Source organism: Desmodus rotundus, chromosome 7, assembly GCF_022682495.2.
Source record: "Desmodus rotundus isolate HL8 chromosome 7, HLdesRot8A.1, whole genome shotgun sequence".
Classification (NCBI taxonomy): Eukaryota; Metazoa; Chordata; class Mammalia; order Chiroptera; family Phyllostomidae; genus Desmodus; species Desmodus rotundus.
The window spans coordinates 11,950,730-12,082,913 of NC_071393.1; the positions used below are offsets into that span (position 1 = coordinate 11,950,730).

At 47.7% G+C, this 132,184-nt stretch overlaps 3 protein-coding genes across 7 annotated transcripts; all 3 read left to right on the forward strand.

Moving 5' to 3' along the window:
• Positions 1-10,693: 10,693 nt before the first annotated feature.
• CORO1C (coronin 1C) lies at positions 10,694-81,957 on the forward strand. 2 transcript variants are annotated; one of them, XM_024566985.3, is made up of 11 exons: positions 10,694-10,848; positions 36,786-36,985; positions 58,518-58,640; positions 70,425-70,554; positions 72,974-73,155; positions 74,310-74,429; positions 75,436-75,540; positions 77,472-77,617; positions 79,425-79,482; positions 79,587-79,832; positions 81,011-81,957. In XM_024566985.3, the coding sequence occupies exons 2-11, from the start codon at positions 36,791-36,793 to the stop codon at positions 81,128-81,130; spliced, it is 1,425 nt and encodes a 474-aa protein (XP_024422753.1). In that variant the 5' UTR covers positions 10,694-10,848; positions 36,786-36,790; the 3' UTR covers positions 81,131-81,957. The 2 variants fall into 2 exon arrangements, with proteins under 2 accessions (XP_024422753.1, XP_053784527.1); XM_053928552.1 differs by lacking the exon at positions 10,694-10,848 and adding an exon at positions 11,124-11,270.
• Positions 81,958-92,879: 10,922 nt separating this feature from the next.
• On the forward strand, positions 92,880-101,082 carry SELPLG (selectin P ligand). Of its 2 annotated transcripts, XM_045201046.3 has the most exons (3): positions 92,880-93,039; positions 94,816-94,910; positions 99,025-101,082. In XM_045201046.3, the coding sequence occupies exons 2-3, from the start codon at positions 94,862-94,864 to the stop codon at positions 100,341-100,343; spliced, it is 1,368 nt and encodes a 455-aa protein (XP_045056981.2). In that variant the 5' UTR covers positions 92,880-93,039; positions 94,816-94,861; the 3' UTR covers positions 100,344-101,082. The 2 variants fall into 2 exon arrangements, with proteins under 2 accessions (XP_045056981.2, XP_024422804.2); XM_024567036.4 differs by lacking the exon at positions 94,816-94,910 and having other exon boundaries at positions 92,882-93,039.
• Positions 101,083-114,291: 13,209 nt separating this feature from the next.
• TMEM119 (transmembrane protein 119) lies at positions 114,292-121,185 on the forward strand. Of its 3 annotated transcripts, none has more exons than XM_053929148.1 (2): positions 114,292-114,316; positions 119,099-121,185. In XM_053929148.1, exon 2 carries the CDS (start codon positions 119,111-119,113, stop codon positions 119,957-119,959), a length of 849 nt encoding a protein of 282 aa, XP_053785123.1. In that variant the 5' UTR covers positions 114,292-114,316; positions 119,099-119,110; the 3' UTR covers positions 119,960-121,185. The 3 variants fall into 3 exon arrangements, with proteins under 3 accessions (XP_053785123.1, XP_053785122.1, XP_024422409.2); XM_053929147.1 differs by lacking the exon at positions 114,292-114,316 and adding an exon at positions 114,323-114,547; XM_024566641.3 differs by lacking the exon at positions 114,292-114,316 and adding an exon at positions 114,825-114,913.
• Positions 121,186-132,184: the final 10,999 nt, after the last annotated feature.

A 132,184-nucleotide genomic window follows, 5' to 3' on the forward strand; every position in this document is an offset into this window, starting at 1 on the left:
AGAGAGGAGCACATGCAAGCTCCGCAGACTGGGAAGAACTCAGCCGGGATGTGCCTGGGCGTCCTCCCCCTCCCTTGCCACTGACCCCGAGGAGGGTGCTGGCTCTGCCTGTCTCCCATAAAAACAGCATTTGCCCCCGACCTGGACCCCAGCAGTTCTACCCAACAAGCTTTTGGGCAGGGGAACGCGAGGGCGGCCTGGGAGCATGGGCTTGTCCCTGCTGCAATCCAGAGGTACATCCTGTTCTGGCGTTGCCATGGCACAGCCAAACATCTGCCACAACAGATGGCTGGGGCTGGCGGCTGGCAGCGGGGCCCTGGAGGGGTGAGGGCCCGGATAGGCACGGGAGGTAAGGGTGGAGGGGGCACAAGACCCAACAAGACCTGAGTGTGGGAAGGAACCACCCCCCAGAACACACATGCACACACGTGCATACATGTAAGTTGTCTTTCCAGGACAGAAAGACTTCCCATAGGGAAGAGTTCCCAGTTCTGGAATTTCTTCCTGGAGGTCCTGGGGGCAGATCCCAAATACGCAGCCCTGGCGGGACTGGGCCCTCCTGAATTCTCCTCCTGGTCCTACTCACAGCCCGGCTCCAGGAGCCGCCCCGAGGCCCCAGCCTGCTCCCAAGATGGAATTCGCTTTCCTGGTTACCATTGTTTTTCCTTGTTAGAAAGTGAAACGCAGTCATTGTAACAAAATCACATGGTCTAGAGGAGCGACAGGAGCTGCACTCAGCCGTGTTTGAGCGGCAGCTGCACCTCAGGCCTCTCATTCAAAATGTGAGCATCAGGTGCTTAGCAGGGCTCCCCCAAGCCCATGCTCTTTCCACTAACGATGCTGCCTCCTCAGATCATCTGTTTGAACCCACAAGGCCTGGATTCTCAGCCAATGGCCGGGGTCCTCACTCTTGTTGCTTAGTGGCCATGTCTCAGCTCCTGCATTATCCTTGGAAATACCTGGAGGACCTCCTCGGGGGTGGGGGAGCCGACGTGGTCATCGCAGTACTGGCCTCGCACAGTGGCCCAAAGCTCCCACACAAAGTGGAGGTTCCCCTCATAGAAGTCTAACAGGGACCCTGATCTGGGATCCTGTCAGGGACCCCAGAGATCCTGAGTTAGGGATCCTGAGTGAGGTGGATCGTATGCCTTCACCGCTCTGAGCTCTGGTTCTTTGGATCTATAGATTAGGTCTCGTCAATGTGCCTCGCCGGGTTGTTGCACAGATGAAATAGGGCAATGTGTGCCTGTGGATGCTCGGCACACTGGGGACCCACAATATTTGGTAGCTATTTCTATGAGTAGGGAAGATGGTCAGAAAAAGCAAATAATCGCAACACGGTGTGATAAATGCTACAGCAAAGGTCTTGGTATTACATGAGTTTTGAGGCCTGGGTGTGGGTTTCTAGGAAACCAACCTGCAATCCATTTGCGGACCTAAGACCCTAAAGAGTAAGTTCTCATTTGACTTGGGGACAAGAACTCTGGCAAACAGCCTTGGGAGTTCCAGGAGTGGTAGGATTCTCACTAAGAATCTGTCAGACCAGGTCCAAATTTCAGCTCCTCCATCGACTAAGCCAAGTGAAATTAATCAGTGCAGTCACCTGTTTGAGCCTCCGTGTTTTCATCTGTAAAACAGTGTTCCTGAGGCCAGCTAGCGTGCGCCAAGTGCCAGCTATGCGCCCGACTTTGCTTTAAGTAGTTTACATTCATTAACTCTCTTGGTCTTCCTAAGTGTGCCGTGAAGTAGGTGTTATTATCATATTCCCACCTCACAGCCCTGGCTGGTGTGGCTCAGCGGATTCAGTGCCGGCCTGTGAACCGAAGGTCCCAGTCAGGGCACATGCCTGGGTTGCAGGCCAGGTCCTCAGTAGGGGGCATATGAGAAGCAACCACACATTGATGTTTCTCTTCCTCTCTCCCTCCCTTCCCCTCTCTAAAAATAAATAAATAAAACCTTTTCCCAAAAAAGATAATAGAAATCATTCATTGGTGCACAGTAGGGGCTCAAAACATAGTAAATGAACAATCCTCTTCTTCTAGGTGAGAGAACTGTGGTTCAGAGAAGTAGATAACTTACCTAGAGTCGCACCGCTAATCAGTGTAACAGCTGGACTGTCGGATGCCAAAGCTCACATTCGTGGCTGCCCCTTCTGCTGCTCTCCCAGCTCATGTGATTCAGTTCAAGCGTTCACAGGGACCTGTTTCTGGCTTATAAACTCATCCCACCACGAGGGTCTGGCTCATATGAAAGCAGCCGCTGACTCGCGCTTGTCATCGTAGTTCTGGATTGAGCACAGTGAAGCCTGGCACGACGAGGAAACCGGAAACATTTGTTCACATAAAAGATACTACCGCTTATTCCCCAAAGAATTTATGTATGCCTGCAGACACGAGGGAGAGCAGCTTAGCTCCCACATTGCAAATAATTCCTTCCTGGTAGTAAAGATCTGGGGCAAGAGTGTCTGTGTTTCAGAGCATGTGTACTCCCAGATCGGCTTTCCTTTGGGAAGAGCCATTTCCTCCCCTGTCCAAAAAGGAGGTGACACTTCCTTGGGGAGAAAACAGGTGATCTCACACGTAACGCTTCTGCTGAGAAAGGCAACAGTGGGGGGGGGGGAGCGGGCTATAATAGAAACCTGTGAAGGAAAAGGGAACAAATTCCAAGCCGCGTGCCCTGGGCGCCCAGGTCTGGTGTGATGTTTCTTGGCGCGTTCAGGGGTTCTCAGTTCTGCGGGGAGAGTGCAAAGTCTGTAAAGTCCCTGACGCTGGAGAGTAAGGCCATGGGGGCTTGTTCAAGTGGCTACTTTACTTTTGTTTATATCTGAAAGTTTCTGTAATTGAAAAAGAACAAACAGCAACAACTCAGTGATTTGGGCACGGGGTAGGGAGGGGAGAGTGCAGGCTCTGAAGTCAAAAACCCCCTGTATTCCTGATTCTATGGGACACGGCTATGTAATCTCAAGCTCCTCCCCCTTCCAAAGCCTCAGTTTCCTTTTCTGTGAAATGGGCATGATAAAAAGTCCTATCTCCTAGGATTGCTGTGAAAAGTTGATGAGATCTTTCCTGTAAAGACCCTAGCCCAGTAAGACTGAATAAGTGCCACGTGTCTGAGCCAGGGAGTCTCAATCTTGACATCTGGGCTCTAATACTTCTTTGTTGTGGGGAAGGATGGAGGCTGCCCTGTGCGTAGGATATTTAGCAGCATCCCTGGCCTCTACCTACTAGATGCCAGTAGCATCCACATATCACCAAATGTTAACCTGGGTGGGAGCAAATTGCCCCCACATAGGAGCATTGTCTTTCTGGAAATCCTTCCAGCTGGGGTTCTGCTCGCTCGTCAAAATTGGGCTTGGGGTCCTAATATCACACCTTGAACTTACAGAATTCTTTCTACCTTTTTGAAAAAAAAATGTAATTTCAAACCATTGAATGCACTTGGCAGAGAAATTACAAAAACCAGTGCAGGACCTGTGAAAAGAAAACTTGCCCATGACTCGAATCCTGTCGCTCAGAGATCATTTCTATCACAGTGTGTGTGCGCGCGCATGCGCGTGTGTGTGTTATAAAAATGGGACACATTTCTTCTTCTTCTTCTAACAGCACATCTGGAACATCTTTACATATCATTGAGCAACAAGTATTCTTCCACAAAATCATTTTATTTTTCCTGCTTAAAAACCTCTGTGGCTCCCGATGGCCTGGGAATAATCAGGCTTCCCAAGGGGAAAAGGCGAGGCAAAGGAAAAATAGACAAATCCATCATTGTAATTCAAGGTTTCAATACTGCTCGCTCAACTGAAAGAACGACTTGACGGGAAACGAGCAAGCCCCGCCGACCAACAGGATCTGATTGACATATACGTGGAGCCCTCTGTTGAACGACAGAATACACATCCTTTTCAAGTGCCCATAGAACATATACCAAGAGAGACTATATCTTGGCCCATAAAACAAACTTCAACACATTTAAAAGAATTAAAATCATACATGTGATCTTTTTATATTAAAGTCTCTGACCACAATAGAGTCTAATTAGAAACCAATAACAGGAAGATAACAGAATAATCTCCAAATCCTTGGAAAATAAATAACACATAAATAATTTACGGGTCGCCTTGACTGGTGTGGCTCAGCGGATTGAGTGTTGTCCCACAAATCGAAAGGTTGCCAGTTCGATCCCAGGTCAGGGCACATGTCCGCAACCCAGGTCCCTGTTTGGGGGTAGGTGAGGGGCAATTGATCGATGTTTCTCTTGCACATCAATGTTTCTCTCCCACTTTTTCTCCCTCCCTTCCCTTCTCTCTAACAATAAATAAATAAAATCTTTAAAAAATAATTTATGGGTCAAAGAGGAAGTCTCAAAAGAAATGTAAAAATACAGTAAGTACTAATTGGTTTCAGAATTCGTCAAACCTGGTACTCGTTGCATTTTGGGCAAGGACAAGATGTTTCAGAACTCGGCACTTGTTTGCCACTTGTTGGAATGCATTATTGACGAGTACCGAGATAACACACTATACACTGAACTGAGTGAAAGTAATGATGGCACATGTCAAAATTTGTGGCACACAGCTAACGCCGCGCTGAGAGGGAAATTTATAGCACTAAACGCCTATAAAAATGCCTATTAGAAAAGAAGGAAAGTCTCACATCAATAATCTAAGCTTGCAACTTCTAGAGCAAGAAGAGCACAATAAACCCAAAACGAACAGAAGAAAGAAAATAAAGGTAAGAATACAAATCAATGAAATGGGAAATAGGGAAACCCTGGGGACGATCAATGAAACAAAGAGCACTTCTTTGAACAGATCAGTAAAATTGAGAAATCTCTAAGACTGACCGAGAAAAAAAAGAAAGAAAAAAGGAAAACACAAATTACCAATATCAGAAATGCAACAGGAGCTATTACTACAGACCCTGTGGATGTCAAAAGATAATAAGAAAACTCTATGAACAACTCTACCTATGTAAATTTGACAAGTGAAGCAAAATGGACTAATTCCTTTAAAAATGCAAACTATCATAAGCTATGTGTAATAGATAACTTGACTGGCAATATAACTATTAAGGAAATTGAATTAGTAATGTAACAACTCCCAAACAAGAAATTTGTAGCTTCAAATGGTTTCACTGGAGAAGCCTGCCAAACATTTAAAGAATTAAATGTAATCCACATAATCTCTTCTAGAAAATAGAAGAGGAGGAAACACATCCCAACTATTTTATTAAGCCAGGGTTACTTTGATATCAAAACCAGACAAAACCAGGAAATGATAGACCAACATCCCTCATTAGCAAATAGAACTCAGCGGTATATAAAAGGAGTTTTACAGCATGACCAAGTAGCGTTTACTCCAATGATGAAAAGCTGGGTCAATATTAAAAAAATCAATCTGATGTAATCCACCATCTTCACAGGCTAAAGAAGAAAAAAAATCACACGATCATATTATTTGATATAGAAAATCTATTTGCTGATATTCAATATCCATTCATGATTTTTAAAAACCCTTAGGGAAAAAAAAGGAATAAAAGGGAGTTTCCATGACTTTATAAAGAGCATCTACAAAAAAACCTATAGCTCATGTTACCGCTGATGATGAAACGCTGAATGCATCCCCGCTAAGATCGGGAAGAACACAGGGGTGTTTGCATTCGCTACTGATTCAGCACAACACTGGGGGTTCTAGCCAGGGAGGCAGGAAAAGGGAATAAAAGGCATACTGATCACAAAGGAAGAAAGAAAACTGTTTCTATTTATAGAGGACATGACTTTCTACACGGAAAACCCCGATGAATCTATAAAACACCTCATAGAGCTAATAACTGAGTTTAGCAAGGTCACACGATACAAGTTAAACACACAAAACAACCCAGTACATTTCAACTTATTGGCAAAGAACTCATGGACACCAACATTTTAAAATTCACTGCTACTTATACTTGCTAAAAAATTAATTAGGTATACATCTCACAAAACATGTACAGAACTCATATACTGAAATACACAACGCAATGAGAGATCACAAAGAAGGTCGAAACAAATAGATGTATTATGTTTATGGATTGGAAGAAAGCATAGGAAAGCTGTCAGCTCTCCCCAAATTGATAATAGATTTAAAATAATTCCCATAAAGTCCCTTCAATTTTTTCAGATATAGGCAAGATTATTCCAAAATTTATGTAGAAAGGCAAATAGATACACATTTTTTAAAATGAAGAATAAAGTGGGAGGAAAGAGTCTACCCAATTTCAAGATTTGTTATACGGCTGCAGGAATCCTGACTGCGTGGTCCCGGCAGAAGGTGGATATACAGGTTAATGCAGCAGAATAGAGAACCCATAAACAGTGCCCAACTGCTGATTGACAAAGGTACAAAATTCATTCAAGGGAGGAAAGATAGCCTTTCCACAAGTGATACCGGAGCAATGGTACATCTCCGAGAAAACAAAAACAAAACACAAAAAACCCTTGACCTAAATCTCAAACTTTATATAAAAATTAATTCAACATGGATCACAGACCTGGATGTGAAATGTAAAATTACAAAACATTGCAGAGAATCTTTGGGATATTGGCAAAGCATTCTTAGATTTAATACCAAAAGCATGATCCATAAAAGGAAAAATAGAGAAGTTGGACATAATTAAAATTAAAAACATTTTCTCTGTGAAGGACTGTATAAAGAGGATAAAAAAACAAGTGAAAGACTGGGAGAAAATATTTGCAAACCACATATCCAGCAAAAGACTAGTATGAACAACATATAAAGAATTCTCAAAACTCAACAGTAACAAAGCAACCAAATAGTCCAATTAGAAATCAGCAAAAGATGTAAACAGACATACAGATATAAAGATGGCAAATAAGTACATGAAAAGATTTTCAACATTATTAGTCATCAGGGAAATGCAAATTAAAGCCACAATGAGATATACCTATCAGAAGGGCTCAAATAAAAAATAGTGATAACACCAAATGCTGGTGAAGATGCAGAGAAACCGAATCACTCATAGCTTGCTAGTGTGTGGGGATGTAAAATAATATAGTTACTCTAGCAAGTAGTTTGGCAGTTCCTTAAAATATTAAACATACAACTACCATATGACCCAGCAATTGCACTCCCAGACATTTTTCACAGAGAAATGAAAACTGATGTTCACACAAAAACCCGTAGGTGAATGTTTATAATGCTTATAGCAATTTTATTCATAATAAACCGCTCCAAACTGGAATCAACCCAGGCTTCATTCAGTGGGAGAATGGTTCCGCAAATGGATGCCTCCATACCTTGGGAATACTACTTAGCAATAATAAGGAACAAATATTCATACATGCAACAATCTGGACACATGTGTAGACATCTATACCGAGTGAAAAAAGCTGATACCAAAAGGTTGCATAGTATATGAATTGTCATTTTTGGAAGTAACAAAATTATAGAAATCGAGAACAGAGGAGTGGTCGCTAGGGATTAAGGAAGGGGTGGGGGCAGAAGGGAAATGGGTGTGTCTCTAAAAGGGTGATGTGAAGAGTCCTCGTGGGGATGGGAATGCTCTGTATCTTGACTGTATCAGTGTCAGTCCCGGGTTGTTATATTGTACTACAGTTTTGCAAGATGCCACCATAGGGGGAAACTGGGTAAAGGGTACGCGTGATCTCCTTGTATTATTTCTTACACCTGCATGTGAATCCACAGTCATCTCAAAATAAAAAATTTAATTAAGTGATACATCCTTCTGTATCCAGTATTTTCCGCTTTTATTTTGCAGAAAGCAGCACTCAAAGCAGTGATGATCAAGATTTATCCCTGTATCCATTAAAATGATCCGTTTTAATGTTCTCTGAGCTTTGTCCTCTTCTGTCACTCAGTTAGGGGTCTTGCCTACTGAGGGAACTCTAGGGGCTTCCAGGCTCTCATGTGTTTAATATTAGTATTATTTGTTCACGCTTCTGTAGGGCAATTCACTCAGCTTCCAGGTTGCCCTAGCAATCTAAGAATAATGTCCCCTCTTTGCTACTAAGAAGCTGGAAAAATGATTTGCTCAGGAGCCTCCGAAAGCAGGTCTCAGAATTCTTTCTTCTTCATACGTGAGTGATTTGGAATCACTCTTATTTTTCCTGATCATTAAATTCATCGTTAGCATCTCTCTTAGGCCACTTCAGAAATTATCACCTTTTGGAAGCAGGAAAAAACTCTCAAATCCAGCATCTTACCTGGACCTGAACCCCTCCATTCAGGGCCAGCTTGGACAGAGCCAAGATTTCCTCAGGGCCCACAAAGACGTTGCTATGGATTCAAGAACAGTGAGATGATGGGGGTTTTCTCCCAGCAAAGAAAGGGTTTTGCAATTTTCCTCCTGCTTCTGGGAATAGCAGCTCTCCGTTGACCGCATTTGGAGCAGGTGTGGGGTGGGGTGATGAGGTGGCATTGCTTCCGGCTTTAGATGCTTCCTCTGTAAAAATTACCTCCCTCGAACCAGGGATAAAACGAAGAACTGAAACAGGCAGCTGGAAGGCAAAGGTCTTGGGATCTTTCTTTCACAGCGCATTCCGTGGCTGCCTTATGGTGCTGTTGTGGGGAGGAATTGGTGTCATGGACAATTTTACTTCTAATTTCATCATTTAAAGAACTAGGAGAAGGGAATCAACATGCTTTAAATTTTAAACACCTACTTTGTGCCGGACACTATGCTGGATGCTTTGCCATGTCTCAATTCATTGAATCTAAACTCTCAAATCTTCAGAGCCACTTGCATTTGGATGAACAACACTACACAGATGAGGGGAGTAGGGCTCAGAGAGGAGGAGTGACTTGCCCAAGGTCACACAGCTGGTAAATAGTAGAGTCCGAATTTAGAGCCAAGTCTCTCAGAATCCAAGATCTGTGTGTGTGTGTGTGTGTGTGTGTGTCATGTCGCCATAAAGGCAGTTGAATGTAACAACTGACTGGCTAAGGGTGCAGACTCTGTAATTAGAGGAATGTCAGTTCTATCATTGGCTCCCCCGATCCAGGCTGTGTGACCTTGGACAAGTAATTTAACTTCTCGTTTTCCCCACCTTTACAGACGAGGGTTAGGAATTGTTTTGGCGCCATAGGATTATTGAGGGGATTTCAGAAGATTTTGCATTTAAATCATGCCGAGAGTGACTGGCATATATAAGTGATGGAAAGTGTTAGCAATAATCTGTTACCAAAGAGTAAGCGAGTTTGGCTCCCAGTCCCATCTCAGGGCGCTTTATCAACGTTCATTTTCCCAGAACCACGCAGAACTCACTTGCTCTCAGTGTCCTTGTGTCATTAAAGATAGGGACCATAATAATGGTCCATCGTTTTCGTGCATCACCAGATACCAGGCACTGCCCTAGATGCTTAGCCACTTTCATCTCATTTAAATGAAATAAGCAGCCAAGTCTACCCACCAGAAGAGTGAGTGCTCAGTCCCTCCCGCAGTCAGTGGTTGTTCCAGCGCAAAATGAAATGCACCCCCCACTTATTGAAGCACAGCGGGAACAGCAACAGGTACATTTGCTGAAGGCTTATTTCAAGTCAGGCACCCTGCGGAGTGCACATATTTTCAATCCCTCACCTGATGACATTTTTTCTCATTGCTTTTAGAGGGAGAGGAAGGGAGAGAGAAACATCAATGCAGGGAGAAACATAGTTGCCTTCCACACTCGCCCATACCGGGGATCGCATACCCTGACCAGAGACAGAACCCGCAATATAGATATGCACCCTGCCGGGGAATCGAACCCGCGTCCTTTCCGTTACCGGCGACGCTCCGACCGGGTCGCACGGTCCAGGGCCTGCTGAGTGCATTATTAACTGAGTGAGCTCATGGAATCCTTCGGGGTGGGGCTGCTACTATAGTATCCCTATTTTACTGCTAAAGAAACTGAGGCTTAGAGAGGATAAGTAGTTTGCTGTGATAGCTGTTTTGGTTCAGGTGGACATTGTTTTACATAACGCACATCTTTGAGGCGGATGCTTAAAAGGAAATATTCCCCTGTGAATTGCAAAGATGCCTTGCTTCGGGAAGTAAATAGCCCTGCCTCTCAGCTTTGCTCAGGTTCCCCAAATCTTGGTACTTCAGAGTTTGGTATTTCAGGAGGGGACTCTGGCTCTTATTAATAAGACAATTTTACGCTAACGATCAGGAAATTAGGGCTTGTAGAGGTGAAAGAAACTGCCCCAGGACACAGTCTGACAGCAGCAGAGCTGGCACTCAATCCCGGTGCCCTGACTTTCAGGCTGGGGCGGTCTAATTATTAAGTAAACGAGCTAGGGACTTTGACCGGGAAAAGGAAGGGAGGGACCGTGCATCCTTCATTTCCTCACCTGAGAAATGGGGTCAAGACGGGCCCTCCTTGTGGGGGCGGGGGATACGTGGGAGTGTCCCAGCTCAGGTTCAGCCACCCAGTACTAGGAATATGACAATTGAAAGTGGGGTAGGGCCAGATCAACGGGAGTCCCCAGAGGCGGTGGTGGGAAAGGATACTGGGAGCAAAGGCGGAGCTTAAGCAGCCAGAGGCGGGGATTCGAGAACTTGGGGCGGAGCTTGGAGTTCCAAGCGTTTAGATAGGCAGTGGGCGGGGCTTGCAGTGCTGCGAATAGGGTGTTTAGTCTATGGGCGGGTCTTCTAGAATTTGCTGCGGAGTTTTGTGGTGCCGATAGGTCGGTTCTGAAGCAATGGGCGGGGAGCCCGGCTTAGGGAGCCGGGAGGCTGGCTGAGGGGTTGGATGGGTAGTGGGCGGGGCTCAGTGGACCTGATGTTCCGGTTTTTAAGGGGCTCTGGAGGAATCTTTGAAGAGCCAGGCATGTTGCCTCGCAGAGCCAAGCAGGTCAGTGGGCGGGGCTCTACACCGCCGCTCCCGGTTTGGAGGAGCAGTGGGCGTGGCCCTCCGGCCTCTGAGACGACTAGCGGGCCGTACAGACGCCAGGGCCCGGCCTTCCTCTGCCGCCCTCCTGCATCCTTCAGCGCGACCAGAGGGGGCGTTAGAGAGAGTGAGGCGTGGATCGCAGGGTGGGAACGGCACTTTCCTGCCGGAAGTGGGCGTGGTGCTCCTCAGCCCGACGGCTCTGGTTGGGCGCAGTGCGGTGCGGGGGTGGAGTCTGCGTGAGGCGGTGGGGGCGGTGGCGGCTGCCCACGCCCCTCCCCCGCGCGGCGCTCAGTGCCAGGCGGGAGGCGACAGCGGTTGGAGGCTTCGTCGGGATTTGCAGCGGGGACTTTGGTGGCGGCGGCGCCTCAGGCACCTCGGCCCTGGTGAGCAGCGCGCGCCTGGCGGGGCCGCTTGAGAGCGAGCCGGGCGGGCGGACCTGTCCTCGCAGCATGTGCTGGCGCCGGCTGACAGGAACCGGCGGGGCTTGGGGCAGGGCCGGGTGTAGGGGAGTGGACTGGGCTGGTTGCACGGGGTGCGGGTCCTTGGACCCGGGGCTCACCCTGGCTGGTGTGCGGGGGTTTGGGGTCGGGGCTGCTGCCGGAGGCTCGGGGCCTGGGTGGGGAGGAGTTGGGGACAGAACCGCTTGGTTTGAGGAGAGTGAACTGGGGCCCCTTTAGGGAGGAGATTGCCCAAGGGAGGCTTTTAGGGGTCCGGAAACCTCCTGGCCGGGTGAGGAGCTGCGGGGCCGAGTGCGGTCTGTGCTGGCGGAGGAAGGTTTTTCGGGGTCAGGAACCTGTCTGATTGGGTGGGGTTTTGGATGGGGAGGGGTTGCTTGAGGCTAGGGCGCAGAGTCCGGGGGCGCCAGACCTGGGGACGGAGTTGGAGCGGCCCTTGGGAGCGAGCGGGTGGGGGTAGGCAGGGCTGGGGTTCACGTGTGGCGGGGGCGAGCTGGGCCCTGCGTGGGAGGGGCGAGGGTGACTCTGGCTTGGGGGTTGCGTAGCTTTGGGTGCGAGGCTAGCTCTGGGCCCTGAAGATCTGGGTTAGGGGTCAGAAAGGGCGGAACAGGGCGGTTTGGGAAGGGGATGAGTCCGGCGTGGGGAGCCGAGGGCCGGGACTGGCGGGGGTGGGGGTGGGGGAGGGAGGTTGGGAGAGAAAGAATGAAGCAGGAATGCTGCGGGGTCGGGGGCCTGGAGCGTCTGTGTGAACTGGGTGATGCAGAGATGTGCTCCCCTAATAGCGAAGCAGCTGGCGAGGGACGCAGTGAAAAGGAGCGAGGTGCAGGTAGGGCTTCGCTGCGCTTAAATGACTGAGGATGAGGTCAGATGTTGAGGGTGGAAATGCAGGAACCGAGCTCTCCCGCCTGTCTACACAGGCACGCACACACCAGCTCTCCGTCTCTTAAACGATTTGAACGTGTTGGGGGAAGTGGCAGGCTGCGGGAGAGCTGAGAAGAAAGGGGCTTCCTCTTGGGGAGAGGCACTGGCCCTGCCGTCCTTTTTTGGGAGTGTTCAAAGGGTTTTGATCGCTGGAAAAGGAAACGTAGGCTTTACTGCATGGTGGTTTAGAAACACATCCTATATTTGGCCTTAATGTAGGCTGCCCTTGTTTTGTGGTGTCTGAAGTCCTTGCTCTACATGTTGCAAACGTGGGATTTGGTGTGAGGGCAAATTGCAAGTTGTTCGTCCCTCTCAGGATAGCAGGGTACAAAGGCCTTTCTTACCTATAAGACATTTGAAAAGAATTTAATACAGTGTGTGTTTTTAAACTGGGACTGGGTGGCGAATAAATTTACTTTTGGAAATAGTTATCACGACATATTAGGGCTCTCTTACCGGAGCCTTCTTGCCTGGGATTACATTCTAAAACTGTACGTGTAGGGCTCTTAGTCACTCTATATAATAATGATTTTCATTGTCCTCCTCTGGCAGAACTCTCTCCTGGCACCAGGGCTTGCTAGGACGGTCAGAAACGTGATTAAGTATAAGCAGTTGTTTTGTACTGTCTGTTCAGTTGTGAAGGCAAATAGAGAGGTGTATATATTTTGGACTTGGTGCTGTATATTTCAGAAAAATAATTTAAGGAAACTAATGTTTTTGGCTTGGAGATACATTTCAGAGTTGCAGGTTTTGGATACGAAGCCTAATAGTAACCTTTGGGTCTGAGAGGTTGCATAAATAAATAGCGGTAGAAAAAGTCAAATAAAACTGGAAGTGGTGTTGTGTGTTAGGTCCTGAGGACAATGCTTTGTGAGAGGTGGTAGTAGTCAGGTGTGCTGAGGAATGAACAAAGATTGGAATAAAGGTCAGATACACACCTTTGCGACAAATCTGGGATGTGCCCTGTCTGTGTTTGCTTTTGATTATTTGTGGAAGGTAATTAAAGCCTGATGAATTTTAATAGACACATAGCAATGAGCTATCATTGCACACAGTATTGAATTTTTAATTTTAATTTTTTAAAAAGATTTTATTTATTTATTTTTAGAGAGGGGATAGGGAGGAAGAAAGAGAGAGAGAGGAACATTGTTCCGTTGTCTCCCACCCCCCCAACGGGGGACCTGGCCCACAATCTAGGCATGTGCTCTGACTGGGAATTGAACCTGTGACCCTATGGTTTGCAGTATGACGCCCAACCCATGGAGCCACACCAGTCTGGGCGAATTTTCCTTTAAATTTTATTTTTTAATTTATTAATTTTAGAGAGAGAGAGGAAGGGGGGCCAGACAGAGAGAGAGAGATTCACTTTTGTTCCACTTACTTATGCATTCATTGGTTGATTGTTGTATGTGTCCCGACTTGGGATCCAACCTGCGACTTTGGTGTATTGGGATGACACTCTAAACAACTGAGCTATGTGGACAGGGCCAATATTGAAATTTTCGTGATCATTTGTTACCGTGCCTGCAGATTGTGCTAACCAGCATTTATGTCTATTACTTTATATAGTTTAGGATTAGATTTAGGACTGAGATACAGCACTTTTTAAACACTGTTGGATTTTTTTCTTAAGTAAGTTTTATACTTAATACACCTCTACCTTTGGAGACCCACTCCAACCAGGAGAAGGAGGATCACTCTCTTGTCTATGAAATAGAATGTTCAAAGGGATAAACTGTCAGTTCTTAGTTATGTAACTGAGAATGGAAGATTCAGTTCCTTATGATGGCAAGTTATTTCTTAATACTTTGATTTGCCACAAACTGGTGCTCTGGAAACATTATTAGTAGTAGTAGTATTAACTGGACTGTTTTATCTTTGACTTCTTTTTTAGAGGTGGAAAAGTAATAAATTGGGTGCCAGTTTCATAGTTAGGGTACAGATCTGTGTGTATTTTCTGTTTGATGAGTTCCCTGTGTTATCTTGAATTATGAACTCTTTTTCTGACACTTACGTGACTTTTTAAACTTAGGATGCCTTTTCTGTATTAAAACATGGAAATCGTCATGAATATTTCAGTATGACCTAGTACCCAGAATGTTAAGTAACAGAATCTCTCTGGGTTTTCATTGCCCTAGTTCAGATCCTTTAAAGTGAGTGAACAAGATTATATACTCCTTTTTGAGACCTTATTTTGTATTTTAATGGTGTATAATGGAGTCTTTTTTTGGTTTTTTTTGTTTTTTAAGGTTTTGTTTGTTTATTTTCACAGATAGGGTAAGGGAGGGAGAAAGAGAGGGAGAGAAACATCGATATGAGAGAGAAACATCAATTGGTTGCCTCTCATATGTGCCCTGACCAGGGTCTAAACCTGCAACCTAGGCATGTGCCTGGACTGGGAATTGAATCCCTGATCTTTCGCTTTGTAAGAGGGCGCTCAGCCAACTGAGCCACAACAGCCAGGGCTCTTTTTTGTTTTATAATCACTTTATTGAGATATAATTCACATGCCATACAATTAACTCATTTAAAGTGTACAGTTCATTGGTTTTTAGTATACTCGCAGAGTTGTGCAGTCATTACTACGATTGTAGAATGTTTTCATCAGCCCCAAAAGAAACCCCATACCCATTAGCAATCCCTTCTACTTCGTTCTCTTCCCTCCCCTGCCCTAGGCTACCAGTAATCTACTTTTTGTCTCTGGATTTGCTTATTTTGGACATTTCATGTAAGTGGAATCATACAATATGGGGTCTTTTGTGTCTGTCTTTTACTAAGCATAATGTTTTCAAGGTTTATATGTGTTATAGCATGTATGTGTGCTTCATTCTTTTTTCATGATTGCATAATATTACATTGTATGGATATACCATGTTTCGTTTATCCATTCATCAGCCGATCAACATTGGACGTTTCCCGTTTTTGGCTATTATAAGTAATGTTGCTATGAACATACATGTACAAGTTTCTGTATGGACATATGCTTTCATTTCTCTTGGGAATTGCTGGGTCATGTTGGTAACTCTATGTATAGCTGTTAAAGGAACTGCCAGATTGTTTTCCAAAGCAGCTACACCATTTTACAATCCCACCAGCAGTGTATAAAGGGTTCAGTTTTTCCACATCTTTGCCAACACTTGTTATTCTCTGACTTTTTGATTTTGGCCATCCTTGTGGGTGTGAAGTGATATGTCATTGTGGTTTTGATGTGCATTTCCCTGATGACTAATGATGTGTTCAGCATCTTATGTGATTAGTGGACAACTGTGTATTTTCTTTGGAGATATGTCTATTCAAATGCTTTGCCCATTTTAAAATTGGGTTATCTTTCTATTGTTAAGTTATGAGTTATATTCTAGAAACAAGTGCCTTATCAGATATATAATTTGCAAAAATTTTCTCCATTTTGTGAGTTGTGTTTTCATTTTCTTTTTTTAATCCTCACTGGAGGACATGCTTATTGATTTTAGGGAGAATGGAGGGGAGAGATAGAGAAAAAGAGGGAGAGAAACATTGATGTGTGAGAGATACGTCGATTGGTTGCCTCTTTCACGCCCCAACTGGGGACCTGGACCGCAACCCAGGAGGCATGTGCCCTGACTGGGAATGGAACCAGCGACCTTTTGGTTTTCAGGCCCTTACTCCACTGAGCCACACCAGCCAGGGCACACTTTCTTGATGGTGTCATTGAAAGACAGAAGTTTTTAATTTTGGTGAAGTCCAATTTATGCATAATGGAGTCAAAATGGATAATAATGGAGTTAGAAATTATTTAGACTTTAAATCATATTGTTATCATTATTTTGATTACTTAAATTAAAAGCCAAAGGTGAAAGGGTTAGGAAAACATTTGAGTTAGTCCAAGAGCAAAAAGGGTACATCAGGGAACAATGTCATTTTGCTGTTTCAATCCTCTAGTTGTCTCCTACCCCTGTGTCTGTGGTTAAAGTTTGTGCTTCTTAATGTGGCTATGGGTCAAGGCGTCTCTCATTTCAGCCTGCCTTACCACTCACTATTCCCCTTATGTATCATCCCCACTGCCACTCCCTGAAACATCCCAGCCTTCAGATCTTCTTGTGATGTGCTTACTATTCTGCCCCCTTTTCCACTTGCCGTATCCCATTTGCCTGTTGGGATCCTCTGTGAAACCTTACTCTTTCTCATGGGCAGACATTGTCCCTGCTCTGATGCATCACCCATTCAGGACTCCTGTCTGCTTACAAGAACTGGACCCGAACTTTACCTTCCAGTCTGAAAGATGTCTTCTCACCGAAGGGGGAATGCAAGACGGAAATTGACATGGAAGGCAAATTGGATTCTCTTGATCACAGCTTAGTCTCCAGTGCCTACTGGGTATTTGCTGAATGAATGATTATTGATGTTAACTGGAATATTCCTGAGGTCAGGGGCTTTCTCTGATTCTCATTCACGGTTTTGTTGTCTGTGTTAGAATAACACAAAGGGCAGAGGTAATTCCCCTCTGCCTTTGGGGCATCCAAGTCCAGCTCTTACCAAAAAATTGCTCAGATTTTAAAAACCAGTCTTTGAAACGTTTTCCTGAGGGCAGAACATTATTGTCCAGGTTCTTCCCTCTAATGAGCAGTAATGACTGGCCCACAGTCTTAGTAGGGCAGGTGGCCAGGGAGCCCATGGATTTGGTACAATTACCCATCGCAAATGCGGCAGGCCAGGTCTGGTGGTATCGGGTCACCAGCGGGGACTACCCCTGTGCAGGCCTCGGAAAGGGTATAAACTGGGTTGTAAGGACACATTCTTCCTTCTTTTCTTTTGTGTGTGCTGTCTTGCTCTCTCAGAGCATCTGACTCAGGGGTATCAAACTCGTTTTCACCAGGGACCACATCAACTTGGCTGTTGCCTTCAAAGGGCCGAAATAATTTTAGGACTGTATAAATGTAACTACTCCTTAGCGGTTAAGGAGTTGAAATTACATTCGGCCTTTGAAGGCAACTGCCAGGCTGATGTGGCCCCTGGTGAAAATGAGTTTGACACCCCTGATCTAACTCCAGTAGCAGTCTAGTTACATTTTGTGTTGTTATGTTCACTTTTACTACTTTAGAAACACTTAATTTCTTCCTGAGAATTAGAAGAAACTCGCTGGCCATTTGGGTTATATTTTCTGCTTTGGGTTCATTGAAGTGGTTGGGTGGTGGTAAGATATAAAGAAGAGAAGAAAAATACCTTGTATTGTTTCTTGCTGTAAGAGAGTTTTGTATTTAGAAAATCGGAGGCAATGAAGGGCGCAGGCCTTCAGGGCCGACTGAGCTGGATTTCACCCTTGACTCCATTTCTTGCCAGTACCTCACCTCCCCAAGCCTGTTTCCTGTTCTGTCGGATGGCCATGGCAGTGACTACCTTGCTGGGTTATTGTCAGCGTTAAATGAGAAAAGTACCTAAAGTGCCTAATAATGAGTAGCGTGGAATAAATTTGTGTTTCCTCACCCTTCACTCTTACGTGTCTGCTAATGAATGGAACTGCGGAGAATCTAGTAGAGTAGGTTTTATTTCTCATGCTAAGCTATTCGTGTATGGCTTCCCACTCACACCTCAGCATTTAGACTTTGAATCAAAGAATCACTGAAGAGGAAAAAAAAAGTGTCTAATTTTAGGATAGGAAGGTGGTAAAAATGAAGTAGTGTTTTGCCATCTATTTGAATTGGAAATGTCTGTACAGACAAGCTTCTCTTACTTAGTCCTTATTCTTGTGTTCAGTCTGTCTGTGTTTATCTATTTATCTGTTAAGGAAAAAGGGTTAGTTCCTGGCAAATGATGCATGTTAGGGTTTGAGAGATCGAACTGCAGAGTGTGAGATACTCATCTGGTTATAATGTGAATGGCAGCATTGTGATAAAGTGTAACATTCTATGTGGGAAAAGAGCCACAGTAGTTTCATGGGATGTTAAATTGGGCCTGTCATTTGAATCTTACATCAATAAAAAAAAGTGGGTCCTTCTATTTGCCACGGTAAAGAGAAGTTAAATCAGGTTGATGCACAGGGCAGAGAAAGAGAAACTGGAATATAAGTGGGAGCAGGAGGCTTGTATTTCGTATGGGGCAGGGAGTAACTTCACAGTACTCCATACTTACTTTTCCCCTTTGGTCACGCATTTATCTACATTTAAAAACATGTGAATAATGGGTTATATTTTAGTACCAGTGTCTCGAGCACCTTGTAAAAGATACATCATTTTAGAGGGATTTGGGAGGTTTACTTCTCAGGTCCAGAGGTTGTCTTCTGAAGGTCTGTGAGGATCCGAGGTAGACCTTTATAAATACAGCTGCCCGGGCTCCAGCTCGCTTGTGACCCCGAATCTCAGGCAGGGTGGGAGGTACCTGTCTGATCTTACAGATGAGGGAAATGTGGTCACAGGAGCCTGAGACACTTGGCGAAGATCAGGAACTTAGCTGTCCCTTCCCGCCTCCCCCAGCCTCTCTCCACCTGTTTCCACGAGAAGTTCGAATTGGTTTTTATAAGTGGTAGGGCGGATTTATAGTGTAGTGTGGATTTGAGAAACCTTTTTTTTTACAGTGTGAACCTGATATTTAGCCCTTGACCTAATGCATCAGTTCCCTCTTAACCTTCCACCACTGTCTTTTGCCAGACCTACAGAGGGAGCCGACTCACAATTTCTCTCTTCAGTTCCTTATCACAATGTTGTTTTCCCTCAGCTTTTTGTTTTCCTCACCTTTTCACCTTTTCACACATGTATGAAACTGCTAAGCTTGGTCCACGTTTTCAGAAGGTCTTCTAGGTGCATTTTTTTTGAAACTTAAGTACATGGAATCTGTTGCATAAGCCTTTGGTAGACTTGATTTTCTAGTTTTAATATAAAGTTCTTTGACAGTGTTTTGTTTATCCATTTTTATTTCTTCAGTCTTAGGAGCTATTAGTAGTGGTTGTAAGGACTTATCTCAGATGTTTCAAGGACCAGCGAATATTGCAAAGAAGCCACTGCATTGTGTCTTCCCAGAATAATTGGCACCAGTAGGCCGTGGACATGTGCAAACACTATGTCTGACAGGAACAGCACGTCCGGTACTGAACCGCACTGATTGTCGCAGGTATGAAGTGCAAACCCCTTAGGGGTAGCAGAAGGTGACCATTGCCTCACAGTGTGGTCATTCTGTCCCCGTGGGACCACGACAGACTGGGAATCAGATGGGTGCCCACACGTTCCGACGCCTCTGAGGCCTTTATCCTGGACGAACAGAGCCGTGCTTTTTCAGCTTCGTGAAAGGCCATGACATGCTTGGGAAAGGGAGTGTTGGGAGGGTGAAACCTTTGGGGGTGTATTTTCTACTGGCATTGTAGGGGTTCTTGACAAAGTTCACAGGCACCCCCCTTTAAGACAAATGTTTAATCACCATTATTTGCTTACTTCACATGAAAGATACTTAAATTCCTTTTCATAATGGTCAAGCATTCTTTTCTAGTTAAAGATTCTAATTCCTTTCATTCTTAGGAACTTAAAGAATGGAGGCTGATTTATTAATATAAAAACTCAGATGCGGTCTGAGTGGCAACTGGGAAACACGGTACACATTGGAGCCGTCATCTCCATTAAGCAGAAGGATTTATTAGGAGACTAGTCACTTTACAAGCTAGATGGTAAATTAATTTTGTGGTTAGTAGTGTCTTTAGTTTAACATTGTCATCCTAGTTTTTCTTGGCAAGCAAGGAAGCGGCTCGAGCCAACGCGTGCTGGCCACAGCTCTTTAGGGGTGATATTTAATAAGATGTGTGTTGTCTGTTTTAGGAATAGAGTAATTTTCCTTAGGCTCTGTTTCTTATGTGGGCTACTGTTGCTTTACAGTGCACTATAGAAGATAGATTGGAAGTGTTATGGGTTTTTTTTTAACCCTAAGACTTCCAGTTTGATCTTACGCAGTGTGGAGATATCTTGGATGCACTGGGCTGAGTCACGTTGTCAGGGGGAACAAATGATGCATCTTGCCACGGAGGATAGTTGTGGACCGTGTGGTTTTCTCAGAGTGAATGGTTGGAGAGCCCAGATGTAGTTTCTGTTTCAAAGGCAGTGTGTATATTCAGTCCCCAACCCACGACTGGGTTATGTTCCAAAGAGTAACTCAGTTATTTGGAATTCAGATAGCATTTTTTGGTGTAGATTCAGTAGTACAAGTGGTGGGTAAGTTCTCAGCCTAGACTGAAGAATGAGGAAACCTGTTTAATTCACAGCACAGCTTTTGAAACTGTTAATGGTGATAATGGGATTCTGGATCTTGGGAGTCTGTGAAACAGAAGTAAGGATCCACATCCTAGCTGCCTGTTCCAGGCTCTGTGACATCCAGCAGCCTCATGCCACAGCAGTCTTCCATGTTCTTCATCCTCTGTCTTAATTTGAAGCTTCTACTCCCCTGGTTAGTCTGATCTCCTTTAAATAGTAGTAGCAAAGCAAATGGCTCAAATTTATTTCCACAAATGTGTTCCTGGATGGCCAGTTATTACTAAACCATCACTGTTATTCAGTGTTAGGATGACTTCGGGCCTTACTTATGTTACCGTATTTCACTCACATTCCTTAAGCCTTGTGGAGGTACAGTATTAATACTTTTAAAAAGGAGGTTCCTTATTGATGAACAGATTGTCTTAATGAAATTTTGGCATTCAGTCAGTGTAATACGGTTTCAAGGGGAGAGCCGAGCAGAGGCAGGTGGGATCAGGCAGAGCCCATGTGAAGAGGCTAGCCCTGACACCCGCAATCAGGAAGAAGCCCTGCCTGTTTTGAAAGGTTCTTCCTGTTACCTCTAAAACAGTGAATCTGCTACATCCCGCCCCCCAAATACTCATGATCCCTTCCCCCCCCCCTTGCCATTTAGGAATCAAAGCTGGAAAGGGTCTTAGGTTTTGGCAAAGTGGCTTGTTTCTGTGACCCTTGAGAAGTGGATCAGGGCAGCTAATGGTTGTAATTTGAGGTAGCTGGTACCGACTGGCCAGAGCTGGGTACTGATCTCCATCTGTATTTCTATTTCTTTATAAACTCTTAACAAAAAGCCCCTCCTTCTGCAAACAGTGGGAAATAATTGACATCATCTTTTGGTTATTACCTTTTTGAAGGGTTTGGACTACCTGGTTTCTAAGAACTCTGCTCATTCAAACATGTTATGATGCTGAGTGGAATAAGGATTAGGGACCTGCTTTTTCTGGAGCAACTAAGAAAAAGGTCTTCACAAAGTGTTAATGACAAGCTTAATGTTTTGATTTACTTTAAAAATGTGCAAGAGTTAAAAAAATAGATTAGAAACTTCTGCTAACCCTCAAGTGTATAATTCTTTGTGGTGAATTCTGTTTGGGGATTGAGCTCTGGGAGGTAAGAGGGCAGGGCATGGGAGGGTCAGTATTTATGGGACATTAACAGTGAGGCCCTGCCTGTGGGTGAGCTCAGTAGCACCAGGCCGACTCGAAACAGATGTAATTGGGGAAGAGTAGTATCAGGTAGGTGGGAGGGCCCGGATTGTGGAAAGTCATAGTAATGGAATATACATTTATACGCTATATTTGAGTCAAATGTAAATATAGTGTAGACATGGAATATGCAGATGTAATTTGTAGGTATCACTATTAATGATTTCTACACTAATTACATTTTGGGTTCCATGAATAGAAATTAAAAAGTAAATATAAATATGGAATTATTATTTTTCTATTTTGTGAAAGTGAACACTGTGTTCCCTGAAAGGAAGAGAACACCTTACATTTTCTGTGCCTCCATTTCCCGGCCCACTGCCTGGCGCACAGTCGGTGCTCAGTGACTGTTAGGTGAATAATTGAATTTTTTTACATGATACACTCGTAATAGGGGTTGTCAGTCTCCCATTTTCCTAGAAGATGGAAGGAATAAAGATGAAGTTTTCTATGGTGTAGGACTGCTAATTGTAAACATTTGCTTTATTAAATTACGATAAGCTAACCTCATAATTTTCGTTATAAATAAATGTTAGAGTGTGTGCATATACATTTCTTTATTGAAACGTTATTTGCAAAGCACATTTTGGCGTTTTGGTTATTTAAAGCATGAATTCTGATGAAAAATAGAGTGACATTACATTTTGGTGCTTTATTGCAAATTTACTTAACCGACCTATTAAATAAGTTGAAAATATTGGTAGCACGGGGTTCTTAGGGCTTTGTTTTGTAGTCCAGTTAGCAACTTTGCCTTCAGAAAGAATCAGTGAAGCCACATCCTCATGGAAGCGTGCTTTCATCTTAAGAGTTTTTGTCAAAACAGATATGGGAAGAACCATAATTTGTATCAGGAGGAGGACTGAAAGTTAAGGTAGCCGTGTAGGCGGAGTTTCTCTTTACTGTCTTCCTCTGGTTGCTCATCTTTTAATGCCTTGACTGACTGGTAAGTGTCGTCGTCCCACTTGGTGGTTTGTCCTGACGGGGGCTGTAGGGCCAGCTCCAGACGAATCAAAGGGTAGGTCTCAGGGCACTTGAGTGGCTCCTGGAGCTCCAAGGATTCACTGTGTTTGGGTTGATTTTGACTTGAGAAGTTGACAGGAACTGTGTAAGTTAAAATACCGCGAATTGTGCACCATTTCAATTGCTGAATGGTCTCATCATTTAAGAGTTGATTTGTGCAATACATTAAACTTTCAAAAATGACAGGCTTTGGTTTAAATTATTTAGTGATTGATGTTGTGATAAGTGATCACACAAAAAATTGTTTTTGTAATTGTGTGTTATTTCTGGCAGTTTTTAGAGATTACAGAAAGTATTTATTTGGTTGTAACTACATTTTCCCCTGTGAGCTACATTGTTATAGTTTCTTGTACTCTGTTGTAGATACTGATATTCTGTGTTTATTTCTCTTTCTCCTTTAGAAGACAGATGTACTGATAAGGAAATAGTTTGTAATTTTACCAAAAAGGATCAGACAGACAAAATGATCTGTCGTAAGTTGCAGTAAGATTTTAAGAGGCGTGCTTTCCTGTTTCTGTAGGATGTCTGAAAATTCTGGAAACATAGGGAGATTTTTATTTTGAATAGTGTAGCTTCATTTTCAGATATCACGCTCAGTGTATTTACCTTCAAGCTTCAGGCATCTTGCTTGGCAAACTTAATTTTAAAGCCACAGATCCTATTGTTAATCTGAAAGGTACAATATGTATTTAAATATTTTTTCCTCTGTTTTTACTCTTTTCAGACATTGTACTTGTAAAGAGAAGACTCTTGGGTGTTAATACAAAGTAGTGGTTCTCTGCCCTGGTTATCGATGCGTCGCCCATGTACTTCATCACCCCAGTGTCTGTCCCAGCTGCCCGTTAATGTTTGGGTCGGGATTTGATTATGGTGTATCTCCTCCAGTAGACTGTAAGCTCTACGAGAGCAGTAAGGGCTAGGTTTGCTTGCTCACCATTGTGTCTTCAGTGTATAGTATAATGCCAGGTACATGGACAAAGCTCAATGAATAATTGAATGGTGAATAAATGAATGAGGAATGATTGAGATTAAAGACTTATTCAGCATTTACAGGTGAGTGTACATGTTATATGTATAACCCTGTAGGTGCTAGTGTCTAATTCAGAATTCAGTTCTCAGTGAGTTGTGTGTTTTACTGGGGGGTGTGGACTGGAGGCCAGTGAAAGAACCATTTCCTATAGGTTTGTAGGCTTTAGAAACCACTCATGTTCAGTTCTCCCATTTTATAGAAGAAACCAAGAACCGTGGAACCAAAACAATTCAGTGGGTACGTGACTGTATGTGAGAATAAACTTATGTCTGACATCCAGGCCAGAGTTTTCCCTACTGTACCGTACCATTCCCTTGAAACATCGTCAAGAGTATATGTGTATTTAGTCATTGCTCGCCCACAGTATAGGGTATTAAAAAGGGAAGAGTGAAATATTTTTTTAAAGATATTATTTATTATTTATTTTTAGAGAGAGGGTAAGGGAGGGAGAAAGGGAGGGAGAGAAACATCGATGTGGCAGAGAAACACCAATTGGTTGCAACCGTACATGCCCCAGCTGGGTACTGAACCCACAGCCTGGGCGTGTACCCTGACCTCTGGGAATCAGACTGGCAACTTATCGCTTGGGGGGTGGGTGACGCCCAACCAACTGCGCCACACCGGTCAGGACAAGACTGAAATTCTTCAGTTGAAGGTGATTACTTTGTATTTTGACTTTGTTAGTTTTGCCTAGGACCAGCCTTACAAGCATCCTTATAAAAATGCCTTAAAACAGCAACAACAAAAAGATCTTGGAGTCACAGGCAATTTCATATCCTGGTATAAGACTACTGGCAAAGAATTATTAAAATATTGTTCCAAGAGAAAACTCCATCTGACCAAGTAGTGGAAACAGATTTAGCAAGTTTGGTCATACACAGTGTGCTTTTTAGTAGTTGTTGATCATCAGTATAGGGAGTATTTTGAAACACATTCATCATTAATTTTTAAGTGAGATTGCAGTGTCAGCCATGTCTGTAAAAGTTCTGCATTTGGTATGAGAACTCTTGGGATTAATTTGGCTCTTTGAAGAGAGCGGCAGAGAGTTCAGCTTCTGAGCCTAGTCTCCTGTGGGGCACTTAGGGAGATGGCTGCGGCCTCAGACGAATTTCTGCAGTTCCTCAGGGTTCTCCGGGCAGAGAGTGCCTGCCTCTGTCTCTGTGCTGGAGATTTCTTCAGTCCTCCTCAAAGCTCCAGGGACGGGTGGAGGTGGTTGTGTTTAGAAAGATGCTGGTGGCAAGCGGAAAATTGGGAGAGATGGGGGATAGTAAACACATCATCCTTGTACAATGTCTTGGGGAAAATGTGTTCTTATTTTGATAGTAAAATAAAAATATGTATTTCTGTCATTGAGCAAGAGGTGACCCCTACAAGCTTATAATCTCATGTTTTAGTAACTGCAAAATTTCTCTGATGTCATTCTTATTTAAGTGTGGTACAGTCACCATCAGGGCGTGTTTTAGTGATAAAGGGTCTCTCGGTCATACCGAGAGTTAAAAGTGAGAGTTAATTTGAAGATCTCTATTTTTATATTTAGGATGCTTATGGTGCTATTTTGCTGATCGTATGCTCATTTCATTTTTTAAAAACATCAGCTTTATTGAGATACACTTGACATAAAATGTAAGATACTTAAAGTGGTTATTGTAGGGATTGGATTTATGTATATATCTCATTTCATTCCTTGTCAGACTTCATTTTTAGCTGTCATTTTCATAGTTTCATATTCTACTCTAAATCATCAGTGTTTATGCTGATGTTAGGTGGTGCCCAACTTTTCTTTGTAACAAATTCCTAAAATGAGTACAAAATTGTAAAAAGTAAAAGTTGGAGTTCTCCTCTTAGAAAGCTTTATAAACCTCTTCATTATATCTTGACTTCTAGAAACTGTCATTGTTTCATATGTAATTTCCAGAATTTGCCACATGTCCTTTCATGCTGTTCTTTTGGACAGTTGAGCACATAGGCCTCTGGCTTCAGCCTAGAGGTTTTCAGTTAGAAGTAAAGACTTGGCATACCCATTGCTCTCTGTTGTTTGTCTCGGTATATTTGAATGCTTACAGCCAGTTGGTTTTTCCATGTTGAGTCATGTTTACAAAGTGAGCAAAATGCAATTTCATATTTAAAAATTGCACAAACTCGCCAAGTGTGGAACTGAGTCGAGGCAGCGCGCCCATGAACAGGCTCTGAATGGCACTCGGGCTGATGTGGGAAAGCCAGATGGTATGTATGACTGGGAGTTTGTCGTGACAAGCTATGAAAGTTCAGGGGGTGGAGAGTTGAACTGCCCTCTGTGGTTTGAGGTCATTGTGTGTCTCTCTCAGATGTCCTTTATCTTTGGGCAAGTCACATAATGCCTCTGGGCTGAAAATGAAGGGCCTGGAATTGATGAGTGTTGGAACCCTTTTACTCCAGGCTTCTGGGAGGACTGAGCCTGGATGCTTTTTGGTAGATCTTGCATTTTCTTGTCCTTTTGTTCCTAGAAACATTTAAAAAATAATATTTGGTAATTAAGTTGAAACAAAGTACATTTATGACTGGTATGCCTCATTATTGGCACCTTACCTATTACTTGGATGAATAATGGGGTGTTACTATTTGGAAGGCTGTGGTTTTTTCCCTTTATTCTTTTTTTAAAACTTGTCTCCTCCCCGCCACCCCTTATTCTTACCATTCTTGGTGTCGTGATAAATTGAACCAACATCAAGGCTATTCAGTACTTTCGGTCAGTTGTCTTAAGTGGTCAGTGGTTTTTCTAGAAAACATCATTTTCCCCCTATTGCCTCAGTGTCATCAGTGTGCGGTACAAATCCTTTTCAGCCATAGCTGCTGTGAATGGGGTTTGTTGTATGTTTGACTTTTCTGTTGTTGTTGTTGTTGTTTTTTAAAAAATATGTATGTATTTATTTATTTATTTTTAGAGAGAGGATAGGGAGAGAGAGGAAGGGAAACATTGATATGTGAGAGAAACATTGATTGGTTGTCTCTTGCATGCGCCCCAACCAGGACCGGGTTGACAGGGAATCTAACCGGCAGCTTTTTTTTTTGCGGGATAATGCTCACCCAGCTGAGCCATGCTGGTCAGGGCTCTGCTATGTTTTATACCAAATACTGCACTGTGGTCTTTTTTCTTCCTTTTTTTAAAAAAAGATTTTTATTTATTGATTGGAGAGAGAATCAATTTGTTCCACTTATTTATGCATTCATTGGTTGCTTCATGTATGTGCCCTGACCAGGGATCGAACCCGCAACCTTGGAGTATCAGGATGACGCTCTACCCAGCTGAGCTACCCAGCCAGGGCTCTTTTTCGTTTTAAAATAACTTTTGTTAAAGTAGGTAAATTAGGAATTTTTTTTTTGGAATGTCTCATATGAATCTGTTAATTAAGGAAATGGATGCAGTGAAAAATGATTTGTTAAGGTGAACTCTTCAAGTCACTGGTCGGTTTTGTTTAAGAAAATTGAAAAAAAGTTCAGCCAACTCACATCCAGGAATGATGAATGTTGAATTTTTGCATTTAATCATAATACCTCCCATATTTGCTTTGGGTGTCTGCTCTTTTGTGAATGTATGTTGTATGCAGGCTTACATATTACATTTCCAACTTGTTAAAGGAAGTTTTCACTGGAGGGATTGCCATTTAAATGTCCTAGCTGAGTTTGGGACATTTGTTGCCTCGTTTGTTATTTTACTTGCCATTTTCTATTAAAGAACTCATCAAAATCTCTTGCACATTAAAAAGTGCCTACCATCAGAGCAGCAACTTACAGGGAACATTTTCTTTCCCCACTGGGGATATCCTGGAGTCTTCCTGTGGTCCTGGCCAGGGAACATTCTCAGCCTAGTGAGCACTGGAGTAATTGATGCTTTGGAATGGTCTCAGCAACTGTGCTGAGCAGGATTTGCTACTAGTAGGGGTTTTCCTGTATGTGTTTCTAGCAGGATGTGTTGCCTTCCATATGAGCCATAGAAGTACATCTGCTGGGATCTTTAAACAGATAACTTCTCAATAAACAAGGAAATGTCAAAATTGTGGTCATTTTTTATGGGATTGATGGAAGTGGACAGAATAGAGAAAATGTAGTAACATTTACTCAGGTGTTTTGAGTGTATTTTATTTGGTGCCATTACAATATAAACACCCTGTCTTGGATACATTTTTTCCCCTTAACACCCAACACATTTCTTATGTATGGCCTGTGAAATAAGTTTTCTGTGTATAACTTGACTGGGCAGTACCATAAGAAACACGCCTTTGCAGTCTTCTAACATTTGGGGATTATCAGTTGAATGAACATATTTTATTCTGAGAATGATTTCTCATGAACTTTCCTCTGACACTTACAATAGAGGTAGACCTTATTTTTACAGTTTGTTCTTAGTTAAGATGTTCACCCAACATGTAAAGAAAATTTTAATTTTTTTTTGTTTCTGTAGATGAGCTATTAAGTATCATGAGTGTGGGTAGTCAGCTTTATATTTCTTTATTTGAAGCCAAAAACAGAAGTATATAATGTACAGATTAGAAATTTATGTAGGAATGTAATTTGATGTAGCTAATATGGAAAAATAGTATGAAAGTTTCTCAAAAATATTAAAACTAGAACTACCATATGATCCAGCAATTCTGCTTCCAAGTATTTATCCGAAGGAAATTAAATCACTGTCTTGAAAAGTTATCTGCACCTGCATGTTCATTGCAGCATTACTTACCATATAGCTAAGATAGGGAAACAACAAAGGTGTCCATCGACAAATGAATGGATAAAGAAAATATGAGAGATATATAAAGTAATGTGGTGGAATATTATTTAGCTATAAAAAAGATGGAAATCCTACCATTTGTGACCACATGGATGGATCTGGAGGGCATTATGCTAAGGGAGATGTGTCAGACAGAGAAAGACAAGTACTGTATGTATCACTTATACATTGGCTGTAAAAGTTTTAAAAACCTGGAACTCATAGAAACGGAACAGAACGGTGGTTGCCAGAGTCAGGTGAATGGGGGTGGCTGAAATGGGTGTTGGTGATCAAAATTACAGGCTTAGCATTACAAGATTAGTAAGTCCCGAGGATGTAATGTACAACATGGTGACTATGGAAAAGATAAATAAAAGAAAAAGAAATTGATTATGATAGTTGCTTGACAATCAAAACCTAACTCTTAATCCACTTTCTTTGTCCTTCAGTATCACCTGGAAAATTGGGCCGGGGAGACGACTGTTCCTGTTTCTAAAATAGAGGTTTCAGTGTAATTCCAGAGAGCGCATTTCATAGTTGAGCCTGTACTTCCCACCTGTCCTCACACTGTCTTTCAGAGGCATACTAGTTTTTATCATAATGAAAACCATGCTGGAATGGTCCCAATCTTACTGAAAATATGGGCAGAATGATAAATTGCATGTTATAAGGCCTAAGATAAGGTTTGTAATTCCCACATTTTGTGGAATTTACAAACACATTGTATTTTCTCCTATCTAAAGTCAATTTGTTTTGACATTTGTGAACATTCCTTTGATTCACTTAATGAATGACTTATGGCTACATCATCTCCTTCTTTCATACTGTTATGATTCTCCAAATGCAGGGAAAAGTCCCTGTGCAGTTTTAGGAATTTATACTTGAAAGACATCATGAGTGGGCAAGTTCTCCAAGGTTGAACTCAGTCTGATAAGCCATTTAAAGTGTACCTAATATTTCCTTAGAATTTTTTCCATTTATTCTTTTTAATATAATTGAGAAGTTAATAAAATGCTTTCGTTTGGGGGGATACTTAATTGTGTAATTTAGAACAAGATAGTAAAAGAACTAAGTTTGATAGTATGACATTGCAATTTAGCAATTTATAGCTAAACATTTAGAAAATTGGTGAAACACGAATATCATTTTGGCAGCTGTCTTAAGAAGAAGGGAGTCTTTCTATTTGAGATAGTTCCCATTTTTTCCCTTGTTAGAGGAGAAACTTAAGTACAATGAATACCATGCTGGCGTGAGAGAACAAAAACTTCTGCAGAGGGTCCTTGAAAATTGATGCTGGTTCTCTTATGTGAATATTACGCTCTTCGCCCATAATCAGTAGAGAATTTATTTGTTTTTTACCCCCTTGGGTAGAGAAACCTGTTAGTGGGCTCTTAAATAATTATTGCTAACAATTATCAGAGTCTATGCTGAGCACTTTTCAGATTAAAAAAGAACCATCTCTATTGAGATGTAATTCACATACCATACAATTTACCCATTTAAAGTATACAGTTCAGTGTCTTAGTATATTTGCGAATATGTGCACTTACCATTACAGTCAATTTTAGAACATTTCATCACTTCAAAAAGAAGCCCTGTACACTTTAGCCATAGCTTTCTGTCCCCCTGTACCAGCGTCTTCCCCAGCAGTCACTAATTTACGAGTACTTTTCTTTGTAGATTTGCCTGTTCTGGACTTTCATATAAATGTAATGTTAATATGTAGGTTTTTGTGACTGGCTTCTTTCCCTTTGTGTAATATTTTCAAGGTTTATCCAAGTTGTAGCATGTATTAGTAGTATTAATACTTCATTCCTTTTCATTGCCAAATAATATTCCATTGTATCTATGTATGACATTTTGTTTTTCTACTCACCTAATGGATATCTAACGTGAGTTGTTTCCTTTGGCTCTTATGAATATGCTGCTGTGAACATTGATGTACACATATTTGTTTGAATACCTGTTTTCAATTCTTAGGGGTATGTTCCTGGGGGTGGAATATCTGGGTCATATGGTAATTCTTTGTTTAACCATTTCAGGAACTTCCGGACTGCTTTCCAAAGCAGGTGCACCATTTTCCATTCCCACTAGCAGTGCGGGAGGGTTCCGATTTCTCTGTATCCTCATTAACCCACTAAAATGGCTAGAATTGAAAAGTCAATAATATCATGACTTTTCAATTCTAGCCATTTTAGTGGGTGTGAAGTGGTATTTTGCGGTGGTTTTGCTTTACATTCCCCCGTGACTAATGATGTCCAGTATCTTTTCATGTGCCTATTGGACATTTGTATATCTTCTCTGGAAAAAATTCAAGTTCTTTGCCCATTTTTAAATTGGATTATTTGTCTTTCATTGTTGAGTCTTAGGAATTCTTTATATATTATAGATACAAGTGCCTTATCAAAAACATGATTTGCAAAATTTTTTCCCATTCTGTGTCTTTGGATGGTGTCCTTTAAAGCACAAAAGTTTTAAATTTTGATGAAGTCCAGTTTATTTACTATTTATTTTGTTGCTTGTACTTTTGGTATTTAATCTAAAAATCCTTTGCCAGATCCAAGGTCGTAAAGATTTACTCCTAAGTCCTCTTCTAAGAGTATTATGGTTTTTACAGCTCTTAATAGCTGTGTCTTTGGTGCATTTTGAGTTAATCATTTTCTGTGGTGTGAGGTCAGGATCCACCCTCTTCTGCACGTGGCTGTCCAGTGATCCCAGCACTATTTGTTGGAAAGATTATTCTTTCCCCATTGACTGGTTTTGGTGCCTTGTTGAAAATCACTTAAGACTGAATTGTGTGGATTTATTTCTGGACTGTGAACTCCCTCCATTGGTCTGTGTGTCAGTTCTCACTCTAATATCCCACTGTCTTGTTCCGCATTGCTTTGTAGTACGTTTATAATCAGGAAGTTTGAATCTTCCTAATTGCCAAATAATATTCCGATCCTAATTTGTTCTTCTCTTTCAAGGTTGTTTTGGCTACTTTTGGGTCCCTAGCAATTCATGAATTTTATTGGATTGGCCAAAAAGTTCATTTAGTTTTTTCCTTATGATGGGTCTAGTAGTATTTAGTTGTCTTTAACAACTAAGTACTTTTAACAACTTTAGTTGTCTTCTTCATTTGAAACAGTTTTGTTAGATTGTATTGTGACAGCTGTCATATCAGTGTGCATTTAAAAAACTTATCAAAATTGGTGAACTTTTGTACAGCCATTTTAATATTGAAGATGGAAGAAAATATGCAACATTTTCAGCATATTATGCTTTATTATTTCAAGAAAAGTAAAAATGCAATCGAAATGCAAAAAAAGATTTGTGCAGTATATGGAGAAGGTGCTGTGACTGATCAAACATGCCAAAAATTGTTTGGGAAGTTTTTTGGTACTATTGACATTTGGCCAAATAACTGTTTGCTGTGGGCTGTCTTATGCATTGGAAGATGTTTATCAGAACCCCTGGCCTCTACCCACTAGAAGCCAATAGCAGGAGATAGCCAATATACTCAAAATATCCAAATGAATAAAGTTATTGGTGAAAATGAAAAACATGTCTTTTATGGAAAAAACTAAATGGACTTTTTGGCCAACCCGATAGAATCAGTTTTCACAAAGTCAATTGGGATTCTGATAGGGATTGAAGTGCATCTGTAGCTCAATTTGAGTATTGCCATTTTAATGTTAAGTCTTCTGATCCATGGACACAAGATGTCTTTACATTTAATTGTGTCTTCTGTGATTTCTTTCAGCGATGTTTTGTAGTTTTTTAGTACAGGCATACCTCAGAGATATTGCGGGTTCAGTTCTAGACCCCTACAACAAAGCAAGTAATGCAATAAAGTGAGTTGTAATCTTTTTGCTAGTGGAGGGTCTTCCCTTTAGTTTTTAAATAACTCAACATCTGTGTAGTGTTGTAAAGCCAAGCATAATAAAATGAGATGTGCCTGTATACAAGTCTTTTACCTTCTTGGGTAGGTTTATTAACTTAGTATTTTATTCTTTTTGATAATATTCTGAATGGAATTGTTTTCTTAATTTCATTTTTTAGATTATTTGTCATGAATGTACAGAAGTACACTTGATTTTTAAAAAATATTTCATTTATTTATTTTTAGACAGAGGGGAAGGGAGAGAGAGAAAGGGAAACATCAATGTGTTGTCGCTTCTCGAGTGCCACCTACTGGAGACCTGGCCCACCACCCAGGCATGTGTCCTGACTGGGAATCAAACCAGCGACCCTTTGATTCACAGGCTGGCACTTAATCTAGTGAGCCACACTTGCCAAGGCCAGTTGATATTTTTAAAAAATCAGTTTGAGGAAGTTTCCTTCTAGTTTGTTGAGTGATTTTATCATGCAAGAATGTTGGATTTTATCAGACTCTTCTGGTGAGCTGTTCATGTGAGCTGTGTTTTTGAATTCTATTGATACATGTTACATTGATTTTCAGATTTTGAACCAACCTTGCATTCTTGGGATAAGTCCCACTTGGTCATGTTGTACAATAATGCATTTTACACGTTGCTAGATTTGTTCTGCTGGTATTTTGTTGAGGATTTCTTCATCTATGTTCATGAGAGATATTTGTCCAGGTTATTTTTTGGTCATGTCTTTATCTGATTTTGGTATCAGATTAATACTGGTCTCATAAAATTTGTTTTGAAGTGTTTCCTCTTCTGTTCTTTGGAAGAATTTGTGAAGAATTGGTATTCTTTAAATGTTTGATAGACTTCAGTGGTGAAGCCATCTGGACCTCGGTTTTGCCAGATGTTTTTAGTTCTTATTATAGGTATCATTCCCTTCATTTTATTGATCAGGAAACTGAGGCTCAGAAAGGTTAAGTAATTTACTAATAAATGACAAAGCTAGGATTTGAATCTGCATTACCTTCTAGCTGACATTTATTATATAGTTAGATACGTATCTCTAACCATACGAGGTGCTTCAACATTTTAATCTCCTGCTACACTCCCATCACCAAGTGCACGTACGGTACCCATTTTCAGATAGAGAATCTGACACTTAGAGAGATTCATTGACTTGCCCTCCTGAGCCGTAGCCAGGAAGTAACTGGTACAGCTGTGCTTCTCACTCACAAGGCTGTCAGACTTTGGAGCCTGCCCTCTTAATTGCTTTTCTCTGTTGCGTGCAGCCGAAGCAGCTGGGCTGTGTGGATAGCTAACCCAGATCAGGTTCAACCTTGATGTGAATGGGCTCACACTGCCTTTCAAGCTTCACTTGGACATGCCTGGCTCAGTCAGCACAGCACTCGGGAAGCACTGACTTTTCTCACTGTATCTGCTCTGTAGCTAACTCTCTAATCCATGGCTGTAGCAAAAGAGCCTGTGTATCATTCTGACTCCATGAAGGTAGAATGAAAGTAAGTTGTCAGTGTGTGTAACATAGAAATGACTTTTAAAAGTATTTTAGTATGTAAGTCAGCCAGCAGATTTGTGTAATATCTTCTGACGAACACATTTGAAGCACTTCACGTATTTATATTTATTAATGTTTCAGTCGTTGGTGAGAATAGATGGTATCTAGCTTATCTAATGGTGGACCTCACAGTGAGAGGTGAGTTCTGATCTACCAGGTAGGATGGTTGGTATCTAGGCCTGGCGGCCAGGGTTCTGGAAGCCCCAGAAACAAGGGGCGGGAAGCTCCAGTGTACAGAACCACAGTGTTGTGTGACACCTGTTCATACCTGTGCCCACCTGTGCTGTGTGTTGTCCTGCCCAGGGCATGCAGTCTGGCTTCTGCTGGAGCAGGTACAGGGCAGTCCTCTGACTATGCATTAGTAGAGGAGGTAGTCGGGTTGTTCAGCTGCTTCTGACTTAGGCTTCAGCCAGTTTTCTCTGCAGCCCCTCTCCCCCGCCCCTGTCTTCAGAGACACACAGTTTCCCTGAGTGCTCTGGGGTTTCCAGTGGGCCTTGGCACCCTTTATGAGCCTCTCCTCCTGAGGCACTCAGCTGAGTTGAGAACATTCACACTCAAGTCAGTTACGCAGACTTGATAGCTTTCCATCTTCCCAGATTGTGTTGTCACATTAGGCCCCTTTCCAGTGTCCTTTCCCTTGTCTTCCGGTGTTTATATCTGCTTTTATTCCTTGACTGTTCTTTTGTTAGGTTTTCAGGAAGGAGAGGAGACAAATGCCATTTGTATTTCTTTTGTAAATTACCTTTCTTGTCCTTTGTATAATTTTCTATTAGGAATTTCATGTTTTGAATTTGTAAAAATTTTATATATGAAGGATATTAACTCTGACATATGGTGCAATTCTTTGTTCTGTGTTAACTTACTTTTGAAACACTTGCTGGAAGGTGCGGGTGGGGATCTGAGCTTTCGCTAACCGGTACAGATGGTTGTGTCGGCAAATGGATCCTGAAACTGGCTGTACATTGGCTCTTGTATGGATGTGCTTTTCTTGTGGTTTTCACCACCTCATGGAAGCTCTCTTACCTCTTCGCGCTTGAGAATTATTCACAGTTTCACAAATGAAGGACCCTGGCCAAGTGGAAGCAAGTTATTTGCCATCTCCTCTGCCCAGTAGTTTAAATGTATGGTTCTGGTAGTCAGCTGGAAAGGTCAGGCAACAGCCAGGCTGAGGAACGTGGGTGCTCAACTGCCTGCCCAGGGTCCATTGCCTCACCCAGTGACATGCCCCCAGGCTTGGAGAGGGGCGACTTTTGCACATTCCTTGGAAGGGTAGGAAGAGGCTCTGGCAAAAATAAACCCACTCCCTCTGCATTTAGCACTGGACCCGGAGCCATGAGAAAGGGGACTGGAGGGAAGGAGTCAGCAGCACCCTGCCCGGTGCCCCATTTGGCATGAGTGGACAGGTGCCAGCCCTCCTCTGTGCATGGGGGTCAGGGTGACTGGTGTTCAGCTGAGTTGTCAAGGTTCGAACATGCTCCATTTCCACTTAAGTTTTTTCCAGGCCCCTCCTATTCTAGCCAGTATGAACAGAATGTCCTACATTAGCAGGTAGGAAAATGACGTTGGTTGCCGGCTAGGAAACCTCACCAGCTGGGGCCTGTTGATCCTAAAACATGAGCTTTCAGTGCACATGTCTGTCGGACACCCTAGTGGAACTTGGAGTCTGAAAGGACCCGTGAGTAAGCCCAGGAATGCCACCCCGCCCCCAGGTGAAATGTTCAGCTCCAATGGGAAAACCCGTCCTGGTTTCATTTCCCCTCCCTGAGGAGCATCCTCTGCCCAACTGCTACTGCCACAGTCGTTGCGGGCCTCTCCAGGCCAGGTTTATTGTCACAGCACTTACTTAGCCTTGTGCCGTGCTTTTCGCTTCCTCCTGTCTAATATGTCTCGTATGCCACTGTTTGACCTCTTCTCGTCCTGCACATCATGTTTATCACCTTACTCTCCACTTAAACCCTTGCCACTCTTGCCCGAGACCTGGCTTTTGACCTATCAAACTGCTGGTCGCATTCAGCACCAGGAGTTTGGCTCTGAGTTGCTCTGATTATTATGCCTGTGTTGGAAGCTCTTGAAGACAAGGGTGGTTGCCTTGTATTTCTTGAATTCTCCACTACATGTAGCTGGTCTTGTGAAAACACTTGTGAGTGGGCGCAGTTCTCAGACAGCAGAGTGCTGATGTCTGGGGAAAATGCTTAAAACTGAAAAGTTACACCAGGAAACCTCAGTCTCTGGAATCCAGCACTGACCAGCCGAGTGACCTTGGGCAGGTTACTGTTCTTCTACGAACCTCAGTCTGGCATCTGCCATATGCCAGGAATGCCGAATTGATCCTCTTCCAATAAAACCAGCTTCTCAGTGGCCTACCAAAAAAACAAAAATAAACAAACAAACAAAAACCTGAAAAATTACCTTGGCAGATGGAGGAAAAAGTCATAATATTGTAACTTTTTTGAGGGGGTTTCTTGAGCTTCAAATCTACCATATAACTTAACTTTGGAGTTTTCTTATTTGTAAAAGGGGAGGGCTGGAGTTAATTATCTTTCAGTTCCCACCCAATTGTGAAAGGCTAATTTTCCTTCATTCTTTGCCTTGATCTTTTTCCTGAAATTAAAACTGGTGAGCAGTTTCTGGACCTTGAATTAGGAAATTTTCATTTCTTTGTAATCCTTTCCCTGACGCATTTTTCAGTTTTTTCCGGGTATGTGCTGTTAAAGGAATTTTGGATTTGCCATTTGGCTACTTTTTAGGAGAGCAGACAAAAAATGCCATACCGTTCTGGTTTTTTCTACTTGAGCCTTTCACTTGTAAAACTTTCAGTTCGGTGCATGATTTTAACCCAGTGTTGTTCTTCCGCAGACACGATGAGGCGAGTGGTGCGGCAGAGCAAGTTTCGGCACGTATTCGGACAGGCGGTGAAAAACGACCAGTGTTACGATGACATCCGGGTTTCTCGAGTGACCTGGGATAGTTCCTTTTGCGCTGTCAATCCCAGATTTGTTGCCATAATCATAGAAGCGAGTGGGGGAGGTGCGTTCCTTGTACTCCCTTTGCACAAGGTAAGTAACCTGGCTTTCCATTCTGTTAAACACCAGAAGAGATTGACAGTTCACTAAGAATCGTGTCATTGCCCAGACCATTAGACTCTGATGTAACTGAGATTTCATTCCAGACGGTTTACAGCCACATCAGTTTTTCTCTAATAGAGAACATTAAACAGAATGGTGAGCTCTGTTCTGGGCGTGCCCTCTATGGATAAAAAAAGATTATTATAATGATGCTGTGAGCAAAAAAGGAATTTTATGATTTGGTTAGTAGGCATCCACTTCTCACAAACATCTTTTTCCAAAAAGTGCAGTTTAAAAACACTTGTTTTTACATGTGCAGAAATTTCTAAAATCATCTTTTTGTGTGTGAAGTCATAAGGACTAAGACTTTTGGTTTCTTGAATGGTAAGTGGGATGAGAGCACAAGGAAATGTCCTCAGTAATGCCGATTTGAAGTCTGGAAAACAGTAAGTTTCAGCGTAGGACCTAAACAGTGTTAATAAGTGGTAGAAATAAAGCATCAATACTGAAAGTGTTTCGTGTGACCTTCTTCAGTGGGCTTCCCAATCCTCCCTTCTCCATCCAGAGAGCCATTGCTAATAGAGAGGATAGGAGAGGGAGAAGATAAGGAGATATGTGATTTTCTGACTATTCTTGAATATTATAGATAAAAATCTGTACTTGTTTTAGCAGGAAATCCCAAAGTCACCAATAATTGTGGGGGTGGGGGAATGGGGATTGCTGTGATGAGAAAGAACTGGAAAGAGTAATTTTCTAGTTAGCTTTTAGGAGGAAAAAGTTTGGTGAGTCCCGAGCTCTACTATAAGGGCCCAGTGCTGGTGAGGATGCAGGTGTTGGGTCACATCCCAGCTGTTTCCACTCTGCTGGGAGCAGTGGGTCTTCCTGCGTCTGAGCCATGCGCATTAGGAATACCTCTCGTCATCACGGACTGTGGGATTCTGAGAGCGGCTACAATAAACCAGTTTTCTGTCAAAGTATTGTTTCCCACTTTGGTGTTTTTTCCTTAGGAAAAACTCTCACTGGGAAAAGTTCCAATTTTCTTAAACTTTTCTTTCTCTCAGATGCTCATGACTAATTTGTTTTAACATCTGATTTTTACTTTAGTGACTGGATTGATGTGATATTTTCACAGTAGGACCATTTCACTACAGAAATAGGGGATGGCTGACTTTGGGGAACAAATTTGATACGTGTTTTCAGTGTATCTCCTTATTGGCAGAGTTGTTGATGATATTTTCATTAAATTGAAATTTAATTTTCTACTTGGATACTTTGATTTCTGTGGAGAACATGGTTGTTTAGTGGCAAATAATCCATGACATTATTATAAGTGGACTTAAACCTGATCTTGGAGTGGGAGTTTGAATTTAGTGCCAGTTATATTTGGTCTCCACAACTTTTCAGTTTATTTGTTCACAAAGAGCAAGGAGCATTTGGAAACCCGACTTTTTAGTGGTGGGTTTGGTGGCCAGCTCAGCAGACATTTCGGCTTCGTCAGCCGAGATAAGGCACTGGAACGCCATGATCTGTTTTGCAGTCAAGAGGTATTTTTTTCTTGTCTTTTTGTTTTTTTTAAATCCTCACCTGAGGATGTGTTTATTGATTTTAAGAGACCGAGACAGAGACAGAGACAGAGACAGAGTGAGAAACATCAGTTGGTTGCCTCTCGTACTTTCCTCACCCAGGGATTGAACCACAACCTAAGTATGTGCCCTGACCAGAGACTGAGCCTGCAACCTTTTGCTGTACAGAACAATGCTCGAACCAACTGAGCCACCTGGCCAGGGAGGAGTTAAGAGTTTTTATTTCATCTTTTATAGACTGAGAGAGAGAGTTAAGATTTTTTTTTTTGGTGGGGTGGAGGGGCGGGGGTCTTCAAAGAAATGAAGCCAATTAAGAAGCCCAAGATAAACTTTTTAAGAAAAGCTTTCATTTATTTTTAGAGAGAGGGGAAAGGAGGGAGAAAGGGAGAGAAACATCAATATGTGGTTGCCTCTCACACACCCCCTCCCGGGGACCTGGCCTGCAACCCAGGCATATGCCCTGACTGGGAATTGAACCAGTGATCCTGTGGTTCACAGGCCAGCACTCAGTCCACTGAGCCACACCAGCCAGGGCCCAAAATAAACTTTTAAATCTTCCTCTGAGTTTAGATAGTTCTCTTCAAGCTCCACGTCCCCATAAGGCTCCATCTTTGCTTCTATAAACCATGGGAAACTGTGATTTTCGTTTATGCCATTTAAGGGAGGCCTGTATGCAGTTCCTAAGCTAACTGGATCTTACAGTTTGGTTTTCACTTGCATTAAGTAGACTACACTTAATAAGTAGAATTTAGTATTTTGTTCTTTAACCAGCTGCATGGGGGTTAGGATAGAATAAATTATTTTAAAAATAGTCGTATTTGGATGAAGTGTTGATTTTTGGAGGAGCCTCAAGGGTCTTTCTTTCCCAGGCTGTAATGCTGTCTGTGTGGCTTTGCTCCTTACATGTTAATTTATTTTGAAGGAGTTAACATTGGTATAAACTAAGCCTGGTGACAGCCGTTGGAAATAAGGTCAGTTCTTGGGATTATTGACTTACAGTCGATGGATTTACATATGCTGTGTGGGATTTTTGTGAATTAGTGTATTTAGCCCTTAGGGTCAGTGTGGTATAGAGGAAAGATCAAAGGTCTAGGAATTGGGGAGCCGGGGCTTGGGGTTCAGTCCTGGCTCAGTCACTAACTTATAGTGGGACCTGGATATGTCAGTCTGTCCTCCTGCTTTCCATTTCTCCATCTGTAACATGAGGGGCTGTATGTAAAAGTGATTTTCTGCCTTGGAAATTCTAGATAATCTCAGAAGTGACTCTTCCTGTGGTTCTCAGTTAAATTGATTTCTAATACAATTGATATCTAATCTGCTTTGGTACCCAAAATTAACAAAGGCCACACTGTGGTTCGATTTCTCCCTCTTCCTTGGTGCCAACACATAACTTTGGAAAGTAGATACCTTTTTATTTGTGGCTGCTTTTCCACCAAAGCCAATGCAGAGCCCAACAAAGAAGAGCGGTCTTGTGGCCCTGTAGACAGTTCTGTGCCTAGAGCTCTCAGAAGGATCTGCTGTGATGGCAGGGCCTACCCCGTGAGCCCCGAAGTGTCAGTGACGCTCCCCTTCCTTTCCTTCCTAAGAACTGTCTCTGGACTAGTTATTATCTAAATTGGGCATCAGCAGCTGCTAGAAAATAGAACTGTGTTCCACATTGTCAGGAAACCTACATTTCCATCTGCTGACTGCCGCCTTGATACCTATCTGCCTTTGAGTAAGTGCCATAAGTTTTACATTTTTACAGATGTTTATACAATACAAAGTCTTTCATTGTCTTTGACTGTTTACACGTGTCAGTTGGTTGGATCATCTATAAACCGAGTGTCTCCTGGTTGCCAGCACCTCTACCTTCCAGGAGCACTCGCGTCTAGTCTTCACCGTGGTCAGAAGATTGTCGGTCTTCTCTTACCAGCTTTGAAGGGTGCATACAGTGGGGACCCCAAGGACATGGGGAACCCATTAATCCTAATGTAGGGCTCGGCCCTGGAAAAGAGATTCCTACAACTTCAGTATTTTAGCAACTTTGAAATAGTTTTGAAATGAGGTGCTGCTTTTGTTTAAAAGTGAAGAAAAACCAAATTCCCACATATAATAAGAAATGACGCTTGAAATCAAGACCACAAGAAATGATGCTCTAGGGTGTATATTGGGCTCCAGTATCTGTTGATAACAGTCTGGGGTTACTCTAAACATGAACTTTTAGAAATGTTTGTTTTTTTTTTTTTTTCCAATTAGGGGTATGGTTTTTATTTTATTTTTTATTTTTATTTTTTAGCTTAAAGTAGAATTTATTGGCTTTAGTAGCTAAGAAGTTTGGGAATGCATCTAGCTTTAAACATGACTAGATCCAGATACTAATATTATTTAGTTAGAACTGTCTCTTCCCATATCTCCATATCTCTCTTTATCGTTCCTATGTTTCTTTTTTTAAATATATTTTATTGATTATGCTATTACAGTTGTCCCATTTCCCCCCCCTTCACTCCATCCTGCCCACCCCCTCCCTCCCACATTCCCCCCTATAGTTCATGTCCATGGGTCATACTTACAAGTTCTTTGGCTTCTACATTTCCTCTACTATTCTTACCCTTCCCCTGTCTATTTTCTACCTACCATTTATGCTACTTATTCTCTGTACCTTTCCCCCCTCTCTCCCCCTCCAACTCCCCCTGTTGATAACCCTCCATGTGATCTCCATTTCTGTGGTTCTGTTCTGTTCTAGTTGTTTGCTTAGTTTGCTTTTGTTTTTGTTTTAGGTGTGGTTGTTAATAACTGTGAGTTTGCTGTCATTTTTACTATTCATAGTTTTTATCTTCTTTTTCTTAGATAAATCCCTTTAACATTTCATATAATAAGGGCTTGGTGATGATGAACGCCTTTAACTTGACCTTATCTGAGAAGCACTTTATCTTCCCTTCCATTCTAAACAAAAGCTTTGCTGGATAGCAGTCTTATATGTAGGCCCTTGCCTTTCATGACTTAGAATACTTCTTGCCAGCCCCTTGTTGCCTGTAAGGTCTCTTTTGAGAAATCAGCTGACAGTCTTATAGGGGTATGGTTTCTAATAACCATCTCAGGGACTTCTGGTAAGTTCCCCCACCTTTTTTTAATTATTATAGACAGGCAGGTTGGGCTTGTTGATGCTATGGCTCTCTGTACATATTAATATTGAATATACATTATTGATCTGAAGATGTATTGTGACACTTTCAGAAAGGCTCCCATTTAAAGCCATGGTCTTCCATGAATTTCTCTTCAAAGCTAGTCAGTGTTAGCAGTAAGTAGGACTCATTATTACAACCTCATGAGGTTTGTGGTGAGATTCTGGGAGAATCATGGTCCAGGCCTCTCAGGGCTTAAAAAATGGAGAGAGGGGTAGGGACAAATACATTAAAACACATACATAGCAAGAGGTAAGCTTAGGAATGAATGTATGCTTATTTTAACCATATAGTTTATGAGGTTTTTGTTAGGGAGGTTCTACTAGAGAGAGCAGGATTTTAATTGTCGCTGCCAGAGGAATAGGGAAAGCACTCAACCTCGAGGTGGGGCTGTTTAGGCTAGCACACGTGATTCAGGATCTCTTTTGTAATGCGTCCTTCAAGCTATGGCATGCCATTCTGCCCTGACTTTTCAAGGTGTGGCATTTTCTTATTCTTTGTTCTTTCAGAGGCTGAATAATGGCAGTCTTGCCGAACAGAAGTTGGCTTTGTGGTTTTGGCTATAGGGTTTTTTTTTCCCTACAACTGCATGAACTGCCTTGTCCCAGCCCCCTGTGTACCGACCACGTGGGCATGAACAAACTCTCCTGTGTTGAGTGGCCACACTCGTGATGTGGGACTGAGGCATTCCCATCCCTGTTGTGAATGAATCATGTGGGACATTCAGACTCGCCAGTGTTTGTGGTTAGGTGCACGTGCACACAGGCGCCAAAACTTCAGATCACACTGAACCTGCACATCCTAAACTTCAACAAACAAGGGTGAGAGGAGCGGGTTAGAATTATATGCCTTTGATCTCTTAACAGTCACTTGCATGGAGAATGCAAACTGGAGGGCTCCTACCTCCCCTAGTTTCTTTCTCCCTTCCTCCCTTGACTGTTCTTACCTGGGAGTACTGGAGTGATGGCTAATTTCGTCCTCCCTCTAATTGCCTTGGAGAGTAGCTCTGCTCCCCGCCCTAATGGGATGGGTGTGGCCAGGGCTCTGTTGACCTTTTGGGTCACTCTCTCTTCTCTCCTTCTAGCCCTCAGGTGTAGCTGTGTAAGTATTATGCCTTATATACAGGTATGTTTCTGCCATTTATTTTAGGAACCGTGTGTGGGAATATTGAGATCTTGCTGTATTTATGTCTGTGAATGATCTTTTTAGTTCATTTTGCAGTTTTAGCTAGGGTTTTGTGAAAAATTTTAGCCCTAAGGAAATCACTTCAGTGAATATTTTCTTAGTTCTCTCAAGGATAGGATATAGCTGTGCCTTCTAGATGCATAGGAAGGAAATTAGTTAATTACTTATAGCACCTCCCTTAGGGCATTAGGACTTAATTCTCTCACAAAGCTTGCGTCGACAGGGCTGCTTTAGTGCGATTTTCTGCCATACTTATACTGAGGAAGAAATACTGATTCACTGCAGTCAGTATTCTGAGGGTCCCCCCTAACTGTTCAGTGTCTAACTCATGTGTTACCTCTAATTCACTGAGGCAGTGGAAACCATTCTTGGGGTTCTCTTAGCTGCTTGTCCATGCTGCTAGTACGACGGGCTGCATTATGACAATGCATTATAATTATTTTCCTTGTTACTTAACAGATAAGGGGAAGGCAGTTAGAATGACAGGCTCTTGATCTCCTGACATTTACTTGCATGGAGGATACAAACCGGATGGGTGTTTGATTGGTAGCTCTTGATAACAGGTTCTCCAAAATCTGGCCTTACTCTACTCTGTTGTGGCAGCAGCCTCCAAGGTAGCCCCCAGTGATTCCTACCTCCTTATGTTCATGCCCACGTTGTGCGGCCCCTCCCATATTAAATGGGGCTGACTGCATAACTGTTAGGATATGCTGCAGTGGGTGGAGTTCGACTGTGAAGCTAGATCATAAAAGCATATTGTCTTCCACTTGGTCTCTTTTGGAGCCTCCATGTTCCAAGCAGCTCTGTGGAGAGGTCCACAGGACTTATCACCAGGTGCCAACACCAACCTAGCAAACGTGAGTGAGCGAGTGAGCTGTCTTGCAGATGAATCCGGTAGCACTGGCCAACACCTTGGCTCAGGAGAGCACAGAGCCAGAACCCCCCAGATAACTGCTGCTTTTATACTCCTTCCTGCCCCTCAGAAACTGTGAGACAATAAGCATTTGTTGTTTTAGGTAGCTAAGTTTTAGAGTTAAGTGGCAGATGATAACTTATTCCTGTAATCTCAGAATATAGTGCTTGATTCGTAATGTTAGGTCACATAATGGAGAAATAAATGAGTACTTCACAATGACCTAAAAGGCCATCTGGTAGGTTTAAGCACTCTTGCCACTTCTTTAAAAAAATTATGTAAATATATAAATACACAACATTCTTAAAACATCTTAAATAACTAATTGATGGATTCTATACAGTAACGAGAGAAATTTGTTATATGGCAATATCCTTATGTTCCATGATACTGTCATGTGACCTCAAAGGTGTGTTACAAGGTCATAGTCACTATCTCATATATAACTTCAAATTACGTTATTGGTTTTGGGAGAAGTCTGGGATGTTAAGATTGGTGGTGCGTCTGAAGGGGATTTCTGTTTTCTTCTTTATAATACTTGTACTTTTTTCAAAATGCTTTACAATGAACTTACTACAGTATTTTAATATAAAGATTATTTTTTAAAGTATTATCAATAATATCACCAGAGCATATATAAAGAGCTAATTGTTGTTTAAGCTTTAGTGAAATCTAAAACAGTACATTGAAAAATCACATTCATTCATTCACGTACTTGTCCCTTAGACATTGGAGCATCTGCTCTGTGCCATGCCCTGTGCTGGGTTCTTGTTCTTAACAAGCTTTGATAATAGTTGACCTTGATCTCTCCAGTGGGGAGCTTTGTGTGTGCATAAAGCCTCTGACACAGTGATGAGAGATGCGTTCCACCTGAGGGTCAGACGTCAGGGAAGACATCAGAGAGATTCGGTTGGAACTCAGGCTTTTCCTGCGTGTTGGAGCTAGAGATGAAACAGGAGAGGAGCCCAGCTGACCCACTACACCAATGAGTTAGAAGAGTCGCTCTGTTCTGGGAGGGCAAAGAATGAGGTGGGAGCCACATTCCACCTTCGAATGCCTGGGTCTCTGGGTATTTAGATGGACTTTTCTAGTATTGGAAAAGTGGGATGTTTGATTGGAGGGTGAGTAAGAGGAGCTGAAGGGTAGCTTTTTGATAGAAAAATCACATTTCTTGGCTCTTTTTTCCATTTCTCTTTCATTGTAAATAGTGTAAAATTGGTGTTTTCCATGATCATTTTATGGAGGAGGACCAGAATAAGCACTGTTCTTCATTTCTTGGATTATAGTTATAACTGGAACGACATTGCACATTTCCTCTGTACGAGCTTTAGGAAAAGGTAGTGACTTCATGTCGTAGTCTGAAGAATGAGACCCCAAATGGCATCAGAATGTGCTTGGAGGCCCCTCCCTAGACAGGGTTGTTTTTACATATGGTAGGACTGCAGTCCTGCCTCTGTTCTTCAGCTGCAGAAATTGAAACGCAAATGGAGTGATTGCCCAGGGCTGTGGGTCTTTCAGGGATTAGAACTTAGGTCTCTGAGTCTTTGTTTGACTTGTACATGTATATTTTTTATTAACATTTTTTCCCACTGAGTGTGAAAGATTTTTTTGTGTAAAAACTGCAGTGTAATTGACACTTAATCCTTTGCATCTTTCTCTGGGATTAGAAGACTTAATAACAAAAACACTAGCTAGTCAGGGCTTTGATTCTGTCAGCTCGGAAAATTGTCTTAAGGATTGGAAAGTGCGTTGTCTGTACTATGCCTTGTGTAGAAACAGCAACGATGATGAAATCACAGCAGTTCACATTCTTGAGGACTTCTTTAAGAGCCAGGCGCCTTGGTGATAGTTGCATTCTTTCGTGGACCGGTTCAAAAGGAGCGGCAGTCCCCCGATGGTGCTTTTAACCAGCACCTGCTGGATTTGCACTGGCCGCACCCCCTTACTGTACACTAACAGGCCATTTCCATTCCCACAAGTAGCGGTGCTCCACTGGGGCAAGGGTAGCAGTGCCAGTAGCCCTTTGTACAGATGTGGGCTTTGGGCCCGTGGTGGCTTTGGTGTCATGGGCAGGGGAGTTTATTCTTGTCCGTGTCCTGATGTGTCCGGAATGCCCATTCACTGCTTTCTGAAATAGAAGCTGTCTGATGCCCTGAACACCTTAAACTGTCAATAGTATGGGCTGTGAAAGGCAGGGAGGCAGGGGGTGTAATGGGGGGGGGTTGGCGGATGCAGGGGGAGGGCACCAGGTGCAGAACAATGACTTCCAAATAATGTCACGAGCTGCCAGCCACACGAGTGAGCCCTGCATGGCCTCATTACCACATGAAGTGCCACAGAAGGGCCTTTTCATTTTCTCCCAGTGACTCTGTTTTCCACAGTCTTGCTGTGGAGGGGGGAGGTGGGGGACTCTACTCAACCTCAGTTAACAATGGAGCACAAAGTCCTGGCAGAAGGAACCACACAATGTACCCTGGGGCTATTTTTGATTACAGTGAGTGACAGTGACTCAGAGTGTGCCCTGGCAGATGACGGTTTCCCCCTTCCCTCCCCCTCCCTCCTCCCCTGGAGATGAGCAGGCAGCCTATCCTTTGTGCGTTTCCTTGGCTGGCTTCTCACACTGCTGCTGTTCACTGATATGTCCACGGCAGCGGCCCGCAGGCCTGACAGGGCTCTGACAGTGCTTTTTACCATATATGGCCATCAGAGCTCTGGGGCTGTCAGCTGGCCAGGATAATTTCCTTCCTTTGCTTTGATTGGCTGCACAGCGGCTCAGAGAATGGTGGGATCTGGGAGTGTGTGGTGAAGGGAAGCCACTGAGTCAAGTGCAAAGACCGTTTAACTCTTTCCTGGTTTTCTGGAGCCCAAGTCCGTACACACAGGCAAGTGCTGCTGGCAGGAGCCCTCAGCGTGTGAACATTAGCCCAAGTCTGGGAAAGCAGGGAAGAAAAGGTTCCTGTACATGGATTACTCTGAAATACACTCCAGGTTTAATGAACAAATATCTGCAGTCCCGATTCGTCCAGAAGCCACCTTGTAACCATAGGGAGCAAGTTTTCTGTTCCTTAACACGTTGAGTATCAGTGTTAGTCAGGGCTGGGACCTGAGTTGACTGCAGGGAAGGCTGAGCTAGGAGCACGTGTTGGCACTCTCAGAGGAGTGGTGACTTGGGTTTCCTTCTGGCTGAGCTTTAAGTCGAGAGTAAATGATACAGGCTACTGAATTGGGTCTCTACTCCCGGCCTCCTGCTTGTTTACAACCGCTGCCTTGTGTTACAACCGCTGCTGCAAGATGGGAACTGCCTCAGCCACAGGGCCCAAGGCATTTACCTAAAACAGTTGTAATTTTTTCTGTTTTTCATCCCCACATCAAGGAGGAGGGATTTTTATCCTGAGGCTGTGGGCACACCAGTGCAGAGCTGGGAATGGAGGGGGGAGCCCTGGAGCCTTTCATCCTTCTCAGAGGGTCCCAGGAGAGGTGATCTCCAGTGTCGTTTGCTCGGTGCCAGGGGCTGAGCAACGGTCACTCTACTTTCTAATGTGATGCCGAATGCTTTGTTTTAATTTCCTATATGTGTACTTAATGTCGATAGTTCTTTCGTTTTTCAGCTTTTGCTTTGAAGCTGAATTTTATTCTGACTTGGTTCTACCTCATCTTGGGTTCCTAGTTTTTTGTTCTCAGACTGGAAGTACCATATGAAATTACTTGTCTGCAATGATGAGGTTTTTTTTCTTCGTAAGTTTTGTGTTAAGTCAGGAAGTTAGGAAATAAAGCTTCTCTGGTTGCTATTGTGAATTTAGGCGTGGCTAAGGAGGAGTTAACTCTTCTACTCTTGGGCTTTCTGATGATAAAATATCCATCGTTTTAAAGTAACTTCCCTCAGGTTCTTGAAAATGGTCTATTCGATACTGAAGCCAGTTGTCAAATGATGTCTAAATGATTTGCCTCGCATTTTCCCTGGGCCTGTAGGCTCCTTGGTTTACGCATCGGCAGGTGCGGTCTCTGCAGAACCACACTGCCCCACCCTGGTGGCTTTAGTGCTTAGCTTATCTTACAGGGCTGGGTAACCCAATCCGTATGTTTTAATTGGGAGCTCCTTCTCTTAGGTTGGTGTTTCTGGTTCATTTCAAGTAAAACCTACTCAGAATGTTTTATTCTTGGGCCATGAGCTGTCACTTTGGGTGACCAGCCTGTCAACAAGTCATGTATTGCATGCATCAGTCTTTATGGTCTGCTGCAGAAGTTCCTGTCTCCTTGTCTGGGCCCCTTCTCAAACCCTGTCCCTGGACCACACTCACTAGAGCTCCTCCCTGTGGGGCAACAGGGCCTTAGGAGATTTCAACAGAACACGTATCCACATAAATAATACTGTTACAAGAAAAAGGAAGTTGAGTAAAAAGGAAAGCCCACTTCAATAGACATCCCTTCCTGACTCCTTTGAACTCTGCACTGTGTGAATGGAGCCCTTAGGCCTGGGCTGGAAACTTTTCCTTTGCTTCGGAGCACGTGTTTGACTTGAACCATTATCCTTGCCTGGAGTTCAGAAACCCCATTGTGTTACACCAGGGCCAGTAATGCGTTATTCCAGTGCCTTTGAAAAGGATCTCCAAATTTAGGGACAGTATGATAGAGTTTTTGAAATGTGGGCATATAAAGTGATTCTGATTAGCATTTTTTCCTAAAATGAAAACTTTGATGGATATACGGTGGGGAAGGACAGTTTGGAAAGTCTCTATACCTTGTTCCTTGAGTCAGGGTGGGGTAGGGCTGTTTATGCCCTTACATCAGAGGGTGGTGTAATGAGTCTAGATAATAAACACAGAGCATAAGAATGGATTATAAAATGGCTGCAAAATAGGATGACTGTAGATTAGAAGTTGGAAAAGTACTGGCAAGCTGCCTGTGCTGGACTAGATAAGGGAGACCGTATGGAAAGCAGTCAGACCCCAGCACCCTGGAAGGTCTTTGGCTTGTGTGCTTGAACTCCAGAATGTCAGCTAGAGAGACCTGGTTTGTGGGATTCCTTGAGCATCTGACAGGGTAATATTTGATTTTACTGATAACATTAGTGTGGGTCACTTTTTGTCACCCTGGGAGTTTATTAGCTATGTGAAAGCATGCAAGTTATAAGGACGAGTAAGGCTGCTGGGTAGCATTATGTAGCTTTAACAATATGTGACATTTGGAAGGAACCAGTGATTATTAGATTGATTCTCCTTAGCTCCAGTTTAGTAACCTTCAACCTGAACAAACTAAAGTGTGGATTGAAAACAATGATCATGTGAGGGGCCAGTCTTCTATTAAGAAATAATCATTCTGAATGATCTTTAATGTAATGTAATGCACAGGCCATATGGAAGCATCCCAGTGTTGAATTTTGAGAGTCTGGATACGTTACCATGCCTGCGGGTACATCTTTAATACACCATTAGTTCCTTTCAAACCACATCCCAGAGTGGAAGATTTCCATATGTGTTTGTTAGTATGTATTTAGAATGTGTTGATCGCATGTACTGGCCTAGGTATGTAGGATGAGTGCACTTCTTAAGTGCAGATTCTTTTTCGAAATGAGGTGTGAGAAGACACACTGTTACATGATGTGGAAGCTGTGGTGGTTTTCCATTGAGATTGGTGGCAAATATCCTTACAACTGGAAATGTTTCATAGAGTTACACTGAGTTTTGTATGCCTAGGAGGAATGTTTTTTGCAAAGTTATTGAAAATTACGAACATTCCTTCTTAGAGCAGTTAGATGAAGTTATGTATTGACCAATGCTTAAATTCTTATTTCCCACACCCCTCCCCCCCTTTTAAAAAATGCCCATTGCGGGAAAGTGTTGCCTAACTCTGTGGGTTTAGCTGAAGCATCAGTCTCCAGGATCTCTGCTGAGGTTTTTGTTTTGTTTTGTTTTAACTTTGAAATGTTTGAGGACTTTTCCCAAACCTAAAGCAAATGGTAGTGCTGGTGTCTAGGAGGTTTGCTGCCACTGTGAGGGCTGCTGGAAAACGTCAAAGCCGTCAGCCTCTGCTGGGGCCAGACGCATGGAAATTGTGCTGTCACACCTCTCTCTCGTGCCAGCTGTACGCACACTTGGGAGGCGGAATTTTCCCTGGGGCTCATGTTGCTTGGCCCCTGGCGGGCCATTGGATCTTTTAGATAATGTCTGTAAGCTAGTGCCCTGACCTATTTCACTAATGCCCCACAAGTTTTGAACTGGACTCTGGGCCAGAGCCTTTGGGGACCTTGATGTTGGTCATTGTTACCACTTGAGTTGACTTTGCTGGTAATGCCCACCATTTGGAGTTGCAGCTAAAGTGGCCCAATAAAAGGTCTCTATGGCATGTGATTGGGACTAGTAAGTAATCAGTTAAATAAAAAACTTTGTTTAAAGTGGGAAGTCTAAATGGCTATTTATTCTCAGCTAAATGTTCATTTCCATGCTAGAAAAGTAGTACTATTCTCGATGATGCAACTGAGATGACCCATCCCTAATGAAACAGTGGACTGATTTGTTAGTAAATGAAATTATGCTATATATAAGCTTGGAAAATTGATGGATAGTTCTTAAAATATCACCAGTTAGTCAAAAAAAATTAAAAGCAGACATTAAATTCTTGTAAACCTTCCTTCTAGCCTCAGTGTTCATTTAAATTTGCTGCGGGGAGGTTCCAGTAAGCTATGTTGTCACTGCGACTTCAGTGGATGTCTTTCTGGACAGTCCTTCACAGTCTAGCGAATTCGACATGGATTCCTTGGTTTATTAACTGGATGACAAATGAGGCTGTGTCATGGGTCTGGATGTGAAACGCATTCTCATTTAGATCCTAGTGCAAAATGTCTTTCAGAAACGGTGTGTCCTCCTCTTTACCATATAAGGCCATATTGTATGGTTTCCTTCATTTTCCATGTACTTGAGCTCTCAGCAGCTTCTAATTGCCCAGCTCCGCCCTTTTAATAATATATACTCATTGGGCGAACTCTGTTCTGCTTTTTTAAAAATTTGATTTTGTTATGGGTAGGAAAAGATGGAGAGATACAAGCCATTGAAAGCAAGATAGCTGATCCTTGACTGTGTGTTGTGAACATCCTGTGTATAGAAATATCAGTGTGTTGTACGTTAAAAATGCTAGTTTTCTCACACTTTCATCTCCTTTTTGTTCCTTTATCACTGTTAAACATTCAGTCAATTCCCTTTCTGCTGTGCTGCGATAGGATTCTAATTTCCCTGTTGCATTTGTCGTAAGGATTTATGATGATGTCACAACTAGAGGGAGCAGCTGTTTGCAGGATTTAATTTTTTATTAACTCCTTGTTTCTGATGATCAGCTGCCAATAATTTCAGCATTGCTTTTATGCCTTTTTCACATCCCCGTGGCTTAGTGGATATTTCTTTCCCTATAGAAATCTAACGATGTTTTAGATCTCTGCTTCTTGACTTTCTCTGTACTTCAGTTTCCTTATTTAGAAAATGGGTATAATGAAGTCCCTGAATCATAAAGGTGCTTGTGAGAATGAAGATGTAAGGGCTTTCGAACAGCTTCTAACATGTAATGTAAGCACTCTGAAAGTGTTAGTTGTTGTTGTTAGTATTTGTTTCTGATAGAAAGGAGGGAAATACATGGTAGTTACCCTTTAAATGATATGCACATTCCTGTGAAAACATTGAACTCTAGTGCTTTTTTGCTGGAGACTTGTCGGGGCTGAGTTGAGGAAGGCAGAAGCGCTTTCTTACTGTTCTTAAATATCTTACTTGACTGACAAACACTGGTTAACAGCTATTAACTTTTAGCCAGGGTTGCTTAATTTTAACCTGAAAAAGTCATTTAGTAAGCTTCTCAGTTTGTAATTAAGAACAACTAGTATTAGCACTTCCAGATTTCCCTCAAAATTGTTTTGTGTCTGAGTAAAAGCTCTTATCCTGGATTGAAAAAAAAATTATTTGGTGTCCTTGGAAGTTAGTTCAGAATTCAGAACTTTGCCATCAAGATGCCAGATGTGGGTTGCTGGGGAGAGCCTAAGAATGCAGAGTTCCTTGGGTAAAATAAAACAATTCATTTATAAAAACTTTTTTCCTTGAGAGTAAAGATTATTTAAAAAACGTAAAGTTAGTAATAATACATTGGTATTTCTCAACTTTATTGTTTTACTAATTTAAAAAAAAAAAAGGAACAACCCTGGCTGGTGTGGGTCAGTGAGTTGAGCACCAGACTGCAAACCAGAAGGTCACTGGTTCGATTCCTGTTCTGGGCACATGCCTGGGTTCCGGGCCAGGTTCCCCATTGGGGCTATGGGGGGGCAACTGATAGATATTTCTCTCTTTTTCCCTCCTTTCCCACCTCTCTAAAAATAAATAAATAAAATCTTCAAAAAAAAAGGAAATAAATCAAACAGACAGAAAATAAAATAATATAGTCACCCACAAGATTAAATAGATGTTAATATTTTGCCATGTTTGTTTCATATCTCTTTTGAAAAAACAATAAAGCATAACAGATGTAGCTAAAATACCATTCCCCTGTACTTCTTTCTCCTTCCCCAGAGGTACTCGTTTCTTCAAGGTTGGTATGTATCATGTTTTTATACTTCTGTTCCATGTGTATATATCTAAACAGACTATTATTTTGTGTGCCTTAAACTTTTGTATGGTATTTATTCCCAAACCAAAGGACAGTTAAATTGCTTCGGGTTCTTTTGTTTAGCTTTTCCCATTATTCCCAACAGTTCGTCAATTAAAATCTTTCTTGTGCAAAATATGAGGCTTTTCTCTCACAGACCGCCTAGAAGTGGGACTTTTGAGGGGTGGGGATCTTCACATCCAGCCCTTTCCAGATTGCCCTCAAATAGGGTGGTAGCATAGTCTCGTCTGTGATCAGTTATGAGTTCCTCTTTCCCAGCCTACTTGTCAGCACTTGTATTTAGACTTCTAAATTGTCACCAGTTTCAGTAGGTATAAAATGTTACCTCATTGTTTTAATTTGCGGTGCCCTGATTCCAGTGAGATTATCTTTTCATATTTCTATTGGCTTTTCAGGTTTCCCGCCCCTGCGATTTCTCTGCCTTTCATTCTGTGAGGTTGCTGTTGCCTTTGTCAGGTCTATATGTTGCACGTGCATCTTCTCCCAGTCTGTATCTTGTCTTTTCACTTACGTTTTTTGAGACCAACCCACACGGCTGAATTTGGTTAACTTTTTTTTTTCTTGCGGGGAGTTTGCAGAGACCTCAGTTTCTCTTCTTTATGTTGTCTTTTGGTATGAAGGTGTACATTCCTTATGTAATGAGTTCAGTGGTGCTCCTCTTTTTTCTCGTTTCTGGGAACATTTGTTTGAATGTTTGGTAAAGTTCACCTGTAGAACCATCTGGTCCTAGTGGTTTTGGTTTTTAGTGAGTGCTTGATTTATGGGAGAGTGTGCGATATACTTAACTCGTTCTTTTTGGTTATAGTTCTATTCAGGTTTTCTTTTTATTGAAAAAGTTTTGATAAGTTAGATTCTTATCCAGGAGATGCTTATGTCATCTGAAGTTTTCAAATTTATTATCAAATGTTATTCCTAGTATATTAATTCATATATTGTAAATTTCTGCCATATTTGTATACATCCCTTTTTTTATTCCTGGTGTTTGTGCCTTCTTCCATATGTAATTTTACTGATTCGGTTTATTGTTTTTGTTCTCGTTTCTTCTCCTAGTTTTATGTTCTTTGGGTTTATTCTGTTTATTTTCTAACTTCTTGGATTAGATGCTTAACTCATTAATTTTCAGTCATCTCTCATATATGCATTTAAGGCTATAAAATTTCCCCTAAGATCTCTTTTAGCTATATCCTACAAGTTTTGATAGGTCATTGAAAAGGGTTCTCAGATGCAATTTTACGTGTACAAGTAGGCTTCTCCACACCAACAAGCAAGTCTCAGGCACCAGCAGTTTGTTTTCAGAATTCAGCGCAGTTCTGATACTATCTTCCCAGAGATAACATCACATTCCACAGTTTAAAGGCTCAATCTTACCAGACTGCCCTCCTCCCCCAACACATACTTAAGATGCTGGTCACCAGCCCAGGTTGTTACCTGTGCTTCTGACTCACAAGTTAGATACTCCAAAGACCCCCTTCTTGGGTTTGGTTAATTTACTAGAATGGTTCACAGAACTCAGGAAAACTCCTTTACTCACTAGATTACAGATTTATTACAAAGGACAGTAAAAGATATGAGTTAATAGCTCATACATTTGGTGAGGCCCCCAACAAAGGAGCTTGGGGCCTTGCATGAAAGCGTTGGAAGTGTTCCTTAAGAGACCAGCCTGCTGTCTTCCTGGGTTTTATGGAGGCTTCATTACATAGTTGTGGTGGACTGAGTCATTGGCCATTAGCAGCTGAACTCAATCTGCACTCTCCCCTTCCCAGACAGAGGTCAGGGGGTGGGACTGAACGTTCCAAACCTTGAATCACCTGGTTGGTTTTCCTGAGGACTAGTCCCCATCCTTGGTTGGGACCCAAAAGTCACCTCACTGGCATAACAAAAGACACCTTTATCACTCTCAACACTTAGGAAATTTTAAGGGTTTTGGGAGCTGTGAACCAGAAACTGTGGGTAAAGACCAAATATCTTATAAAGCACAATATCGCAGTCATGTGTTTATTATCAGTTTCACTGTCTTTTGGCTTTCATAATTTTCTGTGTGAATTATTTAGTATATTTAAAACTTCTTAGATGCATCAGAGATTGTTGGTTTCTATTTTTCTGTCTTTCATTGTATTGCACTGGACTCAGAACATGCTCAACAGGATATTGATTCCTTGGTATTTTTTGAAATTTGTTTTGTGGTGTCCTAATCATTAAAAAAAAAATTTAATGTTTACTTGAAACAAATATGAATTTAAATGTTGGCTACAAGGTTGTGTATATTCATTAGATCAAGTGACTTGTTTGTCTTGTATATTTATATTAATTTTGTCTGCTTGATCTCTTACATGTTACTAAAATCTCTTAAGTTCTTTAAATTCTTCTTATAGTTCTTGAGGAGAAAAAAGGGGCTAATAAATCTAATCAAAGGTAATCTCACAGGGTGATCTGATCATAATTCCTAACTGCAGATCTTGGTGGAGCAGTCCTGCCTCAGGTCTGTAACTTCTCTAGTAAAAAGATGTCTTTTCCTGCCTCAGGTCTGTAACTTCTCTAGTAAAAAGATGTCTTTTCCTTATGCAAGCCCTGACCGTTGTTTCTGTGCATCTGTGTTAACACATTTTAAATGCCTATTTTTCAGACCCCTCAGAAGCATGAACCATATGATTAATGGGATCTTGTTAACTATGCTGTAATCCAGTCATAGAAATTTCCCTGCCTGGCTTTCTTCCACATTCAAGTAATGTTCCTTATGTTCCCTTCTTAATTCCCAGTGTGTAAAACTGCAACACTGGCATTCTCTGGAGCATTTGCGCGCTTGCTTCCTGACATGTCGTCAATTTGGCTAAAATAAACTCATAAAAATTCTCTATGGGTTTGGGCATTTCTTAGTCCACATTTTGTCTTTTTGCTTTAATAACTTTGAAGCTATGTAGTTAGATGAGCTTAAAGTTCAGAGTGACTGTAGCTTCCCTGTGAATTGTTTCTTTGAATGTTAAAGTGTAACACTAATCTTTAATAATGCATTTTATTTTAAAGTGTTGGTTGTAGTATAACTACCTGGTGTAGAGTTTTGTATCCCCTCCAGCTCTTTGTTTCTGTAATTGCTTTTGAGAAATCTGCCTACGGATAGTCAAATTACTTTCCCCGTAGGGAATCTGTCTTTCCTCTGTGGCTACTCTTGAGACTTTATCTGTTTTCAGTGTTCTAAATTGCACTAGGATGCCAATAGATGTGGATTTATTTTTCTTTACTCTGCCTGGGACTCATGCCTCTTGAATCTGAAGACTTATGCCTTTAATTGAACCTGGAGAATTCTCAGCCATTATCTCTTCAGTTTCCATTCTCTTTCTTCTCTCCCTCTGGAATGTCCATTTCAATGTACATCAGATCTCATCCTGGCCTTCCTGTCTCAGAATGTTTTAAATTATGAAATACCACACATTCAAAAGAGTAACTATCTATAGTTTGAATAACAACAATAATAACATTATACAGTGATATATTAATAATGTCATCATAAAGTGACACCTGTGAGTCCACCAGCAGCAGCTTGAGCAGCAGAACATTACTGGGGGTAGCGGTTCCAGGGGTGAAGCACTCACGTGGTATTGGTGAGGATGTTACAAGGGGACTAGGTAAAACCGCCTAGCTGAGGTGCTTACTAGCAGTTTCTGTGTTAAGGAAAGAGACCATCAGGGTTGTGGTAGAGTGGGTTCTGGCAGTTGTTAAATTTTGGGTAACATTTATTGAGCATCTCAAGTACTGGGACAGTACCAAATAAATACTCGACCTTGATTGTCTCAGTTAATCCTCACATCAGCTCTTAAAGAATGAACTATACAGTAATGTTCTCATTTTACAAGTGAGGAACTGAGGTTGAGAAATGAAATAATTTGGCCAGGACCTCAGAGCTAGAAAATACCAGGGCTCCAGCTCCAGCCCTCGTTCCCCACCATTGGTGCTCCGCTGTGTATGAGCCATGTGGCTTCTCTTGTAACTGCCAGCCTCTGTATAATATTGTGCTTGTTCATTGACATTTTCTTTTCTGAGTTCCTTTTTGGGGGATGTAATTCAGGAGATTCAAAGTGAATTTAATTAGTTTTGCAAGAGAAAGAGGGCGAAGCATGTGAAAAAACTCAGGCCATAGGTCTGTAAAGAGGTCCATTCATCTTCACACCTGAACTTAAAACTAACCTTTGTCTGTAGGAAACCTTCCCAAAGACTGTGACACCCTGGTTGAATGCCCTTCTGTGCGTGTTCCTGCCACCCTGGTGCCTGTCCTGGTGGAGCACGTCTCAGGCTGCACTGTAATTAGTGGTTTAAATGTCTTCTGTCCTCTTCCTGGACTCCATGCCCAGCCAGGATAGGGCTCTTCTGTTCACTTCTGTATCTCCAACACTCACACACTGGTCCCTAGAGGCGCACAAATACCACGTGTTTATACTTCCTAAGGATGGAGTAAATCCATATACTCTGCTCAAAGAGCTAATAATAAGTGACAGTAGTTTTTTATTGAGTACTTAACTGTATTTTAGGTACTAGAATTAGATTTTTTATATCCCCTGTACAGGTCATTATAATACTCAGTTAAGATTTACCTAAAAACATTATCTCATTTAATCCTCACAGTAATCCTGGGAAATAAGTGTTATTGTTACTTATTTTATAAATGATGACCTGAAGCTCACCAGAGAGATTACCCGACTTGCCCAAGGTCACTCACGGTTTAAGTAGGAGAGCCTGCCTTGGAACTGTATCTGAGTCTGGAGCTGATGGTCTTTGAACTTTAGCGTACTGGTTCTCCGGAGATTTCCATAGCCAGGGTAAAGTGGGAAAATCATAGAATTCATTGATCTTGAAATATTGCCAAGTGCCTGCCCCAGTGTTGTGCTGTCTTGCCATAACAAGAGAGCAACAGCAACGCTGAACGGGTTCCGGTTTGTGTTGCAGCGATTCCTTTTTGGGCCCCTGCCGTTAGAGCATGTTGGAACCTCAGCACGGACGGACGTTAACCTGTTTGAAAAAGGAAGTAGCTTTTGTACACCTATTGTTATAACAGCAGTTGCCCCGGTTAACACAAACTTGGTCTAAGCCAGATCAGCTTCTTTGATTCAAATGTGTAGCACAAGCAAATTGTAGTAAACAAACAAATGTGAAATATTTTCAAAAAATGAGCAAAGTTGTGATGGCCACTTGTGACCAACATTAACAATTGTATTCTTAGTGAGATGTGGAATGTATAATGGATGAGGTCTAGGTTGATGTTAACTTAATTACACTGTCCAGCTGGCATTTCTGTTGATTAGAGAAGGAGAGATTGAGACGTTGAAATGTAGTATGTCCTTTAGCCCCTAAGCAATAGCTAAAGTATTTAAAATTTTTTTTTAATTAATTGATTTTTAGGGAGAGAGGAAGGGGGTTGGGGAAAGAGAGAGAGGGAGATAGAAGCATCAAATTGTTGTTTCACTTGTTTGTACATTTTTTGGTTGATTCTCGTGTGTGCTCAGAAGCAGGGATTGAACTCACAACCTTGGCATATCAGGACAACATCTAGCCAACTGAACTACCCACCAGGGCTGAAGCATGTCTTTTTATCACCTTAACTTTGCTTGCTCACACTGCTGTTTATTTCCAGAACTGTTAATTTGTATATTCAGGAATATTAGGCTATTATATTAAAAGTTATATTTTGCATTTTGAATATTATTAAGTTTTTTTACAGTAGAAACACATACAATTTATAATTTGGTTATCATAGAAAAATACTTTGCTAAAAGACTTTTGTATTCTCTTGCTATGTCTGTTAGTGGAATTGATTAAATAAACTGTGATACTAGAAATTTGGATTCTTAATTTGGTGGAGTGTCTTCAGTAGTAACTATTTTTAGAAATGAAAGTTAACAGTTCTTACTAGTTGACATTAGCTGATAGCAAGGTCATCATATGTAAGTCTTCGAGACTTTTAGGTGGAGGTGGTAAAGGTGAAATGGATCTGAGAAAACACAAACTCTGTGGCATTGATGTTACATAGTAAATTTGTTTCTCTCTTATTTCAGACTGGTCGAATTGACAAATCCTACCCTACAGTGTGTGGCCACACAGGACCAGTGCTTGACATAGATTGGTGCCCACACAACGACCAGGTCATTGCCAGTGGTTCCGAGGACTGCACAGTTATGGTAAGCTCCAGGGTGCAGCATGCACACAGGCCAGTACGACTCACCTACTACCTTCATTGTGTGTGTGTGTTTGTGTGTGTGTAGAGGCTTGACAAGCACAAAGTCGTAGTGGTTTTGTCCATTGGATTATACAAGATTTAGTGACAGTAACGTTTAATGGCAGATAAGCCTTTTATAAGCCCTTTTATATCAAGAGGTTGGTTGCCTTTTTTTCTTCTTTTGTTATGGCTGTGTGTGTGTGTGTGTGCTTATTGATGGTTCTGTGGGAAAATTTTAGGGAAACTGAAATGACTTTCAGTAATTCAGTGAATGCCATTGGACCATGTGCCCGCCCCCCCCCCCCAAAAAAAAGGAGAGAAAAAACTACTACCAAGAATTGTACATCACAGTAAAATAAAAATCCCAGAGGCATGTGAAGGATTCAAAGGGTATGTAACAGGTACTGAGAGGTGGCAAAGAGTTGTTGCAAGTGCTTCTTTCCAAGTTAATGCCAGATGATATGTTCTGTCTTGTGGACCCTGGTTAAGAAATTCCTTTTTATGCAGCTATCCAAACATTTGGAAAGATTTTTAAAGTAAGTTCTTTATATTCCCTCATTTGGATTCCAAAAGTAGGTTACATATGAAATCAGGCTTTGGGGTGCTTTTTTAATGTACAGCTTCTTGTTCTAGATTATGTTCTCCTTAGTCTTAAAATGTAATTATTGATTTGGTCAGTTTTTAATCCTAGCTCAGAATATGTTGAAAAGTCTAGGCATGGCACGGATGGGGAGTGCTGAAATTAGTACCAAAATAGGTAGAGGAGGTCCCTGGTCAAGCTGCAGGCAGCCTCACACACATCAGGTGGGAGCTGGGAGAGCCCCTCTACTTTTATTTCCCTCTTCACTCTCTGTGGACTGAACCAGACTCAGAAACATTGTTGGAAGCCTTTATTAATAAAAATTATTTTGCATAAACACAAGGTAATTACTGAATTGTTCATTTAAACATTTACTCATTCTTCCTCATGGACTTTTGGCTGAGGATAGCTCCTCCTGTGATCTCATAATTTTGGCAGCCAGAGCATATGAAAGAAATACGCTGCTGTTAAAAGGAATTGTTCTGTTTAATGTGCCTTGGTAAACTGACCATTTCAATGGTCGCAGACACATTTTGCTAAGGGAAAAGAACAGTATTTTGACCTAATGCCAAAATTTTAAACTGAGAGTCTTACCCCCTCTTGAAGAAGCAGGTTTGGTCCATCTCTGTCTCTAGCATTATTGGTCATGTTGCCCCTTTAAAAAAAACCCAAAACACTTGTATTATAAAAAACACTAAAGTTTAGTGAATGAGGTAAGTGATTTATTATTACAAATTGAATACTCTGGATCCACCATGCCAGTCAAGAAAAAAAACTTTCACCCTGGCTGGTGTGGCTCAGTGGATTGGGTGCTGGCCTGTGAACCAGAAGGTCGCCGGTTTGATTCTCAGTCAAGGCACATGCCTTGGTTGCAGGCCGATCAATGTATCTCTCACACATCAATGTTTCTCTCCCTTTCTCCCTCCCTTACCCTCTCTCTAAATATAAATAAAATCTTTAAAAAAAATTAAGAAAAAAATCTTTCTTAACCATGCATCCCATCTCAACCACAGCCCCCTCCCTCCCAAAAGGTAACTACTATCCCAGCTTTTCTAATATTCACTCCCTTGCCTTTCTTCTCTTTTCTTTTGCAGAAAAAAATGTTTTTTGACTTTATATTTTGGAATTATTATAGATTCACATATAATTGTAAGAAATAATGGAAGCCCAGTACTCTCTTCACCCATTTTCCTCCAATAGTAACATCTTGCATAAATACAGTGTAATATCAGAACCAGGAAATTGACATAGATGTAATCCACTAACCCTATTCAGATTTCACCTGTTTTTGTATGCACTCTCCTGTTTGTGTATTTAGTTCTTTGCAATTTTATCACATGTGACCAATACCACAGTCAAGATACAGTCCATCACAAGGGTGATCCCTGATGCCATCCTTTTATAGTCACCCCCTTTGCCCTTTGCTCCCTATACCGTGACAGCCACTGGTCTGTTATTTATCTGTATAATACCATTTCAAGAATGTTAGGAGTAGAATAGTATAGAAATGTAACGTTTTGAGATCGACTTTTTCCACTTAGTACAGTTCCCTTGAGATCCATCCAAGCTGTTGTGTTTTCCGATTCATTAGTTCATTCCTTTTTATTGCTGAGATGTATTCCATGATATGGATGTGTCACAGTCTGTTTAACCATTCACCACTGAAGGACATCTGGGTTGTTTCCTGGTTCGGCTACTCTAAATAATGCTTTATGCATATTTTTATGTAGGTACGAGTTTTCATTTCTCTGAGATAAATGCCCAATGACACATAATTTGAGACTCAAAACTGCAGTAGCCATTTGGCTATGTCATCAGAGAGACTTCCTTTGACCACTCAACATAAAGAGATACCCCAATTACTCTCCAGCCTCCATATCCTAATTCATTTTTATTAATGGCATCTTTTATATTATGTATTTATTTCCTGGTTTGCTTATTGTCCGTATTTCTCTCTAGAAAGCAACTTTGTGCGTCAAGGAACTTTGTTTTGTTCTGGAGCCTAGAAGAGGGACTAAGTCCTCACTCGTCATGTCTTACTCAGTTTGGTGCCTTTCACTGCACCGACTTAGTGCTGGCTGCCACCTTCAAGACTGCCTCATGGTCCAAGACAGGTGGCTTGGGGTCCTGCGTCAATGCGCACATTCCAAGCTCTGTTACTGGTTTCTGAGACTCATGTTTTTGTTTGTTCCGCCCAAGTGTGGGTGGCTGGGCCTCCTCTTCTCTCCAGGAGGGAACAGTCCAGGACCCAAGTCCTTGCCTTTCTTTATGGTTTTAATCACTCAGTTGTGCATCTCTAGACACTAGCTTAGACTTGCAAGTTTTAAAAACTTGATAAGTCATTTAAGTCTTTCACAATCCTCCTCCATCCTTTTCTTATCCTTATCAGTGTATTGATATGTGTTGAAGAAGCCTGACCTTTGACCTGTATCTTTCAACAGTGTGGATTTTGCTGATTATACCCTTGTGGTGCAGTTCAACATACTCTCGGTCCTCTGAATTTTGTGCAAATTGACTGCTGGATCCTGAAGTGTGATCAGATTCAGGTTCGAACCCTTTGGCAAGACTTTATGAGATAAGTGTTAGATTCTTCTATCAGTAGACTTTGTCCACCCTGCTGTTCTAACTTCACAGAGCTCTACCTTCGGTCATTTTCAGGTAGTGTTCTAAAACGTGGTGGCTTGCTTTCTGAGATTTTTCTGGTCTGCCTTTATTTGGCCTTTCTTATCCCTCTGTCCCTCCTCATTCTATCCTGCTCAGATTTGACTTCAGTTCTTAAAATGTCTCCTCAGTGTGGGTCCTGTCTTGGAAAGGAGGCCTGTCCTCTTTGGTTTCTTAAACCATTGGGGTCAAGACTTCTCCGGCCCCTTCACACCTTTGAATGCAGGCCCTTACGTTCAACTGTCGCTGGGGAGGGCAAGACTGCTCCCAGTTCCCACTGCGGGTCTCACGTTGGCATGCTCTTCTCAGGTCTGGGAGGCGCCTCACCGATGGCCTGTGACTTTCCCCCACAGAGTCAGATGACGCAGGTTACCTTGCTGTTGGTGAGGTTTCTCCACTGACTTGCATTTTGAGATTAACACCGAGTTTTGTGTAAATGCTGTTCCTGGGTGTTTGGTTTGGTTATCTGCTCGCTCTGTGTTTTTATGGAGGGACTTGGGATGATCCCAGAACTATGCTGCCGCCTTCCCAGAACCTTCTAACATTGTGCCTGTGTTGGTATCTCCAGTGAACATTTTGTAAATTAAATAATATGTAAAGCTTTGGGATAATTCCTCCTCTCCTCGTTTCTGTTTGGCCCTTAAGTATGGCACTGATTTTAATTGCTTAGTGTCCCCCAAATCACTCGTTACTGTTATTGGGGTAATTACAAGAAGTTTTTATAGCTTAGCAAGTGAAATGAAATTTGAAATAGTTGATCATCTCCTACACCACCTACTTCTTAATACCTAATGTTCCACTTTGCTCTCCTGAAGGTAAAAGAATACCATATAATAGATTGAATGGTTTCAAACAACACCCATTAAAAACAAACAAAGAAAAAACAGAAAAGTTTTCTGCAGTTTCCCACACCTAGGCTGTTGGTGTGACCTGTGAGCTGCAAATAGTGGATAGTGTGTCAGGCCTGGTTCTAGTAGAAATAGGGCGCTGAGAAAAGCCCGAGACTGGGAGTTCTGAGCACGTGCATGTTGCACGAATGCTTCAGTCTCTGTTCTTACGTGTAAGATAGTAATAATAATGACATGAACGTGCCGATTGAAGGAATCAAGGAAGGTATAAATGTATGATTAGTTATTTTTGCAGTGAGTTTTGATAGGTACCTATAAGTGAATTCACAGCATAAGAATGTCTTTAGCAAATATTCAGTAGAAAAAGTACAATAGAACTGGTTTATGAAATGAACTGTAAAATGATTAAATTCATTAAAAAACCTGCTTCTTCTATTTATGGGATAATTCCATTAAGTCCTAAGCATTTAAGCATTGATTCACTAATTTTGCGAGCATTGATTTCATGACAGTGGTGTCACTTTGATTGAAGCCTCAGGAGAAGGAGCCAGCCTTATGGTTCGTTCCTCCATCTTTCAGAGATGGCTTCTTTAAGCAGCCTAGAAGTAAATTATGTTGGCATAATTAAATGTACTTTATGTGCATTTAAGGTACTATCAATACTTTTAATGTACTTCCATTTGAAGTGATGTTTTATACCAGCAAATTCAATTACATAAACCCTCCTAGAAACTATACTTCACTCCTAGGTTTTCCATATTTTTGGTACTGTAAGTTTTTTTCTCCAACAGTATCTTCTCACAGAGTTGTGTGTTAGAGATTGTGGCTACTAGCATTGTACTTGGGAAAATTTTAGCTCCAGGAAAAGAATAGTGCTTTAAATAATACAGAGAGCAGCCAAATTAAGTTTTGTAAATGGCGTTGACTCAACCTTGTCCTTTATCTGCAGGGTAGTAATCAAACACAAATGTAAAAACTGGCTAATTCAGTGGGGTTGCACAGCTGGTTCTTACAGGGTCTGGGAGAGGGAAAGATCTTGATGGCAGAGTAGGTGTCTTCTTTGTCTCCGGCTACATGTTCTAACCTAAACAGACCCAAATGATTGTGAAACGGACGCTTCCATTTTCCTCAGTCTCACACTTCTATGGAAATCAATGAAAACAAACTCCCTCTTTGACACATTTTTGCTACTGTTGTAACTTTTTCTAATACAGTTTTTGTTTTGAAATAAAAATGGTGGTGATGTCGTCGTTGGTGATGAGAGTGCATCCCTCAGGACTCCCCTCCCTCTCAGTGCTTCAGTGGGGCTTTGTGTCATTTCCTTCTTGTACGGGTTACCCCGGGCCATTTGCCAGTGGGTATTAGAGCCTTGGCAGATCAGAACCCAAATGGCCCAAATCAGTCCTTGATCTTCCCCAAACTAATGTTGTTCTTCACGTCATGGCTCATTTACGAATGGCGTGACTCGCCGCGTCCTACCCCTTGGGGCTGTGCTGCTCTGCAGCTGCCACAGAATCTGTGCGCCTCTTCCTGCCTCTTAAGATCATTGCTTTCCTTCATTTTCCCTTTGGAATTGGTTTCCTTCACGTTTAAAAACTACAGCTTTTCGGGGAATAGCCCTTTTTATGGCTGTAACTCGAGTGCCTGGCCCAGTAGCAAGTTCCCGATGGGTGTGTGAGATGGGGCAGCAGCGTCTGGAGTCACTTTGTGCGCTTTAACTTTGCGCTGTGTTTTAGGAATAAAACCACCAAACAAATTGCCCTTCAAAATTGCTATTTGAGAGAAGCCTAAGTTTCTTAATTTTCCTTTTTTCTTGTTGGAAGTGTTTTCTCTGCTGTCCTTTTTTCACAGTCAGAACTTCACTTGTGGAAAGGATGGTAGTGATAGTAGTTCCCGAACATGTGCTTAAAGTTGTTGTTTTTCCCCCCAGAACCATGATGGGTTTTCACTGATTGATTCACTTTTTCATCTGGAAGCCCTTGGGACTGATTGCGTTTTTTCCTTTCTTTCAAAACAAAACAAAACATTGCCATAGTAATGTGTTGTCCAAATAGAAGATTTCAGGAACACACATTACTATTTAAAAAACAAAAACAAAAATCGACTGGAGGGGAGATAGATGTAGCTTACAGTCCCCTGCTGGGCTGCGGTGCCCACTCTCGTTTGATACCTGTTTTCCTCTCTACTCACTGCGTGTTTTTGAAAAAGCTGCTGGGCATTAGAGCACTAGCCTGTGGCCGTGGGACAGAGAAAAGCTCAGGGACCTGTCTAGAGACAGAGCGGAGCTGTCCTCATCTGTGCTAATTGGCCTCGGCGTGAACTGGAGCCTCCATACATGTGATTTTTTGGATGTAAATTAGACTGTTGGGTACAGTGCTGAATTAGCTTGAAGATAAAACTCCTTCCAGGAAATTATGTTCACACTTAAAAATACATACGGGTCATAGTAACAGCAAGAACAATAGTCATGAACATATAGTAGGGACTTTCTTTTGCCAAGTGCCATTTTAAGCCTGATTAATGTGCGTGATTATACCGAATCATTATACCAGCAAAGTTAAGTATCTCCCATTTTACAACTTAGGAAACAGCAGGCCTAGGGAGTAACCATTTTGTCAGAGGTCACCCTATTTGAGTATTTCACATTAAGGTAGTGCTTGCGTGTGCAGAATGTTTTAGCTCATTGGACCTTTCCAATAACCCTGGTGGAAGCTGAGCTGATGCTGTCCCCAGTATCAAACAAGGAAATGGAGGCTCCAAGAGGTGAAGTAATTATTTTATTTATTTTTGTTGATCAATTTTAGAGAAATTGATTTGTTGTTCCACTTATTTATGCATTCATTGGTTGATTCTTGTATGTGCCCTGACCAGGAATCAAACCTGGCAACCTTCCCACATCCGGAGGATACTCTAACCAGCTGAACTGCAAGGCCAGGGCTGTGAAGTCCCTTTTTAATGCTTACGTGGCCGATTAGCCCAGTTAGTGTCCCAACTCTGATGGGAGCCCCGGAGCCTGTGCGACTTCTGACACCCAGGCCAGCGCCCTTTTTGCCACACCAGGATGCACATGCACTGAGTGGCACCTCTGCTCTCTCATGTCCTGGGGCTGCAGAAAGCCTGCAAGGCCAATGCTCGGAAGCAGCAGACGGTCCTAAAAAGGGCAGAGTGGCACATAATGGCAAGCCTGTGAGTAGGGCCAGCGGGCACCAACCATGGGGTGTGCACGCTTCGTGTGGAAAGACTTACAGCTCTGCCGGCTCCTTTCCACAGTCCACAATGGAGAACAACACCACCTTTATGTACCAGCAGAGGCGAGAGTTCCATCGTCTTTTCATTTAGTTTTACAGGCTTTTCCAGTCCCTTTCTCCTCCCACTGTAAGTCCTCGTGCCTGTGCTATCTTTGTTACGCTGGCCTTTTCCTGTCAGCTGCTCAGCCAGCCTCCTTGGGGCATTCAGTTTTTAGAAAATTGCTGTATGCATCTGTGTTTTGGATTTCCTTCCTCATCCCCTTCCTTCTTTCCTTCTTCCCCCTGTCACCAGATTCCTTTTTGTCCTTAGAGGTCATCTCCCTAGAGAGCCTTCCTGGACAGAGCAAACTTGAACAGCAAGAAGGTAACCTCGTGACACTTGTATTTTTGCTGAGCACTCGGCTTACACCAGCATCGCCTTGTTACATATGCTGTGTGGCTTCCTGGTAATTCCCGTAGTTAGCACTTATCCAGAGCCTGCCTTATGCCAGGCATTATTCTAAACGCCTTAGACTCCATGAGGACAGGTTTATCATTACTTCCATTTTATAGGTGAGGAAACTTAAGGCCCAGACAGGTTAGGTGAGTATCCCCAAGGTCATACAGATGATGTGTGGGCGAATCAGCAATTGAACGGTCTGTTCAACTTTGGGAGCCCATATTCTTAACCCCTGCACTGTGCTTTCTCTACATTTGGGGGGCACTGGTTGTATGTGCCATGTATTGTTCTCTGGGCCTTATTAACTCACTTAACCCTCACAGCAGCGCTAAGGAGTGCGGGTGCTGATGTTGCCTCTGTGCACGGTGCTGTTGAGTCGTCTGCCAGGACCATCACAGTCAGTGGCCTGGGCAGAATCTGAACTAGGATCCCGTTGGCTCCAGAGCGCATGTTCCAGCCCTGCATGTCACAGCCTTTGTCCTTGCTGTTTTTGGTTTTGGTCTCATAGACGTTTCTGCTTTCCGCATCCCTTCCCACCTTGCCTGATAATGACCGCCTCATAGCGGTGCTCCAGAAATGTGTTGCGTGAATGAGCAACCAAGGTAGTAAAAGGGGCTAGGGGGCCTGTATTTAATGTGTAAACCTAGTTGAAGGAACCATTGAATCTTCCAGCAGTGACATGTAGAAGAAAAAGAATGTTCTTATTTTAAAAATTGTATAATAAGTGTTTTGCTTCAGCATTAAAATTTCCTTGAAGTCTACGGAAAAGATGACTCAAGAAACTAGAGAAAGGGAAAAGTGAAGTGCCATGGTGAGCTCTGCTTCCATCCTAATATTTAATCTGGAAATGCTGATTATAACCGGAGCATCCTGTCACTCCATGCTTTGTTTAGGACTTAGAAAGCACACTATTTATTTAATCGTGGTCAGTCAGGCACAGAGGTTTTGCAATCATTGCAAGAAAACCCAGCAGCCGTGGTTGTGATGCCATCTGGAGGTGGTAGGTGGTATTACCACTCTTTCAGCTCTTAAGCCTGGGTCAGCATTCATCTTGCAGGATGCATTTCCTGTTGAGTCACTAAAGTCTCATTTCAAGATTGTTTCTCTGCCGACTTCATGCTTTGATCAAATTAGTCGTCATTTCCTGTTCGTTCTGTTCAAAATTTCAGCCTTCCTTTATATTAGATAGCCAAGTTCAATTTGGAGCTGTTTTACTAATCATAAACACTTGGATAAAAATAGTGCTTATCAGGATGAAAGCATGTGTAGTGCTGGGCAGGTGGGGAGAGGCTGTGGTCTGGGTGAGGGACAGAGAGGCAAGGTAGGTTTTCTGTTCGCCTATTGTGCTGGTTTGCATCTGTTTTGTTTAAATTTCGCTGAGTGATGAGGGTTCAGGGGAAATTAGTGACATCCTAAACATGGACTTCAAAAGCTGTATTTATTTTGCTGTGATTTGCATAAGGAGTTGTATTTAGCTATAAAAATGAATGGTTACTTAACTCATGACTTTTCCCACTCTTCAGAATGGAAAACTTTTTGTTCTAATGTTTTTGTAGGACAACAGAATAGGGCTGAACTCTAAACACTCAGCTACTCCCCTCTCTCTTCCACTAAGCAATTGAAAACAGACAGTTGTTTGCGTCTTAAAAATCCCCAAGAAAGGAAAATTCTGTTTCTGACTTGTTCCACTGTTGAGCATGATTTTTTACTGGCAAGTTCTAAATTCTTCATGAACTATTCCTTAAATCTTTTTTATTTTTGCTGGTAAATTACTTATTTTAATTTTCATATATAAGATATTTACTTTTTACTTGAGCCTTTTCACAAACTTAAATATACCCTGATGTCTGGTTTTCTACAGGGTTCTTGGTGCTGTTGGGCTTAGCTATGACTCAGGCCCTTTCTTCTTAGAGGTAGCTCTTAGGTCTGGCAAAACCCGGGTACTTCCATCGTTAAATATTTTCTGATGCTTCCCTGTCCTCCTGTCCCCTTGCTGCCCAGGCATGTCCCCCAGTAAGATACGGTGAATCTTCTGAGTTTTCACCCGAGAGGAATTTCAAAACAGCTTTATTGAGATATAATTCACATATAGTTCACCTACTTAAAGTGTACAATTCTATGGTTTGTAGTCTATTTACAGGTAGGTACAACCATCACCATAGACAATTTTAGATATTTTCACCACCTTCAAAAGAATCCCCATGTCTTTGAGCTATTACCATTCCCCAATTCCCTAGCGCAAAGCAACCACTAATCTACTTTCTGTCTCTGTATCTTTTCCTGCTCTGGACCGTCCATGTACACGGAACCTACCATATGTGCTCTTTTGTGACTGGCTTCTTTTACTTAGCATAATGTTTTCCACGCTGTCCATGTTGTAGCACTACCAGTACTTTATTCCTTTGTAATAGCTTTTTTTATCCTCACCTGAGGACATGCTTACTGCTTTAGAGAGAGGGGAAGGGAGGGACAGATAGGGAGAGAAACATCCACTGGTTGCCTGCTATACACACCTCGACCGGGGACTGAACCTGCAACCCAGGCATGTGCCCTGACCAGGAATCAAAGCTGTCACCATTTGGTTTATGAGATGATGCTCTAACCAACTGAGCCACACCGGCCTGGACAGTCCTTCATTCCATTTTATGGTTAAATAGTACTCCATTATAGAGACGTGTCACATTTTGTTTATTAATTTTATCAGTTGCTGGACATATGGTTGTTTTTACCTTTTGGCTATTACAGATTATGCTTCTATGAACATTCAGGTACAAGTTTCATTTCTCTTGGGTAGATTCCTAGGAGTGGTACTGCTGGGTCATGTGATAACTGTGTTTCATCATCTGCGGAACTTGCAGACTGTTTCACGCAGTGCTGCACGTTTTACATCCCTTCCAGCAGTGTATGAGGACTCTGATTCTCTCCCTCCTCACCAGTACTTGTTACTATCTGTCTTTTCTATTCCAGTCTCCTAGTGGGTGTGAAGTGAGGTTTTATGGTGGTTTTTTATTTCCACTTCCCTAATGACTAAAAATGTTGAACTTCTTTTCTGAGTTGTAAAAGTTTTTTATATATTCTAGATAGAAGTCCCTTATCATCTATATCACTTACTATTTTTTCTCTTTCTGCGGGTTGCCTTTTCACTTTCTTGGTAGTATCCTTTGAAACACAAAAGTTGTTAATTTTGATGAGGTCCACTTTATTCTTAAGAGAATTGGTTTTCTATGATACATATTGCAAAACTATTAGGTATATTTTTATTTTCCAAATGTAAAATTATAGAAAATACGATGTTTTTTAAAACTGTACCATACCCACCCTGGCTGGTGTGGCTTAATTGGATGAAGTATTGTCCCATACACCAAAAGGTTGGGGGTTCGATTCCTGGTCAAGGGCACATTCCTAGGTTGCGGAGTTGATCCCCGGTCAGGGCATGTGTGGGAGGCAGCCAGTCGATATCTGTCTGTCTGTCTGTCTCTCTTCCTCCCTTCCTCTCCTTCCTCTCTCTCTCAAGTCAATAAATACTTAAATAAAAACAAAACCACACCACTCCCAAAGGGCCCTTGGTGGGTCAATTTTACTCTTTTCCTCAGGAACCATGGACTTAGAGGATCTCACCCTCTGCTGCTTTCATGAGTGCTTCAATTCTTTTGTATTTTTCTTTTCTTTTCTTTTCTTTCTTTTTGCATGCTTCTGGCTATAGAGTTTTGAACTTAACAGGGAATTTAAAATATAATCCCAAAGAATATTAAAGTGGAGAGGTAACATTTTGTAGGCCTTAACAAATGTTCTGACCTTTAATGTCTTACCACATTTTTAAAAACAACGGTACACAGTCATTTATTATTCTGCATTTCATTCAAAGGCCATTATTGTATGTCCTGTTTATTCAGAACAAGTCTTCAAACTGGATGATCACCGTAAATGTGATAATGAAAGACGGATCATCTTTGTCTTCCTTTTCTAACAGGTGTGGCAGATTCCGGAAAACGGACTCACCCTTTCCCTGACCGAACCTGTGGTGATTTTAGAAGGCCACTCAAAGAGAGTGGGCATTGTGGCCTGGCACCCGACTGCCCGCAACGTGCTTCTTAGCGCAGGTAGGGGCCACACAGTCCTCTCCTTCCCCTTGTCCTTGTTTCTTGCAGCCCTTTTTGCGGAGGGGGCCGGCGGATGTGTGTGACTGAGCGCTGAACGGTTTTGAAGTAGATCATGAGGAATCCCGGTGAGGTGCTGAGATGGTGGTCCCCAGCCCGCACGTGCACACACGTGTGCTAAGGCTACTCTGACAGTCCGGTGGGAGGTAAAGACTTCCTACTTAGGAAATGAACAGATGCCTGCTTATTTGCCTGTAATTTCAGCAGGTCCGTGGTTCCAGCTGGGGCCCTCCACGGACCACAGTTTTAGTCATTCCTGGATGCAGTAGATGGGACACAGAGGGGAGCCAGGCGGGAGCCCTGGGTGCCGACTTCCAGGTGACCCTATTAGGCAAATATCCTTCTTCCTTTTAAGAAATACTTCTATTTTTCTCCTTATACAAGTAGTGTGTGTATGTTACAGAGAATACATATAAACAAAAGGAAGAAAAGAAAAATCACTGGTAATCCTACCACACAGAGGGACCATCATTATTACCATTTGGTGTTTCTTTGCGGAAGATATTTCTGCCCACACTTAAGTGTTATTAATCATGAAGATGGATTCAGAGACTTTGCATATGTGGTCTTTTTCATGAGCCCTTAAGTGTTCTTCCTATGATATTTTTAATGACTCCATAAATAGTCCATTGTTGGGATACCTCAGTTTTTTAAGTCAGCCCCTTATTTCTGGACTTTGAGGTTTTTCTCATTTTTCACTTTTAAACCACTTTAGATTTTATCTTCTTATAGAGAAGCAGTACAAAGGGCAGGAGGAAGCTTTGTGGGGTGATGGAAATGCCCTGTATTTTGATTGTGGTGGTGGCTACATGAATACATGTTTGTCAAAACTTAATGAATGTGTACTTCAGATGGGTGCATTGTGTTGTGTGCAACTTACACCGTAATGCAATTGGCTTATAAAAAAAGGAATGCTAATGTTAGTGGTAGAATTTTAAAGCTCTTTCCCTTAACCAGTGAAAAGGAGGGGGGAGTTCAGTTTTTAACTGGGAATAAAGGATGTTGATGATATAGTGAGTTAAATAAAAAATTTAATGTCAGGTACCTATTAAAACCAAGGACTACTTTTCAAAAAGACACTATGTAGGATTCTCTTCTTTTAGAATCACATTAACTGTGCCTGGGCGCCCTTCCGTTGTTCTACCTAGAACCTCAGTCCGATGAGGAGAGGAAACAGTCCCCAAGAGGGAATTCCATCATGGAAAATTTCCCGCTCCTCTTCTCACTGAGGGAAAACTTCTGGTATTATCAGCAGGCTGATCCCCATGCTCCCCTTTACAAGCAAAGGAGAAGAATGGTTGGTTGCAGAGTTGTGCATATTTTAAGACTATGTGATCCATCCTTGGTGGCTGAAGTTACCTACTTGCCTGTGATGAAGGAGGCAGAGGAAGGGTCAGGTCTCTGCCCTGGAGCTCCACTCCGCCTTCTCACAGTGCCGTGCAGTGTTTCCACCCTTCCCCGCTTTTCCCTCCTGGGTGACCTAGGTGTTCTGGGTATTAGTGGGTCATTTTCCTAAAGGGCTTGCAAAATTGGTTTATTGGCAAGAATTCACTTTCAGGATGTCCATTCCTTATTTTTTCTTCATCCTTGAGATAATGTCCTAGAAGCAACAAATGATGCTGTTTTTAAAGGGGTCCCAGAGACTTGGGACAGACCCTAGAAGGAAGGATGTGGATGAGCCGAGGGGTTGTGGCTGAGTCAGCAGTGTGGCTTCTTGGGGGACAGTTTCTGAATCTCTGGGCCTGTGTGATTAGTTTGGGCTTCTCCAATCAGGTCAGTCTTGGCCTATGTTCTCTCCCCTTTAAAGATGAAGATCTGTTGTGAGCAAAGGGTTAGACCGGTCCTTGCATTTCCCTTAAACTTACCGTAATTTGCTGTGCATTTAATCCAAGACCACGTTGTGTAGCATCATTGATTTGAATAGCCTGCCACCCACCACCTCTGTTGAGTGTCCTAAACAGTTATTTAAGCTCTTTATTTTTAGTTCTTCTGGAAAAGAAGTGAGCTGTATTCATTCTGATGCTTGTTTTACTGGGAAAGGAGACCGACAATTACTTGGTGTCCACTCGCGCAGTTAACTCTTTACAAAACGTAGGGTTCCATTTGCTTGCAGTTCTTCGTTTTGTTTGGTGGTTGTGTTTATTTGTTTCACACAAACCCAGACTCAACAGGTTGTATTTTTCCTTTACCACTGATTTCCTTTACACAAACGTCATTTTTGGGCCACTTCAGTTTTTAACACCTGGTAAGTGGGACCTCCTGTCAGCACCCCTCTCTCAGTGCGTGTCTTCATAGTTTCCACAAATGTGCCGTTGTGCAGGTGTTTATAGTATCTGGGGGGCGTGGTTGTGCTTGCTCTCAGGCTGTGATAATGCCATCATCATCTGGAACGTGGGGACCGGGGAAGCCCTGATAAACCTGGACGATATGCATTCGGACATGATTTACAACGTTAGCTGGAACCGGAACGGCAGTCTGATCTGCACGGCTTCCAAAGACAAGAAAGTGCGGGTGATCGACCCTAGGAGACAGGAGATTGTTGCTGTAAGTACTCGTTGGACAAAACCCCAGTATTTGTGGCACCTGAGTGAGTGTTAACCGTCTGCTTTTTGAGGCAGGACGCAGGGGCTGCTGGTCAGTGGACCCTTGCTGTGTGCAGATGCCTGTGGATCAGACGAGGCTTCTTGGACATTTCCAGTTTTTACCCAAGTCTTATCTCTCATTTGGTGACCACTTTTCACAAAGAAATAAAGTTTTGTATTAGTTCACTGGAGTCGTTAAGAGTTGACAAGTCTACATCAGCTAACCCAAACAATTAACTGCATTCTTGGCTTAGTGCTGAATATTGGTGAATTGGTTCCCACCCCGTTCCAAAAATGACTGTTAAAGTGTCTCACAAAGGTGCAGCAAGTTCTCTCATCAGCTCAGTGTCTTAGCTTCTGCCACCTAAACGACGCCTCCGCAAAATCACCTCATGACAAAAGATGGGCATTTGCGACTTAAATCAGGGTTGAGACTGAAAGTGTTGAATCCAAGAATGCTTCACTTCCCGTTCTGAGGCCCTAAATCGCCCTTCTCAGAGACTGGGGGTTCTTCAGCTGCAGTGCTTCTCCAGAGCTGGGCAGCAGTTGCAGCTAGTGCTCAGGGAGTGTTGGGACTAGCTGGCCCTGCGCAGAGTGCTTTCTCCACTAGGACCTTCCAGGGATGGTACTAGTGCACTCTCATTGAGCAAACAAGGCTAGGGGCGGGGCTAACTAGACTAGACTCTGTCCTATGAAATTAGTAGACACTGTAGGCATGTCCCCCTTAAGCTTATTATCCTCTTGAGAAACAACACTTGGCAGAGATCAGTCGTGTGTTTTATTTTTGCCATGCGTGGACGTGGGTGGGCAGCAGGGCATGGTGGAAGGATTGAGGCTTTTGAGTCAAGCCCTAACCTAAGCTGAGGGGCCTTGACCAAATCATGCAGTGTCTCCTTCCTCACTGGGGGAGGGGTCCTGCAGTGTCTCCTTCCTTACTGGGGGAGGGGAGGTGGTTATTAATGCGAGACACACATACACACACACACACACACACACACACCCGTCAGCATGAATGGTGGGTGTGAGGGTGTGGTGGGGTGGGCCCCACCCTTCCACCCCACTTCCTTTCTGCAGTGTGAATGAGTGTCATGTGCCTCTTTGCTCTCTGTCCACCAGGAAAAGGAGAAGGCACACGAGGGTGCACGGCCCATGAGAGCCATCTTTCTGGCCGACGGCAATGTCTTCACCACCGGTTTCAGCCGCATGAGTGAGCGGCAGCTGGCTCTCTGGAATCCGGTATGCCCCGTCCCAGCCTTTCCACCAGCCTACTCTGAGCCTTCTCTCTTTTCTCAGTGGGTCTTTGGGTTGGTACATAGAGTGTGGGGTCCTTAATATGGTTTTCTGAATTCCCACTTATCTTAAATTGGATGTGAAATTTTCGTCATCACTAGAGACTTTTTGCTAAATGTCTTTCAAAAATGCATTTGTGATACTCCCAAGGAGTCTTTGTTGACCTGTGTTTTTTAAAAAGAATGCGTGAGGAATCCAGACTTGGGAAATGAGTTTTAAACTTAGTTGTAGCTTATACAAAAATAAATGGAGCCCTGACCAGCGCGGCTCAGTTGGCTGGACCTCTTCCCGCAAAACAAAAGGTCGCTGGTTCAATTCCTGGTCGTGGCACGTGCCTGGGTTGTGGGTTTGGTCCCTGGTTGTGGTGCACACGAGAGGCAACTGATTGATGTTTCTCTCTTACGTTGATGTTTCTCTTCCTCTTCTTCTCCCTCCCTACCCCTTTCACTAAAATTAAATAAATAAAGTCTTTTTTAAAAAAAGAGTCAGTGGAAAAATACCAAACTGCACACATGGTATGATCCCTAGCTCTGTGTGTACATGTGTTGGGAGAAAATAGACCAAAATGGTCATCGTTTCTGTGGGATAATGGCATATGAGACGATTTTTATGTTTTTCCATGTAACTTTTTAAAGAACATATTTATAATAAGAAAAAAGTACTTTTTAGAAAAAATAAAAGTCTCAAAGGAGAAGGGAGTTCTTTGTCACAGAATCACACTCAAGTGTGCATCAGTTACGCTATCACATGAACATAGTTTTCAGCAGGTTGGATCCCATTTAGTGTCCCTGTGGGTAGTTCCATGTATGAGTATCATATGTGCATTCTTCACACTTTCATTTTTCTAGGAAAATAGCTTAATTAGGGATAAAGAATGCATAGTAAGATTACAAAAAATTGATACTTAAAAAGTGTGTGTGTGTGTGTGTGTGTATTTTTTTCCCCTCCCCAGAAAAACATGCAGGAACCGATCGCTCTTCATGAAATGGACACTAGCAATGGGGTGTTGCTGCCTTTCTATGACCCTGACACCAGTATCATTTACCTGTGTGGAAAGGTGAGCAGTAATTCTGACGTGTAACGTGAAATTTAGTCCTGTGGGAGGAAAAGGTTATTCTCCAGAGACTCAGTAGATGGGCAGTGCATTGTGTCATTTTAATGAATTTGATGTGTGTGTGTCTGAAGCTAAGATAAAGACGGGTGATTTTGTCGTGTTTTAGGTGAGAGCGGAGAGTTTGTAACCTGCCGGTTGCATGGCGCTGACAGGCCATGCTCTTACCTCTGCGTGAAGCAGGGCTCGGGCTCGGGCGCTGGGGCACCTGCCGGCTCCGCTCCAGCACGCGGTCTAGTGAGACAGAGTGCGCGCTGGCGTTCTGTTTTGTTTGTTCCTTCACAGATTTTATGTTTTGTTTGTGTTGTTTGTGTTTTTGTTTGTGTGTATGTATTTATTTTTACATGCTGGTGTCTTGTACTTGCCTGGTGGTGCTGTGTGGCTGGTGATTTTTTATTTCTCTTAATTGGTGTCAGGGATGAGTAACCAGTTCACCACATCTACTGCCAAAATCGGGATAGTTCTGGGTTGGCATTTAGTACGTGCGACTACATGCTGGGCTCTTAAAGAGAAGGGTGTTGGGGATGTGAGCTTTTGAGGGCCTCACAGCCACCCCGTGTTAGGGCCCTGGGCTTGAAAACTTGCAGCCTGATTAAAGTTCCGGGAAGTGACAGTTCCAGGAAGACCCCACACTGCAACGAAAAGCTTTCCTCCTGCTTACTGCTCTCCGCCTAACTAAACTGGTGGTGGCTTTAGTATTATTTTATCTTAGTAGATGCTAACCTCATTATTACTTTGTAGATTTTTTCCTTAGAAATGTGTGTGGTTGGAATAAATGAATTAATAAAAAAGGAGTGATAGAGGCCCTCAAACCTGTTAGGATACCCCTTGCTGGGTAGAGCCCCGAATGTCTTACTGCTTGTGGTGGTTGGTTGAGCGCACTGCAGAGCTGCTTCACATTTTTATTGGGTCAGTTACTTAGAAAGGAGATCTTGTCTGTTTCCTTGAGAGTCATTCTCCCTCAGATGTTCACAACTACCATAGACTGCATCAAAACAAAGGACATGCTCCCCAGGGGTCATTAGCGCTGGGTAGGAAATTATTTTTAGTTTGCACAGAATCAATAGTATGTATTCAGCTTTTTTTCCATTGCTTTAGACATTTATTTATATGATTGAAACAAGTGGAAATCATGGAGACAGACAGGATTGTTAGGGTGTGACACTGCCCAGCTGTGTGTGTATATGTGTGTGTGTCTGCACACACACATATTTACGTCTCCCACCAGGCAGAATTGCCTTCATTGTTCAGGTTGGTATAACTGCGTGACAGTTCTTTATACTTAGACTAGCGCATGCTTCAGATCTCCAAAAGAGATCTGTCCATTCTACGCAAGATTGTTGTCGAATTTTATTCATTGCAGTGAGATAGCAAACCTTGTAAAGTTAAATACAACTAGTTTCTTAGTTAGGAAAATCTTAGTTTTTATTATTATCTGACTGTCATTAGTGCCCTCAGGTCCCTGAACGACACTGCCCTGTGCCCGTGGACATATCACTTAGACCAGTAGTGGCCCTCTCGACAGTCCTGGTCCTTTGTTTGCCTTCTGGAGTCGAACTGCAATGCAGTTGTTCGGCAGAGGTGGGAACAAGTTTGCCCTGACTCTGATTGGCGTGTAGACTCTGTGGAGTAATGTTGAGCCTTCAGTAGGGGGCAGAGGAGACTGTTTAAAGGGCATGCTGGTGTTTGGTAAACGAGGGCTTACTCTGCCAGGATGAGAAAGCACCATGTGCTTTAGGCAAGCCTCTTAAGAGGAAGAAAAGTCAGCTGCTGTAGCAGAGTCTAACTAGTACGCAGTTTATAGGGGAAAGAGACACGCACTTAAATCAGCTATTTACGTTAATAATAAACACACACTTGTCTCTGATTTCTTGTAGGGTGACAGCAGTATCCGCTATTTCGAGATCACGGATGAATCCCCCTATGTCCACTACCTCAACACGTTCAGCAGCAAGGAGCCTCAGAGAGGGATGGGTTACATGCCCAAGAGGGGACTTGATGTCAACAAATGTGAGATTGCCAGGTAAAGCATCGGCACGGTGAAGTGTGGAAGCTGTTTACACTGTCTGTGTTCTACGAGAGCAGCACAACTGACTGCAATTCTGTGATGCCCAGGCCTTTCTGCCCTTGAGTGTGGCATAGAATTAGTGTCTTATTACCATTGGAGACAAGGAGTTTTAGAGCAGGGGGAGCCTTTCCAAATCACCTAATCTAACTGCCCATCTCCATTCTTCAGATTATATAACTAGACATGCAGCAGTTAAGTGGCTTAGCCTGCGTGTATCGGACGCTTATTTGAATAGTGAAACTGTCATCTCTCATCTTCAGGCTGAGGCTGTGGCCACTGTCCCCTGGGAGGCAAGCACGGAGAGCCTATCCCTGGGGTGGAAATAAGGGATGGCTTTCCTGCCCAGTGAGGGGACAAACCAGGTTCCACAGTGGCTTGTGGACCCCATGGACCCTAGGCTACAGAAGGCAAAGACCTGCAGCAGGGCGTTGGGTTGGGGTCAGTTGGTGTGGGAAGTGCTATAGAATCCCCACCTCTCTGTACTGCTCTGGATTTTTTAAAAATGTGTATTCCATGACGTTAGCGGGCTTCCTAAGGTGCAGGCTCTTTTCTCATACTAGTGACCGTAGGTCCTCAGGCCACTGGAAATAGCAGCAAGCAGCGCTGCGTTACCAGGCCGAGACCCCAGTACACGTGCAGCGCTGCGCTTCTGTGGAGGCCACGCCGTTTTTAAGTAATTGACACATCCTTAAAACTCAGAATTTTTAAGCCCTTTTTTTATGTTAATCAGTGTGGTTTATTTATTTTTTTTAATACATTCAACTCTTCTATAGCTGGCATAATGAAGGAAAGCTCTCACTGATAATTCAAAATTGTGGTTTAAACCAAACTAATCAAAATGTGCTTCAAAATATATTGAATTTGAATTTAAAGATTATATTCAGTATTTGGGAACACATTTTATTTTCTTGTCACCTAAAAGTTTAAAAAGCCAGAAAACCATTCAGGACCCCTCCTGTTTATTGTGTCTTGAGCCTTCATCTTGTGTCAGGCTCTGCATGGCGTGCTGCCTGGGTCCCCCCTTGACCTCGTGTAACACCCTGTGCGCAGGCGTGCTCTCACCTCCGCGGTGAGGAGGAGGGCCTTGAGGATGGGTGAGGTGGTCACACGCTCAGGCACTGCACTAGTTGAACTGGACGTCAAGCCCAGGTCATCTTTTTTCCACACTGTACTGACTGCAGAGGTTTCGTGCTTTATATTCCTACTCTGTCCACATTTGAGACAGTTTCAAATTTTTGAGTGTTAACTATGTTGTGGCTTGATTGAATGCCAAAATTTTAATTCCTAGGATTATTTTCTTTTTTCTTAAAAAAAAATCATTTTTGTACTTAGTTTGACCACCTCGGGTTGACAAAAGACCAGGTCGTAGATAGTACCTGATGTGTAGGTGTTCATTCTCTCCTGTCCGTGACCTGGTGATTTTTCACAACTGAATCATCGTTGGTAGTGGGGTCATTTCCACCCCAGCTGATGTGCCCCCAGATCGTGGGAATTCCACTGTCACCGTCACGCAGAGGTCTGCTTCTGGTTCCGGTTTCCAGTGTACCACTTCCTAGCATAGATACGCTCGGCTTCCATTTTCTCATCTGTACACTGGGAATCCTAAATTCTGCCTACTCCACGGGGTGGGGCAGCCGAGATGATGGGCAGAGCATACTCTATCCCATACAGCATTGTAGAAAAGTGGTTGTTATGGAGCCTATTTGATACTTGGCCTCCTATTTCACTTAATGCAACTTTTGCCTTTATTTCCTTTTTGAAGATTCTTCAAACTTCATGAGAGGAAGTGTGAGCCTATTATCATGACTGTTCCCAGGAAGGTAAGTGCCCAGTTTTCTAAGCAATCTTTGTTTTAAAAAGTTTTTTAAAATCTCCCACCTTTCTTCTTCCTTACCTAAGGGTTTCCCCAAAATGTCTCTTATAGTCAGACCTTTTCCAAGATGACCTGTACCCAGACACAGCTGGGCCTGAAGCAGCCCTGGAGGCAGAGGAGTGGTTCGAGGGGAAGAATGCAGATCCCATCCTTATCTCCTTGAAGCACGGATACATTCCAGGCAAAAACAGGGACCTCAAGGTGGTCAAGAAGAACATTCTAGATAGCAAGCCCACTGCAAACAAGAAGTGTGACCTGATCAATGTCTCCAAGAAAACTGCAGACACGACCAGTGTGGTAAGGACCACAGGAAGTTGAGGGAGGGGTGCACTTGCCTGGCTCAGGCCTAGTCCTCTGGAAAGCTCCTTGCAGTCCTGCGCACCGACCAGTGCTGTCCTAACTATGGACAGAAGGGGGTTTCAGTAAGTGATAATCTGTGCTTATTTGTAAGAATCTCCTCGGTCGTGACATTGGAATAGTGGCCGAGTTTGGCTTCCTCAGTTCTTTGTTATAACGACATGGTCTTCTGTGGTCTTCAGGAGTAAACCGGATCCCTGGGTTCTTCTTAGCTGTCTTTCCCCAAACCATGCACACATTACCCTTCTCCAATTTGGGGTAGGATGAAACGTGAGGCCATGGGGTCACAGACACCGGGAGGAGAAGGCCCTGGGAAAGAGGGCGTGCTGGGTGGGGTCAGGCGCCATTGAGGGTCTGAGTGACGGAAGTACCCGGCGGTGAGTAGTATTCAGCCACAGAGAAGATCTTAGGCATCTCGGCAAGAACCATTTCAGCGGAGTGATGGAAACTGCAGCCTGACGTTGAAGACCGCATGGCACGGGAGAGTGCTGCTGCTGGGAGAGCAGGTTCCGGCCAGGGAGGGCAGGAGAAGGGGAGGGGAGTGAATAGGCAGCAGGCAGGTAAGCGTTGTGGCCATGACTGAGGAAGCCACGTGAGTGCGGCCTTGTGGACTGTGTTGATTTCAAGGTTTCTTAAATGAATCATTTCCGCATGGGTGAGGCTCAGGCTCTTTAGAACAGTTAGCAGGCAGGGCAACGGATTTTGTTCCCAAGAAGGTTCCCCCCGGGAGATGGTAGGAGCTCCATAGCCTCTGGAAGTTCACCCCTCACCCGGGGCACATCGAAGTCCCTTGCGGTGGAGCTGCAGGACTGGGAGTCAGGGCGGCCTGGAAGGAATTAGTCTTGTCCTGCAGCTTAATTGCGCCCTGCGAGTCGGCCCAGGCCAGTGCACAGGCGTGGGCACTGGAAGCAGCACTGCGGGGCGATGCCGGTTCACTGGGACTGTCAGGTGGACCAACCAGCATTAATTACTTGCTGATAAGGCCCAACCTGGCAGCTCTGGCTCACCACTTCCAAAGTGGAAATCCCATTTAACGCCTTATAATTCTCAGCTGCTTTGAACAGTGTTGACTGCTTTTTAGTCACCTCTCCCCTTCCCGCCTTCTTTTGTTTTCTTAGCAAAATGAAGCCAAGTTGGACGAGATTTTAAAAGAGATCAAATCTATAAAAGACACAATCTGCAATCAAGATGAGCGTATTTCCAAGTTAGAAGAGCAGATGGCAAAGATAGCCGCCTGAAGGCCGACCCCCACCCCCCAGAACGGGAGCAAGAACTCGTGCTTGGTAGCTGGTCGTTGGTGTGGTCCCAGGGAGGGCGCGAGGGGGCACTGCCGTTTGGAGACATTCATTTCCGGTTTGTCAGCCAGCGATAGGCCACATTCCAGTAAGAACTCAATTCGTCTCCCAAATTTGCAGAAACAAAATGTGATTTAAAAGCTGGGCTTTTTATCAGAAAGCTTTTTTGATGTTTTAAGTGTTTATGTGACTTGTTGAACTTTTAAAAGACAAAAGTGCTACTTTTAAAATCCAAGATACTCTGAATTTTAGAAACCCAACCAATTCTGATTCAGTGTCGTGCCCAAGTACCTTTTTTTAACAAATAGGGACCAATGCCACATTGCTTTTTATATTTCTTTTTTTTTTTAATGTTGCCAAAACCAAAAGTAGCTTTTTTTCTTTGTATTTTACTACTTTGCAGTATTTGTGTGTGGGGGTTTTTTTTTTTTCCTTAATTTGAAAGGGACAGCACTGTGTATGTTTATAAACTAAATGAAGATGAGATATTATTTTGTATAAACATTCATCTGAGAACAATCGGAGCAGTAGCCACACCGTGCTGGCTCGTTCGCAGCACAAACCCGGTCATCTTAATGACCGCACACAAGGAAGACTTGAAAAATCATGTGGATTCGTATTACCACCCCTCTCACTTCATTGAGTCTTCTGATCAAAAATGCTCATCGTGTCATTTCCTGTCTTTCCTTTCTCCTAGAGATTGGGTGGTTGTACCAGAATGGAATTTCGCTTCTTGGTTACCCTGTGCTTCAGATGATTATAACCTAACCTAAACTAGCATGTGTTTCTGCAGTTTGTTACCTGCGTAGGCTCTGCTGTAGTCATCACTCTGAACATCACGTTCCAGGTTTCGGTCAGTACTTGACAAGGGCGCCAGGACAAGAAGACACCAGTACTGTGGAATGTTCCTTCTCGCCCATTTCAGCAGCTTGCCAGCTCTCGAGTACAGGGGGGACTACAGACTAGGGAACTGGGAGGGGGTGTTGGCCTTCTGTGATCCTCTGCTTTCCTGCATGTCCCGTGCTGTCCCCGTGCTGTCCCGGAGGAAGAAGTGGCTCCATGCACCACCAGAGCCCCTGCCCTGCCCTCTTCCTCATGTAGGCAGCCACCTCTCTCAGGGCTCCCCCCACCATTCCCCTCTCCTTCCAGCCTTTCAGCCCTAACTGCATTCCACTAAGGTGAGGCCAGGGGGTGCTACTGAATACGGAGACTTAGGAGAATGGTCTACAACGGAGCGAGACCAGGAACACGGATCTCTGGTGTAGCTTTAACGTGCACAGATGTGTCCCTCTGCACCCTCCACATAAATTAGCCCGCTCTGCCCCTGCTGCTTGCACCCAGGCCATGTGAAAGCACAGAGGCTCCCCCGACTCAGGGCGGAGCCAGAGGCCGAGCTCTGATCACCTGTCCATCCCAGGGTTAGCTAGAACTTCTCTCTGTTTCCAACTTTTCGTATTGCATGTTTGAGAAACAAGATTTAAGGACCTCTGTTTTGCAAGGAGTGAGTGTGTGATTGAACATGAACGTGTAGTGCAGTTGGGACCACGATGGGAACTGGTTTGCATACATTCCTGCTGGTGTGGGGGTGGGACTGGCTAGATGCATCTAAGTGCAGGGAACTGGATGGAGGCAGGGTGTGGACAGGGGTGGGCGTGCACAGCCACGCTGGGAGTGACGTGTGCATAAAAAAGGTACCATGTTCTTAACTGACGTTGGGATCGCTGTCTCCATAATTTCAGGGCATCTGAATGTTCGGTGTGGCTTTGTGTGAGTGTACGTGTGTATTTTAATATTGACGTGGATAATGAGACGTAAAGAAAGCAGTAATTATGGTGACTTGTACATGTTTCTTTACCAACATAATCTGCTGAGGGCCTTCGTTTTTAAGATTCAGAAATGTTTTAAGGTTCTGATGTCAAATGAATTAAGTAAACAAAATTGTTGCTGATGCTGGTGAAACACCACAGGGACCGTGGTTCAAAGAGAAGAGGGAGGGCAAGGAAACGCTGTCCTGACCTTAGTGTGTAGCTTGTGACTTATTTAATGCGCGATGCCCAGTCAGGCTCAGAGTTGGTGCCTGAAGCATTGTGGTTTATTTTTCCTGTTGTGTCTTTTTTTTTTTTTTTTTTTTAAAGCCGTGCTATCCCAGAGAAGAACCAGTGACTTACTCCTAGATCGGCTCTTATAGAGCGGCCATAGTATTCTGTCAAAACACTTGCTTCCATTTTCAAAGATAAAAAAAAATCATTGATTACAAAACGGTGTCCGTGTTTATTTCACGCCTAGCGGGCTTTGAGGCAGCTCACACCCCCTGTCACAGCTCTCTGACTCGGTGGAACTTGCCAGGTGACTGTTTCCTCTCCAGCGGTAAGTGTGGGAGGAGTGTGGGTGGGCCGCTCAGCTCCAGCAGGAGGGGACACGTAGTGGGGTGCTCCTGGGCCCGATTCCAGCAGGCCTAGATGTGTGAATGCTGCCCGCGGCCTTCGCCGGGGTCGGACCTGGGCAGATTTCCCGATCTCGGTGGCCCCTCTTCCTCATCCTGCGTGAGGGACGAGCGTTCCATTCCAGTGTAGATGAGACGGATTCCTGGGTCTGGCCGCTCGAGTGCCCCTCGTTGTGTGGCTGCCATTGTTACTGCTGGGAGCATATGTCCGGTCGGGGCCTTTCAAAGCATTCTTTTCCTTCAGTAGAAGGAAAATTCTCGTTTGGGGCTGTGATTTTTATCCCAGCAGAAGGTTTTCAGGGTCATTTGAATGTCATGGTCCTCTTTCAAGGGCTTCCCTTTTTGCACTAAAACATTGTCTCATGGCACTTTAGTGACTGTGGTGAAGAATTTCCCACTGTTTGGTTTTTCTAAATGGTGTAAGTGTGATGGCCACTTGGCACACAGCTCCCCTTCCTCAAATACCTTCTAAATGTGCTGTCGTGTCGGAGGAGAGTGGTGGCCAGGCCCGTGGTCGGCGCGTGGTCACAGGAAGTGGAAGTTGGCGGATGCTGTCTGCAGCCCCGCAGTGCCCAGGGTCAGGGGGGAGACGCGTGGTGTGGGGTGTTTACGACTAGCTGGTTTGCCCACTTGGCACCTTGCTGCTTTGCCAGAAGACTTAATGAATAGGTCACCGTGTTGGCCCCAGAGAGCCAGCCAGGCCCTGTTGAGGGAGAACTTCCCTTTCTTTAAAGGTGACTTCCCTTGCTGTGCTTGATGTTGTGTCTAGAAAAACTGTCGGCTCCTAAGAATCTGTTAACTCTAAGTGGCCCAGTCGGTCTCCTTTTGCTGGCACATTGGAATGTCCTGCAGCCATTGCTGGGTCACTGCCTGTGTTGTCATCATCGAGGACACACCTTCACTTACTCAGATGGGCTGTACTTGTCCAACCTGGACAGTGCCCTTTGTTCCTTTTTTTTTTTTTTCTTAATTAAAAAAAAGTCGTTTCTGCCACTGTTAGAAGAAGTTTGTGGAAATGGGTACAGCCTCTGTAGAGGGCAGGCAGCATGGCAGGGTCTATCAGAAGTCTTAAACGTTCGTTCTTTTGACCCAGGATTTTGTTCCAAGGAAACTAATGGGAGATATATTCAGGAATTAGAAGAGTAAGAATAAGTCCAGCAAGATTGGTTAATTTATTGTCACATTCATACATTGTAGTTCTGTGCAGCACAGGTGGCAAACACGAGGCCCGTGGGCCGAATCCAGCCCTCCACCTTGTTTTATCTGGCCCGGCACCTTGTTCCTACCCGGCACCACCGCCAGACTCCTTGCCCCTAGTTAGTAAGGAGTAGTTGCATTTACACAGTCTTAAAGTTACATCTGGCCCTGTGAAGGCAGCGGCGAGGCTGATGTGCCGCACCCCCCCCCCCCCCCCCCCCCCGCCATGAAAGTGAGTTTGACACCCTTGCTGTGCAGTTACTGGAAGCCGTGCATTATTATTTCAGGGTGTTGGTTGGCCGCCACCAAGTATATTGCAAGTGCCCCACAGTGAACTGTATTGCTAATGTCATCAGAAAAGTAAAATTTGTGTTTAAAAAGAATTCCCTCCAACTCTCCCTGCCATGAAGTCACTTTGAGGTAAATGACATTAGTTAGCTTATAAAAGTACTTTTTCAAAAGTAAGATGGGGGAGGGGTGTCAAGTCCATTAGGCCTGTTCATGCAAACGTATAAAAGACCAGGATTCCTAGTCAGGAGGCTAGGTCTAGCTCCATGAATAAAGATAGATAAGATAAAATAACTACCCCAGAAGGGATTGTTTTGGGCAGACTCTTTTAAGGGTATAAGTATATATGATGTATATATTTTTAAATTTTCTTTAGATTTTTATTTATTTTTAGAGAGGAAGGGAGAAAAAGAGGGAGAAGAAACATCAATGTGTGGCACACACCCCTTACTGGGGACCTAGTCTGCAACTCAGGCATGTGGCCTAACTGGGAATCGAACCAGCGACCCTTTGGTTCACAGGCCTGCACTCAGTCCACTGAGCTACACCAGCCAGGGCTATATGATGTATATTTATGTGTAGAATAAATGCCACAAATGTTACTATGTGGACTTAGCAATTTCGAGTAATCCTTATGTAATTGGATTTTTCTGAATTTCTAAATTTCCTATAAATGTCTTTATTCCCAGAAAGGAACTGTTAAAAGTAATGTGTGCATGGTGAATGAGTAACACGTTAAAACCAGCATCCTAAGTCAGCAGTGGGGAGAAAATGCTGTGGCTACATGAAGTAGCTCTGGGTGCAGAGACTCCTTTGAGCCTCCCGGCGACACAATGCACATTCTTAATGGAGTCAATAGTTAAATGAAAGGAAACTCCCCCCCCCAAATTTATAAGGAAAAAGTAAGTTCCTTCTTAATCTAGACTTCAGACTTGGGGGAACATTTTAAATCCCAAAGCAATGGAATAAATCACATGGGGAAAGATAGATTGGCTCCATAAAAGTCAAATTACATAAGACTTTAAGATATCAAAAAATGAAGGCCATACACACTGGGAAGTATACTTCCAACCAATATGGTATGGGACAATGTATTTTAATGCTTAATCTCGGTCCCAGCTGCCACTTCTGGCTGAAATGGGGGTGGCATCACCTCCTTGGCACAGTGTATTTGATTTTAAGTCCAAAAGGCAACATTCCTGGTCCCCCCACCCCATGAATGTAATCCACCAGCAAATGGTTTGTCACAGACTTGGAGGTGGAAGGACTTTGCTGGGAGACACTAGTCATAGCGTGCTTTATGAACGTCCTCCAATTGCAAGTTTCTGAAAGGTGGAAGGGAGAAGCGGGAAGTGAGACACTGCTCCAGCTCGAAAGCTACTCGAGGATAAGGTAGCTGCTGAGTTTGTGGGAGTGGTTGACGTGGAGGAAGGTGATTTTAGGCTGGTGGAATCTTTGAAATTCAGAGTTATCTTATTGCATGGAATTGAAACTGGATAAGAGAACTGATTTTAAGAGCCTGAGTAAATGGGGGATGGGGCATAGAAGTTTGGGGTGAGGAACAGCTCACATGACAGACTGCATGCATGGTAAGGGACCTTGGCAGGTAAAGCCTCTCCGTGGCCCTGGGCGCCTGGGGTCAGAAGACAAGAAGGGCCTCCAGTGCTCAGCTCAGAAGTCTGCAGTTGAAACGCAAGTGGACAGGTCTCTTCTGTTACCAAGAGAAACTCGTGCGCTCTGGAGTTTGGGGACTGGCCACTAGGTGCTTAGGTTTTTCTCTTCTTTTAATGGGGGCTTATTCACATCTCATTAAAGACTAAATGGTTTTTTTGGGAGAGGATTTTGTGGTTTTGCAACAGCACTGTGGAGAGATGATTGCGATGGGATCCCAGCAGGCAGTTCTGCTGTGGGGTCACAGAGACAAGCAGTGTTGCAGAGGGGAGAAGCAAGGGGCTCACCTGTTACCAGGTGGTGTGTGTGCATGCTGGGGCCTCAAATACACACGAGGCACCTTCCCCACCTTCACGGCCAACCTGTGATGCAAAAAGACTACAGTGTAAAGGGATCACACACAGGTGCCTGGGCACCCCAAGGTGCTCTGGAAGCCGAGGGGGTGCGGGTTACCAAATTTGACCTTCACCTCCTCCAGGTGCCCCTCAGGTCCTAGCAGTGGGGCTCACCTTCATCATAACCCTGTCTCATTTCTAATCCTACCTAATCCTATCCACCCGCTGGACATGGTTCTGCTCATCCTGGCATTCGCTAGGTGAATATTTTTTTTTTTATAGTGACAGTATAAAGGTCCTGGAGAAAACTGTGGAGTGAATGGGCAAATAAATGGTCTAGCAAGGAAAGGTGTTTGAGCTCAGTGCCCTGCGGGCTGAGAAGTCAGCCATCGCGATTTCAGCAATGAAATCCAAGCTCTGAGGCCACAGTGACGAACCTGAGAACCGGGAAGCTGCCCAGTAAATAACAGGAAGTTGCTGCAGATTTGTTTCCATGCCGAGGTGCTCTTTGGGTCGTAGGAGGTAGACTAAGCATCTCACGGTTACCAAATGCCTTAGCTGTGTCCTGCCGCCCTCAACTGCGGTTTCAGAATGACAAGTGAGTTATCACTCTGGCTAGTTTCTACTACAGGCAGTGTTATCAAAACATCAGAAAAGATGGCAAAATGAAGGTTTTTTCAATTACATTTATTGGGGTGACATTGGTGAGTGGAGATTCTTATCTGAGCCCCTGCCAAAAACTTGCTTATAGAGACCAGGCCATTTTTTGACCTGGTTCCTCTACCTCTACCCACTTGTTCCCTATTTTGCTTCCAGAGTGATGTTTTCTAGAACAGAATCTGGCAAGATTTCACAGGAGACCCAAGTCCACACTCTTCAGCCTCTCTTCTCTGAGGCCCCCCTTGGCCCCAGCCTCCCACCCTACCTGATTCCCATCTCTCAGACCCCACATGCAGGCTGTTGGCGATGCATGTTGGCTCCAGCGTCAAACTACATCCTATTCTAGCTACTTTTTTTTTTAAGATTATTTTTTTTAGAGAGAGGGAGAAAGAGAGGGAGAGCAGCACTGATGTGAGAGAGAAACATCGATCAGTTGCCTCTTACATGCCCCCAGCTGAGAACCAGGTGTGTGCCCTGACCGGAAATCGAACTGGCAACCTTTTGGTTTGCAGAAGGATGCCCACCCTGCTGAGCCACACCAGTCAGGGCATGTTCTAGCTTCTCACACTTCCACTCTTACCCTTCTCATCTCTGATGTGGACTGAGCTCCTGTAGTAGGGTTCTCCAGATAGGGTGGGTCCAAATATACTCATTTATAGAGATTCATTGTAAGGAATTGAGTCACACAATTATGGAGGCCAAGTCCGGAGATCTCCAGTTGGCAAGCTGGAGACCCCGAAAAGCAGGCGTTCCAGTTTGAGTGTGAGGCAGACAAAAACCAATGCTCACAGGCCATCAGGCAAGGAGGCCCATCCTGGCCTTCGACTGATTGGGAGAGGCCCACCCACGGTGCAGAGGCCGGTCTGCCCCTCAGTCCACCCAGTCACATTCATCTCTCCCAGCAACACCCTCACCGTTTGACCAAACCTCTGAGCACACTGGGGCCCAGTCAGGTTGACACGTGATCTAACTGTCACAGCTTCCCAGCCAGCTTCCTGTTGTCCCCTGCTTTAGTCTTGACACCACAGCCAGAGTAACCTCTTCAGATACCGAGGCAGGGGTGGGCAAACAGACCCACGGGCCAGGTCCAGCCCATGAGCTGAGGACAGGTTTTACATTTTTAAGTGGTTGGGGGAAAAAAAAAGAATAGTGACAAGGAAAACATGAAATTCAAATTTTAGTGTCCATAAATAAAGTGAGTGGGAACAAAGCCACATCCACTTGTTTAAGCATCATCCACGGCTGCTCTTCCACATTTGTAGAGCAGCCGTGACAGAGACCCTATGGCCAAAAGTGGAGTATTTACTATCTAGTCTTATTAAGAAAAAGCTTGCAGACCCCCTATGCTTAGACTTAAAACCCTCCTTGACTTCTCATCCCACTCAGAATATGAGCTCAAATCCTCACGATTGGCAGAGGCAACCTGTCCCTGCAGACCCTCCAACCTCCTCTCTGGGGTCCCCACTCTGTTCGCAAGGCGTCTTGCCTCTGAGCCTTTGCATTTGCTGTTCTCTGGACTGCCTGCCCTTCCCCCACTTGCAGCATCTGCACAGCTCATTCCCCTGCCGCCTTCCCCATTACACTGGATTACCATCAGATCTGTCGGCTCATTGAGTTTTTGACTGTCTCCCCCAAGTTCAATGTAAACTCCGTGCGGACAGGCACTGGTTTCATTCTCTATGGCATCCCTAGGGTCTGGCGTGTTGTGTCAATAAGTGTTGAATGAATGAGTTGAAAAATACAGACATCTGGGTAGGGGGCATCTATTGGGTTATCTGTGGCAAAAATTTGCTTGCAGAATACAGCCCTCCCCTCACCACAGGTGACCCCAGGCTGGGCCAGTGAGCCCCTTGGAGTTCACTACCTCCAGTGCGTCATATCTGAGTTTTCATTCGCAGGGGCCTGGATGTTGGGGACTCCAGGGATCCAGCAGGCAGAGCAGGGGTGCAGTGATGGAGGAAGGGCTTCTGGGTCCCTTTTGCTCCCTAAGTCCACACCTAAGGTCCAGCTGCTTTTCTGACCTTAAATTCCATGAGATACCCCCGGAATCCTACTGCCACCTAAGCCAGTTTGAATCAACCCCTCCCCACACAGGTCTGCTTTGGAGCCCCTTGAGACCCAGGGCTGTTCACCCCCATGCTGCCAAAGCCTCGCGCTCGGGTTGGCTGTTGCAGGCATGGATTCCTTCAGCTGCTAAACCGTTCTTGTGAAATCACCGAGTCTGGAACATGGTTCTAGATTAGATTGCCCTCTGACATTCTAGGTTTGGGACCAGCCCCTGCGTCCACCCTTCCATGCCCATGCTGACCCAGTGACCCCTGGGGAGTCCTATTCTTCACTCTGGAGGATCCGGCTTCACTCCGCAGGCCCGCATCCCAGATGCCACTCCCAGATGGACAGCCAGAACTGGGGCTGAACTCCCAGAAACTGCAGAAACTCCCTGCAGTTCTGTTCCCATTTCAGAAGAGGAATTGCGCCTCAGCTGCAGGGGCTTCAGAGTGGCCATTTCCCCTTTAAATGATTCCAATAGCAGAGGAATCCCTTCAATGGCAGAGGATAATGGGGGGCAGCAGCTGGTTATCAGGCCTCCCTTCCCTCCCAGGGCTGGGCCTTTCATTGGAGCGGCTCTGTTCTCTATGAGACCTTTGCTTTCATTTGATCAAAGGTCCCATGGCTAGCAGGTAAATTGAGAAAGCGCTGCCCCAGAGAAAGGCCGCCCAGCTGGGCTGCCCAGCCAGCTGGACTCTTTCGGGAGAAAGTGTGGGCCTGGCCGGCTGGACGACCTGAGCCCTTCCCTTCAGCTTCCTAGTCGCGCTGGGGAAAGCAGGCCTGGTCCTGCGAGAGACAGCCCCCTCGTTTTCCAGCAGTTTTCAGGGAGACGAGCAGAGGGTCTGACAGGAAGTGGGCATCATGTGGGGAAGGAGCCACAGAGAGCTCCCAGCGAATTACAAATAGGCGGTCAGATCTCAGCTCTGCCTGGCCTGCCACAAATTTGCAGGATCCCACACGTGTTTAACTCCCCCACCCCCATGTTCCTTAATAACTGAAGGCATGCTTGGCCAGCTTATGCCTGGTAAATGCCGGGCGGGAGCTAAACTGGGTTGGCTTTGGCCACCTAATGCTTCCTCTCTTTGTCTCTATGGCATGACGTTTTTTAGGAGTATTCTCGTCATTGGTGTGAACAGTTCCCCGGTCCACTGTCCACCCAGGTACAGCAAAGGAGCAGCACGCGACCAAACAGACCACTGCGCAAGCACGGCTGGACAGGCCGTGGTGACCGGTGCTGTGGTGAGACCGTGTGGCACATGGGTGACTGTTAGGCGTGTCCCCGTACAGGCAGACCATGGATGTGCTGTGGGTTGGGTTCCAGACCACCACAATGCAGCAAGTCACACGAATTTGGGGGTTCCCCAGTGCGTGTAAAAGTTATGTTTATATTATACTGTAGTCTATTAAGTGTGCAATAGAATTATGTCTAAAAAACACACCCTAGCTGGTGTGGCCTGGCTGGAGTGTCGTCCTGTAAACTGAGAGGTCACGGGTTCGGTCCCCAGTTGGGGTGCAAGCAAGAGGCAAATTGATGTTTCTCTCTCACATCGATGTTTCTCTCCTTCTCTTTCTCCCTCCCTTCCCTCTGTCTCTAAAGCTAATAAGCATGTTCTCAGGTGAGAATAAATAAATAAATAACAATGTCTTAGTTTAGAAATAACTTCACTGCTAAAAAAAAAAAAATGCCAGCCAGCCATTGTGGGAGTCTTCAGCAGATTGTAATCTTTTGGAGGGTCTGGCCTCGATGTTGATACTGCTGACTCATCAGGGGGTCGGTTGCTGAAGGTGGAGGCGGCTGTGGCCGTGTCTTAAAATAAGATGACATCGATTCTTTTCACGAACGATTCCTTGAAGGTCACTGGTCACAGAGCACCATAACAAATACAGTAACGAGAAGGTCTGAACCCTTGCCAGACTTAACAGAAATGGGACACGGAGACGAGAAGCGAGCAAATGGCACGGAGAGACCTGTTCTCTGCAGGGTTGCCACGCCCTTTCAATCGGTAACACGCACACACAAACAAGCAAACACACCAAAACCCCTTCCTCAATGTACCTGGGAAGTGCCATAAACCGAGGCGCAATAAAGTGGGGTGCCCCAAAGCGGGGTACAGTGAAGTAAGGTAGGTCGGTGCAGGGACCCCACCCAGTGGGGCTGCAGCTTTCCTGTGGAAACGAGCTGTGTGCACGGCAGCGAATGAGCCTCTTGGCACAGTCTGAGCCCCGCCTCCTGCCAAGCAGGCCCCTTTCTGGAGGGCTCTCCATTCCCAGGCCTCCCAGCCTTTGCCTGTGCTCTGCTCTGTGCCTGGGCTGCACCCCCAGCCTGCCCTACCTGTCATCTCAAGTGCCACTTCTCCTTGGAAGAGTCTCCTGGCACCCCCTCCCCCACCCAGGATGGGTTAGGGGCCCCTCCCTGGCTCGCCACAGGGTGCCTCTGTCATCACAGTGTCATTGTGGTCTGTTTATTTAACAGCTTCCCCACCCATGGGGGGCGGGGGGGCTGAAATTGCTTGGCTTTGGGTCTGGGCACATCCAGCCTGGGGTGCCCAGGTGGGCTAAACGAACAAATTGGAAAAGAAAATAAGCAGGCCTTGCCCCGTGGCCTGGGCTGCAGCCAGAGGGACCACCTGTGCGCCCAGAGAGAACATTTGGGTTGCAAAAGAAAGACTCCCCATCAGGGTCGCGAAGTTCAGGAAGGCCTGGGTTGTGTGTTTTCCACCCCCACTCCCTTCCTGGGCAAAAAGCCATTACTGCCCTCTTCTGCATCTGGTTACTCCCTCCCAGGACACGGTCCCTTGTCACCACCACTCTCCTTCATCTGTGGTGTCAATGCTGTGGCCTTCCTCTGCTGGGTCCCCTCAGTGGCTGCTCCCCAGATTTCCATGTGGTTCTCGGTGTTTTCATGGTTACCGGAACCCAAACATGACATCAGGCCCTGCAGGCCCCTGCCTCCCACCCCGACCCAGTGCAGTCAACATTGTCACTGAAGCTGTCACAAACAAGGAGGTATGGGCCATCACGTGGCCCTGAGTAACCACATTCTCGCTTCCTTTTTTCACACTCGGCCGTTGGGCGTTGGCAGGGTCTAAGACCACGGCAGGGGGTGCCACAGCAGGGCCCTGCAGCGTGGGCTGGGTCCTTGTCGCTAAAACAGAGAAGCCACTTCTCCTGGGCCCACAAGGCAACTGTCCCATGCTCTACTGAGCACGGTAAGTGTTGGCTGGCTTGTAAAACCACAGGGAGTGGCTGGGGTACCCCAGGGGCCAGCAGTTCTGCCTGGCAGCTGAGGGCAGGTGGGGGCAGGCCCTGAACTGTGGCCCCTGGGGAGGGAGGGCAACCCAAAAGTCTGGGTACTGGGACCCAGGTCTCCCTGGAGTGTGTCGCCTCATTCTGCTATCTCCACTGGGGCTTGCTCCCCTCCACTGCCATCTGCCCTCATGGCTTGGAGACATTCTGAATTCAAAAAAAAATTAGAGAAATGGGGAGCATTTCCCTAAAACCATCCCACCCCCCCTTCCATGGGTAGGAAGGACACCGGGGCCCAAAGAGGTGAAGGGATTTGCTCAGGCGCAGAGCTGGGGTTGGGCCCGGGCGACTCCTCGGAGGCTGCAGGATGTGTCCAAAGCTGCCTCCTTCGTGCTTTTTCATTTTTATTGTTTATTTTTTTAATCCTCACCCAAGGATATGTGTCTTGGTTCTAGAGAGAGAGGGAGGAAGAGAGAGAGAGAGAGAGAGAGAGAGAGAGAGAGAGAGAGAGAGAGAGAGAGAGAGAGAGAGATTGATGTGAAAGAAACCGTGATGGATTGCCTCGCGCATGCGCCCTGGCCACGGTCTTCTGGCGCCCGGAATGATGCTCCAGCCACAGACCCCCTGGCCAGGGCAATTTGCACTTGTTTTGTTTTTAATAAGATTGAGGAAATGACATGTGTTCATAGCCAATTATTAAAATATTAGAGTTAGGATACAACTGCTAGCAACCCCCCCCAATAATTAGAATACTCTTAATTTGTATTGGGGTGCTTTAGGGACAAAAAGGAAAACGTGGGGCTGGTGGCTCTCCTGTGTACACACACCACGGACGAGGGGCAGGGCCCTGGTTACCTGGAACTCTCCTTCTTCCTTCCCGAACCCTCTTGCTTTCTTTCCCCTCCTACCTCTGACTTTGGGTTCCCCAGGCCAAGCCTCTCAAAGTCCCTGGGCAGGTTGCTCGGGAAGTGGCTCCCTGGCCTCGAGCCCCAGGAGTGGCTTTCTCAGGGGGTTGCCTGGGCTGGCCACACCCTAAGGGGCAAAGGCCTCCTCAGCAGACTTGACTAGCAGCCTCGGGAGAGCGAAACCCGGATGTGGGGAGGGCTGGGCTGCAGGGCTGCCAGGCTCCAGGCCGCGCCTCCCAGGAACCTCCGCCAGGCCAGGGCATGGCCTTCAGAGGGGCCGGGAATCTTCGGAGAACGTTGTGCCCCTTCTCAGCAATGAGAAAACCGAGGCTCAGAGGGGACAAGCAGCTGCTTCAGGTTGTAGGTCCTCAGGGAGCTAGCGATTGATGTGGAGTTCTTAGACCGGGGCCCGGCACGGGGTTGACACTCCACCTCCACAGGCAGGGTCCGGCTGGAGTAAGGCCTGCTTAGGTAGGGTAATAATATGGGTGTAATAATTTATAGCTTTAATTTGAACATTCCACCTAAAATGTCATACAGTGTGCTTGAGTGTGATACTGTTATGTGACAGGATTGCATACTTATGACGTAATAAAAACGGGGTGTTATTTGTGCCGGACCTGCACGTGATTTACAAGCCGGAGGAGGCCGAGGCTGTACCCTGCACCCAGGGCTTCCTCCTGGCCCTCTCTGACTGACAATGTCAGAGTTGTGTCAAAGCTGTCCCAGGGCTGGGGACTTTTCAGGGAGGTGGCCCTAAATGCAGGATTGACAATGTCAGAATGACAATGACAAGAGCTGGCCTTTATTGAGCCCTTACTACGTGCTAAATAGGCAACCTGGACCTGCTCACTTCAGCCCCCAGCCCCACGAGGTGCAAATGCTACCATCGTCCCCGTGCTCCAGCCAGGAATCTGGGGCCCAGAGAGGTGAGTCCAGTCGCCCAAGGTCACACAGCTTGTAAACCACAGGGCTGGGACTGGATCTGGTTTGATATGGATTTGATCCCTAGTTGGGCCAGGCCCCGTCCTGTCTGCAGAAACTTAGACCTGCACTAGGATTGGGGTGTGGTGGGGTGTCACCTGGGCCTCCATTTGACCGACTTGTGGATTCATAGCCTTCCCCTCTCTGGAAGCTGCTCAGCCCACACCCTGAGAGGCTCAGTCTTTCGGATCCTGAGGTTCCAAGAACTTGAACATTGGGACTCCTGGGGTCCAAGATTCTGAACGGGAGGTCCCGAGTGTCTAGGAGTCCCATGGGCGTCTTTCCTGAGCCCAGGGTGGCTGCACAGTGCGGGTCCCTGGAGCTAGGGTGTGGGCTCCCCAGCAGGCTGCCCAGCCCCCTGAGCCCAAGCTGATTTCAGGGCGAAAGATAGGAAATAGGCAGTGTCTGACCCCCTCCCGTAGGTAAGTAGAAGACAAAAAAGATGTAACAGCTCTTGGCCCCTGTCTTGGAGCCCCACCCGGCCCCTCCTGTGGTAAGTGGCTGTCTTCCTGCCAGCTGTAGACAGACAGGTGGAACTCGGGGCCTGGAGGAAGTGGCTCGGAGCCTCGCTTTCTTAATCTGTGTAATGGGCATCCCCCCAGCCAGGGTGGAGTGAAGAGGGAGGAGGTCCCCTCAGACGATGAGAGGATGACAGAGCCCCCCCCACGGTGAGGGCTTCGCAATACAGCTTTCGTTGTATTACACTAACTTTATTTCACCAAATGTTTGAGTTACTGTTCCACTGTTCATACCCAGTGCTCGCGCTCTGCCCCTCTTCTTTCCTTGCTCCTTGTGTGGCCCCTCAGACCCTCAGAACCTCTGGGAGCCGGTTTTCTTCCCATTCCATGGGCTGGAGCTGGGCCAGCCTCGGCCTGGTGTGGCCCCTTCCCCTTGAAGCCTGTGGAACAGGACAGCAGGCCCCAGGATGGGGTGACCAGCTGCCTGGCTTGCCTGGGACTGAGGGGCGTGGGGACCAGGACCAGGGATTTCTAGTGCTCATGTCAGGGACATCCAGGACAAGCTGGTCGCCCTACACGGGCCCAGGCAGGGAGATGTGGGCTTACTTTTTTTTCAAAAATCCTCACCCGAGGATGTGTCCGTTGACTTTAGAGAGAGAGGAAGGTGAGAGAGGGAGAGGAGCGTTGATGTGAGAGAGAAACATCGATTGGGTGCCTCCTGTATGTACCCAAGAGCAGGGATGGAAACTGCAACCTAGGTATGTGCCCTGACTGGGAATCGAACCCACAACCTTTTGGGACACGGGATGACGCTCCAACCAACTGAGCTACCAGGCCAGGGCCCAGTGCACCCATCTGTTTTCTCAACAGTGGGGAGGTCTCGGCTCTCACACAGGACCCTGAAGCTTCCCTACCTCTTTGTGGGGGAGGGGGAGGTTGCCATCTCTGTACCCTCCCTGGGTGTACCTTTCCTCTGCTCCTCTGCCCCCAGGCCCAGAGAGAGCCCCCCAGACAAAATGCCTCCTGCTGGATGCCAGCCTTGGGAACCTTCCCTGCAGCATCTCATCCCAAAATTCTTGTGACCATTCTTTGAAACAATTGTACCTATTCTACGGGTGAGGAAACTGAGGCTCGGAGACCGTGAAGTGACCTGTCCAGGTCACACAGCTGCTAAGGGGTGCCCCCCCCACCCCTCTGCACGCAGGGGACGGTGGGGATGGGAGCAGGGTTGAGGGCCCACCTTGGGAACAAACCCCGGCCCCTTCATGGTATCCTCCCAGCCCCCAGCCTGTAGAAAGAGGGGCCCCAGCTCTCTCAGATGCCTCTCCCCACCCTGGAGCTGGTGGGTTGGGCCTCGAGGTGGGTTTGCCCCCTCTCGTTCTGCCTCCAGGAAGTGACTGACAGCCAGGCGTTCCAGGAACTGAGAACTGAGTGGGGGTGGGGGGTGAGTCTTTTCATAATTAGGGAACAAGGCTCTGAGCTGGTGACTTCCCCCTAAATTCCTCTGCCCCGGGGAAAGCGGGGCCAAGGTTAGGCGGTATACTCTTCTCCCAAGTGGGAACTCCACCTCCAGAAGGCAGGTCAAGGGGGCAAAGAACATGTGTGCACGTGCTCATGCATGTGTGTGGGACACATTTATTAAGTGCCTACTGTGAGCCTGGAACTTTTGAATCCACATCATCCCACTGCATTCTCTCAACAGCCCCATGAGACAGGAACTGTTTGTGGTTCCCATTTGACAGATGAGGAAACCGAGGCTCAGAAAGGCAAAGATCTGTGTGAAGGCCATCCAGTGTGTGAGAGGCTCAGCCAGGACTCCAATACCTTTCCGTCTGACCCCATAGTCTGTGCCCCCAACCCTGTGCCCTGCGTGGCACCCAGTACATAGGGCCTTCAAGGCCCTCCTTATCCCTACTCTGCCCTCCCCCTCCCAACTGGGTTCCCGTCCCTAGCCACAAACACAGCAAGCTACGCTCTCTGCCCAGCCTTTGCTCCATCTGCCCCACAGCTGGGTGAGGTCTCCCCATACAGCCTTCCCGTATCCTCCCTGGGTTCAAATTCGATCTCTGCCACTCTCTAGCTGTGTGTCTTTGGGCAAATTGCTTCACCTCTCTGAGCCTCCCCCCTCCTCAGTAAAATGAGGATACCGGTAATTGCAAGGGCCAGCTGTGTCTGGTGCAAAGCTCATGACATTTGGTTTGAGAAATTGTTTTAAGATCTGCTCAGACTGCCGTTTTAGAAACCAACGTAATTCTCACCAACAGGTGAAGGAGGTCAGGTTGAGGCTGGAAGCTGAGGGAACTATGAGTAAGTTATAGTTACTCATGGGGCGCTAAGCACCTGCTCCTCGCTCCACAGGGAGGGTACTGGAAATCATCCCAGCTCACCGTGCCCCAGGCGCTGTGACAGGGGTGGCACACTGTGGGAGGGTCTTATGTCCAGGGACCCAGAAATACCTGAATCCTGGCCTGGAACATAGCTGTATCCCCTCTAAGGCAAGATTCTAAATCACACAAACTCCAGCCAGGGGTGAGAAGTGTGGGGAGAGAGAAAACAAAGAAGCACAAGCGGTCACAATGCCAAGAAGAAAGACCAGGGAGGTGGCCCGGAGGAGAGGCACTGCCCTTTCGGGCTACCTGGTCTGGAGGCCAAAGGCAATACTAGAACGGACAGTGACCTACCCACAGGCAAACGAGGTGACTGTCAGCTCCCCAAGGGCAGACTGGTCTGAGAAGGTTTTGCTCCGGCCCCTGAGAGCACAGCAGATGGCTCTGGGCCCTGGGGGACTTACAGGATAAGGTTTCCAAAAGAATCGAAGTAGCTGCCCCAGGCCAGAGCTCATGGGAACAAAGTACTAAGGACTTTGTGGGTATCACCTCATTTCAACTTCACTACAGCCCCTGAGGTGGGGGCTGCCATCCCCACTGTGGACGCGAGGACTTAGCCAAGGGGGGCCAAACCCAGCTGAGAAAAACTGAGCATCTGAGGGACAGGCCAGGGCTGCGTGGGGCGGGAGCCAAGACTGGGGGAAGTGGAGCAGAGGGGCAGGATCAGACCCCAAGAGGCCTCCGGAGTCCAAACAAGCAGCTTTACCCCGAAGACCTGTGGTCTCCGAAACCTTTTGCGCATGGACGCCACCAGTGGGTGTGCCCATGGATCTGTTTATGAATTGTATACAGGTAGTGCTCTATTCATGTTATATTATAAATGTATACACACATGAAAATTGAGAAGGGGTGACAGAAAAGTTCACTTTACTAGAAGATCTCACATTTTCTCCCTGCACCCCAGCAGACGGTCTTGCCCAGAAATAAAAAGCGTTCATCAGAAACAGTCGGGAGGCGAGTGGTTTCTGTGCACCACGGAGAGAAGGTTGGAGCCCCCCCACGTGCATGTGTTCATGTCGGTAAATAGTGCGGCTGCTATTTGCGTAGGGCCTGATGTGCGACGGCACGGGCTTGGTCACGAGGGTGCCTAAAGCCACACGTCTGCCCAGGCCAGACACACGCCCGGCTGTGGCCATCCAGAACTGCAGTCGAGGGTGCTCAGCAAGCCCAGCGGTCAAGCTGTCCTGATGTCCCCTCTGTCTGTGTCCCTCCAGGTGCCATGCCTCTGCAACTCCTCCTACTGCTGACCCTGTTGGGCCCTGGCAGCAGCCTCCAGCGGTGGGACACCTGGGAGGATGGGGCCGAAGAGGCCGCAGGCCACCTGCTTGACCGGGGCCGGAGGCAGGTGGACATTGGGGACGAGGACTTTGACACATACGATCTGTCTTATAGCACAGACCCTCCAGAAATGTTTGAAAATGATAGCACAGAGGCTGCGACCCTGAGCCCCAACCTCCAGGCTGTGACGGGACTGTTGGGGCAGAGGGATTCTGCAGGGCCTGGTACTCTGGGGGTGGCCGGAAGCATCTCTGCTGGCCTGGATGCAGGAGGGGCAGCCACTGGGGACCTCAGCACGGAATTTGTGACAGTGGGGATTCCCATCACACCAGTCTCTCTTCCCAAAGAGCTGGTCACTTCAATCCCTCCCATCACGGAGGCTCCATCCACAGAGCTGGTCTCCGTGAAGGCCCTGTTCATGGGGCCAGCTGCCACGGAGGCCCTGACCATACAACCCATGGACACGGAGGCCCTGGCCACACAAACCCTGGCCATGAAGGCCCTGAACACACAAACCACAGCCACAGAGGCCCTGGACACACAACCTGCAGCCACGGAGGCCCTGACCACACAACCCGCATCCACAGAGGTCCTGGCCACACAATCCGTGGCCACGGAGGCCCTGACCACACAACCTGTGCCCACGGAGGCCCTGACCACACAATCTGTGTCCACAGAGGCCCTGACCACACAACCTGCGTCCATGGAGGCCCTGACCACAGAGCTGGCTGCCACAGAGGCACTGCCCAAGGACCCAGCCACCATGAAGGCCCCATCCACACGACCTGCTACCACACAGGACCTAACCACAGCCCGTCTTGTGCCCTCCGATCCCCCTGGGGGCACCGCTGTGGCAGTCAGCAGTTCATCTGATGGCTTGATCAAACAGCAGAAAAACAGCCAGGGTCTCTCCCCCCAGAGCCCTGTGTCCTCCAGCCCCACCGCCAGCCTGGACTACATCCCGGTGAAGCACTGCCTGCTGGCCATCCTGGTCCTGGCCCTGGTGGCCACCACCTTCCTCGTGTGCACTGTGGTGCTGGCTGTCCGCCTTTCCCGCAAGGACCACATGTACCCCGTGCGCAACTACTCGCCCACCGAGATGGTCTGCATCTCGGCCCTGCTGCCCGAGGGTGATGAGGGGCCCGCAGTCACCGCCAATGGCAGCCTGCCCGCCACCAAGAAGCCAGGCCTAGAGGAAGGGTCTGGGGAGGACCGTGAAGGGGACGACCTCACCCTGCACAGCTTTCTCCCTTAGCTCCCCCTGCCCGACTGCTAGAGCAGGACCCCTCTCTTACCACTCCCACTACTGCCCTCCCCGGCCGCCACCGCGCACCAGGCTTAGGCCATGCATCTGGGCTTCATCTAAGCCCCCCGGGGGCAGAGACCTCTAGGGCAGGGCCTCTGGCCCCTCCCACAGGACAGTGTGCAGCCACAGTCTCCCCTTCCTCCTGGCTGCTGGAGCGTCTCTCTTCTGAGCCCAGGGAAGATTCCGGCCCCTGCCCTCGCCCCACCGCTGTTGTCCCCTGGTGGCCACGTTCGTCATGCATTTTGGGGACAGGTACTGAGCAGTGTTGGGTTCCCGAGGTCACTTCCTGTTGCCGCCTCACTGGAGGGCAGCTTGAATTTTCCCAGATACCCCTCTGCAGAGCCCAGGGGGAGGCCTTGCCCTGGAGGGCTGGGGGAGGCTTGGCCAGTCGAAGGCTACACACTTTTCTGATGCTGTGTGGACCAGCAAACGTCCTTCTGGTGACAGAGTAACCCCCTTGGCCTCTCTTGCCTGCCTGTGTCCAAGCTGCAGGGCGGGCCCTGTCATTTAAAGTGTGGGGCCAGCAGACTTTTCTTAAAGGGCCAGGCAGTAAATATGTTAGGTTTTGCAGGCCACATGGTCTCTGTTGCAACTTCTCCACTCTGTTTTCATCACGGATGCAGCGATTGTAACATGTCATGAATAAATATGTTTGGCTGAGTTCTAATAAAACTTTATTTATAAACAGGCGGCTGGTTGAATGAGTCTCTGTAAGAATGCGGGCCCTGATTTGATTTAAGCACAGGGTGACCAGAGGTCTCAGCTTGCGTGAGACTTTCCTGATTTGGGCCCCGGAAGTCCCACATCGTGAGAAAACGCAGCCCCAGCAAATCAGGACAGTTGGCTGACCTCTTTACGTGGCCCTTACGATGCGCAGTGCGCGTGCATCGCAGCTCTGGAAGCCCACCTTGATACTGAGCGTCGGAGCAGAAAGCCAAGGCTACCGAGGTGAAGCGAACCCCGCCTCCACCCCGCAGGGGCTGGGCTGAGTGGGGACACGAGCTCTGGATCCCCTGCCTCCCAATGCCTTGCAGCCTCTTCCCACAGGAAGAGGCACCCCCCGCCCCCCTGCTGCGCAAAGGGCGCACTGGTCTACTTTCCAGAAGAGGAATAACATTCCTCTCCGGAGACTCCTGTAGAAAAATGTCTCCAATGGCCTCTGCGGAAGCGAAGGACCCCTCCACTCCAGGACATAACCTGCAAAGGGAGATTTCGGAGAGAGGCTTGAGTCTGGAGGTCCTGGCCGCGGCTCAGGAGAGGGGTGTTGGGAGGAAGGGAAGGGACTGGGGCAAGCAGGAGGGAGAACGGCGGGAAACAGTCAGTGGAAAGTGGAGGAATGCCTGTCCGCCTCCCCACCCCCGCCCTGAGCCTCTAGAACAAGTGTGAACCGCAGGGAAGGTGTGTTCAAGGCGCTCTGGTGGAAGAGGGGTGTCCGCTGAGGTCAGGGGCCGCCTGCCCACGAGAAGGACGGCTGACGCGTTAGGAGCAACACAGCACTCACTTCCCCCCGCGGGAGTGATCCGAAAAATCAGCTGGGGGACCATCATGGGTTTGGGGACGTGGGGAACATCTGTGCACTTCTGTCGGGGTCCTGTTACCGCATCCCTCCGGGCAGAGAGCAGGTTTCTCTTTGTCCTAGGGGTCCTGGAATGTCTGATTTTCTCTATCCATTTCTCAAGGTGCAGAATTTGTCAGTGACGACCGGTGCTTAAAGCAGCCACCAGGGGGCGCCCGGTACCAGCTCTTAGCGTTGTTGGCAGCCTGGTGCTTCCTCTGGTTCAGTGTTTGAGGATGAAGGAGAAGGGACTGTGGGAGCTGCAAACCCAGTGGGGTGCAGGTAAAGGCTTAACAACTGGCTTCCTTGTTGGATTGGCACCCACGCTATGATGTGTAGTGCCTGCCAATTTCCTTGGTGCAAAATATCCCATGGCCGATTTTGAGCAAGGAGCCCTTCACGTGCTCGATGATACAATCGGAGTAAATCAGGAAAAGCATAGGGAATAGCCGAATGCGGTGAGGTAAGTAGGAAGTGATGAGTTCTGAGTATTGAGGACCTTGGTTTTCAATGTAATATGATTGAACTTATGAAATAACGGGCTCACCAAATTCTGAACATTTGACTCTTGGCTCTCAGAGTCAGGCCAGTTCCTGCACACCTCTGTCCCCTTCCTGCTGCCCTGACCTCCCGTAGCACCCAAATCACCCAATTAACCCATTTAGCAAATGCAGCCTGAGTGCAAACACCTGCAACATCTCCCTGAGACCCCTCGAACAGCCTGGGAAGGAGGCACTAGCATCCTCCCCACTGTACAGCAGAGAAAACTGAGGTCACCTGACCCAGGTCATGCATGAAGATCCGGGACCCAGGACTGAATCAGAAAGCCACGTTCTTACCACTATGTCACCCCGTCCTTGAGATCACAGTGGGGTTCTAGGGGAATCCCACGTCCCCAACTCTCACCCCTGCTGGCCAGACCTGGCTCCTGGAAGTTCCCATCAGTCACCCTTTGTGGCTCCTGGCTGCTAAGGGGAAGACAGTGGCACTTGGGAGGGTGACAAAGTTGAACCCAGCCACCCTCCTTGCCGAGAGCGGGACACAGCAGAGCTGGGGCCTAGGACAAAGGGAGATGGCTGGGGACAAGGAGCTGGCCTTTACTGGGCAGTGACTGCATGCCCAGCCCCACGCCAAACCGTTTATCTGGATGATCTCATTTGGCCTCACGAAAACCCCTTGACGTGGTACAGTAATTACCCCATGTTACTGCAGGGGAACTGAGGTGCAGAAAGCTGGATGCTCCCTCCACCAGGACACACTGCTAAGCAAGCAGACTGCTGACTTCAGCTCTGATGACAGGGAAGGACGGCCCGTAGACAGGAAGTGGGGTGGGGGGTGGCATGCTAAGTTTATTCCAGGTCCTTTTGTCTTACGAGCTCAGCTCTAGCTCAGGCTGGTTCTTTCAGCCGCTGATCCGGGCACAGGTTCCCCAAACTCATCCTCCATATCCCACCCCCACTGGCACTCGATGGCTGTGGCATGTCCACTCTGAGCCAGGCCCCATGCTAGGTCCTCCGATGCCAGGAGAGCAGATCAGGACTGGTGATGCCCTTCAGGGGATCATGAGTCTAGAGGCACAGAGAGATGAAGCACGTGATCACCCAGATTGTGGCTGGGCCCAGAGTCTGGAGGAAAGGGGCTGGGGGCTCTGAGCATGTGCTATGTGGCCAGAGCTTGGGGGTAGAGTGCGGAGGAGCCAGGAGAAGGTTTGAGCCTTGAAAAATGTCGAGGTGTTGACGTGGGAGGGAAGATGGAGAGAGAAGGATGTTTGAGGCATCGAGAACAGCATGGGGAGCAGGAGGTGCGCTGGGGGCACGGACCATGCCTGGCTGGCTGCAGGGAGGAGGACAAGGCTGTGTGAGGATGAGGGGGGCCCGGGCCAGAGAGGGGGTGCAAAGAAATCACAGAATCGAGAGATAATGGGGAAGGCCAAAACCTCGGCATGTGAGGCACCACGTGTGAGTTTGGGGCGCAAACAGGGTTGACCTTGAGGACGTGTGTACTACATGCCGCTCTGCCCCCCACCTTGGCAGGCACAGGTGGGCAGGGCGCTCATTGCTGGGCTTTGGGGGGCACAGCCCACCCAGCCTCTCACAGAGGGCAGCTCAGCAGTTGAAGATGGTGCTTTTCAAGGACGTGGAGGAATGCCACTGTGTCATGCTAAGTGAACTCAGCCTCGGGGTCCTCCTCCGTGAAATGGGATCACAGTAGTGTCACTTTGTAGGGACGTTGGCAGGATTAGTGAGAGAAGGCACGGAAAACACGTGGCCCAGTGCCTGGCACAGCGCTGAGTGCGCGACAAGCCAGAGCCACGGTGGGAGGACCATCGGGTGCCGAAAAGGGACCAGAAGGAAGCACACCGAACTGTTGAGAGGTCAGCCACCAAGTGTGGGATTGCTCCTTTCAACTTTCCTGTCTTCTCCTAGTGCTCCTCCACAGACGGAATGAAACCATACGTGTTAGGAAATCTGGGGGTCCCTGGCCTCCCCAGCTGGTGAGTAGGACTACCTTCCTATGGCTATTAATGTCCACACAGGAGCTCCCTCAGGTGGTGGTCCTCACCCAGTGGGGCTGGGCCCCCAGGGGACGTTCGGCAATGTGCGTAGATACTTCTGGTGGTCCCTGCTGGGGGCTAAACCTCAATGCTGCTAAACCTCCCGGAGAGCACAGGATAGCCCCCCACGTCACAGAGGCACCTGGTCCCACGCATCAGCAATACTGCTCAGCACTGAGAGCCCCGCAGAGCTCCCCTCCTCGAAGCTTTCTGGAAACCCAGAGCGGCTTCCGTGTGGCCATGGACTTGGTTGTGGAGGGTCTGCCCTCTTGGTGGGTGGAAGGCTGTAACCATAGCCTCTCCAGCTCTTGCCACCCAGAGCCCCACAGAGCTGGAACCCTCGTGACCAAGGTCGGCCGAACCAGGATGCTTCCAGTGAGCCTCGTAGAGGGTCAGACGTGGTGTTGCTTTGGCCAAGAAAGGAGGAGAGAAGGAGGACCCTGTGGCTGGAGACTGAGCACGGAGGTGGTGCCGACACAGTCCTCTTTCCCGGGCTCATGGACCCTGCGGGGGGAGGGGGGACATGCAGGTGAGCCATGTGCCTGCCCCCCCCCCCACCCCAGCCTCAGCCCTCTGGGCTGCGCCCTGCTCTCTAGGCGGAGTTCTAGCAGGAGATGCTGTTGTCCTGACTTCGGGCCCCTGAGAGGCACAGGCTTCAAGCGATTTCCTCCAGAGTTTCAGCAGCGCCTCAGCAAGTGGATAGGTACAATAGGATGGCGGTCCCCTCATCCCACCAGCCACAGCTTCTGGACCCCAACTCCTGCCCCGCTCAGACCCCCACGGCTCCTGTTGGCAAATGTGCTGGTTGGATTAGTGAAGGGAAGCTCCCGTCACCTCTCACTTTCACTCTGCTCTGGCCCCACGGACCTTGCTTGTTCTTCTCCATGTGTTCCTGCCCCAGGACCTTTGCACTCGCTGTTCCTTCTGCCTGGTCCTCTCTTCCCAGACGTCTGTGTGGCTGGCATCTTCTCATCCCTGGGGTCTCCGCTCGAATGTCACCCCCTCAGAGAGGCCCCCTCTGCAGCCCTGCCCCAGTCGCCCTTTATAACTCTCTCCTGGTGACTGTCTGCAGTGACCCTGTGGATGCACTGAGTCTTGCTGGGCAGCCTATGGGCCTCTGTCTGTCCCTGTGTTCACTCTTCCATTGTCCCCACACAGGGCCCCGCTCACCGTCAGGGCTCAGGAAACCCTGAGTGGATGAACACATGCCGGGGAAGCTTTGCAAGGGCGTGAGGACGCAGGCAAGGCAATGGGACCGACAAAGACTACCTGCCAGGGTGGAAGCTCACGAGGTCCTTCCGTTTAAGGCTTGGAGTGGGGCAGATCTGGTTCAATCCCCCACTCCACCTGTTAGCTCCCACGCAGGTGAAATGGGGAGCAGCATCCTCGCTCCTCCTGGGGCTGCGGGGAGGGTGGAACAAGCACCTTCCTTCCAGTGGCTGGCACACCGTACTTGCCTAGTGGGTGCCCACCCGGGGAGACGCAGCCCCTGGCTACGTGGGGCAGGCGTGGACCCGCTGAGGGGCGCCGCTGAGGCTCCACGCCCCCCAAGCCTCCAAGCCCCGCCCCTGTGGTTTGGGGAGCCAGCCCTGCCGCCTAGCTCTCTGTCTTTTAGCCTAAAATTAGCTCACAAATTCCTTGGCTGCCTGGCTGGTGCTTCCAAGCGACAATTCAAACCAGATGTTTCCAGCTGTTGGGGCCCATCCCCCTAGCCAGCACCCACGTGAGTCCTGGCTCGGGGAGGCGGGACCCAGCCACTGTGCGCGTGCAGGAGCCCTGGCTGCTGCGTGGCGGGTGCTGGGGGGTTTGCAGGGGTGCTGGGGGTGGGGGCGAGGGTGGTGGAAGCAAGCCCCAGGCCTGCACACTCCTCCTAGGACAGGGCGCCCCTCCCTGACCACAGACCGACCTGTTGGTGGGTGGGACTGGGGCTGCTAATTGCTCTACCCCTTTCTATCCAGTACCCTTAGGAAGCCTCTGCTCTGTGCCAGGCGTTTGCGTGTGCGCGTTCCAGGTGGTGTGACAGAGTCTCAGTCCCAGAAGTCACTTGTGTTGCTGTTTTTTATTATTATTATTATTATTATTATTATTATTATTATTATTATTATTATTTAGTGCCAGGTGCCAAGGCTCATTGTCTTCTCACACTGATCCAGGGATAAGGGTGTAATTATTACCCCCATTTTACAGATGAGAAAATTGAGGCCCAGAGTGGCTGAGAAACTTAGCCCAAGGTCACGCCGCTCTGCAGCAGCAGAACCCAGAGCTCCCCGGAGGGCAGGAGAGCTTGGCTTCTCCTGGGTGGGCTGAACCTCCTTGCTGAACCCCCTCGTGGCCCTTTCCCCCGCAGTGGGTGGATCTGGGTGTCAGGAAGACCGTCACTGTGAGGTGGCCCCCGGCCCAGGTGCAGAAGGCCAATTCACGCCCAGAGGAGGTGGCTCATCTGGACAGCCCGGGAGCCCGGATGCCTGGGAGCTCGGTTCCTGGTCCCTACTGAGTCTGAAGCTGATGGTCTGGGCTGAGGATCTGTGTGACCTTCTTGGGGGCCTCACATGGAGCCCCTTCCTCTCTCCAGGGATGAGACCCAGAGCCCTCTCTTGGTCAGGGCCCTGGAGAGAAAGGGTGGATGGGGGGGTGCTGGCATAGAGGACAGGGAGTGAGGTGCAGGGTTTTGCAGATGCGGGGACGGCCGGCCTTCTCCACTCCTGGGAAAAGCCAGACCCCTGCAGGTGCCCGCAGAGGCCCTGCTCTGTCAGGCCCGGTGCCCCCGACCTCACTTCCTCCCGCTCTCCCCTCACTCACTTGGTTCCAGCCGCACCAGACATGGTTCTTCTCCGCTCCTGGGAAAGAGCAGGGCCCCCCCACACCCCGCCGGCCCTCCCTGTGCCTGCAAAGCTCTTCCTCTCATCACCTCCCTGACCCCTGTCTCCTGTCCCTCAGCCCTTTGCTCCAGTGCCACCCTTCCTCTGCTTGGTTTTTCTCCGTGCCCCCTGCCACCATCTGCCATAGCATCTACACATAGCCAGTTATCCTTGTAAACGTCTTCCTGGGGGGTGGGGAGAGGAGGGGAGGGGAGAAGAAGGAATGAGGGAGGGGGCAGGAGAAGGGGAACAGGGGAGGGAGAAAAGATGAGATGGAAGGTCTCCGTGTAGAGTGAGGGGGGAGAGCAGGAGAGATGTGAGGGGCATACCGAGTGTTCAGAGTACTTAGGACCCTGAAGTTCAGCTCCAGTCCCTCCCCACTTCTCAATCCTGGCCAGCCCCCCCTCCTCAAAGATGGGGAGAGACCCCCCTTTTGCCAACAGACCTGCAAAGGAAGTTCAGGAGCATCCTCTCAATCCCTTCTCGTGATGGGGGTGGGGGGAGTAAGAGAGGTGGTCAGTGGAGACTCCTGGGGACCCCGGGGCGGGCGGGGGCACTGGCAGGGCAGGAGAAGGCGGCCAGGTCTGCAGCAGTGTGGTGCGTGCTTACATTCCTGCTCTCGCCGGTGCTTCCACCCCGGCTGCTGAAGCCGCACGGGCCCTGAGGAATGTAAATGTTTACAAGGCCGTGCGCAGCCGGACAGACCACCACCGTCACAGGAAGCCAGAGATCCTATCAGCTCTGGTCCCCCCCCCACTCCCCCCACCAAGAGAGGGATACAGGGTTCTTTATTTATTTATTTATTTATTTATTTTGAGAACTTTCAGTGAAGCCTCAGCCTATGGAAGCGCACACATGTGAAGTGTGCGCCTTGGTTTTTCCACGAGCCCATGTCACCACCACCTGGGTGTAGGTATCCCACGCTGCCAGCCCCAGAGGTCCCCTTGTGCCTCCTTCTGGTCAATACCCGTCACAGGTGGATGCTTTTTGGACTGCTGTCCCCAGAGCTTAGTTTTGCCTTTGTTCTAGAACCATGTAGCTGGAATCACCCGGTGAGAGTATGCCTTTGGGTCTGGTTCTCCCGCTGGGTATGCCTACGGGATTTGCCCCAGTTGCTGCGTCTCTTCCTCTCGCTGCTGAGAAGTGTCCCGCCAGGTGTTGGGACACTTCTGCCCAGACGTACCACAGTCTGCCCATCCGGTCTTCTGCGGTGGGCGTTTGAGTTGTCACCAGTTTTTGGGGGTTTTCCTGTAGTGGATGAAGCAACCACGCACATCTTTGTTTCTGAGTAGCTGTACGTTTTCCTTTCTCTTGGGTAAGCAGACCTAGCGTAGCAGTCAGGTTGCCGGGTCGTCCCGGAAACGTCTGGTTAACAACCGGCCCGACTGCACTCCGGGCTCCGGAGTGGTGGTTGTTTTCTCTGCCATCGGCAGTGGGCGAGCACCCTGGTAGTTTGCAGAGGGGCAGGGGGGCAAACAGATGGAACACTTACTTAGAATCCAAAAATGACGGAGCTTGGAGGAGGAGCCTCTGCTACCAGAAAGGGGAACTGAGGCTCTGGGCACACAGTGCCTGAGGGGCAGAACCAGGAGCCAGGGCTCGGCATCTCCAAGCTCTGACTGCTCCCTGGTGAGAACGCATCAGCACCCAGTCTCGTTCCTGGGAGGAGGCCTACGCCTAGCCCTTCCTCACCTCAGGGCCTTTGCATGTGCTGATTCCTCGGCCCAGGACGCCGTTCCTCCTGCTCCTTGTGGGATTCCGCTTACTCTGCAGGTACTCGTTCAGATGCCTCTTCAGAGATGACGGTCCCTGATCACAGTTCTGAAAGAGCTGCCTAAGCACCCACCCCCACCCCCTCTAAAGCTACTGCCCCTCCTCATCCTGTTAACACTTGGTAACACTTAGCAGCGTTGGATTATCTTCCCAATTTGCCAGTTGACTTGTTGCCCATCTGTCTCCCCTGCAAGGAGGTCCCTGAGGCAGGAGCTGGTGCAGAGCAAAATCAGGTCGGTGCATCCCCTCCCTGGGCCTCCGTTTCCCCAGCTGTAACACGGGCAGACTGGACTAGGGTCCTTCGGCCAGCGGAGGAGATTTACGGAGTATCTGCTATGTTCCAGGCACTGGTGCTAGTGGTACGTGGACAAAAAAGTCCCCGATTCTGGGCCCATGAAGTGGACAGTGTAGAGAGACACACACAGGCCGCTACAGCCTCATCTGCTCAGCGCTCTGAGTGCGGAGTCTGGGTGCAGGGATTCAGAGGGACTGATCTCTCTCCCCAGAGGCTGGGGTTCAGGGAGGGCTTCCTGGAGGTGGTGATGACTGAGCCACAAGACATGCAGGGAGGCGGTCAGGCTAGGTGTGGGGAATGCAGGGATGATGCTGCAGGCGGAGGGAACAGCCTGCGCAAAGGCGTGGCCTCTCTTGTTCACAGCGCTCTCTGCTCCTGGCAGCTGGGAAGAGCTGAGAAATAAGTGAGCATCCCGCATTTACAGATGGGGAAACTGAGGCCCAGGGAGGTTTCACAGCACACCTGGAGCTCTGCCCTGCCTGGATGAAGCCCACCCTGCCTCTCTGGAGCACCCAATGGGAGGCTGCTCCACGGGTGTCCCTCTGAAGGCCAGGCCTGTGGGGCCGCAGCTCCAGCCTCTTGGGCCACATGAAAGGCTTGGGCTATTTTTTTCCCAGAGCGCGGGCCCTGGTGGCCCCAGGAGCTACGTAATTAGAGGGGCCTCTGAGAACAGAGAAGCTGGAGCTGGGGACTGTGGTGGACCAGGCACCCGCCCCAGGTTCAATGGGGGAGGACCCTGGTGAGGCTTGAGGAGGGTGGGTTTGGCCCTCGCCCTCCCTGCCTCCTCGGCTGTGGCTGCTCAGCAGGGCGGGGGTCACTGCTGCTAATTGCATGTTAGACACAGGGTGAGGTCTGAAGGCTGGGCAGAGGGCCCATTGCTCTGTGCCTCCGAAATTACAGGTTGCAAATGGGTGGCCCAGCCTGCTGTCTGCCACAGGTCTGCCTGTGTCCCCTTGGAGCCGTGGCAGTTCAGGCCACGGGGATCATCCAGCCAGGCTGCGGAGCAGGTCCTGGAACCATAGACTGTGGGATGTGAGACCCTCAGAGAGGACAAGGAGTGGCCGGAACAAAATCTCAGAGAGTTAGCTTGTCAAAACGTGGGAATGCAAGAGTGGAGGTCAGAGTGGCCATTGACACATCAACAAGCATTTATTGAGCACCTATTGTGTTCCAGGCACTGTCTTAGATGCTGGAGGTAAGGCAGTGCACAAAATGGGCAAAGTTTGTGGTCCCCGCAGATCTGACTCATGTCTTACTCAATAATAATCTTTAGGAGCTGCCGTGAAGCTGCTGGGCTCCCATCCACCTCAGGGCCTTTGCACATGCTGTTCTGACCACTGGGGATCCTCTTGCATCGTTGCCTTCCTGAATACCTCCTCCTCATCTTCAGCTCTACAATCACTTCCTCATGGAGGCCTCCATGACCTTCGGGACCAAATAGCCCCCTCAAGGCTAGCCTCCCTCTGCCCCTGAGCTGTCTCATCCCACCTCTTCGCACGGTCTGCAGTTAGACATTCCCTTGTTCGTTTCCTTCCTTACAGCGGGTCTCCCCCCTACTCTGTAAACTCCGTGCCTTTGTTTGCTCATCACTGTCCCCCACGGCCTGATTCAGGGCTGGGTGTAAAGTAGACGCTGAAAGAAATTGTCGCAGAATGAAGAAAGTGTAGAATGTCAGCATGTTGGAACCTTCGTGCTGGCGGGCGCGGGGCAGACAACCCCGCATTTAGCGGCAGCCCAGAGAGGGGCAGCGATCAGTCCCGCCGCCCCCAGTGATGAGTGAGCTGGGGCTGGCACTCCTGGGTCCTTTTTGCTTCCATCGGGGACTGACGTCCTTGCTGTTCTGGCCTCAGGTTGCGGGTTGGGACCGTGGGTTGGCTGAAGGAGGGGGTGTTTTGGTGTGCATGTTGACACGGTCAGAGAGCCCTTGCGTGGGGCAGAGCCCCTGGAGGTGGGGTCACTGGCCTGGCAGTTTCATTGCCAGGTAAGACCCAGGGGCTGGCACAGAAGAAAGGGCTCTGATTCTCACCACACTGCTGGAACTCAGTAGGCCGCCCTGCCGTCAGCCTGTTTCTGCACCTGTCGGATGGGTTTCCCTTAATTTTTCACCTGTCCCGAAGCACTTACAGAGCCTGCGCAGGGGTAGGCTCGATGGGAGGAGGAGCCCCAGTGTTTGGAGGGTGGATGTTTCCGGCTCCCCAGGGAACGAGTAACAGGATTCAGCCACAGTGTGGGGGACAGAATGCTGCCCCTCCCCCAGAGAGGTCCGCATCCCAGTGCCTGGAACCTGTGAATGTGAACGTGAGTGTGTCACCTTACATGGCAAAGAGGGTTTATTTGCAGGTGGGATTACATCGAGGTCCTTGGACGAGGCTATTGTCCTGGATGATCGGGGTGGGCCCAAGGTCATCCCAAGGGACCTTAAAAGTGGAAGAGGAATTGGAAGAGAGAACCAGAGTTGGTGGAGTGACAAGAACTCAGGCCACATCAGCCAGCTGTGAGACAGAGGAAGAGGCCTATGAGCCGAGGAATGCAGGCGGTTTCTAGAAGCTTAAAAAGGCAAAGAAACAGTACTGGCCAGAGTGGCTCAGTTGGCTAGTGTCATTCTGTAACTTAAGGGTTGTGGCTTTGATTCCCGGTCCCAGCATGTACAGGAGGCAACCAACTGATGTTTGTACCACACATCAATGTTTCTCTCTCTCTCTCTCTCCTCTCTCTAAAAGCAGTGACAAATAGGCCCTGGCTGGTGTGGCTCAGTGGGTTGAGCGCCGGCCGGCCTGTGAACTGAAGGGTCCCCGGTTGGATTCCCAGTCAGAGCACATGCCTGGGTTGTGGGCCAGGTCCCCAGTAGGGGGCGCTTGAGAGGCAACCACACATTGATGTTTCTCTCCCTCTCTCCTTCCCCTCTCTAAAAATAAATAAATAAAATCTTTAAAAACTAAAAATAAAAGCAATGGAAAATATGTCCTCAGGTGGGGATTTAAAAGAAAAAAGGCAAAGAGGCGGACTCTCTCCCCTGAGGATGCCAGGATGTGAATGCAGCGATGCCGACACCTTGCTGTTAGCCGTTGTCGACTTCTGGCTGCCAGACTGCAGGAGAGAGAGCAACAGGGGAGGGAAATGGGGACAACTGTAACTGAACGACAATGAAAACCAATCAATCAATAAATCAACAAACAACAAGAGCAGGCGAGGCTGTGGAGAAAGGGGGACCCTAGTGCACTGTGGGTGGGAATGCAGACTGGTGCAGCCACTGTGGAAAACAGTGTGGAGTTACCTCAAAAAACTTAAAATGGATCTGCCTTATGACCCAGAGGTTCCACTGCTGGGATTATACTCAAAGAACCCCAAACACCAGTTCAAAAGAACCTATGCACCCCGATGTTCATGGCAGCATTATTTACAATAGCCAAGTGCTGGAAACAGCCTGAGGGCCCATCAGTAGACAAGTGGATCAAAAAACTGTGGCGCATTTGCACATGGATACTGCGCAGCAGAGAGAGAGAAGGAGCTTATACCCTTTGCAACAGCATGGGTGGAACTGGAGAGCATTGTGCTAAGTGACATAAGCCAGTCAGTGACACATACCATATGCTCTCACCTATAGAGAGGAACCTAATGAACACAAATAAACTAATGAGGAACGTAGAACCACAAGCATGGGGTCGTGAAACAGACTGAGGGGTCAAGGGCGGAAAGAAGGGGAGGGGACTAATTAAAGAACATGCATGAATGACCCATGGACATGGGCAACAGGGCGGGGATTGACTATGGGTGTGTGTGGGGGGCTGGGCAGGGGAGGGCAAAGGGGCAAAAACTGGGACAACTGTAATAGAATAACAATAAAATATATTTTAGAAAAAGAACTGTGGGCGAACAAACATGTGTTGTTTGAAGCTGATACGTGCGTGGTGATTGGTCGCAGCAGTGATGATAAACTCACGCACTGGGCCTCTGGCTGATACTACCCAGCATGCTCACGCCCTCCGTCTCCCTACTCAGAGGCTCCGTGTGGGGTGGGCCATGCTGGAGGCAGGATTTGAACTTGGGTCTATCTGCCTCTGGGTCCCGTACTCCTTGTGGGAGCCGTGCTGCCTCCAAAGGAGGAGCACAGAATGGGCCCTGTCTTAGGCTGGATGAACAACATTCTGAGACCTTAGCCCGGCTCCTGCTGACTTGCCCAGCCCTCCTTACCCTGCAGCCGCTCCGCCCCTGTGCACGCGGGGCCTTCCACCTAGATCACCTCTCCAGGCCTCCTCCAGGTCAGACTCCGCTCGTTCCCACCCAAGTCCTCTGGGAGGTGGTCCCTGCCTCTTTCTCTCTGTGGGCCTCTCTTTGTTCTGGGGTCCCTGAGCCCTTGGCCTGGCCTCTCTCCTGCCACAAATCCATTGTCGTTGTGCGAAAGAGTAATTTTTATGTGTCCTTCTCCCTGGAAGTCTCCGAGCTCCCCAGACACTGGGCTGAGACTGATTCGCCTCTGAGGCCTGCTTGGCACGGCGCCTGGTGTGCTGTACGAGTCCACTAAGGACACCTAGAACATTCCTTTGCTGAATGAATGAATGAGCGAGTGAGAGAATGGATACAGGGGCCACTGACCCACTGGATTCCTCAAGCCAGCCAGAGGTCCTGGTTCCAGCACCACTACTGACCTGCCTCAGTCCCCTGGTTGAGCTCCTGGAACTCATCCTGCCTCGCTGTCCCCATCTGTGCCCTAGGGTCACAGCCCCTGCACTGGCTGTACCCTTACCCCCCCCCCCACCCCGTGCTGGCCACACCCCCCTGGGGTAGAGCAGGCCACTGATCTAGAACACCACTTCCGATAAGAGCCAGAGAGGGCCCAGAAAGCTTCCCGCCCACCCCTGCCTGTGGGGAAGCTGAGGCTTGGAGGAGGTAAGGGCCTGACCAGGGCTAGACAGTGGGTGCCAGAACTTGCTCTCTGCCTCAGCCCTAGACCCTCAGTCAGGCCTCCGCTGATCCTGGGCCTCACACGCACCCCGGCTTCCACTCTGCACCCTGAGCCCCGGAAAACCTGAGTCACAGAGGGGAACAAGGACCGGGAACTTTCCTCCTTACTTCTAGGGGACTTCGAGCCTTCCTGACCTGCTCCTCTTTGGAAGGAGGGTAGGACGCCAGCTTGTTGTTTTGGGGGGCACTGTGGGACAGCCATGTCTGTCTGTGAGCTGTGGCCTACCCTGGGGACCCGTGGTCAGGGAGGAAGCGCCCCATCTGGGCTTCCCTGGAGTGTCGAGGGGGCGCCTGCTGGGGTGGGAGCCGAGGAGGGATGTGTGTGGCCCAGCACGGCCCCACCCCTCCCCCTGTCCCCACCCCAAACCCCTTAATGAAATCAAGCTGGCCCCGCAGCCAGGGAGGGAGGGAGGGGGCGGGAGGAGGGCGGGGCGGCCAGCCCAGAGCAGCGCCGGGCACGGGCACCGACTCTCTCTCTCGCTCCACCTGGCGGGAGCACCAGGCCTGTGTGCGGAGGGACTGGTGAGTCCTGGGGTCCCCTTCTCTGTCAGCGAGCCTGGGGGTGCCTTGCAGTGTAGGGACCGGGCCGGCGGGAGCGCTCTGGGGGAGCGTCTCTAAGTGTGTGTGAGTTTTGAGGGTGTGCTGGATGCTGTGTACGTGTGGTGTGTGCCGAGGGTGAGGGGTGGACTGTGTGGGCGCCGTCGATGGGCCTGCGCGGCCGAGTGTTGTCTGGGTGCCGCGGTGGCCTCGCTCTAGGGGGACGTGTCGTTCTGGAAAGTGGATGCCTGGTGGTTGCTTCCAGCAGGAGGGCGGTGTGGCCCGGGACTGTCCTGTCCTGGGGGGGACTTGCAGTGTGACAGGGGTTGCGTGTGTGCACGTGTTGTTGGGGAACTGGCGCTATGCATCCATGTCCGTGGGCCGGGTGTCTGTGCTGTGGACCGAGTACGCCCTCTGGGGTGTCTGGGTGTTGTGTGTGTGTGTGTATTTGTGTTGTGTGTCTACGCTGCAGCTGCTCTTTGTGTGTGTGTGTGTGTACTGAGCCCTTGGGACCCCCATCCCTCCCCAGGCCTGCCCTCCAAGGGACCCAGGTCCCTGTCCTCGGCTGCCCTGAGCAGGGGGTGCAGGGCTTCAGCCAGGCCCCCTCCCCCCAAGGCCACTAATTGAAGCCAGGTTTTTGTGGGCTGCCCTTCCCCCTCGGCTACCAGTCTCTGGGTGGGGGTGGAGCTGCTGCTGCGGCCCCTCAGCCTTGGGACTTGGGGTACCCCTGTCTTAGGGGTGGATTTTGCATCCTCTGTATATTCCTGACCTCACCTGGGGCCCTTAGGGTTTACAACAACGCACCCCGAGTGAGAGGGACCCTAAAGAGAGGCCCTGCCCCAGGCTGGGAGCCCTGGCCCGTCACCTGGCGCCCACCAGTCAGCACCCGCTGCGCTCTAGGCCCTGTAGTTTCTCATCCCGACACCAGCCCAGAGGGGCGGCCCCTACCCCCCTGTACAGACGTGGAAACCAAGGCCCTGAGAAGACGCACGGGACACACACAGCTGGAAAGGGGCCTCCTTTGGGGCGTTCTGAGTGGCCTCTCTGCGCAGGGCCCCATTCAGGACCCCACGCTGACAGGCTGTGCCACCTTGGGCAGGCCGTCCCCCGACTCAGCCCAGCTGCCTCCGGGAGAAATGAGAGGGCTGGCCCCACGCCAGCTCTTAGCGGTCTGTGCGTCCCCAAGTCCTGGAAGAGTTAGTCCCAGACAGGAGCTGCCCGGGCTAGTGCGCCCATCCTACAGAGGGGGAAACTGAGGCCCAGGGAAGGTAGGGCACTTGCCACATAGGGTCCCATGGCCATCCCCCTGGGGGGCCGGCCAGCTCCCTCACCTTGCCTGCACATTTGCTGGGGAGCCGGAGGGAGTGTGGGGTGTGGGGGACTCTGAGAGTTGGGGTCTTTGTCTTTAGGAGCCAGAGATTGTGTGGCATCTTTCTTTATCCTCTGTCCCCTCACCCCAAAGCTTCAGGGGCAGGGGGCCCTTTTCTCCATCCAGCTCTCTGCTGTGCCGCATGTGTGTGCATGCGTGTGTGCGTGAGTGCACATGTGTGCTCGTGTGTGTGTGGTGCTGGATTCCTCGGCGATCAGAGTTGAAGAGATCCCACCCAATGAGGTAAGAAAGCTGGAGGAGGGGCCGGGGGGGAGATGCTGACCAAATGTACACATCCGGTGAGGGGACTCACCTGTTGGCTTTGCTGGGAAGATGCTTCCTCTGTGAGCAGCTACTCTGTGCCAGGCAGGACCAGGGGTCCCCTCCCCAGCATGTCCCCAATTTACAGATGGGGAGACTGAGGCCCAGAAAGACCAGACAAAAGAGCTGGGCCAAGATGGAGCCAAGAGTCCCTACCTCGGCCTCCCTGGCCTCCCCACTCTGCTGCCCGCAGGGTACTTCCCAGTCGGCCCCCTGGGAAAGCCCCGTGGTCTTCAGCCACCACTGGTCGCAGTCTGCGGTGAGAAGCTTCAGCTACCATGTGAAAGGTCTCTATTGAGGCTGGACTGGAGGCAGAAGGCAGGGTGGGGACCAGTGAGACAAAGACCCCCGGATCAAAGCTCTCTGTGGAAACTTTGCCAACAAGTGCCAGAGAGAGGAGGGCCTGGAAGGCTCCCGCAGTTCATGTAGCATCTCAAATCTTTTTTCCAGCTGACAAGTGACATCAACCAGCGGGTGTGAGGCCAGCCCTGGGCAAGAGGGAGAGGGACGGCAGGAGAGAAGGAGAGAGGGAGGGAGAGAGAGAGAGAGAGACAGAGACAGAGAGAGAAACTCGGCGTCACACAGAAGAAGGTTCAAATCCCAGCTCTGACACTTACCGTCTGGATGTGCTTGGGCAAATCACTGTTTGTGTGTGAATCTCAGTTCCTCATCTGAAAAGCGGAGACAACGATGGTGCTGGGGCTTCTGCAGGGTGGCACCCACAGCGGGGCTCAGATGAGTGGCCTGAGATGAAAGGACAGTGGCCGGCTCACTAAAAGTGAGCCCCTGAGCCCTGGCCGGGTGGCTCAGTTGGTTGGAACGTCATCCCGTGCTCCAGAAGGTTGCAGGTTTGATTCCCGGTCAGGGAGTGTACAGGAGGCAACTGATTGATATTTCTCTCGCTCTTTCCTCCTCTCTGTCTCCCCCTCTCTCTGCCTCTCTCTCTCTCTCTCTTCCTCTCTCTCTAAAATCAATAAAAATATATCCTTGGGCGAAGATTAAAAAAAAAAGAAACCCTGAGTAGTGTTGCCTCTTTTTATGTCCTGAATTATCTTTTGTTCTTGCCATCTGAGCCCGTTTGTCTGAATTCATGTCAGTACAGTTCATTTCAATCCCTGCACTTTGGTTGGGAGGCCCTGGGGCACTCGGAACAAATCACTCAATGGCCTAGCGCCACTCCTACCTCAGCCCCCGAGTCCCCAAAGGCGCCGTTTCACACAGCAGGGCTTCAGGCTGGGGCACTCAGGGGCAACTGCAGTCGGGGCGCTGGACACCCGGCCTCCTTCTCCAGCCCAGAACCTGCTGTGTGGCTTTGGGCCTGCCCCTTGCCTTCTCTGGGCCTCAGTCTCCCCATCTCAGTCCCCAGAGAGAGGGCCTCGGGCAGGGGACCCTAAGGCCTTTCCATCTGGGAGCCCCTAGCCCCGCCCAGTTGTCAGGGTCCTGGGGCCTCCCCTGGGTCAGGGTGGGGTTCTCAGGGGGTAACCTGGGGGGCACAGGAAGGGGTCCCTGGGTTTATCAGAGCACCTAGGTGCACTCAGCCTGACTGGGAGGGTTTGTGATTTAGAAGCCGTGCTCCTCCGTAAACCTGGGCCGTGAGGAATTTATTAGTCAGCCGCTGTCTGGGCCAGAGTGGGTCTGGGGGTTCACGCTGGGGGCAGCTTTCCAACAGGAGCGGGGCATCGTGCAGCTGATTCTCATTTGATGATGGGACTCGGGCTCCAGTAGGCTCCAGCTTTGTCTCAGGCCTGGGGGGCGGGACCCCTGTGGCCTCCAGGTCCTGCTTTGGGCGTTGAGGCAAAGGTCAGCCACAGGGCAGATGCCCCCAGCATGCCCTGCACAGGCAGGTCCTCTGCCGAGCTCGGAAAGTGTTCAGGCTTCCAGACCTCTGAATCTTCCGGAGAAGGGAAGGGGACCACAGAGAGGCTGGGGGCTGCTGGGGAGGCTCCCCACCGGAAGGGGTTCAGCTGACAGTGACTCGGTTTCTCATTCACTCAGCACCCCATCTTCAAAGCCTGCTCTTTCTCAGCAAGTCACTGAACCCCTGAGCCTCGGTTCCATACCTCGAAAGTGGGGCCAATAACAGGACCTCCCCCATTGGGTGGCTGTCAAGATTCAATGAGAAATTCCATGTAAAAAACTTAAAATAGTACCCGGCACATTGCAAGCAGCAAAAGGGTAAATGATTATTATTAATTCAGTCAAGGTGATCGAGATACAGGTATGGAGCACTTACTGTATACCTGAGGATGCCAAGAGAAATACGATTCAGCCCCTGCTCTCCAGGGCCTCAGAGTGGAGCGGAGGGGGAGGTGTGAACCCCACCTGTGAAGGCACGGGGGTCCATTGTACGGTGGGGAGGCTCAGGCCTGGGGAAGGAGGGTGACTTGCTAGAATATGTTGTGTGTTTCCTGCACCTCCTCGGGGTCCCCTGAGACCCTGGAGTCCCTCCCTGACCTCTCTCCTGCCTCACTTCCCCGTAGGTCCCGGACAACATGCTTTCTGCCACAGCCTCCAGCCTCCTCGTGTCTCTGCTGCTGCTCCCGAGGGTCCTGCCTGCAGTGGTCCACTCTGTGCCCCTGCAGACCGCCTTCCTGGAGGACCTGGGGGGCAGCGGGGAGGCTGACGGGTCTTTGGCCTCCTCGCCGAGCCTCCCGCCACCCCAGACACCGGCCCTCAGCCCCACGTTGGTGGGGCCACAGCCCACGGCCCCGGCGGGCCCCAAGCCGCCCACCAACTTCCTGGACGGCATTGTAGACTTCTTCCGCCAGTATGTGATGCTCATCGCCGTGGTGGGCTCCCTGGTGTTCCTGGTCATGTTCATCGTCTGCGCCGCCCTCATCACCCGCCAGAAGCATAAGGCCTCGGCCTACTACCCCTCGTCCTTCCCCAAGAAGAAGTACGTGGACCAGAGGGACCGGGCCGGGGGCCCCCAGGCCTTCAGCGAGGTCCCTGACAGGGCTCCCGACGGCCGGCCAGAGGAGGCCCTGGATTCCTCCCAGCAGCTCCAGGCGGACATCCTTGCTGCCACCCAGAACCTCAAATCTCCCACCAGGGTGGCCCCGAGCAGCGGAGATGGAGCCAGGATGACAGAGGGCAAGTCAGAGGAAGAGGAGGTGGGCAGCCAGGAGGAGCACCCAGAGGCCCAGGGCCATGGGGCCCCAGCAGAGACACCACAGGCGCCGGAGGAGGCACTGTGCTCAGTGCCGGCAGAAGGGGCTGTGGGGGCCAGTGAGGGCCATGGGGAGCCAGAAGCGGCCCCCTTATTAGCCCAGGAAGCTGGGGACCCAGCTGGCCCCCCAGAAAGCCCCTGCGCTTGTGGCAGTGCCACCCCTAGCGTCTAACAGGCCCCCAGAGCTGTGGCCCTGACTGTCGGACCCCTAGGGGTCCCATCCTTGGGCACAAAAAGGTCCTTAACGCTCCCTGAAGCCCCCTTCTTGCCCACCCCCAGCTGCAAATCCCAGTGTGTCCGGATCCTACAATGGGTGGAGATGCTGGTCTCCGGTCCAACCCCCGGCGTCTCACCAAATTCCAGAACGTTTGCCCCTGCAGCCCCAAAGGGCTACATCCCCAAGCACAGCTCCTCTGGGCGTGGTGGGGCAGGGGCGGGGGTGTCCCCATTAGAGCCCGGTCCATTAGGAAACATGCTTTGCGGGTTCCTCGTGGCCGCGCCCGACAGCAGCGCTGTTCACCGAGGCAGCGAAGGAAAGCAGATGAATGAGCAGCTTTGGAAGACTTTAAATGGGAAACACAGAAGCACCCGGGCCGGTGCCGTCAGTGGGGGTGCCGAGGTGGGCCTGATTCATCAGGAAGCTTCTGCCAGGGGTGCCTGCACCCCTCCTGACAGGGCCTTCCATGAGCATTTCCCAAGCTGGGTTCCCTGGGGTACCCAGTGGAGAAAAAGATTCTGGAGTCCCGTGAGGTGTGGAAACTCAGTGTCTCGACTCCCCATACCCCCCACCCCCAGAATGCCCCGGGGCTCTCGCAAGTCCTGCAGCAAAGGGCCCGTGGAATCTGATTTCACTTAGCCTTTCCCAAACTGCTTTGACCATGCAGTACTTTTTTTTTTTTTTTTAAGCAGCTACAGTGTAAAAGCCGCAGAGCACACTTTGGAAATTATTGCTGCCCCGAAGGTGGCCCCAGTGTCTGCTGGGTTGGGGATGCAGGCTGTGTGGGCCCGGGCCCCCTCATGTGCTGCCTCTCATCCCGCTACAGCCGTGGGGACGGGGTGAATGAATTGCGCCTTTTGGTCAGACTCCCCACGCAGCCTGGGAGCCCCGGGCCAGCATGGGGGCAGCGTACTCTCTGGGAGCCTGAGCAGGGGCAGGCTTTCTGACGCCCGGCCTGGAGCAGCAGAGCGCCGGCCCCCCCACTCTGCTCCCACACTGTTGTCCGGCAGCCTGTGTCCACAGCGTTCTTTAGTCCTCGACCAGGGAGCCTGAGCTCCGTCCTGACTTGGGGAGGCTGGGGGCGGGGTCCTCTTCCCCGTCCCTCCGTTGGGGGCTGCCCCGCCTCTGCGCAGCTCCTGGGTGCTGAGCTGAAAGGAACCAGCACAATAAACTTTTATCCTGTCCTGAGTCTCAGTGGTTTTCTGAAGGGGAGTGAGCCCCCTGGGAGATGGGGGCATTTCCTCTGGGCTGTTCCATGGGTGTGGGGCAACTTTCTGGGGGAGACATGTCATCCAGGCCCTCGGGGCTGAATCGAGGGGAAAGCGGGGAAAGATGGGTGTCTCAGGGGAGTGGTAGTAGTGTCCCCAAGACTAGGCCCCAGCCCTGACTTGTGGCAGCCCCGTCATGGTCCATGGTGGCTCTGCTACTCACTGTGGACACAGGGCAGCCACCCACTCCCTGTGTCCCCGAGGAGCCATGGCAGTGGAGGGCCCCCCCGCTGAGGCTTCTGGGTCTGTGCCCCTGCAGGATGGCTGAGGGTGGGGCGTGTCTCTGCACCCACTCCCTCACGGGAGCTGGGGCTGGAGGCGGCCCTGGCCTTTGTCTCCTCACCAGCAGGCTCTTCCTCGCCTTTGATGGCAAGTTTCTGCGGCCACTGCCCCCCTGCTGCCCCGGAGCTGCCAGCTGGGATCCAGATGTGGCTGGGCCCAGTGCATGCTGGATCCCCGAGGTGATGGGGGCAGGGAGGCTACACCCAGGCCACCCCTCTCCTCCTTCGACCCCACGTCCATCCGGAGGGGGCCGGGGTTTGGGTTTCACAACACACAATGTCCTCTGTCTCGCTCAGTGGGAAAGGGCCCTCCCCTTCCGAGCCCAGGCCAGCTCCTGTCCAAGAACACAGGGAGAATCCCAATACCCACACTGAACACCCGGACACTGGGTGGCTCTGACCCGGCCACTCAACCTCTCTGGGTGTGACAAGCTCTCCACTGGCTCCTGAGCTCCTACAGGGCTGTGGCTGGGAAGGGCATTATGCTTCCCCAGGACCGGGAAACCAAGGAAGACAGAAGCAGGCATTGGAGATTCCGGGGTAGGCAGGGGTGCATTTCCCCAGCAGCTACGCCCTGGCCAGAAGCTCCCCACTAATGCTCCCCTGGGCCCTCTGGAGGACATTGAGTGGGGACCCTCACCACAACCAGCGCCCCTTGGAACTGTGGTCTGAGCTCCAGTGCAGGAGTCTACCTCTCCCTCACCTCTGAGCTTTTACAGCTACTATTCCTTCTGCCTAAAACACCGTTCCACTCTTTCCTTGCCTTGCTAACTCCCTCTCACTCTTTAGCTTCTGGCCTAGATGTCCCTCCCCCTGGGAGCCCTCCTTGATAGCCCCTCCCCCAGTGATAATAATGACTCCCACAGTGTGTGAGCACCTGCTGTGTGCCAGGCACTGCTCTAAACACTGGACATCATTAACTCTTTGAGACTCGCACCCCCATAGAGGCGGGCATTATTATTATTCCCAATGTCACAGATGGAAGAGCCGAGGTCCAGAGAGGTGAAGTCAGTTGTCCCGGTCACACAGCCAGGACTCCGGCCCTGCGTCTGACTCCCGAGTCTGAGTCCCGCACTGGGCTCTACTGCTTTTTTCTAAAGGAATGAAGGAATGAAGGAATGAAGCCTTTGGGAGAGGGCACAGCAGGACCCCACTCCTGCGTCGGGCCCCTCCAGTCTGCAGTAGAATTACTCAGGAGGAGCCTTTTCCGGGCACTCATTTGGCTGGGCACCAGAAGGAGTGAGCCATGGAGAGGGGACAGTGGTTGGGGTGTGTGTGTGGCTGTGGCTGGGTCGGGGGGACAGTGGGGCTTGAGGGTTGGGGTGAGGGGTTCCCTGTTCCCAGGGATCCAGGGACCTGCCAGGGCCTGAACAGGCCCCCACTGTCCCAGGGCTTGTAAAACCGCACAGCTGCCCTCCGCCAGGGGGCCTGTCCCAGGGCCAGGCTGGCTGTCGCCATAAAGGGGAGGGAGAGAGTGAGCAAAAACACCCTGAGACAGGGGCCCCAGCTCAATGTGGGCATGGGGGCTTCTGGGGATGTGTGGCGGGGTTGGGGTGCTGAAGATCCCCCTTCCCCGTGCCCTGCACCGCTCTGGTCAGCCTTAGGGGCTGGGTGTTCGCTGGCTGGGAGTCCTGGCCAGGGGCAGAGGAGGAGGGGCGGAGCTCACGTGTCCCAGGCCACTCTCCCCTGGGCACCCCACCTTCTGCCCTCTGGGGTGGATGGGCCCCTCAGTGAGACGCCTGGGTTCAATGCTGACTCCACCCTTTCCTGGCTGTGTGGCCTTGGGGAAGTCACCTCACCTCCCTGGGCCACCATTTCCTTGTGTATACAGAGATGGTACTACTCCACCTGGGAGGGGTCTCCACCTGCACGATGGGATGACCGGGGAGCTTTTAAAAAAGTCCTGACTCCTGGCCAGGCCGGTGTGGCTCAGTTGGTTGGGCATCGTCCCCTGCACTGAAAGGTCGCCAGTTCGATTCCCAGTCAGGGCACGTGCTGGGGTTACAGGACCGGAGGGCAGCCATGTTTCTTTTGCACACCAGTGTTTCTCGCCCTCTTTTTCTCCCTCCCTTCCCCTCTCTCTCTAAAAAAAATCCTGACTCCCAGACCAATGAAATCAGAGTGTCTGAAGGTTGGGCTGGGTGACTGTCACCCTGTTACCACTGGACAACTGTCACCCCAGGATGCAAAGCCCACGAGGAGAGGGGCCTGGGGCGCCGTGCACCTCCGTCTCCCCAGCACTCGGCACAGCGCCCGACACACAGCAGGTGCTCCGTGTGTGCGCGGGCACATGCGCCAGCCCGTCCACAACCACAGGTACGGAACCCTCTCCGTGCTTCCACCACGGCCTTGTGTGTGGCCCCGACCCCTCTCCCGATAGTGGGGTGGGGGACAAATGTTTACTGCATTTCATCGCGGGTCCCACTTCCTTGTTTTGGCCCCACCCCGCCCCCCTGGGGTGCAGGCAGTGACTGCCCAGCGCTGTGGGACGTCCTGCCTGTTTCTCATTCACAGGGGCTTGGAATCCTTGAGTCTGCCCTGCTTGGGGTTGGTTCACCCGCTGCATTCCCAGGTGGCCGGGGAGCAGGTAGCAGGGCCATAGACCCTTCGTTTTCCAACCGCAACTATTTAATGAGCACCTACTAAGTGCCAGGTACTGGGGACACACCATCAGCAAAACAGAGCTGAGGCTGTATTCTAGCGGAGAAGATGAATTCCACAAAGAATCATCCAGGTGCAACCACGTGACTAACGCCAGGAAGGGCCGCCATTCGCAAACGCAAACAGGCCATCCCGCGTGTCTGGGGCATTACTGTCTGTAGGTTTGCTGAGAAATAATGGATGCACACTCGATGTGCACACTTGAGTGTACAACGTGATGATTTTGACACACGTGTACACTCATAAGGCCATCGCCATGAAGGCTCTGGTGCCTCTTGCAAAGCCTCCTTGCCTATCCTCTCCACCGCCCCCCAACCCCTATCCCCAGGCACCTGGTAATCTGCTTTCTGTCACTGTGATTTGTTTTTATTTTCTGGAATTTTATATAAATGGTACCATACAGTGTGTATTCTCTAGGTCTGGCTTCTTCCACTCAGCATTCGTATTTCGAGATTTATTTATGTTGTTTGTATCAATATTGCACTCTTTGTTATTGCTGGGTAGCATTCCCTTGTGTGGCTATGTTACAATTTGTTTATCAGGTCACCTGCTGATGGCCATCTGGGTGGTTTCCGGTTTCGGGCTATCACAAATAAACCTGCTGCGAGCTACTGATGTTCTGTTATTTCTTCCTCACACCCTTGTTAATGAGATGGTCATTTCTCCCCATTTTACAGATGAGAAAACTGAGAACCAGAGAGGTCAAGTAACTTGTCCAAGGTCACACAGCCAGTAGTTGGAAAAGAGAACCTTAAATAGTGGGAATGCTTGAACTAAGTGGCTTTAGGGAATCTCTACAGGTCAGAGCCCCTAATCGAGCCCAGCCCCTCGATATTTAAGCGGGCATCTGAGGACCAGACAGGAGCTGGGGCGCGTCCAGAGCTGGTGAGAAACAGGCTCTCCGGTGGGCAGCCTGGCGCTGTGTCCAGCTCTGGGCTGCTTCATCCCGGCTCTTCGTCTGGTGTGGGGGAAGGACCGGGCCTGTCTGGAGTGGGGCAGGGGTCTGCCCTTTTTTCAGGAGGTTTTCACTTCAGGGCTCCTCTGGCTGCTCAGAAATAGCAGGAAGGATCTGGTCCTGGCTCCAGGGCCTGGGAGCTTCCCCCGCAGCTGCTCCCCCTCCCGGGCCAGACCAGGGTTTATGGCAGCAGCTGCAAAGTATAAAATAGCCCTGCTCATAAATTTGCTCTTGCCAGCGTCCCTGATGCCAGAGGCCTCTGCAGTGCCCAGCACAGGCATCCCCCGCCCTGGGGCCCTGCAGGGACTCCTGGGGGTGCCCTAGGAGGCTGGAGGGTCCAGGTCTCAGGGTGGCCACCTGGGACCTCTCCCTTAGGGTTTGAGGAGCCAGACTCAGCTGGCAGGTCTGGAGAGGGAAAAGGAGAGACTGGGATTGCCAAGGAGTCAATGGCTGGGGACAGCAAGGGGAGGAGGAGGGAGTGGGACAGGGACATAAGGAACCAGGAGACCTAACTAGGCCCTGCTAAGCTGTATGTCTTTGGGCAAGTCAGCTTACCTCTCTGAGCTGTGGGTCCCTCTTTTGTAAAGCCGGGATCACAGTCCTTGCCTTGTACCCCACCTCCATACCCCCCAGAATGCTGAGAGGTTAATAGATGCAAACGTATTTTACAGTGTGCAGGGCAGTGTAGCATGCTGGTTAGGGGTGCAGGTTTCGTAGGACCTGGGCTGGAATTTTCTCAGCTGTGTGATCTTGGGCAAGTCCCTCACCCTCTCTGGGCCTCAGTTTCCTCATCTGTGGAGTGGGAATAATGGTGGTACCTACTTTGGAGGGTTGGTGGAAGCAGAGTTTGTTCACTTGGCGTGCTTAGGACAGTCCCTCCCCGCCCCCTGGTGTTCAATGAACCGGACTCCTGTTAGCTGCAAACTGTGAAGTGCTGGGCCCAAAGAACAGAAAGGGAAGAAACTTCTGTCTCCAAATGTCTGGCTGTTCGCGAGTTGCCTCTTTTTCTAGGTCTAGGTTTAGAAGTTTCAGAATCATGAGATCAGTGTTTCTTAAATGCTTAACATTTCAGAGCCTTAACATCTGTTCTTGGGGGTTAAGGCAGATGGTCCTAGAAGTGAAACCAGGGAAGTCCTGTGACCTTCAGGGAGGGGTGAAGGGTGTGGCCAGAGGAGAGAGACAGGCTCACGCTTCGGGTGATGTAAAGACCCCCATCTCCTGAGCCCCTCTGCAGTGGTTTGGTGCCCAGAGTGGGTCAGGAGTCACGATGCAGCTGTTTCCTGTCTCCCTCTGGGGCCTGGTGACCCCAGTCAGGGATTAGACGTTGTCTGGGCTAGCCGAGCTGGACACATGGCTGGCAAGCAGGGTTGGGGGGCCCAGGGACTTGGGTTCACAGGGGCAGGCACCAGGACTGTTTCTAAGGGGCGGGAGAGGTGAGCAGGATCCAGGGAGACTGGTGGCCAGGTAACCTAGGGCAGCCCTCCTTTTCTCTGCCTCGTTCCCGTCCAGAAAACAGACCAGATTCCTGTCAGCACCGATGCTGGCAGGCAAGTCCTCCAGGCACAGTGGAGGAAGGATGCAAGGGGTCTGCGTCCCAAAAGACTGGCGCCCGAATCCCAGAGTCTGAATTCCACTTTCAAGCCCTGTGACCGTAAGCAGCCTCCGCCCCTCTCGGAGCCACAGCGCCTCACCTGCAATACCACTAGGCCCGCCTTATTGCAAGGCTCAGAGGGGCGTGGCCCAGGGCCGGGGATGGAGAAAGAGCTCCATTTCTCTCGGCTCTTCTGATTGTCCTTGTCGCTCCTACCGTCGGGAAGCTCCAAAGAGCGCGTCGTGGGCAGTTCTGATCTCAGGGCTGGTGTGGCTTCTCCTCCAGGCCCTGTGCCCAGCATGGAGCTGGGTACTTAGTAGGTGCTCAATGAATGCTTAGCAGGGAGTGCTGAGCTCCCTTGAATGAGGCCCAGAGGGGAAGGGTGACACTGGGGAGCTGGACATGTCTGCTACCTGTCCTGGGAAAGGTTGCGATATGACAGTCTCTAGGAACCCCCCGAGCCCCCCAGTTCTTGAGCGGCCAGTGTGTAGGTAAATGTAGCAGGCATAGCCCTGAGCACTTTCTACACATTGGGTCCCCACACAGCAGAGGGTGGCATGGGTATCATCCACCTTCCACAGAGGAGCACACAGAAGCTCAGAGAGGTGAAGTGTCTCGCCCAGGGTCACACAGCCAGAAAGTGCCTGAGCCGGGCTTTGAACCTCCTGGGGCTGTTGGTCCCGGTGGCCATTGCTCCACACTGCCTGCAATCCTATTCCTGAATGAATGAAAGAATGAATGAGTGCAGGAACGCGCGATGAGGAGCTGGAGGACGGGGCCCAAGGCCAATGTGTCTAAACATCCGCGCGGCCACACAGCTCAGCTGGCTGACGGGTCTTTTCATGCTGCAAGATGCTGTGTGCTGCGTGGTCTGCAGAGCAGAAAGTCTGCAGAGGGGGCTTTGACCACACCTCACCCGGGGTCAGGCATTTCCGGTTCGCAAACAGCGCATGTGCACACCCCGCCCTGCACAGCATCCTTGCCTGGGCACCACCACCCAACAGGCGGCTGGAGATCATGTGGCTGGTGAACGACCAGGCCAGTCTGTTGGACTCCGAAGTCCTGCCCAAGATGCTGCATGCAGGAGAGACCCCGAGAGTCCACAGGGCCTGGAGTTCAAGCCACAGCCCAGGGGCCCACTGGAGGTATGAGCATAGGGTTGGGGGGCGCCAGGAAGGCACTGGCCTTGGGTCTGGAGCCCCGTGGTGGAGGCCCGGCTCTGCCTCTCCCCTGGCTGTGCTGCCTGAGCAAGTCACTCGGGCCTCAGCCCCCTTTCTGACACAGGGGAGAAGGAGGCTTGCTCTGAATTTCAGCCAGCTGGCGGCCTCAAACTCCAAGTGACCGCGTCAGGCGTTAGCACCTGGGGAAAAGACCTGCAGGATGCAATTTTCCCTAAATTAAAGGAATCTCTTGATTCTTGGACAAGAAGGTCTTAGGAGAACCTGCTTCTTCTTCTTCCCCCTTTAATTCATCCCAGAGAGCTCAAACTCCCCCACTTTAAGAGACCTTCAGAAGAGACCTTCCAGATTCTTCGTCGTGTCGCCAGCATCTCAGCAACTACACACTATCAGGAAGACCTTTCTCCTGGCTAACCCACAAAATGAGCCCCAAGACGAATTCCCCATGCCTGGCCTGCCGCAGAGCCCTGGCCGGAGGACTGGGCCAGCGGTCGGAGAGCCAGTTAGAGCCACTTCTGAATTTTTCCCATGACCTCTCCTAAGATGAGAACATGTTGTCTTTGTCCAGATCTGATCTTTGCGCTGCCTGGTTTTGAACAGACGGGAGTTAAGAGAGAAACGGCCCCTTTCGGAGGGTCCTATGGCAGCCATCCACCAATGTTGTACGTTTCCTTGCCCACCAATGTTGTACGTTTCCTTGCCCTCTGCCCCAGAAATTCTTTTCTGGAACCCACCTACAAACTGCTGTGTGTGGCCCCGGAGGTGGACGGACAGGGATGTCTGTGCCACCGTTGTTTAGATAAGTGACAAAAAGGAACGCGCCCACGTGCCCATGGTGTGGGATGGTGAAGGCCACCGTGGTCCTGTCTAGTGACGGGGTACTCTCACTCGCTTTGGAGCGAGGGCCTGGAGCGTAAGTAGAGGCAATATCTTCCCATTTGCTTTTCCCGTGGTGACTTCACGTGCAATCATTTTACCGACGAGAAAACCGTCTCTGCTCAGTGAATTGTTGACAATGCGGCGCCACAGAAGTGAGGTGACGTAGCTGGTGAGTCAGGGAGAGGTTTCAGGTGCTAGGTTTGGTCTGGTGGCTCAGCCTCCTTGTGGGTGTGGTCTACCTCATGGGAGGGGACAAGAGCTTTGAGCTCCAAGGGGGCAGCTATGACGCGATGAACTCAGACATGAAAGTCACCTGTTTGAGGTATGAGTCCCGACTTCAGGTCACCTGGGCTGTGGGCATCTTGGGAGTGCAGCCAGTTCAGGCTTCCTCTGGTCGGGGGTGGGCGATGGGGGGCCAGCGCAGGCGCTGGGCGGCTCACGGAGGGAGGTCACAGATGGCAGGTCACAGATGGCAGAGCTGGAGGGCCTTTGCATCATCCCACAGGTTCAAGGACACCCTGCACACGGGTGTCTTTGCAGACTCACAGCATGCTCCTAGGTCCTCCTGGTGGGATTACGGTTCACAGGGGACATGAGCAGCATTTGCAAATGACTTCCAACACGTGTCACCCATTTCCATGCCCATGTGGGTCTGAGCATGCTCCCATTTGCCCACATCCTTAATAACACTGCTAGTTTTTTTTCTTTTTTGTCCCCAAATATGTTTCTTGGGATGGTTCCCACTCATGTTGATTCGGGTGCTTTTTGTGCTGCTTCCTTCTGAAGGAGCCCCCTTCCGCCAGCCTGGCTTTCCTCCCGTAGGCTGATGGAGCCCAGTGGGGTGGCCAGCACACTGAACCACGTCTGGGCCAGGCTGACAACGGGTGCTGGGTGATGTCCTAGCATCCTGGGCACTTCACCCCCATGGGGCGGGACCTGGGGCTCTGCACCAGGCGCCTCTTCTTGTGTTTCCTCTTCTCTTCTGGAGATGGATGGAGGAGGTCCTTAGCGAGAGCACATTGTCTGGGGAGGCGCTCACCTCTGGAGAGCAGAGCTGCTAGTTGTCAGTGTTTTTGCCAAGAGGGGAGAAGCGGCACCGCATTGCTGTTTCCATGATGGTGCTCTGGTTACTGGTGAGACAGGGCCTTTTCCTCATGGAGTTTCTCTATGAATTACCCATATCTGTCCTTAGTCCCTGTTAGCGTTGGTTGGGTATCTGCTGACTGTCAACATTTTTGAGCCACAGAGCCCTTTGTTCTCATAAACTCTTATTTTGCTAACATAAGCTGAATGAAAGTCGAGCTGCATCGTGGAAGGGGGGATGGGATACCCAGGGGTGTCTGTTTCCTCCTTTGGCCCCCCACAGGGGCCCCTAGGGCTCAGTGGAGCATCGTTTGCAAATAATGGGTATAGTCCTACCACTCAAGCTGCAAATGGGGAAACTAAGACCCAAAGTCACCCAGAAAGGTAGTGGCCGAGGCAGGTCTCCATTCCACGTCAGCTGATGTTGTCAGTGCTCCTTCGAGGAGAGTCTCTAGGAAGGTAGATGGTCAAAGCATCCAAGAGTGACTCTTCCATAGCTTCCTGTCTGTGCTCTTTGCTGGCTTTCTGTGTGTTTTATTGCAATGGCTGGAACTTCTAATTCAATATGATTGGTGGTTGTGAAGGTGCTGGTGATAGAGATGGTCCAGGACAGTGGGGGTGGAGGTAGTAGTGGTGGAGGTGGTGGTGGTGGTGGAGATAGTGGTGGAGGTGATGGTGGTGGAGGTGGTGGAGGTGATGGTGGAGGTGATGGAGGTGGTGGAGGTGATGGTGGTGGAGGTGATGGAGGTGGCGGAGGTGATGGTGGAGGTGATGGAGGTGGTGGAGGAGGTGGTGGAGGTGATGGTGGTGGAGGTGGTGGTAGTGATGGAGGAGTTGGTGAAGGAAATAGTGGAGATGATGGTGGTGGAGGTGGTGGAGGTGATGGTGGAGGTGGTGGAGGTGATGGTGGTGGAGGTGATGGTGGAGGTGATGGTGGTGGAGGTGATGGAGATGATGGTGGAGGTGGTGGAGGTGATGGTGGTGGAGGTGGTGGAGGTGATGGTGGTAGAGGTGGTGGAGGTGATGGTGGAGGTGATGGTGGAGGTGGTGGTGGAGGTGATGGAGGTGGTGGAGGTGATGGTGGTGGAGGTGATGGTGGTGATGGTGGAGGTGGCAGAGGTGGCAGTGATAGTATTGATGGAGCTGATGGCGGAGCTGATGGTGGTAGTAGACATTTGCGCCTGGTTTCTGATCTTAGTAAGAATGCTCCCAAAATTGTCCAGTGGCCATGATGTTTGCTGTCATTTTCTGGTAAATATCCTTTTTCACGTTAAGGAAATTCATTACTTTCTATTCTTGGATTGCCAAGATTTTGCATTGCAAATATGTACTGAAGTTTAGCAAATTCTTTCCAGTATCTACTAAGATGAGACAGTTCTTTTTTTTTTTTCTCACTCTAAGGAATGAGATGAAAACATTCCTAGGAAATCTGAGCGAGCTGCTTTTGTCTGAAGCATGGAACTTCCCTCCCTATTGTTCACTTTCCCTGTCTCTTCTTTCTCCCTACAATGCAGCCACTTTTCAAGGCCTGGGGAGCTGGACACTAGAGGAGGGTGAGGCATCAGAATAGAAATGATCTCCTCGTGCTGGCTCAGCGCTTTCTGCCTGCCTGACTTCTGCTGCTGTTTCCGGTACTAATCCCAGGGGTGGGGAACAGCCTCCCCCCACAACTTGTTCCAGACATAGCCCGAGACATCCTGAGGTTGCGTTAAAATGCTGGTGGCAGACAGACGGGGGATCTTGAAGCCTTGCATTCCTCTCCAGGATACCAGAGGGGGGGAGGCTGGGAGGCTGTGTGGTGGGGAAGGAATTCTTCTTGGGGGGAGTTGGTTCAGGGTATGGGGAGAAGGGCCCGTTGCTAGGCAGAATCGGCAGAGATGAATCATGTTCTGGCGTGAGCTGGGTATTGGCTAAAATGCGAACTTGTTTAAGTTGGTGGAATTTTTTTGTTTGAGCTGGAAAGGAATATGGATTCATTGGGTTCAATCCCTCGTTTTGCAGATAAACGACAAATACAGAGAGGAAGAAAGGTTTGCCTAGGGAGTCAGGAACCGGTCTCTTGCCTCCCGACTTTTCCCAGGGTGCCCACTGCAGGGGCAGGCCCCTGGCCGGAGCAAGCCTTTGGGAGCGCGTCCACGTGGACGCGGTGACTGTTCCAGGTCCCGGAGGTTGAATGGCAACCCTCAGACCCCTCTCCCCAAGCAGCACAAACCCAGCGCGCTACCTCTGGGAAGGAAACAATCTGTGTGATGGCCCGGTGGGTGGGCATGGGTTTCTGCTGAAG

Coding starts and splice junctions, on each gene's coding strand:
- CORO1C (XM_024566985.3), top strand. CDS start 36,791: ATGAGGCGAGTGGTGCGGCAGAGCAAGTTTCGGCACGTATTCGGACAG. Junction 58,641..70,424: donor CCGAGGACTGCACAGTTATG/GTAAGCTCCAGG, acceptor CTTTTCTAACAG/GTGTGGCAGATTCCGGAAAA. Junction 79,833..81,010: donor CTGCAGACACGACCAGTGTG/GTAAGGACCACA, acceptor TTGTTTTCTTAG/CAAAATGAAGCCAAGTTGGA.
- TMEM119 (XM_053929148.1), top strand. CDS start 119,111: ATGCTTTCTGCCACAGCCTCCAGCCTCCTCGTGTCTCTGCTGCTGCTC.
- SELPLG (XM_045201046.3), top strand. CDS start 94,862: ATGCTACCATCGTCCCCGTGCTCCAGCCAGGAATCTGGGGCCCAGAGA. Junction 94,911..99,024: donor GGAATCTGGGGCCCAGAGAG/GTGAGTCCAGTC, acceptor GTGTCCCTCCAG/GTGCCATGCCTCTGCAACTC.